The 119,549-nt window shown below is 38.3% G+C and overlaps 2 protein-coding genes across 4 annotated transcripts; one reads left to right on the top strand and one right to left on the bottom strand.

Annotated features, from left to right (window-relative positions):
- Nucleotides 1-27,459: 27,459 nt before the first annotated feature.
- On the top strand, nucleotides 27,460-76,580 carry QIL1 (MICOS complex subunit MIC13 homolog QIL1). Of its 3 annotated transcripts, none has more exons than XM_083129026.1 (3): nucleotides 27,460-27,606; nucleotides 45,072-45,213; nucleotides 76,189-76,580. In XM_083129026.1, exons 1-3 carry the CDS (start codon nucleotides 27,587-27,589, stop codon nucleotides 76,420-76,422), a joined length of 396 nt encoding a protein of 131 aa, XP_082985152.1. In that variant the 5' UTR covers nucleotides 27,460-27,586; the 3' UTR covers nucleotides 76,423-76,580. The 3 variants fall into 3 exon arrangements, with proteins under 3 accessions (XP_082985152.1, XP_082985151.1, XP_082985154.1); XM_083129025.1 differs by lacking the exon at nucleotides 27,460-27,606 and adding an exon at nucleotides 27,999-28,071; XM_083129028.1 differs by lacking the exon at nucleotides 27,460-27,606 and adding an exon at nucleotides 28,181-28,288.
- Nucleotides 76,581-84,395: 7,815 nt separating this feature from the next.
- LOC145992659 (ATP synthase F(0) complex subunit k, mitochondrial-like) lies at nucleotides 84,396-107,306 on the bottom strand. Its single transcript, XM_083129029.1, has 4 exons — nucleotides 107,280-107,306; nucleotides 104,672-104,792; nucleotides 96,619-96,707; nucleotides 84,396-84,618 (listed from the first exon to the last, which is right to left on the bottom strand). Exons 3-4 carry the CDS (start codon nucleotides 96,700-96,702, stop codon nucleotides 84,532-84,534), a joined length of 171 nt encoding a protein of 56 aa, XP_082985155.1. The 5' UTR covers nucleotides 96,703-96,707; nucleotides 104,672-104,792; nucleotides 107,280-107,306; the 3' UTR covers nucleotides 84,396-84,531.
- Nucleotides 107,307-119,549: the final 12,243 nt, after the last annotated feature.

Consider the following 119,549-nt stretch of genomic DNA (forward strand, 5'->3'; position numbering starts at 1 on the left):
TATCTTTCTGTAATTGCGCTAAATCACTTATATTTGTAATGGATTTAAATATTTTTAGGTCATCAGCATAAAGCAGATAATTAGAATTTTTTATAACAGAGGATAAATCATTAATAAATATTATAAAAAGTAAGGGACCCAAGTTTGAGCCTTGCGGAACACCAGATGTAACACAATATAAAGGGGATGATTCAAAATTGTAGGTGACATAAAATTTCCTATTTTTTAAATACGATGCTATTAATTTTAACAGTGGAAACGAAAAACCGAAATTTGCTAACTTATATATTAATATATCATGATCTAACTTATCAAAAGCTTTAGCAAAATCTGTATAAATAGTATCAACAGAGTAACCATTGTTAAATGAGTCTGCCAAAAATTGGGTAAATGAGATAAGATTAGTTAAGGTTGATCTTTTGGATATAAAACCATGCTGATGGTGAGTTATATACGGTTTAACATGATAACAAATTCTATTATATAAAATGTGTTCAAAAATTTTTGCTGGTGTTGAAATTAAAGATATAGGCCTATAATTAATGATTTCATTGGCGTTACCAGATTTTGGTATAGGAGTTACTTTACTTATTTTCCACCTATCGGGGAAAATTTGGGTGGTTATAATCAAATTAAATATGGTGCATAGAGGAAACAATAAGCAATCAGTACATCCTTTAAATATGTAAACTGGTATACTATCTGGACCACTAGCTTTCTTCGATTTCAGTTTTCTAATAGAAGTTTCACATTCAGATTCAGTAATACTATCTAATACCAATGGTTGATTTACTATCATAGGTACTTCACTAGGAATTGAGTAAGTTGGAATAGAATCATTAAAAACGCTCTTAAAGAATTGCGCAAAACCATTAGCTATATCTTTGTTATTGTCAAGTAATACTCCATTATAGGTTAAACTACACTGATTATTAGTTGATTTCTTTTTACCCTTAATATAACTCCAAAAAGACCTAGGATTATTTTTTATGGATTCTTCAGAATTCTTTATGTAAATCTTGTAAGCTTTAGTTATCATAGATTTTGATTTTCTGCGCAATTCAACAAATTTCTTCTGGTTATATTCTGACAATTTACGTCTATGTCTATAATATTCTTTATATTTAAGTAATCTTATAATATCCAGTGTAAACCAAGGCGGGTAAGATTTTCTCTTATTACGCTTCCTTATGGGTACATTATTACGAATAATTTTATCTAAAATTTCATAAAAGTAGTCCAATGCTACGTTGGGATTCTTAAATAATGTTAAAGGATTCCAATCAGTTTGATTAAGATTTCTATATATATTGAAAAAATCAGCATTACGGTAATCATATGTATAAATAGAACGTGACTTAACATTATGAATAGTTTTGTCATAAAAGCGGTGGACTTGAAGTAATAAGGGAGGATGATGAGCATCAGGGCTTAGAAGAGGGAAAGAGTTATGATTAACCACGACATTGTTAGACAAGTTGGTCAGTACCAAATCCAACGTTTTTCCGTTGTTATTTTTTACATTATTTATGCTTTGTAATTCCAGTAAACTTAAAAATCTAAATAATGTTAAGGAAAGAGGACAACCATTTTCTAAGTCGTAATTAGAATCTACAATTTCTGGAATATTAAAATCTCCTACAATAATCAGACCACAAGAATGTATATTACATAGCTCTTCCATTCTGGCAAAAAACATATTGTAAATTTGTAATTTAGTATTAGGTGGGAAATAAACTGTAACCACTATAATGGAAGAAACACTAGTTATTATCTTAACACAAACAATCTGAATATTTTCTATAGTTATTTCAATGTTCTTGGTCCTCAAAGTACTCTTTACTGCAATTAATGCGCCACCACCTCTTCTATGTAACCGATCTTGCCTAAATACAGCATAGCGAGTATCAATAAATTCACAGTTGTTAATAACATTGGAAAGCCAAGTTTCTGGGCACTTTCTCTACTCTATGGTCAAGATCGACAATGAATGCAACCACATCTATGCGCTTTCATGACACGCAAAAATTCAGAGACCATCTCATTCATATTGTTATGCTGATATAAATAATATGACTTGAATTCTACTTGCTTCCTGGCTAAACCATTAACATTAGGAATGCTTATTAAAGTCACCCTACTGCAATAAAGACATGAACAAATAACGTGAGACTCCACAAGATGTCACTCAGGTTAAGGAAATTCTTCTCTAATATCCACTAATTAATATAATCAATTTCATGTCTTAAGACATTGAAATTTCTGTATTTGTCTTGCCCCACGAACTATATTTAACTCTAAAATCCTTTTTTTTTCTAAATATCACTTCTACAGCTTTTGCAGCATTGCTTTCTCGTAATATCACAAAACAACGTCATAACTACCATGACGACCAACCAGAAAAATTAAGTCAATACACATTGACATCATCAGAAGTAGGCAAGTGATTATAAATAGCAATAATGTACTTTATCCAAGAAGAAGAGAGCGTGTAAATCGTAATATTACAATACTTAAAGAATCCTATAAACGTGAAAGAAAACATTTTCCACATTTCCTCCAGCTCTGTTTTTCATTCATTTCAAGCACAATATTCTCCAATCATATCTTGTATTTCCTACTCTCTTCATAATTTCCATGAGTTTCAAACTGAAATAGTAACTAATATTAAATTTATTGTTTGGCAGAAAATACAATAATATTCCTCACCTTTCTGATCGCAATCGCTTCTCTCTCACAATTTCTTTGGCTGCATGGAGTGAAGACTTCGAGAACACTTGCTTCACGTACTTCCACATTCTTCTATCTCAAATCTATAATGATAAATTCCTACAATAAAATATATTGTGTTTCTTAATACCTGCAGTATTATCAGTTAACTAACTCTAAATAAATTAGTACAAAATCAAATTTTAAAACAAGGAAATCATCATCGACCTATTAACAAAAATACTCACATTCCTAAACCAAAATATTTATTGCAGTTGCAACACATCTGTCATTTTCTTGGTTAATATCAATACATTTTGACCAGCCTTACCAACTTCCTGTAGGTCTACCTAAATATTGTAACATCATCTTTGTCTTTTCCATGCTGCAGATATTTTACCATAAAATTATCCAACAATTCTGTACATAATTCTTAAAGCTTGCCTGAGAGAACCTCTTCACAATTCTGTAAATGTTTCTATCGTCCGTCAGACGTTCTAAATGGTCTGATCACCGGAGATTGGTTGATTTTATTATTTTAATATCGGAGTATGTATACAACATACAGGGGTTGGACAAAATAATATGAACACCCGATGAGATGAGCCCCATTTTCGGAGTTGTGTGCTGACTGCACTGGCACGCACGGAACGCGTCTTTTGTTTCCTCCGTGTCCTATGATCCCTCTGCTAGAGGTATGAGCCACCAGTAAGCCTGTGCACGGCTTCGTGTTGTGTTGCACTACCATTGTCTCTGACCTTACAGACTTCTAACGAGGGCAAATTGTTGGTGCCCGATTAGTTGGTGCATCCGTAATAACGGTTGCAAAATTAGTAGGGGTATCGCGAGCTACTGTATCTACCGTCATGACAGCATACAAAGTGCAAGGGGAAAATACGTCTGCGAAAGAGAATAGTGGCAGTAAGACGGAACTGACAGAGAGAGACAGGAGGGCATTAAGGAGGATTGTTGGCTTTCAGAAGAAGACCACCGCAATCAAAGTGACTGCTGAGCTGAATATGCGTGTCGAGAATGCAGTGTCAACGAAAAACGTGCGCCGAGAACTTCATAAACAGAATATGCATGGCAGAACCGCTATTGCCAAACCTCTTGTAACGCAGAACAATGCCAAACGGATACGTCAGTTGTGTCAGGAGCACAAAACCTGGACTACCGACCAATGGAAACATGTCATGTGGTCCGACGAATCAAACTTCACACTAAACCTCACCAGTGGACGTGTTTACGCATGGCGAACACCGGCCGAAGCATACAATCCAGACTGTCTGGTACCAACAGTGAAGCATGGTGGCGGTAGTGTAATAGTGTGGGCGGTCAATTCATGGCATTCACTGGGTCCTATATTCACATTGAAAGGAAGGGTTAACTGCCAAGGTGTATGAAGGCATTTTAGGTGACCATGTCCATCCAATGGCACAGGCATTGTTCCAAGCAGGGGATACCATCTTCCAGGATGATAATACTCCCATTCATACCGCTGGCACTGTCCAAGATTGGTTTGATGAGCACGATGACGCACTTACACATCTTCCCTTGCCTGCACAATCGCCTGAGTTGAATATTATCGAGCCATTGTGGTCAGTATTGGAAACCAGAGTACGGGTCCGTTTCCCTCCGCCAGCCAATCTCAAGGAATTGGAGCAGTTCCTTGTTGAGGAATGGTATAGCATCCCACTGACTACCATCCAGGATTTGTATGCATCCATTCCCAGGAGGACTGAGGCTGTTCTCAAAGCCAAAGGTGGTCGGTCGTAACCCTGTATATAGGTTACGCAGTTCATCAATTCTGTAACCTTCCCCACAACCATGTTTCACTTCCTTTACGTCCAAATATCTTTCTTAAGTTATTTTCTCTCTCTCTTTCAGAAAATTTAATTTCTGTTCCTCTTTTAGTCCAAGAGACAGCTTTTTCACACCTACACAAAACTGCAGGCATTTCTTTCTTCTATATCTGAACTTTACAATTGTTTGGCATTAGAAGAGGAGGGAGAATGATCTGAATAGAAAAGCAACGTTCATTATCTAAATTAAGTTAAATTAACCTCTTTGACGAGCTTGAAAATGGACCACTTAACATGCTTTTTCAAAGACAGCTTTTCCCACAAAATCTCGTATCAAATAACGTCAATTCACGACTTTTTATATTCAGGACGGACAATCACAAACATCCATGTCCGAACCGGGATTCGAACCCGCGACCTCCAGCTAACCACTTCGCCAAGGAGGCCGACAACTCGTCCACCGAGGAGGCGAAAAAAATTGTCAAAAAATACTCAGAAAAACTGTGTTCAGTGTATTTTGGTCTCCAAGGTCCGAGTTTGTTTTAAGTTCACTTTATGAACAGATATGTTAATCGGAACTGGACATGGGCACATAGTTTAAAGTGGGATACGAACCACTATGTACCTTCACACGGGACCTCTTGATTACAAGGCAACTTTATCACCACAACACTTGGTCTTCAGTTATTCAGATTTCCAATTGTAGATCTATAGTACCAATTCATTTGTTACATGGACAGACTAAGCTTTACTCTACAATAGGCATACAGCATAAAACGGAATTCGAACTCAATGCTCAATGGATTTAAATTGGGAATTCAACCTGGAAATCCTTCTAGCATCGATAAGGCTCACTTATAATATCGAATACATATATTCGAAACGTGCGTAAATATTCTAAGTATTCATGACTACAAAACAAAAATTCTGATTACAAGCAACTAATACCTTATGGCAAAATCAGCCTACACAAACCATACCTAGATCACCTTGAAGCTGAAGTACACAGAAATAGAAATATTTTATGATTTCTGCAGCTAGTAAACTACGAAATCTATCTTGCAGATCGAATAAGACCACCAATAAATCGCTTGCTTGATATCAATTACCTGTCCTTGTTTTGGCGACGGATACAAAAATTAATGGCGATGCATTGCTTCCTCTTGCTGGTGAATTCCATTTACAAATTGCTAGCATATTATTATCACAAGAACAAGGAAACTCAGAGATTAATTATGTGTCTTGCTGCAAAGAAACAAAAATATTTACTGTCGCAAACGTGGCACAACATGACAATTAATCTAACGAGAAAAGAAAATGTTTGTGTATTGCTTTGATTGTTATTATTTCGCTGTAAGAAATGAAAACATGGTTCTACAAAGGTGTCAAGGTGGGTCATTCTTAAACCTCGTCACTAAAGAAAATCTGCTTTCATTACACAAGAAAATCAGTCGTAAATATGATTATGAATTAGTGGCTAGAAGAGAAATGTTTACAAACCCAATAAGCATTTATTACGCTATCGATTGCATATTCCAATTGTGCGCAGTTGTTATTTCTATGTGTATAATGTGCTCTCTCTCTCTCTCTCTCTCTCTCTCTCTCTCTCTCTCTCTCTCTCTCTCTCTCTCTCTCTCTGCATCTGACAGACATGCAGAAGCCAGTATGTACAATATTCTTAAAGTATGATAATTATTTTTTGTAATTGCAGTTATAATTTCGTTTGTTGTTGCATCACGTCCACTTGTGTAAAAACGGGTTGACTGAATTCCGTGATTTTCTTTCAGGCCGAAATCAGTGAGTCTGAAGAGGAGCGGAATAGTGTGAAATTCTGTTTCTGGTGAATGACTTGTTATTGCTCCACGCATATTTACTGATATATTCCTTAAACTATAAAGATAGATGTTGCCTGGAAATATTCTAGAAGGATGCCAGCTCATTAAAATGCATTACTTCGAATTCATTGTGAACTAATTATAATAAATACTAGCTGATTGCCCGTCGTTGCCAGGGTATTAATTTATTCCAATCTTCTATTAGACAGGAAAATAATGAATTGAGGACTAAAAGTGGTAAACGTTGAAAGTGCCAAAAGTGAAAGTGTTGGGAAATTGCATCGTTCCGCACGCCTGTAAGAACGTGAACACTAGTGACCTCTTTACACGCCCTTTGAACTACCTAGAGTTTAACGTGGAAAACGGTGTTTGGATTATTGTGGCACTTTCAGAGTTTAACATTTTTAGTCTTCAATTCTAACTATAGTGTAAAAATAACTTGGAATTGAACCGCATTGAGAGTATCACTATTCATCTTAGCGACCCCGAAAACTATGGATTCCACATTAATATCGGTCGTTTTCGATTATTTTTACATGTCACCCTCTTCCCACCCCCTCCCCTCCGGGTGCATGTGTGTCTTGGAGTTGAATGGGATTGGGAGTGTCACTATTCATATTAGCGACCCCGAAAACTATGGATTCCTCACTAATATCGGTCGTTTTCGATTATTTTTACATTTCACCCCCTTCCACCCACTCCTAGGTACCAAGGGTGTCTTGGAGTTCAACGGCATTGGGAGTGTCACTATTAACCTTAGCGATCCGGAAAACTATGATATCCACACTAATGTCGGTCGTTTTACATGTCACCCCCTACCCAACCCCACCCCTAGGGGTGCCGGACTTTCATTGGAGTTGAACGGGATTGGGAGTGTCACTATTCATCTTAGCGACCCCGAAAACTATGGATTCCATACTAATATAGGTCGTTTTCGATTATTTTTACATGTCGCCCCCTCCCCCACACTCCCATGGGTGCCAGGGGTGTCTTACCCCACAGTATTTATTTTTATATTGCAAGTGATACGCGTACCAAGTTTGGTTGAAGTCGCTCCACGTTCATTAGTTATGCCGGAACAAACATACAAGCATACACACACACACACACACACACACACACACACACACACAAACCGTGTTTATAATTTTCAGATTTCCAATCTGTTACGTGCCTCGTCGGCCGAACCCAATCATTAACATTCAATGAACTAGTTAGCGAAAGCGACAACAGGTGGCAGCGCGGCGGAAAGGTGGAAAGAAAGTTGATTAACGAAATCCGAGGAGACAAAAGATGATTATATTGATTAGAACAAACGAAAGATAAATGAGCACGAATGAAAATATTGAGTACTACTTTACTATACCGGAGACACCTATCAATGATTTATTTTGCAATTTTTTACATTGATAACGTACTATTCTGCGTTTCAGAACAATTCTTTAGGTGAAATAATGGATTTCTAACGAAAATAATGTCTATTTCTTATATACGATAGCCCCATGAACCATCACTGGGACGAGGTATGCCTACTAGGTTAGGTTAGGCCTGTTAGGTTAGGTTCCATTAGCACTCCTTTCGTTCAATTTAGCATATACGGACAAAATCGAAATTACAAATTCCACGGCATCTTCCACACCCGGCAACAAGTTCACGACGCATCCTCGACACATCATGTTGTAGCAGCAGCAATAGCGCGTATTGTGCTCTCGTGCAGAAAGCAAATGGCGGCAGCAGCAATAGCGCGTCGGAAATAGATTTTCGTAGAAAACCACATGCATTCGCATTAAAATGGATCAAAACTACATTCCCGAACATCAACAACGCTACAGAAAATGATTTGCGTAAGTACTTTCTCCTGTAAATTTGAAGAAATCCGTCTCCGGTATAGTAAAGTGTTACCAAATATTGTATACAAAGGGTAGACAACATAAATGGAAAGGGAAATTATAATGATTAATAATATACACATATATATAGCAAAGTAAGGAAGTCGGGATGTCATTTCAAAACCGTGTCTTTCGGTCTTTGATCGAATTTATTTTATTCGATTACCTCTGGCGAGGAGTATATCGCTAGATTTTGGTTGATTTGCTCTTGGTGGCGCTATAGTTGACTTTAGCCGCCCCAAAGCAGTACGCTTGCGCTAGCTATTTTAGACGCACTGGGCCACAGGTAGCGCTTTACTTTAGCGATCCTGGGATTTCCCTTTTCGGTTTGATATAGGAGGTGGCACAATATCCAGATTTGTCTCCCCTGAATATATTTGAGCTTTTGTTCAGGTCTCTATGCCTAAGGAAAAGGCATAAGAAGAAATAAGAAGTAGATCATCCATTCTTAAGAAGAGATAGAAGAAATAGATGATTGCCGTAAATAGATGAACTAAGAAGTAGATTATCCATTCTTCAGAAGAGATAGAAGAAATAGATGACTGCTGTAAATAGAATAAATAAGAAGTAGATGATCCACTCTTCAGAAAGGATAGAGGAAATAGATGATTGCAGTAAATAGAAGAAATAAGAAGTAGATGACACATTCTTCAGAAGGGATAGAAGAAGTCAAACTAAGAATTATACAGAAAAAGAAAGAAGAAGGTAATCAATTTTTCCATCCTTGGAAGAAAGAAGAAGAAGCCAATTTTTCTTCCATCTAAGAAGAATCTAACCTTTTGTGTGTGTGTGTGGGGGGGGGGGGGGGGGGTGTGTGTGTGTGTGTGTGTGTGTGTGTGTGTATGTGTGTAATATACAGGGTGACCTGTAATTAGATGTATTCCCTGAAAGGGGTTAAAGTAGAGGCAATTTGCAATAAATTTGACTATACGATACCCCGTCCGAAAAATAGTAGTTTTCGAGATAATCGAATTTCTATTGTTTTTTCTTACATGACAATTTTCCACATAAAAATACGAATTGAGAAAAACAGCTCATTGTATGACACATATCTCAGCATTTTCTGATAACTAACAAATAAGTGGTTGGTTGGAAGAAAGTTTGTCCCAAATAACAATCACATGTAAGTAACGGGTGGGTCTAAACTTACAAGTGATGATCAAAAAATCCAATCTTAGTTTACTGGCAACATATTAATAACAAAAATGGTATGACACGAAGCGTACAAATTACTAAAATTACTTCCTTGTATCATCTGCTATCCAACAAGGTACAAATGTTGCTAACATTCACATTTGTGTACAAGAAATAATACTTCATTCATCTTCATGTGAATGGAATCAATGAACAATATAATTAAAGAACATTACACGTCTTGCTCAAAGTGGGCACTTCCGTTACGAATGCAGGAACGGAGGTTTTTACGGACATTTGTTCTGTTAACTCGTGATGTGATAGTGTCCTTGATGTGCTGACCAGCTGTTAAGATCCTCTCCCTGAGCTCTTCTTGCGAGTTTACCGGTGTCTTGTAAACTAAGTCTTTCATGTTTTATATATATAAAAATATGTAAAACGAAAGGGGGTGTTCCATTTGAAATTTGACATTTACCCCCACCCCCTAAGAGGTGGGTGGCGGCGACGAAATTTTTGCGGAATTGACTTACCCCCTCAATAGTATCAAACTTTTATTCTGTGTAATTTTTCGATTTGATGCATTCTGCATGCGATATTCCGTACTATCATTATAAATGGACCACCCGGTATATATATATAATATGACACTATTTTCTCACACCTGTAGAATGATATATTTGTTACAATCATGCAGTCAAAACTTTTCCTGATTAAAGATAGGTTGAAGAAACCTTCACCACAGCATTTCTCATGAAATTGTACCCTGATTTGATCTAAGGTCAGAATTTTTCCAGCTTTGTCCCCGCAAAAAGCTGATCCAGGGTCCACCCTCCATAAAATCAAATGGTACAATCAACAGCAAATTAAATAGGAGAAAAAAATATTTTCTCGACGAAAAATGAGTTGGCAATGCTGCGAACAACGAGGCCAGGCCCGTAGCCAGAATTGATCTCCAGGGGGGCTCACGGGTTATCAGGGGGGTCTTAGTAAATCAAGTCAATTTTTCAAAAAGTTTAACAATGTTAAATTAAGGTAAAGTGGGTGTGTGGGGGAGGGGGTTATTAAGTAACATAAAGTTTCGAAATATCACACAAAAACTACATTTTTCTATATCATTTAAAATATCACTTGAAGTGTTAATTGGCTGCTACTGAAATCATCCCTTTCTACACATTCCATACTACGTTTGATGATACATATATTTATATTACACAGAAAAAGATGGACAATATTCAGTCATAGGGTCTACTGTACATTCCACTCCCCGGCCGAAACAATAGAACTCCCCTTCGTTCCCAAAACTTGGGAGCTGTTAACCTTTTACGCAGATGCGGAGGGAATTTGCATAATGACATCAATCATAGATTTCTGTCTAAATGGGAGGTTGCAACAGGGGCAACGAAGGTACAGATAAAGAAGCTCCCCTGTGTAGAAACTTTCTGAAGTCTTGAGAAGAGAAATCTCCTAAATACTCTCCGCTAGATGAACAAATGTAATAGCTGCTGTTCATGCTCCCTGAATTTATCCTTCATCTAAGTTGTGAGGAAAATAATATCTGCTGTCTACATTTTCACTTTTCAGTGCAAACAAATTACACAAAATAGTTTTACCTAGTGTCAAGGGGGCTGACCTCAGTGCCAGGGTGGCTGACAGTAGTTCCAGGGGGGAAGGGGGGGCTCAGCCCTCCTGGCCCCTTCCTGGCTACGGGCCTGACCGAGGCATTCGTGATAAGACGCTTGAAGAGCCTCAAGCAAAGTTTTCTCAACGCACAACTTCAGTACCAAAGGTCATGTCGATTGGCAACTTTCGGGAGTATGTTGTCTGTCTACCTCTACACAGTTATCCCCAATTGCCTGTTTGAAAATGATCTGGTGTTCACTTTCCTTTTGCCAACGTAGTTCTGACATTGCAGTAATCTTGCAATATATTTTTTGTTCTTATTTTGCTTTGTTTTTACCATGACACGTTTATAATTTATCGCAACTATGAGGATGGATGATAATTAGATTAAATTGATAAGGAAACACTGCAGAGATAGAACTCCATGTCGAGACTAGGCCTCGAACTCGGAAGCAAGCATAGGCGCCAACTCCATGGGGCTTGGGGGACTCGAGCCCCCCCAATGTTAACGATGTGGGGGCAGAGCCCCCCAAATAATTTTGCTTAAGAGGATCTAATGTATTATTTTGCTTCTCTTGTAAAGTTTACTCTGAATTGTGCCACATGAACTTAACTTTAAATACACATTTGAAATGTCATAGACAATCAACTTTGAGGTTCTGAGATCGCTAAACCATCAACTTTGGGGGGGGGGGGCTATGACCAGAGACAGCAAAACACTTGACAATACTAGCTATATACTAAGTATATAATTATGAGTATTGTTCACATTTTTACCAAAAAGGAGTTTAAAAAGAAGATGTGCATGAACTAGGGTAGTGGATGAGACTTTTGGGCTACAAATGGCTCTAACATGACATTCAGAACGAGATAATTGATATATTAGAGAGATCTGTTTTGCGCTCCGTGGTAGCAGATATTAAAAGTCGGGAATATTTTCCTATTATGGTTGACGAAACTTGTGACATATCCATCCGTGAACAATTGACATTTTGCATTCGAACTGTAAAAAAAAAATTTAATATTTTTGAGGAATTCATGAGCTTTTACGAGATTCCGAACACTGAGGCCAAAACTTAAAAAAGGGAGGGAGTGAGTCATTCATTAATTTTTTTCAGTGATCAGTGATCACCCCCCCAATAATTTTGACAAGTCGGCACCCCTGGAAGCAAGAGCGGGGAAGTTTAGTCACATCGTTCTAACTCTCGGCCAAGATTTGGCTTATAATTATTTGTAATTGCTAAGGAGTATTTATTTTATCGTATATTCATGCCTAATATCTGTTTCTGGACACTTAATTTATGAGTGGTATTAGATCCAAAATGTGTTCGTCAGGGAAAATCCGCTTTTTGTTTGACGGGGCGTTTGGGGGGGCACATCTCGTTCATATCCGAGAAACAATTAGAGTAAAAATTGACATGTGTGAAAGTTTGAGAAATGTGTGAATGACGGGGGATACTACCGAATAGGTGAAGGCCTATTCCTTTTTTGGAAAAGATACCGGCCTGGTTATTGTTTTTTTTGTGTGCTTTTATCATACCATGATTCATCCTCATCGTCGTGATTCTTTCAACCAGAGGTGTTCACCCTCGTGAGGGCAGACCTCACCCTCCGGAAGACTTATGAGGGTGAGGGCGGTGGAGGGTGAGGGCTACTGCGATCTCGGAGGGTGAGGGAGTTTGCTAATCCTATTTTTTGAAAAAAATATATGTCGTTGATATGCAAGGAAAATATCAGGGATGGTCACGACATTACGATCCAACAATTCAAAAACGGAATTTTTCATATCTTGCGAAAGTTAAGGTAAACTAATGCTACTGAATTTCTACTTACGAAATTTCATCGCTGATTCTTGTCATACGAGGTGAAATGTGTATTTGTTTAGGAAAACTTACAGGTGTAAATTATCTTCCCAGGATATTAATCAGAGTGCTAGGCACGATAATTGTCATTATTATTGTTTATACTGTATAACCAATAACATAGTTACGCAAGTTTCAATTAATGATGTAACCCCTTATCACCTTACCAATAATCATAACCAATATTAACACTCGAATCTAAGTCAATCGAATATACAGTTTGGCGAGGGAGGGGGCGGAAATGACAATTTTTTCATCCCATGAATAAGCTATAGCGTCCCTGGGCTAGTGTGCTGCATAATTTCTACATTTGATTTGAGAAATCATTTTAAAAGATCTATATTTTTGTTCCTCAGGTCCCAGGAGCTTAACAAAAATATCCTTATCTAGTAAATGTTAACAAACCTGAAACTTTTGGGGCCAAGTGTCCCTCTTTCAGATGCCAGGATTTGAATCCTAAAATAATAATTCTGAATTAACGAATATTAGCGTGTTGAATGGCAGTGGGTAATTAGAGGTGCTGTGAGTATTCATGCTTTACGAATTCATTTTCGTTCTGAAGAATGTTACCATTCCGATACAGACAGAGTATTTCGAAAAGTCCTTAATCATTCTGAGTCTGAGTTTTATGCACAGACAGGCAAACCGGGACGAGATCTACAGTTTAAACTAGAATCCGAACCACTATGTGCCTCCACCGGGCATCGAACCCAGAACTCCTTGATTACAATGCGGCGACGATTTCCTTGCGCCATCGTGAAGGCTCTCTTTAATCAGTTGCATATACATAAATTAGTATAAATTGATTTAAAGTATATTTCGCATACTACATAGAATTCATTATCACCACAGTCGGGGAAATTAGTTTCAGAGAAAATTGAAAATAGAGAAATATCTATCGCTCTTCTCGTTTTACTATTTCTTATAAAATAAGAAGCATTTCACATCACTGTCACAATCTAGAGCCTCTATTGAATGCAAAAACAGCAATACTTCAAACTTTGAAATGACACCGAGGGTGATTGTTTTGTTATTTCACGTCACTGTTCTACCACTCACGGATAATCGCAGTGATGAAGGTTGAAGATGTGATAGATGGAAGTGGGATGCAGACAATGACACATCCTCATCTTACTTCGAAGCACGTGCGCTAACCAATTAGCCACGGGGTTGGCTTTTTTGTGTTTGTCAGTTCACCAAATTAATTTATTCGTCATTCAAGATCCAGAGGTAGAAAAGCAACGTAAAATAACGAAAACAGAAAAAATACCATTCACTTATCATCACCCAACAATTTCATGCTGACCAAATCCACACACGAACCTCTTTTGGCATTCGATTTGCAGAATGGTCTTGGGGATTAAACATCGCCCATTTATTGGTTCAACTCGAGATAATCCATGTGACCATCGAAGCTTATCTTCAATCCTTCACACAACTTCGCTATTTGCTTCTTACAGGTTTGACATCTTAACAGAACTTCTATCGAACATCGCTCATGGAGTATATTTTACCTATCAGCTCTTAATTAACCTTCTAAGTTTCACATATATTTTTATTATTTAGCGTCGCTTTTCTTCCACTTTTGTGCAATAGCGTCGACGAAGATGAGTGAAGATAAAGTAAATAGAATATTCAGAAACAACACCAATGCCCAGACCGGTATTCGAACCTAGGATCCCTGACGTAAAATCGTCTAGTGCTACCACTCAGTCAATTTTCACATAGAAACTTACACTTACACACCTCTTCCTTACATATGTGTTTTGTTTTACCTGCTGCAACTCTCTTACCCCTGATTTCTGGTTTATCTAATATTTATAGCTATTGCTTTGTAGTGAATAATAATCCTATTACGCCATGTGAATCTTACTCCCAAAAAAAACGTTAGAGGATGGAAACGTTACGTGGGTAGTGTTGTTAAAAGTCTGCTTTGGTCAGCTTTTTTAGTGTATTGAATGAATATTGCATTTTCATTTCGTGTTGAGGCATATTTTCGTTACCTATATTTTGCATTTAAAATATATAGGTATCCAGTATATATTAGTCATTGTGAATTCGAGTCAATTAAAACATTTTGCGTTGTTGTGCTATTAGGCATAATGAATAAGTAGAGAAAATGCAACTTGTATATCAAAATTGCTATGTCCAACTGATCTCCGAAAGTATTGTTCAGCACGTCACATTTCAAGTATAGTCCATGATTGTATCTAGTATGTGAACGGGATGTGTCCCTCCTCTCAAACAATACGTGGCTTAAATAATTCTTGAAGCTTTCCTGGCGGCGAATATTGAAAAGGTTTTCTCGGGCAATCAGCCAGGTGATTTCCGGAAAGGCTGGCTGGCTTATTGCCCGAGAAAACCATACGTGGCTTGTCCCCACCGAACGAAGTGTGTCACTTAAAGCAGGTATTAGTCATGAACAGAACAAAAAATAATCCTGAGCAATTACAAATTTTATAATCCAGTTCATGCCCGGGAGTTATTGACGGTCTTCCCCGCCCTATCCGCTTTAGATTCCGGGTTCGAGTCCTGGTCTGGCAATCTCTTTTTTAAGTGTCTCTTCATCAATTTAATCTCATTATCATCCATCTTCATAGTTTCGATTAATTATAAAAGTGACATAAAACCAAAGCAAAATAAGAACAAATAAAAATAAAATGTAAAATGACTACAATGTCAGAACTACATTTGGAAAATAAAATGCGAACAGAAGGTTAATCTTCAAACAGGCATTTGGGGAGAATTTTACAGACAGCAAAGCATGCTCCCGAAAGTTGCCAATCCACGATACTGGAGTTGTGCTTTTCAGGAAAGTTTGTTCGACGCTCCTCGACGCTCGTCGACGCTCCTTATCAAGATTGCCTCGGTGTTCGCAGCATTGCAAACTCATTTTTCGTCGAGAAAATCTTTTTTCTCCTATTTCATTTGCTGTTGATTTACCCGTTGGGGCGGGGGTGTTAATGCGCCAGAGCGTGGTGCTGACCACATCACCTACAAGCATGGGCGTCCGGAAGGGGGCAAGGGGGGCCGTGCCCTCCTGGAAAATGAAAGTCAACCAAAAATTATGTATTTCACACATATAATATCATTTTAGCCACAATATTATGTGTTAATTATTGCATGAACACCATAAATTCAAATTTAAGCAATGTTTTTTTTTTAGGGAACAACACTATTTTTGGGGAAAATGTGCCTTGTTTGCCCCCCTAGAAAAAATACCCTCCTTGCCCCTCCCTGGAAAAAATCCTGCGGACGTCCATGCCTACAAGATGTTCGGCACCGCAAATGTGATCGGCCCTGCCCCCACATATCCTAAATGAGCTTTCATGGCACGGTGCTACCTGCAGAGGGAACTTTACCTTTACTTGTGTAGACTATATTGTATTCATTTCTGTACCTCGTAGTAACTACGTTTATTTTTTTATGCGCATATACGAACCCTCTACTATGTCAATGGCTGAGGGCCGTCCTAAAGGCTTACTTGTCTCCGCCCCCGCCCCCCGCATTGCGGGGTTTTGCAGGTTGTAGATCCGGCACTGCATACATATTTCTATTAAGAAGGGTCGATTCGACATCCTTACCCTCGTAGGGACTGAATCACATGGAATTGCCCTACAGATTGAAGAAATGTGAACGTTACTCTTACCACAGATCATATATCCCCTAAGGAATCTTACATTTCTCATCATAATTGCCTCTGCAATTGAGCACACAACACTTATACACCATACCTTTTGCACATTTAAGCATATTTACAAGTCACGTAAACTCGATTACAGTTCTCAAATTTGCATTACAGTTCCATATTCACTAAAAAGGTTCAACATTGATTCCCATGGCAGCAACTCGCCACAGATCACATGATCTCGCCTCGGGTCTCCCTCATTTCACTTCACTTTCCTTGTGTTCTGACGTCAGATGAGGAATGCCTACGAGGGTAGGTTAGGTTCCATTAGCATAAATGCAGTGAAACATTATTAATGGACATTTCCACTCAATTTTTTTTACAACAATTTTAAAAACTACACCCTGGAAAAATGACCCCTGCAAGTTCTCGCGTTTCTCTGCGTCCAGTTTAAGGCAGAAATGAGACTTCCAGAGTTGCGAGGCCAGCGTTGCGCTGAAAACACGCCGCCGCCATGTTAATACGTCACGCCTTAGAGAGAGCACGTTTGTCGTCTGCTTCGAGCATAGACATACTACTACAAGATGTTACAGCTGCGGGTTAAAAATGGTTGACAGTATAGCGGCACTGGAAGGTCGTTTCCTCGCGACCACCGACGGCAGCACCGTCGGGGAAAGAACAGAAGACGAACGCTATGCGCAAGAACTCGCAGATTGCTCGAAACGACAAAACACTATCGTGTGCCGTATCATTCGCTTTCCGAATGGTTTCTAACTGCGTTCAGGCGATTTGCGCGTATAATAAATTACACGTGCAAATTGACTAAACGTAGTTAGAAGTGGCGGAAATTAATTATATGCAATGCTTTCGTTTAATTACAAACTTTTCGCATTAAAATTGATTTCTATCACAAAAATAAAAGTATACGAAAATTATATGAAAAACGTTCTATTACCAAAACTTCCTGAAATTGCACTCTTACTTTAAGCGGAAATATATAATTTCCTCTAAAGGCATTTTTAAAAACATTTCATCATCATACGAAAATGACAGTCTTAAAATAGGTGACTTTTGGGGGCGTGGAGAAATGGAATGAAATAAGTATACAAGAATTCAGAACGATTTATGTCATGCTAATCCATATTTGCAAAAATATTTTTTTCCTGGTTGATCCTTCGGCTATACAGGATTGTATTGCAAGATTTTACACCGATCAATAAAAAAGATTTTGTTTGCCACATATTAAAACGGAAAAAATGACTGCGTACAGCAACTACACTCCATTCGATAATAAAAATTTCAATACTGTCAGGGATCAGTTCACATACTTTATGGCACTGATTACAGCGTCCAGTTTACTGCGGGTAGCCCGCGGTAGCCCGCGGTGAGCGAACATGTGCAGCAGTTTTACAAATCTGTACAGATTCAAATAATGGAAGAAGGAGCGATAGTGGAAAGGAAAGCTATGCTTTGTAATGATCATTCTTCCGTGAAATATCCGTGCTGCTCACGTGCAAGATAAATGAAAGGGTTCTGCTCCGTGCGTGTTTTCAGGTCATGCGAAAAATATTGCTTGTAAAATTGATTGCTGACCAAACTTTCAAAAATAGATATATTTTAAACTTATATTTATCGAAATTTACCGTAACCTATGTAGTGCAAAATAAGAATTTTCACATTCTTCACTTTATTTATAAAGCCTATTGTTTGTGTTTCATTTCTGTTGCACAAGTTATGATCAAATATTTTTTGGGCAATTGCGAGAAAATACACTGAGAAGATTACATCAGTTGCACAGTAGGGGAGACCGGGGCTAGTTGACACACCTTTTTGTTTTTTGCCTACAGCTACCTAAGTATTTATCCAGAGTAAGAAAGTAAACTATTGCAAGAACTGCCATAGTGTCCTCTACTAAAGAGAAGAATCAGAGATATTTTTCGTCCAATACGTTCGGAGCTATGAGCACAAAAATGGAGGCATGTGAAGTGTGTCAATGTGCCCCATACACGGGGCTGGTTGACACACTATGTGGGGTAGGTTGACACATTGAAAGGAAACATCAAAAAACTGTTTTGTCTACCTCTTTTGTATTTGAAACATATACATTGTTCTGTTTTAAATGATACAATCAATATACAATTGTTTTTCAAACTATAGAATTGCTAATGCTAGATTGAAATACACATTAATTCTTAGTAATGGGATTAACACAAATTGGCCAGTCATAATTTAGTGATTATACTAAAATGATGTACACTCCACTCTGCTACCTAAGCAGTGATCAGTCTTTTATCATTATGTTTCAGTCAGATAAATCATCCATGGAATCACAGTTGTGGCATACATAGAAATTTCCTCCTGCGGTGCATGCTATATGAGCCCAATACTTGCAACGGGAACACTGAATCCATGACTCTTTTGGCCTACTATTAGAATAGACCGTGTTAAAAATGTAAACATAAACATTGGTGAGGTCTTGCCCGGTCCCCCCGGAACTTCCGGTTTAGGCCAGTCCCCGTTGTTGCCAGTGCAGATTCACCGGCATACGAAGTAAGACATGAGCGCTTGTTTTCATCAGTTGTGCGACGATAGTCAAGAAAGGTATTTGTTAAAGTTCTACTATGAAGGAGTGGACGTCTAGAATCCGTCGGATGATTAATTGCAGAGCAGAATATTAAAATATGACACGTCTTTGTGGCCGCCAGTTGTATAGCACACTACGTACATACAAGTATCTCATGTACACGAACGTTTAGATATATTCAATTATTAATTTGTAAATGGAAAAGTGAGGGAAAGATAATTCTATAAAACTAGTGATATTATTATATTATAAAGTATTTCAGTGAATCTTTACCAACAAATCTCCAGAAGTAATGACACATAACAAATGCTAGTAAATATTTGTGCTTTCAACGTCGCCTTTTCGCCTGAGGGATTTAGGGAAAACCTATGATATTGCATGCCAGTTTCACTTGCACGAATTTACTTCAAGTAACAAGGGAGTTTTCAGACTGAAGCGACAAGCGATATCGGGATTTCGCACAGAAACATTCGATCAAAAGCAAACCATTCACCAGTCACGCTTGCGCAAATAACAGGCCGGGGCAACACAATGCACGGTACTGATAAAACGGCCCAGTCCGAGCGACAAGCGATACCTGCAATTTGTGGTTCGGAATGTGTTGTTTATTTTTTTAATGTTGATTTCCAAGAGAGACGTATCGCTGCAGTCTGAAAGCTTCCTTTCGAACCAATTCACCACGAGAAAATGCACGTGTCGCTTGGACTGGACTGTTGTTTTCTCAGTACCATACATCGTGTCGCCTCGCTCTGCTGTACTCGTATGCAAGGTTAATTGTTTCCTTTAGAGTAAAGGGGCTGTTGCTTGTCGCTTCGGTGTGTAATCTCCGTGCCACTTAAAATAAAGTGAATCCTCAGTGATCAATGAAATTTTTCGAACAGAAGCGACACGACAAGTTGCACGTGACGCTCAGATTCCCAATGGCGTGTATTGTGCCGCCCGAGATTTCCCATGAGCGGTAAATGCTTATTTATAGACTAAATGGGCCTGTGTCGCTTGTCACTTGGTACGAATCACGGCTGTCGCGTGCCGCTTCGGTTTGAAACCTCACTAAGAGGCGTGCTTTTCACCACAACACAATACGCAGATAAACGATCAACATGCTTGTAACAAAATGCAAGTCGTAAAAATCCTTTCCGGGTACCAATTCTTTCTCGTTCTGCTTGTATCAAAAGGTTTCGTCTCTCTACGTCGTTCGGAAACCTACGAAGTAATACTTGACTCAATAAATTTGTTCCCGATTGAACTGTGCAACCATATGCTACACAGCTGACACCCTATTTCCTTGTAAAAGAATCTCCACTTTGCCCTTTCATATTAACGTCCATAGCATCGTAAGCGTAACCGGATGTTCGAGGGGGACCAGACGAGTGCGCATGCTCCGCGTTAGCTCCGCCTTTAACACCGTCTATAAAGATCTGTGCAAACCAAGCAGAAGACATCATCTTCATCAGAAGATATATCTAAACTATTTGACTGTTTATGCTTCTTTGCTGACTTTCTCTTATCACTGAAGAGTCGCTTTGGTTTTGATGTTTTCTTCTTCTGTTCTTCTAATTTTGCCTTCACAGGTGTGTCTGTCAATATAGAAGAACGACGTTTTTTTACATTCCTGTTGTGGCATTCTTTTCTTGGTCCTGCCTTTGGTAATGGTCGTACATCTTCAGGGGATTTTGAATGATTTGCAGGACTAATAGTGAGTTTTAGAACACTGCTAACAGTTTGTGATGTTCCGGGTGTTGCCTGTATGTCCATATTTCCCGAATCCTGAACAGAGTCTCCTTCTGTGCTGGGAAGTTTGTCGACTTTTGTCTCTTTTACACTTTCAGATTGAACATTAGGTCTGTCCGTGACATATCCTGGCATGAAATCCTCATCTTGAAAGATGTGTGGAATAAATGGCATTATTCCCGTTGCTACAAATCCTGATTGGATATTGATTTCAGTTGCTGCTAAAGGTAACGCTGTTTGAACTAGAGTAGGAACATCGTATTTGGTAACTGTACGTCCTGGGTTGTTTGCCATCCAAGCGTCTGTGGCTGAGTTAATAAACTTTTTCAAAGGACCAAATACGGATCTGTCTAGGGGCTGAAGTTTGTGAGAACAATGTGGAGGAAATGATAATAACATTACTCCATTTTCTTTGCAGTAGTTTAGGGCGTCTATTGAAAGGTGGGAATCATGATTATCAAGAAGTAGCAGAATAGGAGTTTATTTGGTACACTTTACTTCTTTCACAAAGTGTTTCATAAAATCCACAAAATCCAACACTACCAATTGGACCCTTACTTGCAAAATGATTCTTGAAATGAACTCCCGGGAAAACAAAATAGGGTGGTATTTTATTTCCGGTAGCAGAAACAGCCATTGCTAAGGTAACCAACTCTCCCCTCTCAGCAGATGTAATCTTCCCTATTTGCTTTAAGCCTTTCCTAGCAACTACTTTGTCAGGTTTTTGAACGGTCGAAATACCAGTTTCATCGATATTACAGACTTCACTTGGCCGTAACTATAAACGATCATAAACTGTTCTCAGATTTCTGAAAAATTCATCAACATTTACTCTGTTAAAGCCAGATGCTCTTGCTAAACTCGTTGATTATGGTGTCCTGATCGAAAGCTCTTTGTGACGTTTAAAAAATTCGAAAACCAATCTGCTCCGGCCAGTTCAGTTTCACTCCAATTTAAAGGCATTCTAATATCCAATGCTTTAGCATACTGAAAGGCAACTTTCCGAACTTCTTTAGAGGTCAGTCCAAAATAAATGTCCGAAGCTTTCTTTAAATAATTTACCAGTTCTTCCTCCTGTTGCTCTGAAAACACCATTCTACTCTTCACATAACCCACTCTTAAAGTTATATTATCGTTACATCATTTTTGTCCTTCAGCGTCTTCACGTATCTAGCCAATGTTTTAAATGGTATCCCGAAGTCTTTGGCTGCCCCCCGAATAGATCTGCCATCGATCCGAACAGCACTTGCTGCATGCAGCATAACATCTGCTGAAGTTTTTGCTCGTTCAGACTTCCTACGATAATTGCGTACCATTTTCTGGAAAGAAAGAGAAGCAGATATGTAACACATGTACTTGATCAAATGAGAGTTTATTGTCATGAAAATACGGAATTACGAAGATAGAAATTTAAAAAATCCTAATTTCAAAAATGATTATTCAGACAATGACAAATTCAGAATTTATTCTGAAACCGAAATTTAAACTGGAAAATATTATTGTAAAATTTAGTTTTCTCTTTATTATATTTCACAATATCGAATTGTGGAATACTTGGCAAAAAATTATCTACATATAGCCAATACATCTAGCACTAGCAATAAAACATAATATATTTATTGCGGAAAAGTATTATCGACGAATATCTATGGATCATTATTTTGCACATGGGGCAAGTTGACAAATAGTGTCAACCAGCCCCAAGCGCTTTGTGTCAACTTACCCCATTGCGCCATTTTGAACAAAGAACTTTCCTTCACAAAAACCATTACTAAGAAAGATTCTATATTCATACATTTTATCAACGAAATTTGGTTGCTTGAAATCCAATACCCGTCATCTTCATAACTTCAAATAAACTATACAGAAAAAACATAAAATCTGATGATGTCAAAATTTACTTACCCACTCGAAAAACAGTTTTTTTTCTTCTCACAAGCACTGATTGGTTGCGATCCCCTCCAAACTACACCAGCAACTGTGTTTCCGTCGCGCTCTTCCACGACAAAGCCATCAGGACTACCAACTGCAGAATATGGATTTTATCGGCAGCGTGTCAACTTACCCGTGTGTCAACTAGCCCCGGTCTCCCCTACATATTAATACTCAGTTTATGTATAATTATTACAAGGAAATAATGTTTGATTTGATTTGATTTAGTTTATTTTACTTCGCGTTTTGTGCCTCTTGGCTAATTTGCGAAGATGGGGATGAGTGATGAAATGATGAAATTGATGAATGGACATTCACAAACAACCAAGCCCGACCGGGATTCGAACCCGGGACCCTTGGCGTCGCAGCGCGATGTGCTAACCACTCGGCCACAGGGTCGGGCGAGGAAATAATGTGTATAACCAAGGGCGTACTTAACGGAGGAGGGGTTCAACGGGTCCACCCCCTTTGGTTCAGTAAAATTGCCAGAGTTACCTCTTCATCCGTTTGTTCATAAAAATTTATTCGGACTTATTTTATTCTCTTAAATTAGAGACGTAAGACGGGATACGGATGGGAAGGAATAGAGGCCAGCATAGTCTGCCTTTTACCTACCCACTGCCCGCTTGCACGCGATAACAGGTTTACCTGCTCGCCTGCCCACGGCAAAGAGTCGACTTGCGTCTCTACCCGGGTTCTTGGTCTTCAAGGCGCTCTGCGCTTACAAGGTACCTGGGCATTCAACAAGACCCGGGCGCCTGCAAAACCTGCTGGAAGGAAACAGCCCTCCGGCAGCGTGTCGCTCCAGGTGTTTCATCACCACGTGGACGGCTGCAGCCAGTGTTGCCTACTTACGTAGCTACTAAATCCTACGAAGTCCTAGGAGGAGCTTCTTCTCCAAGGAGAATTTATATACTTAGCGATTTCAGTTCAGCGTAAGCAGTTTTTATCTTATTGCCAGGAAATGCACGCAATGTTACAGCTTCATTTATCTAAATGAATGATCGAGCAAACAAAAATCTCCTCACTGAAAACTAATTGTTTTTCATTGCATGGTGCCTTAACCAGGCACGCAGTGGCGCAACCAGAGGGGGCAGGGTGCATTGCTCACAACCTTGGACGAAAATTGTCTAGCGGAGGGGTCAGGGTGGGGGTCAAACATTAAAGTACAAGTCTCATCAAGTTCAATGCCGTAGCAAAGGGGTAGCGGGAGTCGGCCCTGAGCGCCGAATGATCTAAGTGAGAAAAGTTTTAAAACAGAGAATGCTATGGCGGCCCGTGATATTATTTGCTATTAATGTTGGTTTGTTACGAGTTGAATGGATTAATTATGTAATACGTCGCTCCATGTGAAAAGAAAATATTGTAGATGGAAATTTTACATGCCATATGCATGTACATTCGGAATGCATTTATCATGCACTTTCTTTCTTTCAAAAATAGTTTGTGTGCTTGTTTTCCATTATTAGCTAATGTGAAATTGACGTGTTGAAAAAAAATATTTCTAATCCTCTGGGGAACTGCAGACCAAATGTCTGCAATTTTCTGATAGTTTCGGAATTTCTGCTATGAGAAACTGCATTGAGACTGTCAAATCAGTTATTTTTTCCCTCCTCGAGTCATCTGAAAGATATTTGGTTTTTAAAAACGCAGTGACACAAGATGAACAGAAAATAATAATATTAGCGTGACTTCGTGACTACATACACACATCTTTGTCGGGTCCAGCACCCCCTGCTCCCCAACAAGCTTCCGGCCAGCAGTGTCCTGGACTTTCACTTACGAAATAAAGCAACTCTAATCATGGCAAAAGTTGATCCATCCGTACCCCCTCCCCACCCCAAGTGAACTATATAGACGCCCATGTGCATAACAATATCCCATACTGAAATGGTACGATATATTTTGAGCCGCCTCATCTCGTTACCCCGAACGCATTAAGTGGTTGGTTCTCAACTTCACCACTAAGGATCCTATGGAGACGAGACATGGCAGCCTTGGTCTCGTTCTCGTTGAGAATTTTAAATGTCTGCCTCGTGTTTATTTTTAAATGTCTCATTGACAGTCTCGTCTCGATTTATAAACAACCGTCTCGGTTTGGGAGGGCAATTCTCGTTCTCATCTCAAGTCTCGAAAAATATAGAATTAACAACGTATGCAAAGGCTTATCATTATAAATATAAAGGAAAAACCTTTCTTAATATATACATTTTTTTGACTCCTCGTTTTAACGGTACGAGCCCTCGAAAACTTTTTTTTATTTACAACATTTGTGGGGTTACATCAATACTTTTTGGGGACCACTCTGCAACTGTCGCAAGAGGGTAAATGGCATATGTTCCCAAGCCCAAGAAAAATAAGGGACAACACAATACAACACAACATAAAACACATAGTACCCTAAGGTACGAGCGTGTCGACGAGATGAGTAAGCACTCGCCGGCGCGTCGAACGGTCCGGAGCGTCCCGGATTTCTTGGAGTCCCTTCAAAAGCTGGATAAGGCCTGAAAGGACGTCGGGCTTCGCTAGTTGATTTAGGAGATTCAGCAGAGACGCTTGATCAACAGTCTGAGGATCGGCTTGGCTTAGTGTCGGGCGAGGCGCTGGTGTGCGAATGGCTCTTCGCTGCGGCGCTGGTCGCTGTGCTGATCGCTGGTTGGTCGAACTGGTAGTTATTCTAGGACGGTAGTCCCGAGCTGGTGTCGTCACCGGGACGTCCTGTCGAATTGGCCGAGGGGTAATCTGGCGTTTGGGGTCCGATGGGGCCCGTCGTTCGTTCTTGATTTTCTTAAATAGGGAACAACCCCTATAGCTAGCATAATGTGCAAGGCCGCAATTTGCGCATCTTGGAGGTATCTCAGGAGCCTTATTAGGGCAGTCTGCAAACTTATGTGGCCCCGTGCATTTCACGCAACGGGGCGTCGCGTAGCAGTGGCGTTGCCCATGCCCTATCCGTTGGCAAGCATGGCATTGTAGTATCAATTTGGAATGGTATTTTTCGACTGTTATCTCGAATATACCCATCTGCTTGAAGGTGAGAACCTGGCGAGATGTCTGATTATTGGGTAGGACGACCATCACGAGGGGCAACGGGCGTCTGGACGTACGGGAATTCTGGTCCTCTGAATTACTGCTCTTCCGACTGCGGTCTAGTATATTCAAACGGCTAACACTATGGATAGTGAGTCCATAGGTGCACGTCAAAAATGCTTGTATTTCTTCGGGAGTGGCATCCATCGGAAGGTTGCGGATTACAACCTTAAGTTTTGCTGCAGCTGATGAGCCGTATGCAAATCCAATTTTGTTTTTCTTAAGGTATTTACAAACAGTTGTAAAATCTGTCTCGCTGAAAGTAGTCACTCGGCAATTCCCTCGGGTGTAACGGAATTGACACCTTTTGTCGACTAACTTATTAATAGTTATTGCCATCTGCTGGCTGGTCGTTTTATAAATAGTAATGCAGGGAGGCCTGCGTGTCTTCTCAGGAGTGACGTGTTGCTGCGACGCTGGAGTGGCGTCATTGTCAGACTCGCTGTCGGTAGCTGTTTCCTCTGCTTCTGCTTCTTCTGGGTCAGGTCTTTCTTCTCGGGCGCGTTTCTGCTGTCTCCCCTGATGCATCGCTGGAGTCTACAACGACGGACAATTCCCTTTCTACCAATGCGATGAATAAAAATCGAAGTGCTTCCACCTCGGCATCTCGGAGAGGAGTGCCTCGAAAACTCAATACTATCCTGCTTATATATGCAACCAAACCACAGATTCAGAATTTCCAGGAATGAACTGGCGTTGTAATTATTATACACAAAATTCATGATGTATCTGATGAAGTCACATGTCCCGGGTTTGACTTTCGACCTGGGCATGACTATTCCCTTGTGAGTGACATTTCATTGAACTGGAAATTGTTACATGGGAGGATGTTTGCTCGAGACTTTGGGGACACCTAGGGTAATGCTTATATTGTTAATGTTAGTGTTGCTAACGAGACGAGACATTTTCCGTCTCGTCTCATAAAAGGAGATGGGACAAGAACTAGTGAATGTTTTCGAAATGAGATGGGACAGAAGAAAAAGTTTGTCTCATATCGTGGCAGGTTGGGTGATACTTAGATTGTGCTTGTTGGTGGTGGTAGTGTGTGTGGGGGGGGGGGTGTCCTCCTGCACTCCGACTTCGAATACTGCTTGTAGTCATTCATCTTCATTGTAGTGATTAGCCAAAAGTGGGAAGAAATGTGATGTTAGAGAAGAAACATACTAAATTAACCATGCGTTCTCATCGTTGGGTTAAACAAGGTGAATGAAAAGCGACGTAAAAGTAGGCTAAATTCAAAAATTTGCAATATAGCCTATATATTAACTGGAGAAAACTGCCATTTACTGCAGGAAATTAAAAAAACTCCCCGTACCCTTTTATACCGTAGCACCTCTTATATTGCAGAAATTGGCGTGTAAACCAGAATATTCTAAACGTATTATCTTAAAATTTGCGAAGAAAATCGATAGTAAACAAGTATCTAACCTAACAACGTAGGCATTTAGCCTAAAATTAAGAAGCATTATCCCGTGAAGTCAGAACAAAAGGTTGCTAAAGTGTTGTGCGATAAGCCATTAGGGTTTCATCAAAGCTAATGGGATTTTCAGATAGAGAAGGTAATGATCACGCCCGCAAAATATCAGCTCCGCACACCCCAAGTTTACAAACATTACATGACAAGGAGTGAAGCATATGAAACATCGCACAAACGTTAAGTAGTCATATTAATATTTTACTTCTCTTTCCGTTTGTCCATCAGCAAACACCAGTAAGAAATTGTTTTGTTTATACGTCGTGAACGTATAATCTGTGCACCTTTCTGCTATTATGGCTCCAAGACTACTGAGGCAAGTTATATGTTTTTACATTTTTCTAAGCATTGTGCACTTTTGCATAAATTAAAAGCTGAAATAATTGTGGTTTAATAGATTATTGTCCAGTTTCTTGTGGTGAAACTAAACGCAAATGTTGTATTGTGCAGTCAAATATTCGAAGAATTACCTCTGTCCCTCTTCCCTCTGTTTCGATGTATTTATCCATGTAATAAAAGCAGTTCCTCAGATAGTTGAGTATTGTTGAGGATAATAATAATAAACCACGGCAGAGGGTTTGAATTTCAATAAACTCTGGTTGACATTTGTGCTGCTTACTCTCGGTTGACCTCTAATGCCAATGAATAAACAAATCCTATTGTCGTATGAACCAAAAAGTATATCCTATTCTCTTTGGTATGAACCAGATGAAGGGTATAGTGTTGTGAAAGGAATATCTAATATAATGCAACATAGGGAATCCCACAGGGTCAATCCTATGTATGGAATTGTCACTTACGTTAATTGGTGTTATATTCCCTCAATTGTATTATTGTTGTGTCATTCTAATTGTGTTTTCCTGAGTCATATACTTTCCTTGTTCATTCAACGCATTTTGAAAAAAAAAATAGAGCATCATTTGGTACAAACTAGGTGGTATATAGCTAATTTTACATTTTATTAAAATTTAGACGATCATGGAAGTAAAACTATGGAGGCAAGCACGCATACAGTTAATTGTGTTTATCATAATACCTATATGTGCAAAATATAGTTCATTTCACTGAATATAATACAGGGGAGGAGGTCTGCAAGTAATGAAAGTTTCATGCGAAGCTCAAAGAGGGTTTTGTGCTTGTGACCACATATCTGGAAGCATTTAAGGATGTTATTGTAACCAGGGTTGCTACGCTTCTGGAAAACAGGGAAAAATCAGGGAATTTTGCAGATCGTCTGGAATTTACGTGCATTTTGGAGTCTGCAAGAGAAAAAGTTGCAAAATGAACAAGCAGTTCACTTTCACTTCTGGATTCGGTTCTTGTGATTCCATCTTCCAAGACAGATTCAGTTAAGAAACTTGTTTCTTTCATTCTTTTGATTCTCAATCTTGTGCAAAATTATGGTTCCTTCGAATTTCTGTAATAAATTTTCACTTTTATAATAGTAGATACTAGAATGAATATCAAAGTAAACCTTGCAGTCCAACCACTTCTACCCTGATTATGAGAGTGACGTTAGCTCTCGAAAGCTTGGAATCTTTTCCACAACTCACCTGGTCGATAGCCCGAGATAATCTTTTCATCATTCGTCGCCAGGAAAGCGTCAAGTCTTATATCAACTTTCTAATAATCTTGTGTCTGTAGGGGAGTGATTTTTTTGTATATATATCTTCCTGTTTTGTACCTTATTTCATTTGTATTTGGTACATAGTCTGAAGAAGACCTTGCTAGAAGGTTGAAACATAATGTTTATATATATTTTAAAATAAAATATAGCCTATTGAGTTTTTGGTTATCATGGAACCAAGACTTAATGATGTTATAATTGCAGTCCAAATATCTGATTGATAACTAAAGTACATTGACAATATGATCATAATTATCGGAAAGGTTGGTGAAGACAAGGGTGTCGTCTATTATTTTATAGATCTTACTCTTGTTGGCATTTCCTATAGAATTCCTATATGCAACAAAAAATTCACCTGATGCTGTGTACTTATAAATATAAGCCGAAAAGCAGCATTTTCTACGACACTGTAAATCCGCCAGAAAATAAAAAAATGTGTATGGTTTATGACAGGGCATGAAATTTCAAGTTTGAAGTCAGTCGCCGGACTAAAACCTTTGGTCGCCACTATTTTATATTGATAAATAATAAAAATATGAACAATTATTAAAAAGAACATACCTTAGGAATTAATGTTTGTGTAGCGCTGTCGTTCTGCACTGAAGTACCACTTATCAATCGCAGCTGCTGGGTCAAACTCTGACAGGGGGGGGGGGGGTCCATTTACAGAAACTCTGAGCAAATCATCCAGTGTCTCAGTCTTCAGAGTTCCTGTAAGTAGTCGTGAGTCTGTTGTGACAGCTGAAACCTCTCTCACATGAAGCTGTGCTCACTGGTAGAAAATGTCAAAATCTGGAGCAAATTGGGGAATCTTGTTGAACACTCCTCGCTGTGAATCTTCTCCAGCATCTGATTCAAAGTCAAAGAAGGAAACTAAAGTTTGTATTCTGTCCACTCTGCTAACAGAACATCCATTTTCTCATTATAAAGGCTCAGGTTCAAGTACATGTAGAGCTTCTTTAATTCTTCTATCCCAAACTGAAGAATATTTTCTTTGGGAGGCCAACCCAAAGTGTCGAAAACATGCAGAGATGCAATCACATCTGTTGATATAGATTGCAATCTTTCTGTGACGTACACCTTCACATTGTTAATTTTAAGTTTCCTCTAACAGTCTCAAACTCTTGCTCTCCATTTTGAATGTTTGTGAGCTGCACATTCCTGATCTTCCCTGAAATGGATACATGGTCCAAGAAATTTTGTTTGCTTGGTCTAGCATTAGATTCTAGGTCATCCAGTGTTCAATTCCTATTTTCAGAGATGCAATCAAAAGATTCTTATTTTGTTGTGCCACGCTTAAAGGGTTCAGTTTCCTGTAGAAATCCAAAAGAAGTACAGAAACTTAACAAATTTAAATTGCTTCAAACTTTTCAGCAAACCCTTAGCTTTAGCGCCATTATTGTCTTTTCCATGGGCCACCTATTCAAGATGGGTCACAACAGCTTTCCACGATTGCGCGAGAGCTCTTAGAGCACTTCTTGCTGGCTAACCACCTAATAGTGTGGATATCACTCAGTTTTAGAATTTCTTCTCCTATAACATCTGCCGTTTCTCTCAAGAGGTGAAGTCTTATAGCAGAGCCATGATAACACTGAAAAATATTCCTAATCACGGAATCAAATGCTCTAAGATATTCAACTTCACCACACGCATACAGCACAGCTAACTGCAAACTGTGTGCAAGGCAGTGAATATTTATTATTTTATTACAAATAGCCTTTCATTTGCACAGCCAATCCTGATTTGTGCCCGACCATATTTGCTGCAGTACCCAAGCCTACAATGTAACACTTGTTTCTATATTTATTTGAACCTATTGTCTTATCTAAATAATCAGTTATGGCTGTGAAGTAGCTAGCAGAAGTAGAGTTTGGAAGCTCTCTTACTCCTAAAATGTCCTCCTTGATGTGACCAATCATTTGCATCCACGTATCGAACATACACAACCATCATTCAGATGGCTGATGTATGTATTTCTCTAGAACCACTTCACTCACAGGCAACTACCACTGAACCAAAAAAAAATGAAGTAAACAGAACGAACGTTACTACCACGTCGACCAACGTTCACGAGTGAATTTATCGCATTCTTGTGTCAACACAGACTGGTCACTTGCACGCGCGAGAACAGTTCACAACTGTGAAAACAGGGTTTTTCCGTGCACAAGCAAGGAGCCTCAGTTGGGCCACGATCTTCTACACTCTATCCCTCCCCACCTCAAGTCTGCGTGGTGCACGATGCACACATACTTTCTGCAGTGTCGTCATTTGGAAACAACAGAGTGGACGAAAAACAAAGCAGGGTTCGCTTTCCAAAACCATGTACGAACGTTGGATTGAGATGTTCGGGCATGTTTGACACACATTTGAAACAACGAAATTTTAGTCGCCAGCCGCAAACTTTTGGTCACCGATGGCGACCTGGCGACCGAAAATTTCGCGCCCTGGTTTATGAACTTTTTCTGTTGTTTTTATGTTGTGGAGATCTGTTAATGGTGAAATAATGTACCTCTGTTATAGTACACGCGTTCAGTTCGTTAACGTCGAAGAACTAAAAAATCCGCCGCCACAAACATGGGTGGGGATAAATAGCGGGCGACTTGTTTTCGCCCAATGACACTCAACCTTCAGCCAATGGGCGCAGCTGTCATTCTGCTTGTCTGCTCCACGTGAAATCTTAGTCACATGACTGCAGATACGCTGTTGCCATACTTTGAAACTTCGGTAACAGTTTCCGATCGGAATAACTGATTTCTTAATTTTTACACAAGAAAGTGCTTACTGGAATGAGTTTGTTTGTAGCATTTGGATACTTTGTGGAAGTATTTTCTGTCATTGTAGAATCTGCTCGAGCGGAAAATCATGTGTTTTTCATGAAAAATATCTCTCCCACGCACAATTGCCGTTGCTGTTCCTTGCTTCATCAACGTGAACCGGATGTTCATGACGTAACCTCTTGTCAGTGTTTCCAACGATGCAGTGTTTTGCAAAAAAGATGAAAAACAAAATATACATTCCCAATATTACTACGACCCCAAATTTTAACTATGCCTAACCTAACCTTACCGTGAATGGTCTGTGGGGCTATCCGTGAATGGTTCGTGGTAAATTTTTTGGTTAAGAAGGTTGGAAACACTGTATACCCACTGATCATCGACGCTACTGAAGCTGTACCAGCTATATTGTGTCTTAAGCAAGCGAGAAAAGGACGAACAATAATGACTGTTATTGACATTATTTTCATCAGAAAAGCAAAATCACACCTTAAAGAATTTTTTGCGATGCACAATAGGTAAGTACGAATGTAAAAATTGACGAAATAAATGAGTGAAAGGTGTTCGGCCGATCGAAAACAAGTAATGAAACTTCAATATGGAGACCCGGAGGGACAAGGTGGTGTAGAGTAGATGTGTGGCAACACTGTGCGGTGAATTTGATTGTTGCAGCTGGTGGCCGTTCTCCGTCAACTTCAAAGCCAGCCGGTTGTTAATGTAGCTAGCACATCAACTATACCTTAGCCTGGAGGCTAGATGCACATGATTGTAGTACCCAATATATTTGGTGCCGATTGAAATTTTACATTTTATTCTTCGAATTTTCACGTGTTCTTGTATGTGTATAATGAAATTTGCTAAAAAGAAGTTGTGAAAGTGAATATTCATGATAATTAACGGATTATATATTTAATTGAAAAACGCAAGGTTCAAAAGCAAAAATCATTATGATAAACATGTGTGGAAAAATTTCTTTTTTCGACTGGAAAACCTGGAAATGTCAGGGAATTTCATAATCAAAAAATCGTTGCAACTCTGGTATTGCTAAGAGCCCTAAACCTGACCTAGCATTTGGAAATATTTTATCAATACTGAGTTCTAAACCGGACATACCTAACCAAACAATCAAACTATTTAGGGGCATAATATCCATTTACACCTCACAACATAGGACATAGATTAGCAACAACAGAAAATGTGCACTAACTGTTCACTTCTGATGAAGAATGAATAACGGCTCCAAATGTGACTTTATATATATATATATATATATATATATATATATATATATATATATAAAATTAGCATTAGGAACTGCTTTTAGAATACTGGAAGCAATTGTGAAAGGAAGTCCGAAGCTTGGAGAAACTAATTAGCACAGTTACAAACTGTACTAATTATTTACCAGAGATATTATGTGGCCTGTTTACTAACTGCACCCCTCGAGAATTATGTTGATTTTTTTAATTGACATAATTCGATGTTTTGTGTAATGTAAAATTTAGTCCACCGCAGGGAAAATACAAATAACAGAGATATTTGATCCAAAATATGGCAAACGCAAGTAAAAACTGTTTGTATGCACACTAAAATAGCAGAAAGACATGCCAGAAATTGCTATCAGCTCCAAATCTGACACTCCTTACCTAATGATGTAAAACTAAAACTTCTGTTGTGGAATATCATGTTGGGTGCTATATTCACTTTACTTCAGGCTGTTCTGCTTCACTCTAAGGTAACATGTATTTTACTTCGGAATAACATCTCCCGTGAGCTAAAAACAATGGAAAATATTTCACTTTCTCGGGGGTACAGAGGGTTAAGGCTCAAGGATACCATATGATTTTAAAAGTAGATTACGTAAAATGACATTCTTGGTTGCAGTTCCAGTAGATGTTCATTCAAGGCTTGAAAGGGGTGTTGTGCTTGAGACCAGATATTATGCAATCAGTTCCATGCTAAGAGCCCTAAACCGGACACACCTAACAATAAAGCATTTAGGGATGTTTTATGAATGCTACGAGCCGAAAATCTGACCTGCCTAACCTAACAATGAAAGGCATTTACTTTGTAATATCCTTTCACATCCCACACACATGAAGTAGATTACAGGAGCAGTTCGTTCGAATGGCTATCTACAAACAAAGAATCAAATAGGAGTATATGGAAGAGAAAAATCATTCTCTAGAGAGCATGCAGAAAGTAACCAATAGCACACTGAAGCTTGTGTTAACAGACATAAATAGAAATTGAACATATTTTCTAACGATGAAAGCGGCCCCGGCGGTCAGGGGCGTGATGCTGATCACATCACCCCCACTCACGACCGGATCAAGAAAGTGTGGGGCGTTACCCCCACACCCCCTATACGCCTTCATGGCGTGGTGCTAAGCACAGGGGAGCACTTTACTTTTTTTTTTTTTTTTACAGTGTATGTACCATGAATAGTTTGAAATTAAACATTTCAAACTTGGGCCAGGTTGTGTTTTATAAGAATGTGTTCTGTTGCTTTTATCTTATTCAGATGAGTCATTGAGAAGTAATGAACGATTATATGTGGTAATATTTATCACATCATCGCCAACTCTGTGATCGAGGCTTCGTGTGGTAGTGGCATATTCTGAAAATTTGACTTGGTTTATGCAACAATTATTATTTATTATATATTAATTAGATATAATATAAATAAAACACCAATGCAGGCATGCAAGTAAAATGTGGAACTTTCTTTGGAAATTAAGCTAAATGTTGTTGTTACCTTATATTTGTGGTTTACATGAAATAGTACTATCTGGAGTGTGGCTGTTGACACATGACATCTACTACCACTTTCATGTCGATGAAGCTTGAGTGAGATATTTGCTGCACACTCTTGCAGTGCAGATCATGCATTACTTGCTTGTACTCTACTCACGTGGCATTGTACTGCATAATCAATTGAATTGTTGTTGTAAGTCTACTTTATGCACAGAAAGGCTAATCGGAACTAGACATACAGTTTAAAGTAGGATCCGAACCACTGTGCCATGTGCCTCCACCGGGTATCAAAGCTGGTAACCCATGACTACAAGGTGATGATGTTACCACTATACCATCGGGGAGGCAGTTTGCGATTCATGGGTCACTTGGAACATTTCAACCTTGCAACTCTGTAGTGTGGTGAAGTATGTATACGTGACCTTGTAAAGTTTGTTCACATGTGCCATATTTCTGTTCAGGTTCACACTGATCTAGAAGTCGTGGAGAAGTCAGTGAAGTTTGTAAAAAAGTTTTTTTTAAAAAAAGAAACTCATCCTCCTTTCAAGATTGGAGACTGCTGGCAATCAATTGGTTTCCTTTATTTAAAAAAATATTTTTGGTACAAACGTTTGTTTTATTTTTCATCATTAATTTTCAATGAGGTTGAATAGGCTTGAATCATTTGAAGATATATCTCTTGGTATGTTGAATCATTTTGATATATCTCTTGGTATCAGTGGCATGGCATGGCATGACTTTTTCAAAAGTGTTACCAGCTATCAGTACGACAATTATGCCTGCTAGACGTTATCACCCCCCCCCCCCCCGGAAAAAACATGTCTTCAAGCTAGATTTTTGTTCATTCTTTTTTTGCAATCAGCAGAGTTAATTAGCCACAAGCACTCCTAGAAAGAACTAGCACTCATGAGACAGTTACCGTGAAAATCCAATGTATAGTGGTTGACCCTTGTCAATTCTTCATCGGTCTCTGTTTCTTTGCAATGAGGTACAAAGGGGAAGAAGAACAACCACACTTTTCTCAGGTCAGTTTGACATTTGTGTGGTGAGCTCTGAGACTGAGCAGACGACAGAACTTCACTCCTTTATGGAAGGGAAGCCCAGCTGTACGTACTACTGTTGGGTGTCAGTTGTAGTTCAATACAGCCTTGGCTTTGCAGTCTACCTGTAGTTGCTTCACAGGAATGGTATTCATATTTTAGGGAGGATTTAGCTCTTCTGCCAATCCAATGTGACAACACTGGCTGATCCTGTAGAACTGAATGGTAACAGGGTCCCTTAACCGGCATATGAATAACCCCATAGCACACTTTGCCCCAAAGTCCTTCCTCACTCTTTCCTTGCATTGGCGCCCTCTTCTCCCTTGTTACCTCTTCAGGGTAGTGGAACGGCCTCCCTCTTCGCTTCTGATGTCCTAGGCAATATCTACTCGACGGCAACGATGTTCATGAACATATTTAACAATGTTGTCATTTTATTGAAACAACTTTTTAATTCTTTACATTTTGCTGTTACCTGCGGTAACACCGGTTACATGCATGCCATGCCTCTGCTTGTATGTTGAATAATTTTTGAGTGGTCTGGAAAGTTTATATAAGTACCTTGAAAATCGGGAAAAGTCAGGGAATATGCTTTGATGATATAAGAAGAAATCCTGTCCAAACATGTCATAACACATTGAGAAAGTAGTAATAACACATTGAGAAAGTAGTAATTATTCATTGGAAGAAAGAGTCAATCAAGAGTGAACAGATGTGTCCTACTCCCAAAATCATTAGTTTATTTTACTTTTTTGATCTTTAATATGTGTATATTAAAAAATATCCAAAAATCCCATGACAACAACAACAGCAACATTTTGAGTGACAATGTCTATAAAGTGGCTTTCATTGAATTGTGTATGAGAAAAGTGTCAGGGCTTTAGGTTCGTTCAAAGCTGTCTTTTATATGAATTTTTATTTCTGTTATTATGCCATCCTACCCTGTCCCTGCATTTATGCATTTTTCCTTCTTACACCAGCTTCATTCAATTGTTACAAGCAAGGAAACTATCATGGTGAGCCAATCCAGATATCAAGTTGTAGTTTTTCTTCATATTATTATTCTTATACATTGTCAGTTTTGTAACTAAATTTATGCATTTTGACTCTTTTTAAAAATTTAGAAATTGTTCCAACATTCAATTTATTACAAACTTGGGGTTTTAAAATAGCACTTTCAGCAAAATTGTACATTTTATTTAGTAATTTAACTTGACTTGCTTCTATGGTCAGTAGAGTTTTGTAGTGTATTTGCATGTCGTTTTTAATTGCATGTTGTCAGTGTTGGAAAATATAAACGTGATGGCTGACAAAACACTCTGGGGGAGGGGGGGTTTCAACACCATAAATAGAACCTCACAATTGTATGTTTAAGGCCAGTGGTGGCAATTGGGTTCCAAAATAGGGGGGGGGGGGGTACAAGGAAAGTTTACTTTCTCTTGGTATACATGGCTTAGCATTGAGAGGCCATAGTGTGGATGCAAGAAAATGGAGAAAGACTGCCATTTTAATCAGAACATGAACTCGACTCCTCTGCTCCCATTCATTAACATTGTGTGCCGAAACCATCTCAGTATGTGTGTTTGTCCGTTTCTTCTCATCAAGCATCAAAACATCTGTGTCGTTGAGTGTTTTTACGAAGCTGTTACACATGCACAGGATGGACAATCCACTCGACAATGCGAGATTCAAATAGATGCAGACAGTTCTCGAATATTTCTCTCTGATTTGAGCCTGAACACCACTGCTATGTTTTGTCCTCCCATGTTTGCAGCTCTTATAAAAGCCTAAACCCACCAAGTTGTTCATATTCAGGCCTAAGCACTCGCAAGTCTTCAAAATTGTCTGTCACAGCTTACGTAGTCTTGTCATGCCCATATATCGACACAAAACAAAGTAAGTCTTCTCGAATACAGCTGGATCGCGAAACAATTAATGCACAGTGAAAATCCTTCCGTTCCCAACACATCAAATGTTTCGTCTCCCAATATGATCAAATGCAGTGATGTGCCCAAGGGAGGGTTGGTGGGGTCATAACCCAATTTGACTCAGTATTCCTTAAAGAGGAAAAAAGTCAAAGACAGGAAAAGATAGCAAAATGATGGCTACCACCAAAAATAGTATGCGTAACCACTCTCGAAAATCCTGGACACGCTACTTCTTATCTTGGACACATTTTTAAAAATCAACTCACTAGAAGTTTTTATCATTTCATATTGGGGACTTAAGTAAGATGCATTCTTCCTGCAGGTTTGGGTGTTATCCTTTAGGATTAGGGTGCTGTCACCTGCCTTCACACCTAACCTTAACAAAGCCCTAATTTTCCATTCTTGTAACTTGGATCTTCAAGACTTGGGAAGATTTCAGACGGAAGGGACACGCGATACATGTCGTTTGGAATGAGCCAACCAACAGCAATGTTTCACACCGTAGCAACAAAAAAGGCCACACAAACCTACGTTCGACTTGTGAAATCCTCAGGTGACACGGTGTGAAATTTCCATCAATAGGACACTGTCATCATCACCTCGAAGAAGCATCTCGTGTTGACCACATCTTCTCAACCAGTGGGAATGCCCCTCAAGTTTTCTTATTTCTCCTTTATTTTTTGTTCTTGTTCACTATACAGGCAACATCTTACGATTTGACATACACAGGACATGTACTATCTAGACATTTAGCGAAAAATCACTCAAAGTTAAGGGTTGCTCGGTGGTTCAGTTAGTAGGGCAATGGCACAGTGTGCCAGAGCCCTGATTCGGGTCCTGGTAGAGCCGACAATTTCAACTAAAATGTCTACATATGCAACATCTTCTTGCTTTCTCGACATTCATAAAATTTTCGGCTGTCCCTTCTTGGTATTTAAGTGTGTCGAACCCAGTAGGCTTAAACAAAAGTATTTTTGTGCAATGAAATTATCGGACTGCATACATGAAATTTGGTCCAGCCACAACTAAATCATCACTCCAAACTTTGATTTTCAGTTGATCTATGCAGTTTATTTCTTTTTTAATAAACCGCTCCAATATCCGGTACTGCTAAAATATTCACTTGAGAGAGAGACCTTCGATCTCTTCCGCCCTCGACCTGAACTAGCACTACATTGAGGTTCCGGAAGTTCCACTGTCATCAATGTTTTCAGCTTTGGACCCGAATTGGAACTGGTAGACTTGGTTACTTTACGTTATTTAGTCCTTTTCATTTTCGAATCAAAGTGTTAGGGATGCTCCTTCCACGTAGTGCACCCAATAGTCAACCTCACTTCCACATTGTACACCCTGGACTGCAAACTAACGAGGCTCTGGCGACTTTTCCCATGACCAGTATAATTCTATATCGTCCTGTGTTTTGTCCTTCCTTATTTGTACTGAGCACCCTTTTTAACCTCAGCTTTTAACCAAGGTAAGGAAATTTTAGTTTTCAGACATCCTTTAATTTTTGTTATGATAAGGGACTGGACCCCGTATAGTGTGATGGGTGCAAAATAGCATCAGTGTTTTAATTCAACAACCATTTTCGAATCACTAGATCTTATAAAGCTACCTGTGGACACTGACTGATCACTAGGGCCCAGGACTTTATGTCCTATAAAACTTTAAAATATGTATGCAATTATGTTATAAAAATGGAAAAATGTGTCATGAAAAATTCAGAAGTATCCCCAGTAAAACCAAAAATATGCACAACAGTACTTTTGAATGTCTCATTATACGGAATGTCAGTATCTTCCAGGGAAGATCGACTACGATGGAGGGGGGGTATTAAATGAAGTCAGAATCCCTTTAACCATATAATGTAGTGGGAAAATACTGACAATATATTGCGAGATTCACTGCAATTATCCAAAATGTTATTTGCTATTATGTCAGATTTACACCTTTGTGGAAAGTATGCTTTACTAAGCATTGGCAGCTCGCTATAAAAAAGGGCGTATTTATGCTCTGTACTAGTTGGTATAGATCGACCACAAGGAAAAAAAACTTGGGACGAAAAGTTCCCGTGCAGCTTTCCCTTCTTCCCTCCACCTCGGGCCATAAGGAAGCATGGTCCACTCTCCCCCTCCCCTACTCGCAGTTGTATGGTGCACAGGAGTCGCAGGTCTGCGCAGGTTGTTTTGCTCGTGGTTCCACTATAAGAAGATGACATCTGCTTTAATTTCTTCGTTCGTAATTTTCTTATCCTGCCATAGATAATGTGAACTATCCGTTGTGCTAAACGTACGAATTATAAAATAAAAATAAATAAATTATAAAATAACCGATTATATGCAAGGCAATTACGAAATTATACAGAAATATGTCTTATTAGGAGAAAATTGAAGAAATATGTTGTAAAAATACAAAATTGGTAAAATATGTCAAAATATGCCTTATGAAGTTTGTCTATTTCGACTGATTTTCATCAGATATGTAAAGATCTCACCCCAGTATCCGATCTGATGTCAAATAAAAAATATGTTATAACATAAAGTCCCGGGCCCTACTGATCACTAATCGACTTACCTATTAAGTCTCATTAACCGATTCTGTTGTACAGATCAACCGTGATATTAAATATTGATCCGCACCTTGGATACATGCTATTAACAATAATAATATTATAGAAGTGTAAACTGAAAAATTTCCTGAGGGGTGGCTCGAGCCCCCTGATTCCCACCTTGGATACTTGCTATTAACAATAACAGGGATATAGAACATTCTCCGTTTTGCCACGATAATTAATCCTCTCCTTAAATTATCGTCATATTATTTTATTTCACACCACAAGAAACCCAAAACCTCACTTTATCTAGTGTAAACCGAAAACTTTCAGGGGGGGGGGCTCAAGCATCCTTAAGTCCCCCCTTCGATACGTGCTTACTCTGGCATGTAGAAGAGTGAACTTTTCAAAAGTTTTACAAATTATAAATCTGTTAGTAATAAATTAACTGGAAGTGTGCCTGAAAGTGAATAGGATGGTAAAGGAAATCAATAAAATGTTACTATTAAAAATTATGTACAATATAATTTTTTAAATATATAATTTTACTGTATCCTTAATTTCTACAATTGAAACAAAGTTCAGTCAGAATTTGAACCTAGGTGTCGAGCATACCTTTCCATTAGTCTACCAACTGAGCTACATAGGCAGCTTGGGATTCATACTTAATTTTGTGTTGTCATTGGGTTACTCTTGACATGGGTGTTGCTACTGTGTCTCTGTGTTTTTTTGTTTTCTTATTACTGCAACCTACCCCTCAAGCATTTTTTTTTTATTTTTTATAAAATGGGCAGCCCTTATTTTTACAACCTTTTCCTGCGTTTTCTGGGTTTCGATACAGAAACTCACTACCTCTTCTTTTGAAGTGACTTCCACTGGGATTCAAAACCGGGACTGCTTGCTCCAAAGGTGAGAGTGCTAGCCACCAGGCTGCCCAGGAGTTCTGTAAACTTCCTAGCGAATGCCATTTTATGGCTGTAATTACTGTTGTTACAGATTGTTTCTCAGAGAGAAGCTTCTTTGGTTTTGGTCTTGGTCGTATCAGCGAATGTGGTGGATAACGCACCACTCAGACCTTTGTCATGTGCACTAGGTTGACCATCCTTGCTGCTGCATCAGAAGACATCCTGAATTTAAGTTTGGATACTTTGATTTCCAACAGGCATTGGTCTGATGCAGGTTAGAGTGCTGCAGGAAGAGGATTTTGCTCGAGCACCAAATAGTTCACACGGACGATGCTAGAGAGAATACAGAATTGAGAGCTTCTTCGCTCGAGCGAATAATGCTCGAACAGGCAAAATGAGCGACATAGACTCGAAGCTCAGTAGTACACACATAACCGTCATTTGTCTATGATAGTGTGCCCTCAAATATGGATTGTGAAGTGAAAGATGCAGTGAAATTGAAACTGAAGTGAACATTCTCATTATCTCCATGCGAAAATGTAGTTTAGTCTATCTTGCCAATATCCAGTGCTATGTGAAGCTACCAAGGTAGATATTTGACATATATGTGTCTGCTATTATTGTGAGATTAATATTTGATTGTAAACGCTCATGGGTAGGAGACTGGAACAAGTACGAGCGAGTGAAAGTGGTCCCGTGCAGTGCATGTAGTTCTGCACATATTCAACAGTTACTGTACATTGTGTTGCAAAAGTCATGGTGATATTGAGATGCTACTAAAATGTCAACCTGTGGTCTTGTGTAAATCTTTCATGAAATATTGTACTGATCCAAAGCATGAATCGGTAAAATTTGTTTTAATTCTTGTTGCATTGGGTACTATCTGCTTAAATTGAGCCATTTCGCTGTTATCAATCAGTAGACATTCATTTGCATGCTCTTTTTACTTGCACGTTGTCATTGTTGGAAAGTATAAAACAGGGTAGTGGTTTGCATTTTGTATTTGATTGCCATGTTGGCTGACAAACACAGTTTGGCATGTAGACAAGTTATGCAAATTACTCATGTCAAAGTAATGAATTAAAAGGAAGTTTGCCTGTAAGTAAAAGTGATGGAAAAGAAGGAAATTTTACTAATGCCAATCTCTATATATATATATTTAAATATATATTGTATCTAATGTAGCCTTAATTTCCACCTAACTATCCAACCTACGTAAATACAGCTGTATTGTAAAACTTTTGACATAAAACAAAGAAATGTAGAAAGCAGTTTACACACACACATATACATCGTACAGTTTTAATAGCTAACATACCAGTAATACTTATTCATGTTAGGGGGAATAAGAAGACGTAAGTGAGTTACTAAATTATTTCCATGAAACTTACTTGTAAATGTTCTATTAATTTTGGTGGCCTCTGCCACCATTCACGTGGGAGCTCGATGCTTCACAATTCTGTTATTTCCTCGCTTACCGCTAGGAGCACTCATGTAGCCAGTTTGTCTGCTGCGTGTGATAGGTTTGAGTTGTTCCAAAGGGGGAGCCAAACATGATGTGCCTGACCACTATCAATATATTCAGATCGTGTGGAAAGTGCATAATTGCATGCGTCTCTTTGATTTTTGTGCCAATCAGTGTGTGTGCTGTATGCCTGACTTTAACTTTTTGGATCCTGTGTTTGTTAAACTTGAGGTGCTTTGCTAGTCTGGTAGTGGTGATTTTTTATTATTACTATTATTGTTATTATTTTTTATCGGTTAAGTGCTGTTGTATACGTTCGTTGATGGATGTGATGGATCTGCCAATGTAATGTACTCACACTGGGCATCATGTACTCCTGTCAATTATTGAAAGGAAAGATCTCTTGTGTTTGCTTAGGACACTGGTTTGAATTTTGAATTTTTGAATATGAATGTAAAAAATTTTGTGCTTGAGCACTTAGGCTATTTTGCACCCGTCACGTTATGCAGGGTCCAGCCCCTTACCATAAGAAATAACTGTAATGTAGCATAACTGAAATCTTAAAATATTCTGACTTCGGTTAAAAGCTGAGGCTGTAAAAAAGCACTCGGCACACATAAGGACAACACACAGAATTATACTGACCATAGGGTCAGTCGCCAGAGCCTCTATCGTTTGCAAAAGCAGTCCAGGGTGTACTATGTGGAAGTGAGGAGGACACTGGTTTGTGTGCGAGTTTGATGTCATACTGTTTCAGCATCTTGGCCAGATGGTTAGATATTGTCTAATGGTAAGGAAAGGCAATCCATTTTGTTTTATTGCTGCTGGCTGAGTGGTGTTAGTTAGGTTGTCGCACCTGCATTCCAGCTTTGCTACACCATGTAGAAAGTTGATGCACTGTGTATCCATTCTGAAGTCCTATGTCTGTAGCCAAGGTACCTTCTTCCTTCAGATCCTCTTCACTTGTGCAGTGTGAGAAAGCTCTTCAGTAGAAGTTAAGCCATCCATTATCTTTATGTTTGGGTAGGTGATTGGAGAGGGATATATTGGTTCCCTGCCCCTGGTTTTCTGTTGACTGTGGTGGTGAACTTGTTGCTTCTTCTTTTGATAGTTAGGTCTAGAAAGTTGATGTTGCCTTCGTTTTCCAGTTCTATTGTGAATTTCAGCCTGGGATGAATGCTGCTAAGTTTGTTTTTTCATAAGTAGATCTATTTCTTCATCCTTTTTGTGAACGACAATGATGTCCTCTGGATATCTGACATATCTTATGTACCGGAGTTCTGGTGATTGAAGGATATCCTTTTTGGCTAATGCATCACAATATTGGCTATGGCAGCAGACAGAGGGTTGCCCTTGGCTAATTCTTCTGTCTGTTTGTGTGAAGTATTTGTCTTCAAACTGAAAGTAATTGTGCCTGAGGCAGATTTCCAATAACTTAGATACCTCAGCCACTTCCACTGGTGAGACCTAGCCCTTACCTCAGTTGAAAAATGGCTTGCTACGAATAAGCATCAACTTTCTAAATCTAACTATCAAAAGAAGGTCTGAACAGTATGACATCAAACTCACACACAAACCAGTGTCCTAAGCAAACACAAGAGATATTTCCTGTCACCACGTGACAACCCAGGAGTACATGACGCCCAGTGTGAGTACAACTTGCATTACTTTGGCAGATCCATCACATCCATCAACAAAGGTATGCAACAGCCCTTAACGGATAATAATAATAATAATAATAATAATAATAATAAATCCCAACCCACTACCAGACTAGCAAAGCACCTCAAGTTTAGCAAACACAGGATGCAAAAAGTTTCAGTCAGGCATACAGCACACACACTGATTGACACAAAAATCAAAGAGACTCATGCAATTATGCACTTTTCACACGATCTGAATATCGACAGTGGTCAGGCACATCATGTTTGCCTCCTGCTTTTGCAGCAACTCAAACCTATCACACGCAGCAGACAAACTGGCTACACCAGCGCTCCTAGCGGTAAGCAAGGAAATAACAGGAATCGGAACTCAACCCCAACAGTGAAGCAACGAATTCCCAAGTGGATGGTGACAGAAGCCACTGAAATTAATAGAACATTTACAAGTAAGTTTCATGGAAATAATTTAGTAGCGTCTTCTTATAATAGTTATAATTTGTAAATGTTCCATCTGTGTGATTTTATCTTTTTTACTTTTACATATACTATTAGTGAGCATTCCAATTTAGGTCGTTGCTTTGGAAAAACAAGTATAAAAATGTCAAATAACTTAATATTGCACAAAAAGAAGTAAAAAAAATATTAATCTACTCCCTACCCATTTGACCATGCAATGGAAACGTGGAACTAAGGTCCTGAACATTCGCAATCAGCCATTTTGTAGAGGTGATATCACCATCATGCTCCATCCACTTTTACCTCCCCCTTGCAGTGCTTGGCCCCATTTGCACATTATTACGTGCTGGATGAACTCCAAAGGATTTCCATGCAAGAATATTGCATGAGAAAATGGCTGTGCGAATTGAGCCTGGGTCTCCCACATGGCAGTGTGATGCCCTACCAATGAGACCTCTTGCACAAAACAGGTATGGTATGTTTTTAAAGAAAGTAATAACTTGAATGGTAAGAAATTAAGTTAAAAGTCTTTTGAAGCTTGCCATTATTTCTTCATGAAATAGAAAAACTTCATAGCTACAGTAAAAGTACAGTAATTTTCCTTGTTCTATTTTCAGGCTTGGATTAAAGGCAGGTATTCTTGGAGGTGCAATCTATCTAACAGTCGAGGAAGGGATATGGAAGGATAGTGTGCACTCTGTTGGTGTGTACGAGAAAATCAACCAGAATGTTGCTCCATACTTGAAGACTGAAGCCGAGGTTAGTTCATATACTTCCATTTTTGTGAGCTGACTGCTGGTGGCATCGAAGAATATTTCATGTGTGCTGCTAAGTGATTTGTTCACCTCTTTTTACTGGTATTTAGGTTTTTCATAATTAAACTTTAATTTATACTGTACATTGTGTGTGGAAATATTACTTCGTATCATGTCACATATATAACTGTGGAGTAATGTTAAAAAACAATGTACGAGTCGTGTCAGGAAAGTGAAGATACGACGGATATATGTATATCTTAGGGACAATATATAGGGCATTTGTGAACAACACTGACAGTAACCTTGATCCCTACTCCTACCAGTAGTGGTCATTCGCAATGTTGCGCTGGGTCACAAGTGCTGAAAATGGCTGTGGTGATAAAAAAAAATCCAGCCAAATGCGAAGTGTGGGCTATGATATGGTTTCTCCAGGAAAAAAGGCAAATAACCAGCGTACATTCATTGTCAAATTGCGGCAGTTTATGGGACCATTATGAATCATCAAAATGTAACGAAGTGGTGTCGTGCTTTTGTGTGTTGTGTTGTTCATCATGAAACTAGTAAAATTTGTTTGAAAAGGACGATGTTCAAAATAACTGAAATTCTGATCTGAAGATTTACAACTCACAAACTGGAATAACTCTCCACTTTTAAAATTGCCTTTAGTATGTTTTAATATACACTGGTCAAAAAAGTTAGGGGATCAAGCCAGAAACTTAATAAACGGCCCAGAAAGCGGTGCAACAGGGATTTATTTGCATATGTTGGGCTTTCCTGCAACTGATACAGTTACATCATGAACAAGTATGGCTACGGCAGAGCACAAGAGGGTGTCTATGGAAGTGACACATGATACGACACATTACAGGTGAGTATACCATGGCCAAACAAGTTGATACAATCAGTGATGTTCACAACAGAAACCGACCACTAGTAAGGTGTGTGGTTTCCATGAACTGCTAACACTGCTGCAAACCTGTTTGGCATGGGATCAATAAGATTATCAATTAGTTCTTGGGGGAACCTTCAATACTCCTCCAGAACAGACATTTCCAGCTGTTGAAGAGTTGCGGTAGATCCCAGACTAACTGTTGTGCATCTTCCCATGGCTTCCCAGACAGACTCTATTGGGTTAGGGTCTGGGGAACATGCTGGCCAATACATTCACTTGATGCCCTCATCCTGAAGCATGTCATTCACCATCCACGCTCGGTGGAGGCACACATTAATGTCCAAAAAAATGGACAACTTGACAATTTCTGCAGCCAGAGGCAGAACATAGAGTTCTGAGGACGTTGTCTTGATACCTCTGGGCTCTCAAAGGTACTGTTCCAGATGACATGGAGGTCTGTGCATCGGTCATTGGTGATTCCTGCACACACCATAATTCCACCACTATCATATTGGTATACATTAGCTGAACAATAATGGGTTCCACTTTCCCTCCAGGTCAGCATGCGTCTACTGTCTAGAGAGCACATTACGAGGGTCATTATTTATATTTTGAGCCTAACAATGAAAAAACAGCAATTTGGCATTGAAAACTGCTTTATTGTTTTTCGAAGTATTCTCCTTTATGGTCAATACACTTTTGCATTCGTTCGAACCATTTGTCAAAGCAGTTTTTCCAATCTTCTTGAGACACCTCCATAATATGGTTTTTGAACACATCAACGGCGTCTTCCGCCAACGAAAATCGTTGTCCACGCAATTTATTCTTGACATTCGAGAACAAGAAGAAGTCATTGGGTGCCAAATCAGGACTGTACGGCGGATGACCCATCAATTCGATTTTTTGACTGTTCATAAAGTCGGTTGTTAGACGAGATGTGTGACAGCTGGCATTGTCTTGATGAAGAATGATCCAACGGCGTATGTTTGTTTTCCGTATTTGACCGAAGACCTCTGGCAAACAAATTGTTGTGTACCATTCAGAGTTGACCGTTCTACATTCCTCTAAAGGCACAGTTGCCATATGACCAGTTTTCCCAAAAAAACAGGCGACCATTTGTTTCGATGTGCTTCGAGCTCGAACAACTTTTGTTGGATTGGGTTCATCTTGAAACACCCATACAGTCGACTGCTGTTTACGTTCCGGCTCATATGCATATATCCATGATTCGTCACCTGTTACAATCTTATATACGTCTTTTGAAGCACCACGATTGTATTTATTGAGCATTTGTTTTGCACCAATTGACGCGAGCGTCTTTTTGAGTTTTTGTCAAATTGTGTGGGATCCAACGAGAACATACCTTTCTCACAGCTAAATGATCATGTAATATTTTATATATGCTGGTGGAACTAATGCCTATGGTTGCCTCAATCTCACAGTATGTCACATGACGATCTTGCAGTATTAGGTTTTGCACAGCATCAATGTTTTCTTGAACAACAACTGATTTTGGACGACCTTCGCGAATCTCGTCGGTGAGCGAATGGCGGCCACGATTAAATTCGTTATACCAGCGTTTCACAGTGGCAAAGGATGGGGCTTCATCGCCAAATGTGGAAGTAAGTTGATCGATGCACTCTTGTCTTGATAATCCACGTCGAAAATCGTAAAAAATCATCGCACGAAAATGTTCACGAGGTAATTCCATTTTATTTTAGTCGCGCAATCTCCAAGGCAACATAAACAACACAAATCAAGCTATTGACAAAACATTTGAAGTACGTTATGGTCAATAATGCCAGACGATTCCATGCAAACGTCAAATCGCGCCTAACTTCAATCAGTGTTGCCAAGGCTCAAAATATAAATAGTGGTCCTCGTACCACAGTTGGTTGTGAATGATTTGGGTTGATACCCTGCATGCTGTTGCCATGAGAAGCTCGTGTTGCCAGTAAGTCACAATATGTTACCTATTCTGACAAGTCGTGAACATTTTATACCGGTCATCCATGCTGTCGTTTCCCATGGAGAGCCTTTTCCTGGCTTTCGTCGCACATTTCCCGTCTCCTGAAAACTTGTCCACATGTAGGAAATGACACTTGGAGACATGTCAAGGGCTTCTGCTACCTGCCTTTGAGTCTGTCCCGCCTCCAACCTTCCAATGGCTCTCCATGCGATAGATTCTTGTAAATTGCAATCTGGCGGCATTGTTCATATTGAATTCTCCATTACTCAAGCCCAGACACACACTTTCATTGTCAGTATGGCACTACTGGTGTGCCCGTGTGGCTGGTTCATTTTATGTTTTATCACCTTCTATGAGTTGTGCCTCGTGGTGTCACTCTTGATGCTGCTGTGCCCAGACACCAGTGTTGATTGTTACAGCAAGGACCATCGAGGACAAATGAACAATAGTTGCACAGTTTGTATGAGGTTTCTGACTTGATCCCCTAATTGTTTTCACCAGTCTATTTTAAGCCATCTAACATCCATTTTTTAATGATAAATCTGTATTCTTCAAGAGGAGGATCTCTCCCCATTGATCACTCTGGGTATGCCATTGCCCACAACATGAGTGTTTACATCAGTGTAATTATTGGAGACATTGAAACATAATTAGTGGTTTTTCATTCACCCATGTTATTGAAAGATATGCTTTTAGTTTACGTATGTATTCATGGGAAATAAATTTGTTACTATTTTAGTTTTGCACATACAATAGCATTATTATATCTGTAACATATTTAAGCTGTGTTATGAATAGACCTCGGATATTTAGGTTCTAAAAAGTGTGCTTTAGGTTCCTAAAATAGACTAAAAATCCGAAAATAGGTTCTAAAAACCTTAAAATAGGCTCAAAAAATCCTGAAATAGGTTGCAAAAAGACTAAATTTGGTACAAAATTCCTGAAAAACACTGATTAGATACAATTGTTAAGAACAAAATTTCACAAGAACCGTAATAACCAAATATTAATTTTCTAAACAAATTTTCATTTATTTATATCATTTTCAAAATTATCTACAAAATATTATAATACTGCACTTGTGCTCTTAGGAAAAAGTTACTTGTTGATATGAAAAATGAATTACGTTTGTATAATTTGCTGCACAATATCAGGGTGGCTACTCACTTGGAATTCCTTGAATTCCGGGAATTACACGTGAATTATTGGCACCGGAAATTATGCGTGAATTATTGGCTCTGGAAATTATTCATGAATTTTGGCAAGACATGGAATAAGGTACAAGCGGATGTTTTCTCTATTCCATTTTTTCTCCGTAGACGGGAAAAATTGCAACTTTTATTAATCCATATCCCATTAAATTTATACATGTTTATAAATGCCCTGAGGCAAGTTTCTCTCAGTTTAGCTTTTATTTCATACATTTTTTGAGGATGAAAAAGAAAGCTATACAGAAAATAAAATAAAATTTTCTCAATCCATTTACTTTGTTAGTGTCTTTTACGGAACAATCTATTTGACAAACGGAAGATTATTACAAAATAATATATCTTGAAGTTGATTGGGTAAATTTTTTGTTACATTGGAATCATGCAAATCCTTTATATTGTCAATATTTTTGTGTATGGAAGGTAGGGTGAGAGTCGGTAATAAGTAAGGTTGGAGTAGAGAAAACGTATGTTTGTATCCTTTAATTTTTGAGAAGTTCACCGTGAAAACCAGGAATTATACTTGAATTGTATCATGGTCCTAGTGACCACCATGAATCTTCTTGCGTTATCCACACTCTAACTCCACTTTTTGCCTGTGAGGATCATTTCATGTGCTGAAAATTATCTTTCAACAGAAACATAGTCAGTAGTTCTAATTTAAATGCTGAAATATTACTTAGCAAGGCGTGAATGCCAAAAAGGACCAAACTGACGCAAAAGTAAGCAAGGCCACACAGATCAGAAGTTTGCACTTGCGGCTGTGCAGGCAGTAGAGACGATTGGGTGCCAAAACTGAGAATGTGGAGGAGGGGGGACAAGAAGTTTACTTTGTCTTAGTAGGCAAGGCTTAACATTAAGAGTCTTTAGTGCAGGGGTAAAAAGTAGGGGGAACTGTCCCCTTTTCGTCGCCACTGCCTGCAGGTAAGAGTGATGTCAGACATTTTTGTTTGTTTAAAGCTTTGATAAACATCATATACTTGGAGGGAGGGAAATCGACAGAAAACCTGTTTTAAACATGCCAGTCATTGAATTATTTTGCCACCAAACCTAGCTAATACCTCCGTGAGATATGGAAACCCTATGAAACCTAAAAAAAGGTTTAATTTAGGCACATAAACCTAAAATAGGTTCTAACAAGCAAAATAGGTTATTTTAGACACTATAAAACTTAGTCAGTTGTTTCATTTTTTTATGAAACACTGATATAACTTGTTATTTCTTATTTACCTGCAAAGAAAAAAATAGGTTAAAAACCTAAAATCCAAGGTCTAGTTATGAATTAAAGTATTCCTAGAAATTATTGTCAATTATCATGGTATAAAATAAAACTAATTAAAACCAATTATGTAAGAGCTGTATCAAATTTGATGTCGTATTTGCCTGGCCTTAGATTCATAACTTTTTTTTTAACAAATAATACTTTTGGGACTTTGTGTGGACCATTTCAGCATTAATGAGATATTTCAATGATACATTCAATATGCCACCTTGTAGGCTCTTCAGTGCTGAAACTGTAACAGATATTCATCCATTGTCCACAATTTGATCACTCGATGGTGTCCATTGATAATAACAACTTCTTATTCCAACTTCACTAGCTACACTAATGGCCAGACACCCTAAGGAATGTGGTTACCTGGAACTGGTCTTGTGTCAGTATGAGTAGGTCTGCTATTGGATCCAATATGATGGACAGGACAGTGTAAAGTACAAGTGCTAAAAGAGTTGGCAAGATTCTGTGCCTGCATGCATAGCTGCTGGATTTAGTTACTTTACGTGTAACCTATTATTTGTGTGCAAAAATTAAACAAGTGCATCTCATAAGGTGAGTGTCATTTGCATTCATACCTGCAAACCACTGACAGTATTGGTTTACAAACTGGAATGAGACTAATGCTCCCCAAAATTGCCATTCCCTGCTTTCACAGCCACTACCATTTGAGGAAACTTTCCACCAGGTTGTCTGCCAGTTGTCGCTTCCATTCCCCCTGCAAATTGATGACCAGCTCGGTGGTGGTGTTTGATCTGTTTGGCCTGGATCGCAACCGGTGCTTTAACTCATCTCTCAGATGTTCAGTGGGGTTGAGATCAGGGCTCTGAGCTAGCCAGTTGAGTTCATTCACTCTCATATCATCAAACCTGTCAGTTATGGATCGCCAAGTTGTCCTGCTGGAAATTAAAAGGGCCACTTCCGAACTCTTCCCACAAGGAGTGGAGCACAGAGTTGTCTAACATTTCATGGTAGGCATTGGCATTCAGGGTTGTAGGCACCAAACCACAAAAAACAGCCCCATACCATGATTCTAGCCCTGCAGAATTTCTTGGAGAGGACATTACACTCCAGTAAGAACCACTTCCCGGGCATTTGCCACGTCCACACATGTCCATCAGATCGCCACCACATGTAGTGTGATTTGTCATGTCACAGGATGTTTTTCCATTGTTCTATGGACCGCTGGCGATGTTCTTTGCAGCACTGTAATCGGTATGCCACATTCCGGGTAGTAATCATTGGCTTATGTACTGCAGCTCTCCAATGGAATCCCAGTGCCACCACCTCTCATTGGATGGTTGGAGTACTAGCGTTCTGTGGACATTCGAAAGTCTCTGGCCACGAAGTTCAACGAAGCCTGCCATTTTGACTCACCACATGTCGGAGCACTCGCTAATCCCTATTGGTCAAGTTTTTGATTTCCCACGTTCGTGGTTATGGTTTTATCACACCCTCACTTTTCTATTTTACCACTACATCACTGACTGTTGTGCATGGTATCTTGAACGTGTCCAAAATCTCACTTATGCATCCTTCTCCGTTGGCTGAGCTCTGGGCCGTTATCACAACCAACTTCCCCATGTCTTAATTATTTTGGTACGGTTATTTTGATATTTTTTCTCTGAATGTAATTAAACATTCATGCCCAGTGCCAAATAGATTTGAACAACACCAACCCCCTTTTTCCATTATACCTTGTAATGTGAAAGAGCTTTATGTTGCAGGTTGGCCTGATGGAATGCCTGAATCGGTAGGTGCTGATGATCATACCCTGATGATCAAATACTTCACACGAGCAATGCTAGATGGCACACAGAATTGATAAATCTTCCGCTCGAGCGAAAAACACTCTAACCCTATTAGCACATGTAAAGGGTGTTCCGTATAGGACGCCGAATTTGATTTGAGTACTATTGTTTTGTTTCGAGGTTAGCAGACCTGTTCTTACCAATGTTAATATCTGTTGTCATGCTGATTAATGTAGCCTCAATTGTTTTGACTCGTTTGTTGTGGTTACGATATGGAACTCCATGAAAAATTCCCGCAACAGGTAACCTCTTTGCACGGTGATCAGAAATGGCCGGCAAGGTCATGTGATCTTACATCCTGTGATTTCTTCTTATGGGGGTTTGTGAAATCACAGGTGTACGCCAACAAACCACGAACCCTTGTGGAACTGAAGGTGGAAATCATACGGGTGATTGGAGACATTGAGACGCGAGAGGGTTATCAACAATTTTGTGGAGCGTATAATGCATGCAGACTCAGTAGGGGTGGACATATGCCTCACATTGTCTTGCATACGTAAGTGGGAGATGTTACTGCTTACATATATGTGAAATATAACTACTTTCATGATATTTTCCCTATTTTTATTTAATTTTCTAATTGGGCATCCTATACGGAACACCCTATATTTCCGTAATTTGTCTATGGTAGTAGGCCCTCAAATGTGGATCATGAAGTAAAAAACAAAGTGAAATTGAAAAATCAATATATTTTGATAGGGGTTCAATTACTGTTTGGTTTAGTTTATAAGTGAACATAGACATCATCTCCATGTTAAAATGCAGTTTTGTATATCTTACTGAGATATGTGAAAATGAAATGATTATGGGCTGGAACTGCCTGAGCTGACATTTTATGTTTCTACGATTATTGTCACATTAATATGATTATCCTTTTCGGTAAGTGAACAATGATGTACATGTACTTGTTGCACTGTGATATGATACTTGTAATTGCTTAGGTAGGTCTGTCAGCATGTGTATCCATTTTTCGTTTCGGTCTGTAGATATTGCATGCTTTCATATGAATTGTATTTGAGTCCTACTTAAATATACAGAATTTTTATTTAGAATTGTAATTGCATAGAGTGATTTCCATGTATGGGTTTTATGTTGGCAGTGCTGCTTATTAGGCTCTGAAATATGGGACGTTGGCAATCATTACACTACGAGTGTGGTACACTCGAGCATGGGAGACTTGAACGAGTTTGAGCAAGTGAAAGTGGTCCCATGCAATACTCTAATATGGATGATCCTCCTTACAGTTCAGGGGGTGTCCGGTCATTATTGTCAATATAGCGTATGTGAAATGGCATAAGGTGTAGAGAAGACATCGACCTATCTCTCTTTTGCCATCTCGCTCTATCGTCTGTGAGAAAATAATCAAAGACAGGTTGCTGAAGTTCACATCTCCCCTTATAAATACTGCTCAGCATGGTTTTCTTCCAGGCAGCTCTTGCTTGACCAATCTATCGGTATTACTTCCTCATGCTACTCGAGTCTATCTCAAACAATTCCCAGCTTGACGTTATATATTTTGATATTTCAAAAGCCTTCAATAAAATTAACCATAATCTCCTTCTTCATAAATTACAATCCAGATTTCACATCCATGGTGAACTTCTATCTTTGCTAAAAGACTATCTGCATGCACGAGAGCAGCATGCTATCCTCTCTGGCTCCTCTTCCAGTTTTCTATCAGTCTTCTCTGGTGTCCCCCAGGGGAATGTGTTAGGCCCTCTTTTGTTCCTTCTTTACATGGATGATCTGCCCGACAGACTGTCTTCTCTTTGCTGATGACTGTAAACTCTTCAAAGAAATTTCATCTGAACACGATTCACTAATTCTACAACAAGTTTTTTACAGAACTACTTTTGTGGTGTCGCCAGTGGAAACTTGAATTGAATCCTCAGAAATGCTCCTGCCTCACCATTTCCTTAAAAAGGAACAAAGTGCTCTCTTTTTATACTCTCGAAAACAGTCCCATCAAAAAGGTTTCCTCTCAAAAAGATCTTGGCGTTATCATCGACGAAAAGCTAAACTTCAATGACCACATTACTACTAAACGAGCCATGCGTCTCCTTGGCATTCTGTATAGGTTCCCTAAAATCCCAACCAATTAGCATATTTTTCAAATCCTATATATCTCCCATTCTTGAATACTGCTCTCCCATCTGTACTATGGCTTCTAAAACTAATCTTTCCAAGCTTGATTCTGTCCTCAGCTTTTTCCTTGCCATTGCTCGCCATAGAATACCTTCTCTCAGACACCTCCATAAAACAGATATTATGTCTATTTTGAACATCCAGTCACCACACATTTGTCACGAACTAGCAGACTTGAAATAAAATCATTAATGGCAAAATTAAAACCGAATTCCTTGTCAACTAATTTCATCTACGAGTACCCACACAGGGTGGTGACAGACCTGGAAAACCTGGAAAACCGGGAAAAGTCAGGGAATTTGAGGTGTCAAAAAATGTCAGGGAATTTCGTCTTCATTGATTTTTTAATTTTTTAATTTATTTATTTAAAGATATCGTTATGGAACTCTGCACGGGAACAGGAAATATTTTTCGTAAGTTTCAGCCTCAACTTTTAGGCCCCTTTTATACGCAACATAACAACGGCGCCAGAAAGCAGTGATGGCAGGAGGGGAGAGAGATAGAGACAGAAATTTCTCTCGCCCTGGCTTTTCGGCGGGAATTGTAAATTCGAACATCTTTGGAGGAAAATTGTTTAACTCGGGCACTATGGGAGCAATGTACTTCGGATAACTTTTGTTTTGCAGCTAAAACATCAGTGCATACAACAGTGTACAATTCAGAACGCTGAACCGTGGAGGGGGGTTTGGGGCACAACCCCGAATTTCAATGGGAAAAAAACATAAAAATCTGGAGTTTGCCCCCCTCTTCTCCAACTATTTTGGAGAGAAGCCGCGAACTTTAGTATTCTTTTCAAAGAATGGACATTTCCTAAAAGAACTTAACATGTTTCATGTTCTTGGGTGCAATACAAGTTGAATAATAAGCCAAAATGTGATTATTATTTTTTTACGAAAAATAGGTAATTTGCATTTTTGGAGGAAAATTGTTATAACTCTGGCACTATGGGAGCAATCTGCATCGAATGACTTCTGTTTTGTAGCTAAAACATCAGCACATGCAACCGGGTACAATACAGAACGCTGAACCGAGGAGGGGGGGTTGGGGGCACAACCCCGAATTTCAATGAAAAACACAACAAATATCTGGAGTTTGCCCCTCTTCTCCCGCTATTTTGGGGAGAAGGCGCAAACCTTAGTACAAAGATTGGACGTTTCCGAAGAGATTGAAACATGTTTCATGTTCCTGGGTGCTATACAAGTTGAATAATGGGTCAAAATGTGAAACTCTGTTCGGAAATGTGGCATGGATATGTTGCCGGGGGGGGGGGGGGGGGGGGGTTGGTCATCAATATGAATTTCCCAGGCTTGCACCAGACCTGTGTCAGAGTTTCCACATAACATAAGAGTATGAAGGTCCAAAAAGCACATTCATTTCATAATCGGCACCATTATACCATATGGTATCATCGGGCTGGTACGACCTTACTCTGATGATACCATATGGTATCATCGGGGGAGTAAAGGTTAAGCCTCTAAATATTACGTGGAAAATGCATTGAATTATCATTTTTTCTTGAACATATGGGAGTAGTAAGGGGACTTGTCAACAGATGGAGGGGATAAGAGCGGGTGGCGCCGTCCGATAGTTGTCGGACGTCGTAGTAAGGCATTTTGTTGGGCAAACTAAAGGAACATGGAAACATACGATTTTTGTCCAATATCGCCACCCAACAAAGTATCTCACTACAACATGCGACAGAAATTGCATGGACTGCGACAAAAATTGCATGGACTGCAACATCCAACAAAAATTGAATGCATAAACAAGAAGAGCTTTAGACTGTAAATATGCTGCTGGAATTCTATTACTCTTCTGGCTCACTTCACCTTATTTAATGTAGCAGTCCTTACGAGGGGTTTTCTTTCATCATCCTGACGTATAACTGGTTTCGCACAAGTTAACATACGTTTACAATGACATTGCACTATTCTTAGATATCAAGAAGAATCCAACCAAACTGGATATATATTGAATAATATCACGAAAAAGTGAAACATAAATCTGCATTGGTGAACGTTATAAGAATTGGCAAGTGCATGCTCCCAACCTCAAATTTACTGCAACACTAGTATTGCAATGAAATGAACGCCACTCTCTGTCCTGTCTGTTTAAACTCGAGAGAGATGGTCATTAATCTCTCACTGAGTGAAGTTAATGTCCAATATTATGAAATAAAATACTAATAATAAATACGTAAATATTTTAATATATTTACTCGAATCATTCAATCATCAAAGCAAATCACTTTCTTCAAGAATTGATTTTTCTCTGCCAGCCCTGCTAAATTTTCACTTTCCATCTACTGATTTATACGAGGGGTGACCAGAAAGTAATTTCCAATTAGTAGGGACATTAATTTTTTTGCCAACGCCAAAGCCGTGAAAAATGTTAATTGCTGCAAAGTTATGTTTATGAATGTGCAATGATGTCTGGACACATTTTTCGTCCATTCGAAATATTGAAATAATGCGAATTTGGCATAAAATGCAAATTGTTGGCGTTTTTAGCGATTTTTTTTAAAGAAATGTCCTAAAACAACGAAAAATTTCATGAAATCCAACATTCTTGTCTTTTCTAGCCCATGTTTGTGTACATAGAACATGCAAGTTTTCCAACATTTTACTCAAGAGTAAACTATAGAGTTATACGTACATGGCATAATTCCGACAGCCACATTAAGTCATGTATTTCCCACGATTTTTTCAACTTCTATCAAAACTATTTGCATCACAGAGCAAAGTGGCAAGGTTCTAACAGGAGATTGAGTGTGTATCTACCGTCACACGGGAGCCACATCTTCGTATTTGTCGCACGAGATATGTTTTGAATTACCAAGCTAAGTGCACACCATCGGCATTTGTCGAGCGAGTAATAATGGAGCTCAGTCATTAGGGCGTGTGACTACTATGCGAGAGACCCGGGGTCGATCCTGTGCAGGGGAGAACCGGGATGTTTCCCACCTATTCAAATGCTCCGGCGCCCACCCAGGATCATATGAAGCTGTTACCTTGAGGACACTTTGAGGGATAAAGGTAGCCAGGAGCATGGTGCCGATCACATCACCCCTATCTTCAGAGGTGATCAAGAAAGTGTAGGGCCCTAACTCCACACCCCTACTATATACCGTCATGGAAAAGTGCAGGGGAGCACTTTACTTTTACTTCCTCAAAAATATGTTCCAACATATCAAACTGTCACGAAAATACGTAGACCATGCGACCTACAATTTAAAATAATAGTTTAAAAGCACAATGGAGTATTACGTTTCTGTATGTTTGACTGATAAATGTTCTAAAACAAAAACGCGAATTTTGGGAAACAAACACTAACAAGTCAAAAAAATATAATGCCAATTTTTGGTGCCATAATATATCGGTATCTGTCACGTGAGATTGATTGATTTAAATTCTTTGGGTGTGTCGCCACTTATGCTCATTATGCACCCTTCAGTATATACGGGGCAAATTCCATTATCTAAAATCCTTACCTCAAAATTAAAAAAGGGGTATGGAAAATAACTTTCCCAAAATATCTTTCAAGATATCAAACTCTCACGAAGAGGCGTAACCATGTGACTTACAATTTGAAACAGCAGTTTAAAAACACCATGAAGGTATAATTTCAGATATTTGCCAGAAAATGCGCTAAAATAAAAATGTGAATTTTGGGGAAAATAACACCATATAGTAAAAAAATAAAAAAATAAGAAAATAAACCAATTTTTAAAAAAATAACAAAATATCAAGGTCCCTACCAAATAGGCATAAATGAAACAAGAATATCAGTTGTAATTTATTGCATTAGTAACAGTGAGTCCTAACCTAATTTTCGGCATAATCACCACTGTTGTTCTGGCATTTGTCGTAGCATGGCACTAAATTTTGTATGCCCATGGTATATGTGTCTGACAGCAAAGACTGGAACTATCTCTACCGCAGTGTAGCTGTCAAATCCTTGCCCTGCCAGAAACCTCTTCAGTTAAGCAAGAAGATGAAAGTCTGTAGATTCAAGGCCAGGGCTGTACAGGGAGTGGTCCAAGATCTCTCACCTGAAGTGATGCAAAGGACCCGTGTGTACTCAGCTGTATGGGGTTATGCACATTCGATTGGCGTGAATTGTCTGCACCATCGTCTGACCACACTATCACTCACGACGTCCGGTCTGCACACCTCACACGATTGCTGGCGACTCTGTGCCAAATTCTGAGCGTGCAATGTAGGCTACATCGCAGTCTGTGGGAAACTGTATGAGAGCTGCAATCTTTAACCTAGAACTGTCCTAAGACGGCTGCATTGCAACTGTACCAGATTACAGTTATATGCCACTTCTTCCTGCTTGCATGTGTGTGTGTGTCTATCTCTGACCACTAGTGCTGTGTACAGGCACCATTGGAGCTTTTTCAGGATGCCCCTCGTATATGAAATTTCACAAACTTTTATTATTAGAGTGTTCCTGTTTTAATGTGTGGTTAGCTAAATCAGGTACCTATATAATGCAATTCTATAAATTCCTTGCGTTAAATTTCTAATATCTACATACCCTTTTCGTCAGCAATAATGGTATAACTGCAAGTTGTCAGTTTCACAGTACTTCACTTGGATATAATATACTGAAGCAGAAATCCTATTGATAATGTAAGGAAATATGACACTTTATTTTGTTCGATTCAATTGTTTCACTTATATGCAAGAGTTAAGTTGTTTTGCTTTACAGAGAAGAGAGAAGTAGCTTTATGCATTGAAAAATGAGTCCACACTCATGGTTCTTGCAAGCAGAGGGTTCCATACCTCAGTGGAAATATCAACATATAATACCGAGAATGTATAAGGAGACTGATAAATTACAAATTGTATTTCTTAATCATTCACTCTTATCTCATTTAGTCGTAACTTAAAAATAATCAAGTATTTTATTTTAAACTTACTGCGTATGACAAAATTCCGTAATCCTCCCGTAGCTTGTGAATTGTAATAATTTTCCAAATTCACTATTTTGCAGTTTGAATTCAAATCATAGAGAATAGAGAAATTAAGTCAATTTCATAGAAGATAATATTGGTACTTAACAAAACCATATGTGGATCTGTGTGAGTTTATTATTTCTATTTGCAAAAACATCGATTTAGTTTAGTTTGTAATTGTCAGGGAAAAATGTAAATTTTGTCCTGGAAAACCTGGAAAAGTCAGGGAATTTTATTTCGGCTTGTTTGTAGCCACCCTGCCACACAGCCAACCTGCAACAAAGCTCTTTCACATTCCCGCTACAAGGCTCTCCCTCTTACAGCGGTCTCTTTACTATAGGCTCCCCCACTTACATAATAACCTGCCTGTAAATGTGGATATTTTCTTGTCAAAACACAGTTTCTGACAATCACTAAGAATGTACATGTAACAATTTTTTTCTTGTTGCTACAGTTTCAGTATAAATTGGTCTTTCAGTACTGTATCTGAAACTTTAAGTAAATAAATAAATAAAATAAATAAATAAATTATTCAAAAGTTATGCAAAAGATGGTGCAGACGTAGATAAGTATACTCCATCCTCATGCTCCTGCAAACAGCTGATAACAGCAGTCCATTTTGCACTCCACACATTCCTGTTCCTCTCATGCATTAATTGGTCAAACCCTCTCAAGTCACTACTTGCTCATAGACTGGTTTTCGTTCACTCGCTCCAGAGATACCCAGGACAGAGTGTAGTAAGTAGTACAGTGGCACGGGTTCTGCAACCGAAAATGAGGCTCGGTGAGGCTCGCAGTGTTGCCAACCTCTTACTTGAAAAAATCACCAAGGTTTTTGTTTTTGGGCATAACCTAACCTCAAGCAAGGAGCTGGCAACACTGCTTGAGGCTTGTTCTGCAGTGTTGCCAACTGTTACTCGAAAAAGTCACCAAGGGTTTTTTTTGGGTCTAATGTAACCTCAAGCAAGGAGCTGGCAATACTGCTTGAGGCTTGTTTTGCAGCGTTGCCAACATCTTACTCGAAAAAATCACCAAGGTTTTTTGTTTTTGGGTATAACCTAACCTCAAGCAAAAAGCTGGCAATACTGCTTGAGCCTCATTTTCTTGCAGTGTTGCCAGCCTCTTACTTGAAAAAATCACCAAGGTTTTTTTTTTGGGTCTAATGTAACCTCAAGCAAGGAGCTGGCAATACTGCTTGAGGCTTGCCTTGCAGCGTTGCCAACATCTTACTCGAAAAAATCACCAAGGTTTTTGGTCTAACCTAACCTAAAGCAAGGAGCTGGCAATACTGCTTGAGGCTTGCCTTGCAGCGTTGCCAACATTTTACTCGAAAAAGTCACCAAGGTTTATCTTGGTCTAACCTAACCTAAAGCAAGGAGCTGGCAACACTGCTTGAGGCTTGCACCTAACCTACCTAACCTAACCTAACCTACCTAACCTAACTTAACCTAACCTAACCCACCTAACCTAACCTACCTAACCTAACCTACCTAACCTAACCTAACCTACCTACCTAACCTAACTTAACCTAACCTAACTTAACCTAACTTAACCTAACCTAACCTACCTAACCTAACCTAACCTAACCAAACCTAACCTAACCTAACCTAAAGCAAGGAGCTGGCAACACTGCTTGAGGCTTGCCTTAATTAATTGCATAAAGCAATTTGCCAACCTACTGATATTTTTGCCATAGTTTTTTACAAAAAAAAAGAGAGAGAGGGAAGAGTTAAACAACCGACAATGCTGCCATATACCTACCTACAGCTTTTTTACTTGGCAAGGGTTTAGCCAATTTAGCAAGGAGTGCCGGCAACAAATATATACTGCCGTAAAAGAGAGGGGTGGATGGATGGCAACACAGTATGTGTGTGCGTGTGCGTGTATAATATGTAGTATTATTAACTAGAGTGTGTTGGCAACCCACCTACAACTAAAAGAGATAGAGATACCAATATTGCTGTAAGATGAAGAGAGAGAGGCCTATAGCTGGCAACAGTGGTGAGCAAATATGCATTATTTCCAAGTCCCGGGCGCCAATGTATATTGGGATTTTTGTAAACCTCTTCGCGGGAACGATGTGCCACACATGTGTGCGCGTGCTTCTTATTATTTTTGTATTGTGATGCAAACAAACAAATAATAATTGTTTTTTTTTTTTTTGATTTCTGGCCTCTATAACCTCGCCAGGGTGCGTGGGTGCTCAACACCAGTTCTAACGGTCATAGCTATCAAAAGCCTAATGCCTCTGTAGAGTTTTGTGAGTTATTATTTTTTTTAATTTGCGCATCGAACTAACTTATATTGGATTTTGATCGTAGTGTGCAGTGTTAATTTGATCAGAGGTGTCTTATTGGCTGGATTGTTGTTATTCTGTAGCACTGTTGAGGTGAAATCCAAATTGCACATGTGCTTGTCGAAATGCTTTTGTATGCGTGGAAGAGTGTGCTTGGACCAGTAGGGAAATTTATTTTTCGCACCGAGGTCTGTCGCGAAAGTCTTCGTGCTTGAATTATGCGAGAGAGTTGTTGTCGAAGATTTGTCCAATAGGAGTTGGCAACACTGACTAGTTGCTTCACAATTTTTTTTGTTTTTTAAATATATGATATTTCACAGGTGAGGCTAACCTACAAGTTACAAGTTGACGGCGTAATCTTCTATAAGATGATAAGTATGCAATAAGATGAAGAAGATGCTAACTGGCAATAGCGGTGTTAATGTTTCCAGCTTTCTACCCCCTCTCACTGGGCTTCCTCCCTCTTATGGCGCAGTGGTATTTAAGGATTCGATACTCGCACAAGTGGTTTTTGAAACTGTAGGTCTACCCCTGATTAGTCTTACTTACAGGGGACTCTTGTAAACACTACGGGGACGAAAAAAAGCATATTTTTGTTTTTCCACATGTATGTATGTATGTAATGCGATTTGTGTGGGGGTCAAAATTTTGAATTTATGGCTTAATTAATCTGTATGAATGCTTAATGTTTGATTTTTTTATTTCTAGTTTGATATGAGATACACACAATTTTATTTTTTGAAGTACAGTTAATATTACCTAGTTTGGGTTAAGCTGTAACATACAACTAGCGATTGACACGACCACCTGACACACAGACAGAGAGAGTGTGAGCAAATTCAAAGTGTGATTTATCGTGAACTAAACTAACCTCACTCACCCACCCACATATAGTCTTACAGGTAACTCAAAAAGCAGAAAGTAGTATATAGCATGACAGGTTGATTTATCGTAAACTAAACTAACCTCACTCGCCCACTCACATATAGCCTTACAGGTGACTCAAAGGCAGAAAGGCAGCTATATTATTTGTATGGGCCAACACACAAGATATATTGCAAACTAAATTAACCTACGACATAAACCATGGACACATCTTCCAGATAGGGTATAAGCAACTCACCTCTTGCAATTGTATAACGGGGAAAATTAACCTACAGCTGGCAACACTGTTTGAGTTGTTTTCGACGAGCCAAACTTATATTTTGCAAATAGGCTAAAGCTAATCTTCTACAGCTAGAAGCTTGAAACATATACTCTTGCAGAGTATGCTAACTTACCTCATGTAAAAATATTACCTAGTACAGTTAAGCTGTGACATACAACTAACGATCGACACGACCACCTGACACACATACGGAGAGAGTGAGACAGCTTATATGCAATATATTTCTACATATGTACTGGGTTTAAAAGGTAACTTGCAACAACTATTTCACTCACTTCCTATCAAAATCTCCTAACCACATGTTTTTGATACTTGCTGCTAGAACATAGTGGTTTTAGACTGTAAATTCAACCCGATTATTCTATTTGTGCATGATGCCTGCATTTGGAATATTTTATTCTTGGCATACGGTATTTTGCGTGCTCCAGTAATTTTATGCTCGATTCACGGAAGCTATGACGTGTATTTCCTGTTTCGCGAACATGCGAGAATTTTTCACAATAGATAATATATTGCAAGAGCGAGTTGTTTGTGTATATAAATCTAGTTTTGGAAATGGACATGAATATAATGTCAAAAATTATTGCATAACTTAAAAATATTGATATTTATTGCACTAGCAAAGGTAAATGTGGAATGCCCTGCCCCCTCAGCTGTTAGGTTAAACACCATAAAAATTTTATTACTGATAGCAAGCATTCTCATATCGACAAAACAGATCTAGTAATGAGCTGTCTTGCAAGTCTCCCGAGTGAAGGAATATGATACCACTATAAACTGTAAACAAGATATGCAGTCCCTCGCATGAGATGTACGAAGCTTATGAACCTCGACCTATAGAGTTGTACAATGGATATTTTTTTTAAGCATAGCGGTGTGTTTTTGCTTATTTCAATGTTATCGAGCGTGCATGTAAAGAAGAGGAGAGAAAAAAAGGAGGAGGGGTTATAACGGATAATTCATATTTTGATTTCAATATTTTTGCTAGTCACGATTCACCTGCTATCTAAAAGGACACTGGACGATAGCTAAAAGCGAGTGAAGGAGAGAAATGTTATTTTTTTTTATTTTTGTGATTGTGTGTGATGAAATAGTTTTAGATAATAATAGTAGGCTAATAGAATTGTAGAAAACGGGTGTATCGTGATGCGAGGCTGAAAGCAATTTCGAAAGCAGTCTCGGGCATCTTCGCGTTCAGCCAACAAGGAAAATGCACATGGAGGATGCAACGGTATTGTTCATGGTTAGTTTTTCTGAATAAACATACATATCAGTTTTTGCAGTTTCCAGATAGGACCGGAGTTTTTGTTTTGGTTGGGCAAGGGGGTTCAGATAAATGCATGGACATCAAAATAAAAGAAAAAAAATTTACTCTACTGCTCACATGTATTGAGTCTTCCAATAACACACCTCGCGGGGCGCACCTACATGTATGCAAAATATAGTTAATGTCTTATTTCTCGAACTTGTGGTCTGTAGATTTGCTTTTGTTGGCAACAGAAACAGAAAAAATAGCACCCTGTTATTGTATACTGATATGGGTGTACTGTAATCATAACAATTTTCTAGTTAAAAATCTATGTCGAAAAGTAATGTTGGGTGACTTGTCTGTGTTGGGTCTTATTAACAACTTCACAGCTGTACCTGCACAACTCATCGACTACAAGGCAACAATGTTAGGAAATGTGTGCATGGCTCCGAGAATACAATTTAAAATCACTAATATGGCATGAACCCCCTCCACTTGTGTGTATTTGAATATGTGAAAATTAGATATTTTGAATAATCGAGGAGAACAATCACAAAAACAGCTTGCACCAGTATGATGTGTTCAAACTTCAGATGATTTTTGTTAATCTACAAAAGCCAAGTGTGAACAGAGATCACTACGAAAAATTAGGAAAAAAAAAGAAGCGAGGCTATTTTGGCTAATGGCAACGATGAGGATGAATAATGGTTGTTTTGATAAAATTGACGAAGTCAATATGTCTAGCCTAAAATAAAATTCAACAATTATTGTTAAATATTTGCCACTCTGAAATGGCGACGACTATCATCATAACATCACTTGTTTCTAACCTGTCCATATTGGCTTTTTTTTTTCTACCCCTCCATAAATTTGATTCGAAAGGCACAATTATTCCAGTTCTTGAATAAGACTCGCATATGCCCTCAGAAAAAACAAGAGAAGAAATAAATCAAGTGATGTATATTCTTCATCCCCGAATTTTCTTCCACAACACTGCACGAAGTCTCGAGTTTCGGATATTGTTGTTGTGCGACAGGATAGGATAGATGAACCGTATGTTTACCGAGGAGCAGACGTAATCAAATATTTTTTTTTGAAAAGATAGTTGAAGAGGTTGAGACTATTGGCAGCCTCTTACGCGAATCGAAACCAAATGCTTCTATTATCCAGCGATGAACTTCAATCTCACAATAACATTGAAACGTGTCTGGTGTGCGATCAAAGGTTTCACCGACGAGAACCGGAAAGTAATTTCATCATAATTATTTCACCGGAAACTGTCCGGATTGGCAAGCGCTCCGTCCTGTTTTCTCTTGTTGCTCTTACGTGCCGTCGAAGTCACGTCCAAGTCGTCCGAATCTACATGTTCTCTTGTAGTACGGTTGTTATTTTTCCCGCCAGGTGTCAGCCCAAACTTCACCCACTGCGCTCTGGGGCGCAGGCGCATCGCACGGAAGCAGAAGGCAGACGCCAAACAAACATGACAATGATTTCAACCTATTTACTACTCATATTAAAAATGTAACAAGCTATTTTATTATTTACAATTTTTTCTATATTTAGTATTATCGATAAAATGTTAAAGTATAACTGAGTTTTATATTTTTAATCAGTAAATGTTGTCTGTACAAAATGAAAGTTAGAATATGGCTGCCAAGCGCAGCGTCACAGCGAGTTCAAGCGTGCATCTGTCGCGCCTCTCTGCTCTCCCCTCCGACTCCATGTCTGCCGCGAATTCGGACAACGGAGGCTAGCTGAGTCCCCGGATGGAACGGTGCTCTAGGTGACATCTGCTGCCGATTCGGATGCGGCCGTACATTGGTGGAATCTGTAACATAATGTATTCATGTATGTGTTTGACAATCATATATCACTTACTAGAACAATTTTCATATTGTTTTCACTACGTGAGATGATATTTTATTTACATTTACGATAAAATAGAGGTTTGGGTGTAATAACAGTTTTTATTAATTAATTTAGAGATGCATTTTTTATTTGTTGAGTTAATGATTAGGTTAATTTGTTATTTCTCGCAAAAAAAAAAAGAGGGAACCACAGCTGAAAGAAAATACACAACTTGTATTATTGAGGTCAAGAGTTTGTTTTAACATTATTTTTTGCACACATAGGCTAATGACGACTCGGGATATGTTTAAAATGGAATCTGAAATATTGATTATGCGACCTGACTGGAACTCGGAATAGGACACACTGATTACAAGACGTCGATATATTACCACTTGGTAAGAAATTGTAGTGTTTCAATTCACACACACACTCACAATTTAAAACAACTAAACTGATCGCAGGCCCAACTGGTGGCTGGCATACACAACTATCCATCCACCAGTCGTCTTCTGGGGCGTGTGTCTCGATGAGTGTCAACAACCTCTATTGTGAAGTAAAATCTGTAGGGGTAACATTACTCTCTAATTACAATGTTGGCAAATTTTCCAACTTCATCGTGAACGACGACAAAGGTATCGGCTACCTGATCAAAATTATCAACACGCTGCCTCCGAGATTCTGGAACGTTGCCGAAGGAAAGGGACTCGCGAACGACATCATCAACAAGTTATTTTTCGAGATGCATTTACTTGGCTACCAATACTACGGACCGGGTAGCAAACTCGAGAAAAGATTGGAGAGAGGAGACAAGGGTGTGAATCTGTTGGACGCGGCATGCAAAGATTACGATATTGCTTACAACACGCACACGAATTTGGATGCACGTCACGAAGCAGACAAGAAATTGGAGCATGCCGCTTTCAGGAGGGTCATGAGCAAAGATGCTTCTTTGCGAGAAAAAGTTGCAGCATTGGGCACTACCATCGCCATGAACACGAAACAAAAATTTGGATGGGGAATCCTACCTAGAGTTATCTTTAACTGGCAACGAGGTGATCTTGGTCAGCACGACGAACCCTCAGCTGTTATAGAAGATATCTGAAACCAGCTTACACCAGTCACTCATAGTTCCCCCAATTTTCTCACGATGGTGGGTTGCCACCGGCCCTATATGTAGGCCGAATCAATTCCGACCAGAGCCGGATTCGAACCTATGGCGTCTCGCAGCGAACAATCTCAAGACGAGTGAACGCCGTAACTCGCTCAGCTACGGAGGACGACTCTCTCTCTCTCTATTTTTTCTCTAATTTTCATCATTATTGTTAAAATTAATTCAAGAGAAAATATATATTTTGTGTTGACATGGGAAATATGCAATAAAAAAATGCATGATCAATAGTTAAGGTCAAAATCTGAATAAATAGTGAGGGTGATACACGCAAGCTTCCAGGCATGTGATTTGCACAGAATTAAATATAAAATGAGAGATGGAAGGTTTTTGTTACTATTAGAATTTAAGGACGGAAAATATGTACAGCGAATGAATACTACGTTTGACTAATCGTGAAGATGAGTATTACAGTACGTTTTTTATCGTTCTTATATAAACGTTGAAACGTTCAAGAACGTATAAGAACGTTTACCGAAACGTTTCGGTAAACGTTCTTATACGTTCTTGAACGTTTCAACGTTTATATAAGAACGATAAAAAACGTACTGTAATACTCATCTTCACGATTAGTCAAACGTAGTATTCATTCGCTGTACATATTTTCCGTCCTTAAATTCTAATAGTAACAAAAACCTTCCATCTCTCATTTTATATTTAATTCTGTGCAAATCACATGCCTGGAAGCTTGCGTGTATCACCCTCACTATTTATTCAGATTTTGACCTTAACTATTGATCATGCATTTTTTTATTGCATATTTCCCATGTCAACACAAAATATATATTTTCTCTTGAATTAATTTTAACAATAATGATGAAAATTAGAGAAAAAATAGAGAGAGAGAGAGTCGTCCTCCGTAGCTGAGCGAGTTACGGCGTTCACTCGTCTTGAGATTGTTCGCTGCGAGACGCCATAGGTTCGAATCCGGCTCTGGTCGGAATTGATTCGGCCTACATATAGGGCCGGTGGCAACCCACCATCGTGAGAAAATTGGGGGAACTATGAGTGACTGGTGTAAGCTGGTTTCAGATATCTTCTATAACAGCTGAGGGTTCGTCGTGCTGACCAAGATCACCTCGTTGCCAGTTAAAGATAACTCTAGGTAGGATTCCCCATCCAAATTTTTGTTTCGTGTTCATGGCGATGGTAGTGCCCAATGCTGCAACTTTTTCTCGCAAAGAAGCATCTTTGCTCATGACCCTCCTGAAAGCGGCATGCTCCAATTTCTTGTCTGCTTCGTGACGTGCATCCAAATTCGTGTGCGTGTTGTAAGCAATATCGTAATCTTTGCATGCCGCGTCCAACAGATTCACACCCTTGTCTCCTCTCTCCAATCTTTTCTCGAGTTTGCTACCCGGTCCGTAGTATTGGTAGCCAAGTAAATGCATCTCGAAAAATAACTTGTTGATGATGTCGTTCGCGAGTCCCTTTCCTTCGGCAACGTTCCAGAATCTCGGAGGCAGCGTGTTGATAATTTTGATCAGGTAATACTCATCTTCACGATTAGTCAAACGTAGTATTCATTCGCTGTACATATTTTCCGTCCTTAAATTCTAATAGTAACAAAAACCTTCCATCTCTCATTTTATATTTAATTCTGTGCAAATCACATGCCTGGAAGCTTGCGTGTATCACCCTCACTATTTATTCAGATTTTGACCTTAACTATTGATCATGCATTTTTTTATTGCATATTTCCCATGTCAACACAAAATATATATTTTCTCTTGAATTAATTTTAACAATAATGATGAAAATTAGAGAAAAAATAGAGAGAGAGAGAGTCGTCCTCCGTAGCTGAGCGAGTTACGGCGTTCACTCGTCTTGAGATTGTTCGCTGCGAGACGCCATAGGTTCGAATCCGGCTCTGGTCGGAATTGATTCGGCCTACATATAGGGCCGGTGGCAACCCACCATCGTGAGAAAATTGGGGGAACTATGAGTGACTGGTGTAAGCTGGTTTCAGATATCTTCTATAACAGCTGAGGGTTCGTCGTGCTGACCAAGATCACCTCGTTGCCAGTTAAAGATAACTCTAGGTAGGATTCCCCATCCAAATTTTTGTTTCGTGTTCATGGCGATGGTAGTGCCCAATGCTGCAACTTTTTCTCGCAAAGAAGCATCTTTGCTCATGACCCTCCTGAAAGCGGCATGCTCCAATTTCTTGTCTGCTTCGTGACGTGCATCCAAATTCGTGTGCGTGTTGTAAGCAATATCGTAATCTTTGCATGCCGCGTCCAACAGATTCACACCCTTGTCTCCTCTCTCCAATCTTTTCTCGAGTTTGCTACCCGGTCCGTAGTATTGGTAGCCAAGTAAATGCATCTCGAAAAATAACTTGTTGATGATGTCGTTCGCGAGTCCCTTTCCTTCGGCAACGTTCCAGAATCTCGGAGGCAGCGTGTTGATAATTTTGATCAGGTAGCCGATACCTTTGTCGTCGTTCACGATGAAGTTGGAAAATTTGCCAACATTGTAATTAGAGAGTAATGTTACCCCTACAGATTTTACTTCACAATAGAGGTTGTTGACACTCATCGAGACACACGCCCCAGAAGACGACTGGTGGATGGATAGTTGTGTATGCCAGCCACCAGTTGGGCCTGCGATCAGTTTAGTTGTTTTAAATTGTGAGTGTGTGTGTGAATTGAAACACTACAATTTCTTACCAAGTGGTAATATATCGACGTCTTGTAATCAGTGTGTCCTATTCCGAGTTCCAGTCAGGTCGCATAATCAATATTTCAGATTCCATTTTAAACATATCCCGAGTCGTCATTAGCCTATGTGTGCAAAAAATAATGTTAAAACAAACTCTTGACCTCAATAATACAAGTTGTGTATTTTCTTTCAGCTGTGGTTCCCTCTTTTTTTTTTTTGCGAGAAATAACAAATTAACCTAATCATTAACTCAACAAATAAAAAATGCATCTCTAAATTAATTAATAAAAACTGTTATTACACCCAAACCTCTATTTTATCGTAAATGTAAATAAAATATCATCTCACGTAGTGAAAACAATATGAAAATTGTTCTAGTAAGTGATATATGATTGTCAAACACATACATGAATACATTATGTTACAGATTCCACCAATGTACGGCCGCATCCGAATCGGCAGCAGATGTCACCTAGAGCACCGTTCCATCCGGGGACTCAGCTAGCCTCCGTTGTCCGAATTCGCGGCAGACATGGAGTCGGAGGGGAGAGCAGAGAGGCGCGACAGATGCACGCTTGAACTCGCTGTGACGCTGCGCTTGGCAGCCATATTCTAACTTTCATTTTGTACAGACAACATTTACTGATTAAAAATATAAAACTCAGTTATACTTTAACATTTTATCGATAATACTAAATATAGAAAAAATTGTAAATAATAAAATAGCTTGTTACATTTTTAATATGAGTAGTAAATAGGTTGAAATCATTGTCATGTTTGTTTGGCGTCTGCCTTCTGCTTCCGTGCGATGCGCCTGCGCCCCAGAGCGCAGTGGGTGAAGTTTGGGCTGACACCTGGCGGGAAAAATAACAACCGTACTACAAGAGAACATGTAGATTCGGACGACTTGGACGTGACTTCGACGGCACGTAAGAGCAACAAGAGAAAACAGGACGGAGCGCTTGCCAATCCGGACAGTTTCCGGTGAAATAATTATGATGAAATTACTTTCCGGTTCTCGTCGGTGAAACCTTTGATCGCACACCAGACACGTTTCAATGTTATTGTGAGATTGAAGTTCATCGCTGGATAATAGAAGCATTTGGTTTCGATTCGCGTAAGAGGCTGCCAATAGTCTCAACCTCTTCAACTATCTTTTCAAAAAAAAATATTTGATTACGTCTGCTCCTCGGTAAACATACGGTTCATCTATCCTATCCTGTCGCACAACAACAATATCCGAAACTCGAGACTTCGTGCAGTGTTGTGGAAGAAAATTCGGGGATGAAGAATATACATCACTTGATTTATTTCTTCTCTTGTTTTTTCTGAGGGCATATGCGAGTCTTATTCAAGAACTGGAATAATTGTGCCTTTCGAATCAAATTTATGGAGGGGTAGAAAAAAAAAAGCCAATATGGACAGGTTAGAAACAAGTGATGTTATGATGATAGTCGTCGCCATTTCAGAGTGGCAAATATTTAACAATAATTGTTGAATTTTATTTTAGGCTAGACATATTGACTTCGTCAATTTTATCAAAACAACCATTATTCATCCTCATCGTTGCCATTAGCCAAAATAGCCTCGCTTCTTTTTTTTTCCTAATTTTTCGTAGTGATCTCTGTTCACACTTGGCTTTTGTAGATTAACAAAAATCATCTGAAGTTTGAACACATCATACTGGTGCAAGCTGTTTTTGTGATTGTTCTCCTCGATTATTCAAAATATCTAATTTTCACATATTCAAATACACACAAGTGGAGGGGGTTCATGCCATATTAGTGATTTTAAATTGTATTCTCGGAGCCATGCACACATTTCCTAACATTGTTGCCTTGTAGTCGATGAGTTGTGCAGGTACAGCTGTGAAGTTGTTAATAAGACCCAACACAGACAAGTCACCCAACATTACTTTTCGACATAGATTTTTAACTAGAAAATTGTTATGATTACAGTACACCCATATCAGTATACAATAACAGGGTGCTATTTTTTCTGTTTCTGTTGCCAACAAAAGCAAATCTACAGACCACAAGTTCGAGAAATAAGACATTAACTATATTTTGCATACATGTAGGTGCGCCCCGCGAGGTGTGTTATTGGAAGACTCAATACATGTGAGCAGTAGAGTAAATTTTTTTTCTTTTATTTTGATGTCCATGCATTTATCTGAACCCCCTTGCCCAACCAAAACAAAAACTCCGGTCCTATCTGGAAACTGCAAAAACTGATATGTATGTTTATTCAGAAAAACTAACCATGAACAATACCGTTGCATCCTCCATGTGCATTTTCCTTGTTGGCTGAACGCGAAGATGCCCGAGACTGCTTTCGAAATTGCTTTCAGCCTCGCATCACGATACACCCGTTTTCTACAATTCTATTAGCCTACTATTATTATCTAAAACTATTTCATCACACACAATCACAAAAATAAAAAAAAATAACATTTCTCTCCTTCACTCGCTTTTAGCTATCGTCCAGTGTCCTTTTAGATAGCAGGTGAATCGTGACTAGCAAAAATATTGAAATCAAAATATGAATTATCCGTTATAACCCCTCCTCCTTTTTTTCTCTCCTCTTCTTTACATGCACGCTCGATAACATTGAAATAAGCAAAAACACACCGCTATGCTTAAAAAAAATATCCATTGTACAACTCTATAGGTCGAGGTTCATAAGCTTCGTACATCTCATGCGAGGGACTGCATATCTTGTTTACAGTTTATAGTGGTATCATATTCCTTCACTCGGGAGACTTGCAAGACAGCTCATTACTAGATCTGTTTTGTCGATATGAGAATGCTTGCTATCAGTAATAAAATTTTTATGGTGTTTAACCTAACAGCTGAGGGGGCAGGGCATTCCACATTTACCTTTGCTAGTGCAATAAATATCAATATTTTTAAGTTATGCAATAATTTTTGACATTATATTCATGTCCATTTCCAAAACTAGATTTATATACACAAACAACTCGCTCTTGCAATATATTATCTATTGTGAAAAATTCTCGCATGTTCGCGAAACAGGAAATACACGTCATAGCTTCCGTGAATCGAGCATAAAATTACTGGAGCACGCAAAATACCGTATGCCAAGAATAAAATATTCCAAATGCAGGCATCATGCACAAATAGAATAATCGGGTTGAATTTACAGTCTAAAACCACTATGTTCTAGCAGCAAGTATCAAAAACATGTGGTTAGGAGATTTTGATAGGAAGTGAGTGAAATAGTTGTTGCAAGTTACCTTTTAAACCCAGTACATATGTAGAAATATATTGCATATAAGCTGTCTCACTCTCTCCGTATGTGTGTCAGGTGGTCGTGTCGATCGTTAGTTGTATGTCACAGCTTAACTGTACTAGGTAATATTTTTACATGAGGTAAGTTAGCATACTCTGCAAGAGTATATGTTTCAAGCTTCTAGCTGTAGAAGATTAGCTTTAGCCTATTTGCAAAATATAAGTTTGGCTCGTCGAAAACAACTCAAACAGTGTTGCCAGCTGTAGGTTAATTTTCCCCGTTATACAATTGCAAGAGGTGAGTTGCTTATACCCTATCTGGAAGATGTGTCCATGGTTTATGTCGTAGGTTAATTTAGTTTGCAATATATCTTGTGTGTTGGCCCATACAAATAATATAGCTGCCTTTCTGCCTTTGAGTCACCTGTAAGGCTATATGTGAGTGGGCGAGTGAGGTTAGTTTAGTTTACGATAAATCAACCTGTCATGCTATATACTACTTTCTGCTTTTTGAGTTACCTGTAAGACTATATGTGGGTGGGTGAGTGAGGTTAGTTTAGTTCACGATAAATCACACTTTGAATTTGCTCACACTCTCTCTGTCTGTGTGTCAGGTGGTCGTGTCAATCGCTAGTTGTATGTTACAGCTTAACCCAAACTAGGTAATATTAACTGTACTTCAAAAAATAAAATTGTGTGTATCTCATATCAAACTAGAAATAAAAAAAATCAAACATTAAGCATTCATACAGATTAATTAAGCCATAAATTCAAAATTTTGACCCCCACACAAATCGCATTACATACATACATACATGTGGAAAAACAAAAATATGCTTTTTTTCGTCCCCGTAGTGTTTACAAGAGTCCCCTGTAAGTAAGACTAATCAGGGGTAGACCTACAGTTTCAAAAACCACTTGTGCGAGTATCGAATCCTTAAATACCACTGCGCCATAAGAGGGAGGAAGCCCAGTGAGAGGGGGTAGAAAGCTGGAAACATTAACACCGCTATTGCCAGTTAGCATCTTCTTCATCTTATTGCATACTTATCATCTTATAGAAGATTACGCCGTCAACTTGTAACTTGTAGGTTAGCCTCACCTGTGAAATATCATATATTTAAAAAACAAAAAAAATTGTGAAGCAACTAGTCAGTGTTGCCAACTCCTATTGGACAAATCTTCGACAACAACTCTCTCGCATAATTCAAGCACGAAGACTTTCGCGACAGACCTCGGTGCGAAAAATAAATTTCCCTACTGGTCCAAGCACACTCTTCCACGCATACAAAAGCATTTCGACAAGCACATGTGCAATTTGGATTTCACCTCAACAGTGCTACAGAATAACAACAATCCAGCCAATAAGACACCTCTGATCAAATTAACACTGCACACTACGATCAAAATCCAATATAAGTTAGTTCGATGCGCAAATTAAAAAAAATAATAACTCACAAAACTCTACAGAGGCATTAGGCTTTTGATAGCTATGACCGTTAGAACTGGTGTTGAGCACCCACGCACCCTGGCGAGGTTATAGAGGCCAGAAATCCAAAAAAAAAAACAATTATTATTTGTTTGTTTGCATCACAATACAAAAATAATAAGAAGCACGCGCACACATGTGTGGCACATCGTTCCCGCGAAGAGGTTTACAAAAATCCCAATATACATTGGCGCCCGGGACTTGGAAATAATGCATATTTGCTCACCACTGTTGCCAGCTATAGGCCTCTCTCTCTTCATCTTACAGCAATATTGGTATCTCTATCTTTTTTAGTTGTAGGTGGGTTGCCAACACACTCTAGTTAAAAATACTACATATTATACACGCACACACATACTGTGTTGCCATCCATCCACCCCTCTCTTTTACGGCAGTATATATTTGTTGCCGGCACTCCTTGCTAAATTGGCTAAACCCTTGCCAAGTAAAAAAAGCTGTAGGTAGGTATATGGCAGCATTGTCGGTTGTTTAACTCTTCCCTCTCTCTCTTTTTTTTTTTGTAAAAAACTATGGCAAAAATATCAGTAGGTTGGCAAATTGCTTTATGCAATTAATTAAGGCAAGCCTCAAGCAGTGTTGCCAGCTCCTTGCTTTAGGTTAGGTTAGGTTTGGTTAGGTTAGGTTAGGTAGGTTAGGTTAGGTTAGGTTAAGTTAGGTTAAGTTAGGTTAAGTTAGGTTAGGTTAGGTAGGTTAGGTTAGGTAGGTTAGGTTAGGTAGGTTAGGTTAGGTTAGGTAGGTTAGGTAGGTTAGGTTAGGTTAAGTTAGGTTAGGTAGGTTAGGTTAGGTTAGGTAGGTTAGGTGCAAGCCTCAAGCAGTGTTGCCAGCTCCTTGCTTTAGGTTAGGTTAGACCAAGATAAACCTTGGTGACTTTTTCGAGTAAAATGTTGGCAACACTCCAAGGCAAGCCTCAAGCAGTATTGCCAGCTCATTGCTTTAGGTTAGGTTAGACCAAAAACCTTGGTGATTTTTTCGAGTAAGATGTTGGCAACGCTGCAAGGCAAGCCTCAAGCAGTATTGCCAGCTCCTTGCTTGAGGTTACATTAGACCCAAAAAAAACCCTTGGTGATTTTTTCAAGTAAGAGGCTGGCAACACTGCAAGAAAATGAGGCTCAAGCAGTATTGCCAGCTTTTTGCTTGAGGTTAGGTTATACCCAAAAACAAAAACCTTGGTGATTTTTTCGAGTAAGATGTTGGCAACGCTGCAAAACAAGCCTCAAGCAGTATTGCCAGCTCCTTGCTTGAGGTTACATTAGACCCAAAAAAAACCCTTGGTGACTTTTTCGAGTAACAGTTGGCAACACTGCAGAACAAGCCTCAAGCAGTGTTGCCAGCTCCTTGCTTGAGGTTAGGTTATGCCCAAAAACAAAAACCTTGGTGATTTTTTCAAGTAAGAGGTTGGCAACACTGCGAGCCTCACCGAGCCTCATTTTCGGTTGCAGAACCCGTGCCACTGTACTACTGTAGTATTCTGTTGATACTTCCATAGTGTACTTCGTAATGGTCAATTGTGATGAAAATTCTTTCTGTGTCATATTAATTTACTTGTCCTTACTTACAGGCACAAATAATAGAGCCACTTAAAGCTGAAGATCTAGTGCTGCCTGCCAAACAATACTGGAACAAAGGCGTTTATGCCACCTGTGGCTTTCTGGCAAATTTCTCAGAAAATGCAGAGCAGTTAGCTGTGTCAGGATGGAAATATGCCATGCAGTTGTCGGAGGCATCAAAACAGAAACAGGAATCAACGCCAGAATCAAAGAAAGAAACCAAAGCAAATGAAGAGAAGAAGTAATATTGAAATGCTGTGAGATGTAGTAAATTTGTAAAGTGTACATATGGACTAAGACACGCAGTATTTTGTGTACCTAAAAGTGCATGTTCTCTGTAAAATTTCTGTTGAAGTAGCCATGAGTTAATTGGATACTACCGTTTCAATAAAGCCTAAAACTAGTCAGTGTTTCACTTGATATGAAGGCACCCAATACTGATATGTAGAATATGCTTGTATGAAAGCATCTAGGCTGCTTTGCAGAATTACTCCATAGGTACATGTTTGTGTTCTGAATTTATTTCAGATTTAACCATGCAATCATCATTTTGCACCAGCCTGCAGAGTTGTTGATACTTTAAAATGTTCTTGTCTTCTGTCAAAGTTATGATTCTTAACCTTTAGTGAACTTTAGGATACATGTCTTCCTGCTGTGGGTATTGCCGAATGGACAGCTGGGACAACTGTCTTCCCAGCACCACGTGGCAGCAGTTAACATGCCATTTCTTGAAAAGTATACATTATGTATCAATTTTGTCTTATTTCTTCATTTGGGCCTCCCCGATGGCATAGTGGTAATTTTGTCACCTTGTAATCAATGGGTCCCGGGTTTGATACCTGGTGGAGGCCCAAGTGGTTCAGATCCCACTTTAACCTATAGGTCCAGTTCGGATTAGCCTTACTGTGCATAAACTATAACTTTAATCTTTAAACCATAACTCAAATTATTTCTTCATTTGCAACACATGAACGTATGACATACTAATATTACAAACTATCCCTTGTTACTACTATTATTAACACGGCACGTTCGCGGCCACGTCGGTCGTAATGAACAAAACTGGTGCAAACTATTCACGATATGTTGGTCATTATGACCAAAACATGTGGCTTGCACTTTGTTTTCCTAGCATGCCATCAATCACGAGTATAACGATGATGCGCATAAGGCATGGGGAGTCGAGTGCACATAAAAGTGTTTTGGCTGTTCTATTTTTTTACAGGAAAAAAGGGAAATTTGCGAAATAAAGTCCAATTACCACTTTGGCACATGAGAAGGAATTGTTGAAACCACCCTGGCTGGGAACCTGATAACAATGGAAGTTTGAAAATTATAAGATTTCATTAAATCATATAACTAGAGGCCCATATTTTTGGTAAATAAAAAAGCAAAATTTCGGTACAAAAACAGAGTCAATTTCGGGTTCAAAAGCGGTAAATAAAATTAAATTTCGCTGTTATAGCTGTGAAAAAGCAGTATATAAAATGACATTTTGGTTTCTAAAATGTGAATATAATCCCAAATTTGATTAAAAACTGCACTTACTACACAAAATAAACATATCCCTTGTTATAGCATATTTATGTAGTAACCAGAGTATTAAGTTTATTCCTGTATAAAGTGGTCCATTTTTTCTTCTCAAATATGTACAGCAGATTTAATCAATTTTCCGTGAATTGCATAACTCGCAGGATAATTCTGACTTCAGAAAGTGTCGCGTCTGTAAATAAACTCTAAATTTCGTGTTTAAGAGTCTATTTCGTATTTTGACGTTCATTTCGCATTATTTCATGACAAGACAGGGTGGGAAAATGCACCCCACACCTTTCAGAAACATGGAAAATTAACACTGCAATGTGTTATTTCACATTTCGGGTTTTCATCAAAAACGAAATATGCATGCTTCTACATATAACCCATGTGTAAAAACTGTGTAGGTCAGCAGGACATTTAATGATATAAGTTTTCATAGTGTCTGAGATATTAAATGTTATTGTAAAATTTGCAGAATTTTAAATTTCCCACTCAAAACAGGCGCAGCTTTTACATTAGAATATTTTCCCTTTGAAAGTATCAACAGCATGTACGCAATTCTTGCCATGAGAATGGAACACACATCAGGCAATATACAGGTACCATTTTGAATCCTCACTTCCAGCATTGCTGGATGGTGTACACAGGATGTGCTCTCTTCTTCCTGGCATTTCAGTGGCACTGTGTAAAAGTATAGTCACGTGACAACTTGAAGTATAGTTTATAACTGTAAAAGTTCAATACTCTTAAACAATTACTAATGAGGGAAAGCTGTTGAAGTGATTATCTAGCATCAAACTGTCCTTTGATGCTTAAGGGTAGTGAAGGAGAAAAGGTTCCCAGCGATAGATTTCAGAAGCACAGATATCAGATATGCACCGTGTCCCAAAAGGTACTTTACAACTTTGAAGTCATACAGCACAACTTGTAATTGACATAGAGGAATATACATACTGTGTTTTATGTGATTCACCAATGCCTAAAGTTTTTTCTTCAGGTATTGAATAAGATGGTGCACCATCACACTGGGCCTTAGACGTGAAAGATGTCCTGGACAGCATATTTCCAGCACGTTGGATTGGAAGAAAAGGTCCAATTGCCTGGCCTCTTAGATATCCTGACATTACCCTGAACTTCTTTTTGTGTGGCTACATCAAAGACAGTGTACAGCACTCCTGTCATTGAACTTTATTTGAAGGCCATAATCTAAGCTGCCATTTCCACAGTTGACAGGATGTGGACAGAGTTAGTATTTTGATTAGATGTACACTTCGCAACATCTTATTTGACCGCCCAGAAAGAATTCGAAGTCCCGAAATCGTAAACTTAGCAACATTGCACTTCAGCTCCAGGTGAGAGTAGCCAACTTTGAGTAGGTCCTTCCACTAGACGAAAAACGCTGCGGTGATAGGTTTTCAATTTAACCCTTTCCATGAACTTAGAAATTATAAACCGCTATTGTAATACACAATCAAACAGAAATAATAAATTGGAAAAAGAACCTTCAAGGATATTTGCGATTCTGCTTGCTCGACTTGAAATTTGGGGGGTTTGAAACACTGAATAGAGTTTTTCTCCACCTGGAGGAAATTGCCATCAAGTTTGTGCAGAAAGAAGCAAATTTGTGAGGAGTTTATGCGACATTTTATTTACAATACCTTGCATAATATCGAACAGTTCTCAAAAACATATATTTTACACGACTTGTCGAGAAAATGTGCTTGAAACACAGGAAGGTGGGAGTCTTCGTAAACGTCAACATGTTTTTAAGGGTATAACGTCATTAAGTTAACGTAGAGCCCATGCACACTTGAGGGACGTCCCTTCTGTGCATATTTCCCCTTAGAAGTTGGACATTTCCAGGATTTAAAAGTTAAAACTTTTCTTTTTAGTTATTGTTCATATGTTGTGTTAACACACACATCATGATTAATTCACAAATCACATATATGTATTCAGGATGCAAAATGTAATGTTATTTAAGTTATGTATTGTTTGTTCTTCACTGACACCTAAAATATTGATTATTTGATTTCGATATACTAAAAAAAGATATACAGTTATGTTAAGTAGTGATGTAGTGCAGTACTGTAACGAAGGGGAGTGTTTAATGAGTTCAAATTGCTAAGATTGGTAATTTTATGTCCGTTCCTTTGTAATGACTGTTGTCAATCCCCTCACCACCATCTTACCATGCGTCTAAAACTAATAGTAAATCGCTAATTAACATAAATAAATTGTTATTGCGACGAAGGCCGATTCGATAAGAAACTACTAATAAGTATTTATATAGTGAGTGACAAACAAAAAATTCAAAACCTCATAATGATCGTTAATTCCTCACTGTTATGTATCTAAAATGTTTGTCTTCTTTGGACAGAAAGTACGAGTATCAGATATAACAAACTTTCTACACTAACTTTGCAATATTCGAAACCACCATTACAGACTTAGCTCTATGTAACTTGATTCTGCGCATTCGACGTGGCATGTGACTTCCTCCTATCATCGAAATAACTTTCTCTTACTATTTCCTTTCCTCTCATGAAATACAGAGACCAATGTTAACTTCTTAGCACGGTGGATAAACTTTACACCCAACGATATACTCCTGAAAAAAATCCTGCTTAGGTGGAGAATCGAACGTACGACCTCCCTCGTAAGAATCAAGCATGCTACCTCTTCTCCACGTAGCTCATGTTAAAATTTGCTACCAGTTTGAAGAAACCAATTCACACATAATGTCATATCTATAATTTCCTCATGGCAATTTTCATGAGGAAACGAATTCAGATAAAATCGAGAAACGCTGAAAGGGAAAAATGATGAACATGTCTATTGGCGTTTTGTCATATTTTGTAATTGTGTAAAAATTCCGTGTTTTGAATAAGCAATCGTTTAGTTACGAAGTATTTTGTTGTTTGTTTAAAGTAGGAACAGGAGAGCGAAAAGAAGTCATTTGAACCAGGCCCCGTTTGACAATAAACTTCAGCTTTTTTCCAAAGACTGTATGAAAAGAGAGAGGAATGTATGAAATATAAAATATGTGTGAAATTAAAACAATGGAAACCTTGAACGATAATACTAACGAACTTCAAACTATGAAAAACATATTTTCGTGGTGGAAAACTCCAAGTCATTTTCGAAATATAAACTTGATGTTTTTCTTTATTATGAAGTGGAGATATGGGACGATACGATCAGCAAGAAAATTTTAAGTAAGCTACCTCCAACTTTTTCAATGGTCATAATTACTAATTAGGGTCCGGAAGTTGATGAATTTTTTTTTTTTTCTGACCCTTAGAAGCAATGATAAATCTGATATCATGTCCGTTTCCCTTCAGTTAGAGCCGGAAAACACTTTCTATTTTACATTTTTCTCTTTTTTTTTCTTTTTTGCATTTTTCGGCCTTTTTTGGCTTTTAGTTTATTGGTCAGTATTTTTAACAGTTTTTGTTGCATTTTTACTTATTTTTGAGGTTTATTTTTCTCCTCCCCTGTTGTTTCGTGCATTTTAAATGCATTTACTAGTAAAACTTACATATTTCGATTTCTTGACATTTGCTAAAGCAAATTCACCATGAATCGAAAATACGGTCAATGGAAAAGCATAATATTATTCTTAACTGAAATGTTTGGCAATGGATTAAAATACTTTGTGTGAAGATCTACTTTGAGGTTCTTTTTCTGGACCCTATTATCGCTTTAATCTGTAGTTTTAAAGTAAAATTAGTCACAATATTAAATGCAATTACACTCTGGTATACGCGAAGCAGAACTGTATTTTCGGATGCTGGCCGATTACAGTATCATAGAAGACCCACTCTGAAAGGAGATGAATTGGTTGATTTGGTGTTTTAAGTCAACTTTATGCATAGTAAGGATAATCGGGACTGGACCTACAGTTTAAAGTGGGATCCAAACCGAGTGCATAAATTAACGTGAACCGTGTGGTGTAGGGGGATCGTTTGCTTATGGAATGGAAGGTCATGGGTTCAAACCTACTTCTTTGCAAAATCTTTTTCGGGAAGTAAACGGCTTTGGACGAGAATGCTTATCTACGTTTCTTGGATATTTCCGTTGATATTTATGCGATTTATGTCCAGCATTTCCGGATGCAGAAAGTTGACATGTAAGTTCTTAATATGTTTTAACTTATAACAGCTGAATGAAAAAGTATTTCCTAAAATCCTGCCAATCACTGAAAGATTAAAAACATTAGTAGAAGCATTACTTGAGGCATGCACACTGGCGACGATTATGGAGTGTGAAGGGGCAGATGACCCAGCACTATGCTAAACATTATCTACCAAGGGAAAGAAACTGTCCTTGCCCTCTCACCTCCCCCACCTTGCCTCATCAGTTTTGAAACCCAATAGTCGCCACTGAGCATGCATCGCATAAATATTTACAGTAATATCATATAATATTATATTACGTTATTAGAACACTTCGTACTCGGTAAATAAAAAGGAAAAAATAATAAGGAAAGGGTGGGATTTGAACCTACGATGTTTCGATCTTGACGAAAACAGAAAAAAAAAAGGTACTGTCATCTAACCAACTACGCCAGGAGATTGCTAACAAAAAGCTCAGTAAAACACGTTAATCTCAGTTGAAGCAACATTGTGCAGGAGTTTCGAACCATTTTTCGCCAAGAACGAAGGAAACAACACACTTTGCAGAATCGTTTGGTGTTGTGCAAGGTATCTTTACTAAACATTTCGCATAAAATCATCATAAATTTGCCTTCTAGCATTCAAATGTGACCGCAATTATTTCCAGATGGATGAGGACCAGTTCAGTGTTTCACAATGCACATACATTTTCCTATTTTCAAATTCAGAACGAAGAATCTTGAAATATTTTCAACATTCGTATTTCTACTTAACATTTGTTTGTCTACTCATATATTTTATTACTGCTTTAGGGTATCTTTACTTTATGAAATGTGAAAGAATGAAAAAAAATCACAAGAGCGTTTTCATTCAGGAAGACGAAATGTTGCAAAGTTGGCTACTCTTAGTTGGCTCTGAAGCGCTATGCTGCCAAATTTACGAATTCCGGACTTTGAAATTTTTCAGGGCGGTCAAATAAGATGTTGCGAAGTGTACAAGCCACCAGAGGTGCGCATGTTGAAGTGGACTATTACACAATTTAGCAACACCCTGTATAACATTGTTGCATGTGATTCCTTACACAGGGTGATTCATAATTCCCTCCGGAGTTTTGAACATTTATAGCACAAGAACTATAAAAATAACACATACAGCAAAAAGGTACATATCAATACACAAATAATCCCTTCAAGTTTGCACTCGTAATAGACCCATCATGTAATTGTAGATTTAGCTGCTAGGTGGCAATATATTGGATATTCTTCTCGAGATGACCCTCCTCTTCTGTGGCCCATGCTTACTTGACATAACCCCATGTGATTATTTCTTTTGGGGTTACATTGAAGATTGTGTGTTTGTGCCCCCTTTGCTTCATGATTTAATGCAACCTTTACAAATGATTATGCATTCAGTCGCTGGTATTGACCATATCCTGGGACATGTGTGGCAGGAACTTGATTTCAGGATTGGTGTCTTCTGCATCACCAGGGGCAAATTTGGAGAGATTCTTTATGTACTGATGTACACATTTTTGCTGTATGTGTTATAGTTCTTGTATTATAAATGTTCGAATCCCAGAGGAAATTGTGAATCATCTTGTACGTAGAGCACCTTGTGTAATGTTGAAGTTGCACAAAACAATCAATTATGTGTGGGTAGAGTGATACCTTGCAGTTCATTATGTGATGCTATGCTGACCTTTCCTACTTACATGTTCTCTATATGAGAGAATCTGATGTACCTTATGTTCTATAATCTTGTATTTCCTTCTCATTGCACATATTTCCCCCTTTCATTGTATATCTTTTGAAAATTTAATGTGCAGGCTTTCTGTTGGGCTTTTGGTGGAGTGTGCATTAGTTTTGCTTTCCCTGTCCTAGCATTTCAGTATCATTAACGGAAGTGTAACCCTTACATGTGTAAGTGCAATGACACTGTCGCTACATTTATTTACTTTTTTTAATCCTGAATACAGAAAAAATCCATTTTATATGAGCAACAGATACAAGTCAGCTATTTGGCCCTTTCGTATTAAAATATTCTTAATATTAGGAGATAGAATCCAACGTTGACGCTGGTTTGAACTCTGATTCTGTAAGAATCCAAAGGTTGAACACACCCTCCCATTTGAAATTCTTTGAAAAAATTATATCCTATTCCAACATCAAGGCCACAACCCCCTTTGTCAAGATGATCTCTCAAAGGAGACTACATTGTAATCTCTAATGTTACTTAATGTCAATTTGTGATGAATAGGTTATGTACTTCATGCTATATGATGCCAATATAAAACTAACCAAGAAAATGTTACAGCACATACCTGATTTTTCAGTTGACCTAGATCTGGGAAGGTCGAGTACAAGACATGGAAAAGGTTTAAACCGTTAAAAATTACTGAAAATAAGTTAAAAGGTATAAAGAAACTTGATCCAGGATATCATGGCTAGCCATTTACTACAAATCGCGAATGTAAATTTGCAATTAGCTCAGAAGTGGAAAAGTGATATATACAATAAGAAAACACAATATCACAAAACCAACATAAAGGAAATATGAAATTACAGAAAAAGTTTTATTTCTCAAACCAAAACAACTGAATTTTACACTGATTGCTTTTGCAAGATTTAAAGCTGATGTTCCAAAAAGGCATACACATGTAAATCGGTATCCTTCCAGCCTCAAAGGCAGATTGTCCGTCCATCATTTAGATTCCGAAGGCTCTTTTGGCTTCTTGAATTTGAGGTACAGAGCGAGCAGAACAAGAGATCCAATTGTGGCTGCTGCACTCTGCCAGAAGAAGAAATGTTGCAAATTTACTTCACAGCTCAATACACTTCTGTTCATATTATGACGCACACCTGGGAAACCTGGAAATCTCAGGGAATTTAAAAAAATACAAATCTCGAGGATATTCTGGAGCCACAGTGATCTAGTCGATGATGCATCTATCTGACTGCCATGCGGGAGATTCAGGTTCGATTCCTGGGGTGGGTCATGTAAGGTCAGAATTTTTCCAGCCTTGGTACCTCATAAAGTGGCTCCGGGGTTCACCCAGCCTAAAATCAATGTGTACCTGGGTGCGCAACCCGGACCGGGGGGGAGGGGGGTTAAAGGTGGCCAGAGGGTGGTTCTGATCACATCACCTCCAAAATGGGCGAGATTGAGATTGCTTTGGGCCCTATCCCCACATCTCCTAAATGTGCTTTCATGGCACGGTGTTATATGCACAAGCAACTTTACCTTTCTACCAAAGACAATCTTCTAACATCATGCAATATACCAATAGAGCACATCAGAGGGACTAAAGTATGCTTCTGCCTGCTGATATTAATAATTACAACTAGTAAGTACTAATAATCACAACTGCTGTAACTTGCTTTCCACAAGCTACTTTGAAGATACATGTAGACTTTTTTTTTACATTAGACATTCCTTATTTATAAACTTCTGTTTATCAAAGTGTGAAAATATTTCTCGGTATGATTTGTTTAACCCTAGACCACTAACCTGTCATCATTTTTATTTTTACGATCTGAAAATTCAGAACTCGCTGTTTTCCTAACTTTCTTAGAAGAGTCTATGCTGAGCTACTGTTCTGATGGGTCACACCTGTCCCATGCTGTGGGGCGCAACTGCATAAATTTTACTAGGAGTTAGTGACTATGTATATTTTACTTGGATCTGTGGGAATTTGTTGGTGGTGTTGTAAGTTAAAATGCCTGGCCAAGAGGACCAATGAATACATGAACTGTAACATAATACAAGTGCTTTGTGAAGAGGATTACAGAATTGGACCAAATAATCAATCTAGTGATTTTTGTTATCTAGTGTTGCTTTTCTCCCACTTTTGGCTAATCGCATATGTGATGATATGATGAAATTGATGCAGGAGCACCCACATGCCCGAGCTGGGATTCACTGCCGTGCTAGATAGCATGCTGTGCGAGAGAGTGATGAGGAGGATTGTGTCGAAGAAGAGATATTTTTCCCCATAATAGTGATTTCCCCTCAAAAAACACTGCTTCAGTCTGAAATTATTATGTTCCTTCAACACCCTTATAATAATTAACATAAATTACTATGACTGAAATAAAATTATGTGTGAAATATATACTTTTTAGGTGGACATTCATTTTCCAGGGGGGCATCCCCCCCCTCCCTTCCGGACATCCATGCTTGATTGGGAAGGTGTGGTTTAAGAGGTCAACTTCACTGAAGGCACTAAACTGTTGTCTTCCACGTAGTACACATTGGGCTACATTTTGAGGCTATTGATGCTCTGGCCAGTAAAATCCTCTGTAGGAGTTTGTTGTGTACATAGTCCACGTGTGTTTGTGTCCCTTTATTCATCCCCATTGGGGAGATTAGTAAAAAATGGAAGAAAAGAGACGATAAATAAAATCAATCAATCGTGGTTTGGGGGGCACAAGTGTGAAGAAAAGGAAAATACACTTATATACGCAAATTATAACATGACTTAATTTCTTTTTCTTGTAATTTGAAACTATAATCTAATGTACAGGGTGTCCGGCTTAGACCTTTAACATTACAAAGGAGCATAATTTTGCAGAGAAACCCAATTTTATTACCAAAATTTACATTTTGGTAGAAAAACTCATGCATTTTTTTGTCCCAGCACCAGCACTTCACACAACGTCGATATGAGCCCCCCCCTGTGGCACGGCAGATGTCGAACAGATATTCCAATTCCATCCAGGTATTCACTAGCATTTGAGGGGTCACATTGTTAATCGTCTGACGAATTCTGTTATGCGGATCTTCCAAGTTCTCGACTGGCATACTGCAGACTTGGTCCTTGATGAACCCCCAGAAGAAAAAGTCTAGGGGGGAATGATCCGGCGAGCACGGAGGCCAAGTAAGTGGTTTAGAACCTCTTCCTATCCATCTTCTAGGAAAATGCTCCTCGAGAAATTCTCGTACAATGATAGCAAAATGTGCCGGGGCTCCGTCTTGTTGGAAAATGGTTTCTGGAGGCATTTGAGGCACAGCGTAATAATGAAGCATGTCTAAATAATTCGTTCCTCTCACTGTTTCTTCAGCAATGAAGAATGGGTTTATTATCATTTCTTTCATTAAACCACACCACACATTAACTTTTGGCGAGTCTCTCATAATTTCACGAAACTCATGAGGATTGTCACTTCTCCAAATACGGCAATTGTGCTTGTTAACTTTGCCGCACGTGTGGAATGCAGCTTCATCAGAAAAGCATTGTTGTTGTCAATTTCGGTTAAAATTTTGCCCGAAAACGTCTGTCTTTTAGGCTTATCAGGATAAATTCCTTGATGTAACTGGATCTTGTACGCCCGTAGACGTAACCTTTTGTGCACAACGTCATGGATAGTAGACCGAGGAATGTTGAGCTCTAAACTTGCACGTCTTATTGATTTTCTTGAACTTCTTGTGAATGCAGTGCGAATCACTTCAATGTTTTCCTTTGATATCTTCTGCTTCGCGTACTTCACAGCCACTGACACAGTACTTCCAGTTTCTTTTAGTTGTTTATCCCACTTAGCAATACTCAAATAGGAAGGAACATTGTCGTGACGTTGAAGATTGAATTCACGCCGCAAAGCACGTTTAACAAGCTTCACAGATTTGTTTTCTGCCAGTGAAAGAACGCAGAACACTTTCTGCTGAACCGTCAACTCCGCCATCTTGGAATTTATGCGTTACACGCGCATGCACGTCACGTCAACTCGAAGTACTTGTGATTCTCGCAAATGGCCACAGTTGCCAGTCCCACACAAACAATAAGTTTCATTTGAAATTGAATGTAACTAAAGTTATACTGTTTTGTAATGTTAAAGGTCTAAGCCGGACACCCTGTATAATTATACATTTTGTTTGATTAGAGAGCATTTTTTGTACTTTTATTATTGCAAAGAAGTAGTTTTAATTTTCCAAATATATATATTTTTTTTAAAATCAACTTTCTGATGTTATATTTCAGACCCTAAATGTTGTATTTCTGGAACTGTGTTAAATAAGAACAATTGTAAATAAAAATGTAAGGGAAATGAGGAACGAATGAAATTATATTTTTATACTATGTATAAATGAGATAAAATATTCAATTGTGAAAATCACGAACGGATTTCTAGATACAATAAAAATAAAGTACCATGTAAAATTTATGAGGGGTTATTGAACATTTCTCCTAATAAGTGTTCTAGCATTAAAATCGTATTTTGTGAGCTGTAATATAGTTTGAAGAGATGTTTAATTTCCAGAAAACTTGTAACTCCTTAATTATATGCACAGAGATGTTAATGGTATCAGAATGTAATAATAATTAGGGATGATCACATGTGAAATTTTCTTGCCAGTACCAGTAAACTACTTACAAAATATACTGATACAGAAAACCAATAATGTACTGATGCAGTATACTGTAATACTGCAAATCTTCCTCGAAGAACATGAGTGGTTCATTTGCCTCTAGTTAATGTATGTAAGTAAGCAGGTGACTGCAATGGGTTTTGTCTTTGAAAGGAAAATACATATATAGACTTTACAAAGGTATGACATATGAAAATAATAACAAACTGTCAGAATTTTCACTGAATTACAGGCTATATATAAATGCATCTGCCTGACCCTGTGGCCGAGTGGTTAGCACATCGCGCTGTGACGCCAAGGGTCCCGGGTTCGACTCCCGGTCGGGCTTGGTTGTTTGTGATTGTCCATTCATCAATTTCATCATTTCATCACTCATCCCCATCTTCGCAAATTAGCCAAGAGGCACAAAACGCGAAGTAAAATAAACTAAATCAAATCAAATCAAATCAAATAAATGCATCTGAATGGAAAAATTACCAGTAATTTTGCTCATAAACTGGGTCACTGGTATTGGCCAATACTGATTGGGTACTAATTAAATTAATCTGTGCAATTCCTAATAAATAACTAGGGATGGGACCGATCAATCAGTGACGATTTTTTTTACCGATTTGATATATCTATCAATATCTTATAACTTAGTGCAAAATTCTACCATTTTGTTATAATTTTTTTGGATATTCTCTATACCCTCTAAATGTGCAACTTCTTTTGCACTGCATTCACCTGGAAGCAAACATTTATTTAGGAGGTCAATCAACTATTCAGGTTCTTCAACGACCATTTGGAATTTTAGTTTGGATCAGCAGAATATTAGTTATCAGTATCAGTAAATTTTATATCGGTACTTTATCGGTAATGGGCAAAATTTCATAATAATAATAATAATAAAGATGTAAGGATGAATGGGTATTAAAACATAGCATTCCAAAAGAATTTAAAATAGTAATTGAACTGTGTATCAAGTACTCTGTAAAACTGAGGTAAAAGGCCTTTCACAGTGTGTAGAGGATGAACAACTTTCCATACTAACATTATTCAACAGAATTTCCTATCCTGTATATATGCAGCTATGTAGCAGAGGTTGAAGGTTACCACTGTTTCAGAGTACCATAAGTTTGTGTCAAAAATACTGGATAGAGAAGATGAATTATTTTCCTGTAGTTTACGGTTATTACAAGCATAAGAAAACAGTTTTTCTTTGTGACGTTTCAGGAGAACACACGCTCCTTTCATCAGACATTTATTTTCATTTTGACTAAAGATACAGTTATAACAATGGTTAGTAATTTTTAAACAAAAAGAATCTGTTATATAATGGATGTTGTCAATGTTACATTGTTGTAATATAGCAACTTAACTGTGAAAAAAACAGTCTGTTTTATTTTTATTTAAATTATGAATCCAAAATATCATCAGGCAATTCAAATTCATCATTGTTTTCACAAAGTCTCTTGATGTTTTCTGTTACATTAAATTTTAAAGATGGTGGCTTACTCCATTTGTGAAAAAGAAAACTCCATACTGGATCTATGTTACCATTTTCATTATTTAATTTATTCCAGTGTTCTTCTGCAATGAACGAAGCTTCCCAGACATTCAACTCTGTGTTTCCCGTTAATCTTTTTAAAACCCTTCTCTTTTTAATCAAATGCTTCTCTTCGATGATATGAGTTGACAAACCTGTTCTTGGGTTTAGATTTATAATGTCCAAATCGTGTTCGTGCCATCTTATTGCCATTTTCCTTGCTGTTTGTCCCACATAATCTTTTGAACATGAACAACTTATATTATATATTCCTGTGGTTTCCACATCTGGTAGAGAGTTTCTCATTTTGAATTCATTAAATGTACATTCCAAAACTACAGGAAAGTAATTCTATAATGCAAGCAATGCGTACATACAAGAAAAACTATTAGAGAAGATGAATTGAGAGAATGTTATTGAGATTGCTTTAATACTTCAACTCTCTGCAAGAGATCTCTCCTTGGCATAAAGTTATACAGAGGTTTTTTCGCTTTATATCCGACCATTTTCGATTCGGTGCTGCCACCTGGCATATCATGCTGGAACTACGAGTCTGCTGGCGGGAGCAATGTTGTGTCTGACCTTGTAAGTGCATGAGTGTTGGTAGTGAATGTTATCAAATGCAGCCGAAAATCAACTGGTATTTGGAGGGTTACGTAATGGCCCTTTCCATGCTGTGTTTTCATACGTAACCATTGTGAAACAGTGTCGGGAGAATGGATTAACACTCGGGGTGACTACTGCAAAAGCTAGTGTGGCCCGTTACACACAACAGGCTCTCCTTGCAAAACATCACCCACGAAAACCACCAGGAGAAGGGCTGCAAGCAAAGTGTCACCCGTAGTGCGAAGAGGGATCTGTCGATTGGCGTGCCAAGAAAATCCCCCGACTCAACGTGATATGGCCCACAGATTTCACCTCGCACCATCAACTGTGAACAAAACAATTCGCAAGCGCCTCAGGTTGAAGTGTGTGCGGAAGGCCCGTGCACACCACCTTCTACCGCGTCACATTGCCGAACGTAAGACGAACTGCAGGAAAATGTATGAAAAGTTCCTGGCAGGTTCCAAATGGAAGAAAGTTGTCACAATGGATGAATCATATGTCCATCTCACTACTGGTGGGCACATTCTGGCGATCACATACCTTACGAGATACCACGCCGCCACCACCGATCATGTTCTATTTGACCCCCAGCATTATGGACTATTGCCCGGCATCGCAGTTTCCATTGCAGCAAGCTCTGGCACAGGACAGGCATGGGAAATCTGTCCCACTCCTCCCTGCAAGCTTTCCGTAGACCATCCACGGTGCGCGGGCGGCAATGTTGAAGACGACGTTTCAACAGTCCAAATGTGCAAAAATCCATTGGACTGGCATTGGGCTTTTCACAGGAATGTCTTCAAACAGAATGACACGAATTCCTAATTCCTCTGCCATTTCCTGATAAAAACGTAGTGATGTTCTGGCGGTATGACTCAAAGCCTTGTCCATATGGATCATCACCTGGTTCGCGTCCATTCCATACAATTGTGGGATGTCTCTCCGATACATAGGTGTCAGAATGGAGTCTTGGAAGTATCTGGCATTCACCTTCACGTTTTTGTCCACCTTGCGTATCATCAACTTACCCTCATATCCGAATCCCGTCACAACCATAAAGCCACAAGGGAAACTTTCCCTGCACTCACGAACAAAGTTGCTGCGCCCATTGCCGTTAATGTCACGGTATGTGATCACCCGAATGTGCCCACCAGTAGTGAGATGGACATATGATTCATCCAGATGCCAGTCCAATGGATTTTTGCACATTTGGACTGTTGAAACGACGTCTTCAACATTGCCGCCCGCGCACCGTGGATGGTCTATGGAAAGCTTGCAGGAAGGAGTGGGACAGATTTCCCATGCCTGTCCTGTGCCAGAGCTTGCTGCAATGGAAACTGCGATGCCGGGCAATAGTCCATAATGCTGGGGGTCGAATAGAACATGATCGGTGGTGGCGGCGTGGTATCTCGTAAGGTAAGTACCCATCAAAAATGCTCGGATATAAAACAAACAATCTTCTGTACAATATGCCAAAATCACTAGGTAAGTCATTGCAGTGTACCTGCATCACATGTGTTGAAAAAATGGTTAGTAATTTTCTTTTTTTTTTTACTAAAATGTATGATTAGTCAGTAAGTTGTGATCCCTGAACTACTGGCTCAGGTCTTACTGAATCATTAAAGTCAAAATTGCTGATGTGATCTGTGCTGTTAAAGTATCTAATATCATCAAGAAATGATTCTTCCACTGTGAAGATTTGGGTAGCAGGATGAATACTTGCAATATTTCCCTGATGCTTTGTTTATTTTGAATATTGCCCAAACAAAAATAACAGTCAGTTACATGGCCTCATATTTACCTTAGCATCCAAGCACATTAAGTGATGGACTTGCTCTCTTGCCTCTAACGGTCCCAGGTTGGTTTACGTTGTGGAGTGGGCACGTATGTTTCATTCTGAAGGCTCTTTCATCTAATCACCATTAATCTCATTTTCACTATTAGCCAAAAGGGGCAGAAAAGTGATGCTAAATATGAAATGTAAAATGCGTGGTGATATGATTTCATCCATCACATCGGAATAGTGCAAAATAATATGATAAATGTTACTATTAGTGTGTTTTATTATTATTATTATTATGGTGATGTTTCATCATAGTTTTCCATAACTTTTTCGATATTACATATCCAATCAGACATCATACACCCAGTGGCGAAGCGTAGATTTCCTAGCAGGGTAGGCACAAAAGTGCGATAATTTCCATTAGTTGCTTAAATATGTAAAAAGAAAGGGAGGGGGTCTATTTCATGGAAAGTGGTTCAATGTCTCTCTCCAGGCCGCTTCTTTACTTGCCAGTGGCGTGACGTTCTCGTGCCCTGTTGTCAATTCTTCATCACTTTTATTCTAAATTTATTTTGCAATTGAGGTGAAAAGGGCTAGGAACCCCCCCCCTCTCTCTCATTCAGTGTGTATACTTCGCATCCTAGTTTGTTCTACCCCTTGTTGTTAGTAGACACCTTTACATGATAATAGAACATAGCATCTTTGTTTGGGACCCGGCAACACGACAGGTTACTATGTAACATATAAACAGGTTATAATAAATGTAGTTGCCTGAGAGAATAGAATCCCAATTTTTAGGTGCAATTCAGCTCTTTTCTGCCAATCCAATGTGACAACACTGGCCTGTTCCGCCAGACCTGAAACAGACATGGCCCGCGCAATAACCCCATAACACAAAACTCTTTGTCCTAAACCCAAAATAAGTCTTCCCTTGTATTGTACTCTCATTGACCGCCCTCTTCTCTTGTTATCCCTTCAGGGTAAACGAAACTGCCTACTCTTCGCTTGTGTCGGCTGCATAAAAAAATGTCTGCTTGTAATATTTATTCAACGACAGTGTTAACGCATTAAATAACGTTTCAACAACTTTGATTTTTTTTAAATATTTTGCTGTCACTTGCCACTGCTACTTGCAAAGGAAAATATAGTTGAAAACATTTTAGAAATGATTGTTATAAGAAGGAAACATGAAAGACCAAAAGTGGGTCCTACCTTACCGATGATTACAACTTCACTGAATTAAGAATTCGATTGTTCTTGCATTTCAGTCCGGCACTTCTTGCGTAAATCTGATCGCTGCACAACACATGAATCACAAAGAAAGCTCTACCGCCACAAACCTCGCGCTCCGAGCCACTTTCCCTTGTAGCGTCCTGAGCAGGAGGCAAGTTTTCACAGAGAGGGAACGAACGAGGGAATCCCCGTTCACGATAAAAATGAATTATTCTATTTCCAGTGAAAGTAAAACTACTTTGTAAATATAAGGCGTAGCTAGCATTTTAATTTACATTATTTGGTATGAAGACTTACTTTACACATATAAGTTCTTTAGACTTTCTGTTTACGCTACGGTGTTGGGTGAATCGACAAGATCATCAGCACTCTGACCAGAAAACGAAGTCAGAACTACACTACTCCGTAATTTTCAATTTCACTTACACTTGTCGATGAAAGGAAGGAAAACCTAAGTTTCGTACAAAATATGGAAAATGTACAATGAAATAGAAATATCTCTGCACGAACACAGGCTAATTTTTACAAAAAATGCCGGTACACCACAAATTTCCAACCCTGGCGGAAATGCAGTGTTGCTGATATTCTGTTCGTCCTAGTGGGTAACACCGCGAGGCCGGCCTCAGGAGCACGTTATAAGCATACGTACAGTACTCGTAAGATTAGGCTTCCCGCATATATGACCGTACGACGGAATGTAAAGAGAAGAGGCCCCAGCAAATGTGCCTCACTCCATGGAAAGTTCGTATACTGGACAGGGTTAGAATTTTTTTGTAATTATCATAAATGAAAATTCCAAACTTTTCCATTGCATTACATGTGTTTTGACAAAATAAGTAAATACACCTTTCAAAGAGTAATGGCGTGGGTAGGCCCGGCCTCCTGGCCTCATAGGATGCTTCGCCACTGCATACACCCAATCTTAATGCAGAGTGATTAGCAATATATGATTGTGTTTGTTGTTGCCACAAGAATAAAAACCAATTTAAGAGTAATATTTACTGTATCATTTTGTGGTTATGTAACACATCAATATCAAACAGTCGTTATGCAAAGTTTTAAGAACATTGTTACTTCAGAATACCTAAACTTAGAGATTTCCAATTATAACGCCATTAAGCCTTGTTCCCATGATATGAAAAACTCAATATGCTGACCAAGGCAGAAATTTCTTTTATTATAAAACATATACTAAAACGTAACGTTTGAACCTTCTAGCAAGGTCTTTTTCAGACTCTGTACCAAGTACAAGTGAAACAAGGTACAAAACAGGAAGATATATATACACAAAAATCATTCCCCTCCAGACATAAGATTTTTAGAAAGATGCTTTGTCTGGAACATTCCAGCAGGTGGCCTTCCCTTGTCAACTGTACTTTCACCTGACAGGCTATTTAGCTAAACATTTCCTTTCATCTGGATAGTGATTAGACTCTTTATCTCACGCTCTTTTTTCCTTATCCTTTCTTTATTCATTCCTCTTCCTTCTTCTCTCCTCTTTCTCTCTTGTCCTTTCCACTCTTCCATTTTCTCACTAGTATTCTCTTCTCCCTTTCTATATGCTTAGCTTCATCTATGTCATGTCCTGTTTCTCTTGTGTGTTTAAATATTGCATTTCTCTCTCTCCTTAGTCGTACATCATCCCTATGTTGTCTTTCAGCCTCTTTTCGTTTCTTCTATGTACCTATGTACGCACACTGACATTCTTTACACTTCACTTTGTAGATAATCCCTTCTGCTTCCTCTTCTCTGTTTTCCTTTTTCTTGTTTGCATTATTTGTTATTCTTAAGATGCTTTGCCCTCCCTTCCTGTAAGTTTTAATGCCTGCTTTCCTAAGCACTTTGCATATCTTTTCTGTGGTCTTCTCATACTCCTTATTCCAAACCACCTCTCTTTTTCTTTCACTTCCTCTTCTCCCCTGCCACTTTTCTTCCTTCTTCTGTTTATGTCCAGTCTATCCTTCTTGTAGCCATTCTGTTCCAGCTGTTTCCATATTGTATTTATTTTGCCTTCTTTTTCACATTCTTTCATGCATATTTTCTTGATTCTGTCCTCTATATTCTTTATAAAATTTATTTATGTCGCCTCACTTGCATCACTTTTGTGGCAGAATACCCCTGTTGCACACTTCTTCTGATGCCAAGCGGTTTCAATTTTTGTCCTCTCTTCCTCTTCATCAATATACAGGTAGCTTATCTTGTTTTCTTCTTCTATTTTTTTTTTTTTTAGAGGTTTCCATTTGCTTTTAACAACTAGCTCATAGTAGCAGTGTATGCACTACAAATGATGACTTCATTGATTGATTTGCTTTATTTTACTTCTCTTCTTGTGCCATTTTTGGCTAATTTGTGAAGATGGGGATGAATGATGAAATTGATGAATGGACACTCACAAACATCCATGCCCAGGCCGGAATTCGAACCCCGGGACCCCTGGCATTGTGCACCAACTTGAACACCAAAGTATGCCAGATAAGCCATATACAAGACAAATGGTTTTTTTTTATATTTTACATGCCTTTAGCAGAAAGGAATCTTCCATGTACACCTTATGTGCCTTGCATGCACCTTCTGCACTTAATTGTGAATCATATTTTTGTTGTATGTTTTGAACAGGATTAACTGTTATAAAAATGGGATTATTAAGAAACAATCAATTTCTCAAAATTGGGGGTGACGGGCAAAAATTAAAATTGTTTTCAGTCATGCCCGAAGGTGAGTTATGTTCTTATTTTTGTTGGAGCAAAATGGTCGCCACACAAGTACCTGCACTAGTGAGTTATGGATTGCGACAGTATTTGGTGGTGCTATTGAGGTACTACAAACTGCATAATTCAAAGCAAATGTCACCCATACTCCTCCAGTTATCTCTTACAAATATTTGACACTTTTACTAAATGGCATTACACTATTAATAATGCAACAGTGCCTTGTCTCTTTCAGCAAAAAGCTGTACACAAATGAGTGATACCATAATGAAATCTAAGCAGATATAAGGCGAAATACTATTAGGAAGAATTCACACTCAAACGATAGGCAGCATGTGTTGCTTGAGGATTCCAATTGTGTGCAGGCTTCTGCGACCCGTCATGCTGCTATAGTGTGAAACATTTCTGCTGATTGGCTCGTTCCCAAATGGCATGTGTCGAATGCCGCTTGTTGCTCTGGTGTGAATTCTCCCTTACAATTTGACTGGCAAGGTGTCCTAAAATAAATCTTCCACAAGAAATTTACAATTACAGATTTATTGTTTTTTAAATTAATATAATATACTCACATTTGCTCTCCCATCTATTGTTGTGGAGTTAAAATATTTGGAGAGACCCTTAAATTCAGTGTTCCCATTTTTCCCACCAGCCATGCTTTCTATGTAAAGAAATTTAAAAAAGTGAGAATTTGTAATTTCAACTGGAAAATGAAAATTAATCATTGTAAATAATAATGAAATGTTTGTGAAACCACTTCAATTTTTCTGTTCTATAAGATACCCAGTAAAGTTCTGTCAGATTTCCACAGAGTGACACTGTATGTGCTCCCTACAGCTTTCATTCCAAGATGAGAGAGATAGAGGAAGTTAGCATGTTAGTGAGTGCTTCCTTTTGTAGCCTGCTGGTTGTAGTTGCCACAGTTCAACAGGGACGTCAGTGAAAGTCGGTCAAACATGGGAACTGCCAAACAGCATTAATGTGCTTTATGAGTGTAAACTGGGAATAAACACTAGTGAAATTGGGAGAAAATGCCAGGTATTCAATAGGCATGTGGTAAATGAGCAGACAGTACAACAGTGTATCTATATATTAAGACGTAAGAGAGATACTAAAGATATATCCGCGAAACCTACTTGTAAATGTTCTATTAATTTCGGTGGCCTCTGCCACCGTCCACTTGGGAACTCAATGCTTTACTGTTAGGTTGACTTCCAGTTCCTCTTGTTGTTTCCTTGACTACCGCTAGGGGTGCTGGTGTAGCCATTTCGTCTGCTGCATGCTATGGGTTTGAGCTGTTGTAATAGCGGGAGCCAAACATGATGAGCCTGACCGCTGTCGATATTCAGCTCGTGCGGAAAGTGCATAATCACATGTGTCTCTTGATTTTGGTGTCGATTAGGGTGTGTGATGTATGCCTAACTGAAAATTTGTGGATCCTGTGTTTGTTGAAGTTGAGGTACCTTGCTAGTCCGGTAGTAGGTTGGGATGTTTTTGCATCCGCTAAGTGCTGTTGTATACGCTCGTTGACAGATCTGATGGATCTGCCAATGTAGTGTGAGTTGCACTCACACTGGGCGTCATATACACCTGGGTTGTCTAGTGGGGAAAGGAATGATCTCCTGTGTTTCCTTAGGGCACTGGCTATTTTGTTCATTAGTTTGTGTGTGAGTTTTATGTCATATTGTTTCAAGGTCTTGGCTAGGCGGTTGGATGTAGTCTGGTGGTAAGGGAAGGCAACCCATTTGGCTTTATCACTGCTGACTGGGTGGAGTAGGTTAGTGTATCTATGTTCTTCTTTGGGAGAGTTTTATATGAAGGCAGCGAGGTTATGCAATAATAAAGCAAGCTATGACAAAGAAATGAAGTGGATAATGGAAGCATACAAAGCAATAAGAGAAAAGACGAAGAGGATAAGAATGCACAAAAAGAGGAGAAGAAATATGGGAGTGTGCCATATTAAAGAAAGATAGACAAAAGATAAGAAACACCTATGAAAGGTATGGACTAAGAGTAGCCTTCAAGCTACAGAAGAGCATCGAGAAATGGTTTAACGAGTACAAAGGAGAAAATAAGAGTGGGGGCAGTTTTTTGTTTATTTATAATTATGAGGCTACTACTATTATTATTGAAGTAAATAATATAATAATTAGTGATGTATTAACAACTAATTTGGGTATATGAAGTGGAATGTGGTTGATGTAGAAGCAAACACATAGAAGAGACAGGGAGAAATATGAATGAGTTAATTAAAGAATATAGAAGGGACGTTAAAGAAAAAGATCCAAGAACAGCACTGAGTGAGCACATAGGATATGGGCACAGGATTAAGAAAGTACAAATGGAAGAGAGGAGGGGAAAATGAAATGTAGAGAAAAGTGGCAGAAACTAAGCACATCTGCATAAACAGGGGAGAGAAACTGAACAAAAATGAAGGGGAAATTGGAACAAAGTAAAAAAGCATGAGGAAAGTAAATTGGTTGTTTTCATTTTTCAACACAAAAGTGGAAGATTTTAACTTGTCAGGCCAGTTGAAGGAAAAAGTGAAGGTCAGTGCCATCAGGAAAAGGAAGGAAAGGAAGGCAAAAAGAGTATGTCACAGGATGGAGGGGAGAGGAAGAATCAGCCAGTTATGACACTTGGAGAGGTACAGCAAGTTTTCCTAGGAGAAATCAAAGACAGAAACTGTACATTCCTTAGAAGTGTAGAGTGACTAGCCATATAAGGTTGTGTTGTGTGTTTATCTTGGTGTAAGCTTTAAAATATTCTGGGAAACCAGGATGAAACAATGCAGAAAAAAATATTTAAAAACACTAAAAATAATTGTATTATATTATTTTGCAGTACAACAGTGGTTAAACAAATTTAAGAACAATGCTGAATCCATCCAGTGCCACTCAAGGTGGCTATTGTGGCTGATACTAGCCAAACGTGTGGCAGTAGAAGCAGCAGGGACGTCAGAACTTATTTTGGAGTGGAGGTGCAGGTTTTCAAATCCGTCAACCAGATTTTACAATCTCTTCCCCCATATATATATATATATATATATATATATATATATATATATATATATATTAAATAACTATATATATAGTTATTTAATGTATGAATATCCACAGTGGCTTATAAGAGATAAGAGGAGGTCGAGAGGTCTCTATTATATATTATTGTATTACTTATAATTATAATTCCATTAAACGTTTTGCTTAATGCAAAACAACTTAAATATTATGTCTTACGATAGATAATTACAGCAAATTTCCATCACTGCCTGGTACTCGATCTTCGCATGCAGTTAGGCCTGATGGTATTGATTGATTGATTGATTTGATTTATTGTTTTGAGTCCACTTTATGACTTACAGTTTAAAGTGGGATCCGAATCACTGTGCCATGTGCCTTCACCAGGTATCGAACCCAGGACCCCTTGATTACAAGGCGACGACGTTACCAGTACACCATCGGAGAGACCCTTACATGATGGTTTGAGGCATTCCTTTAATGATTACTAACATAACTGAAAACTTGCTACTTTTAAAAGGGGATGAAGTACATTTGCAAACGTATTGAGAAAATCCATGTTTCTGAAACTTTCTGATCGATGTGTTGCCCGTGTTCTCATTTACCATTTCATCATTTCATAAATCGTAGAATGATTTTAACAAAAATGTCGCATACTAAAGAAGAATTACATGAATGAAAGAGAGTTTTTTTATTATTTATTTTATTTTGTAGGGGCTATATTTTTAAAATTTTAAAATATAAAACATTTCTGCTTCTAAAAAGGCGTATAAAAATTGCGCAAGATGGCAAAAAAGGAACTATTCTTTCACCTTTTACTGATATTTGCAAATCTCAGACTGCTATTCAGAAATTGAGATTAAAAAATGAAACTCTCACTAATTTTAGAGCATTTGCTAGGCTAAAGTGTTCCAATTAAGACTTTCAAATGTAGTGCATCGTTGGAGAGGGCCGAGGTATCAAATATGGGTCTAAAATATCTATTATGCCTCGACCTTGCCACCTAAAACTAAACAATTACTACTCCCAACGTAAAAATAAATCACCTGCTAGCATAAGAATAAATGGTGTCACATCTCTCTCTCTCTGCTGATCACATCACCCCCAGTTTGGCCAATGCCCGACCCTGTGGCCGAGTGGTTAGCACATCGCGCTGCGATGCCAAGGGTCCCGGGTTCGAATCCCGGTCGGGCTTGGTTGTTTGTGAATGTCCATTCATCAATTTCATAATTTCATCACTCATCCCCATCTTCGCAAATTAGCCAAGAGGCACAAAACGCGAAGTAAAATAAACTAAATCAATCAATCAATCAAAAACCAGTTTGGCCAAGATCAAGAAAGTGTGGGGCCCTAACCCCACACCCCCTATACTCCTGCATGGTGTAGTGCAAAGTAAAGGGGAGCACTTAACTTTTTTTTTTTTTACCTCTCTCTCAGGTCTAAAACTAAGTCATCAGTCCTGAACATGACGTTTAAAACAAACAGTAAACTTTTAATAAAAATGTCGAAGGAATAAAAGATCCTCCCTTCCCATGTGAGGAGGTGCTTCATACAATCCAAAGTTTGCAACTTTAAAATCCGAAAGGGCAGATGGTATATCGAGACAATACTTGTCTGTCTGTAGTCTCGTCTTTTTCTACCCTTTTGCACAGAAAATATAAATTAGTAAAAAAAAACGTAAGGAGAGAAGTAAAACTTACCAGTCATTTGATTCTATATCAAGCGACTAGTGCAGTGCAGTGATCTTCCGAAGTGACCTTGCAGTCGGTGTACTTTCTGCAAATGATTTGCACGTATATATACACAGTTATATCACTTGGTGCGGATGGAAATCCAAACTCATCACTACAATTTCCAGAGTAAATGCCGAAGCCACCTTCTGCAGTTATTTTCCTCTGAACAATGACTGCGTCGTCTGACCAAGTCTAAATTTGGAAAGGGAAGGGGAGATTAGCCTAGACTTGAATTTCCAAGAACTTGCAAGGTGCACGTTTTCTATGGTCGATGACTTTTTGACAGCAAGGGTCCTTAAAGAAAGCTCATGCTCGGAAAGTACACGGAAAAGATTTAAAGTTAAGCTGTCCTCTGTCCCTCTACCCCGATGCATTGTTATCTGCGAGCTTCAAAGCAAAACTGGAAACAGAAGTAGGGAATCCCTACTGGAATACTTGATTTGCAGACCTGACTGCGATGTCACGTGCTTCTTGCTGTTAACGGAAACTTGAGTGCACGTTTACAAATCTAGTGCAAAAATATTTTTCCAAATATTTTTGAAAACCAAGATAAGTTGAAATAGATGTAGTCTCGTTTTTAGGGAGTGACTGGGGGTGGGGAGTGTGGTGAGAAGGGGAGCAAAAATAAAATCTTGCCCCTCTGTGGTTTCTTCACATCAGGCAATAACGAAAGCATTTGTGTGTAGAGGCGGAACAACCAAGGAAGGAACATTTGTTTCTTGGCCATTTAATAATTTCTTGGCCAAAATTTAATAAAAGTTTATTGTTTGTTTTAAACATCATGTTCAGGGGTGATGGCTTAGTTTTAGACCTCACAGAGAGGTAACACCATTTATTCTTATGTTCACTTGTGAGTTTTTTTTACCCGTGCATATTGCACCATTCCATGAACACACATTTACGAAATGTGGGGTAAGGCCCACACATTCTCGATCTTGGACATTTTGGAAGTGATTTGATCAGCACCATTCTCCAGTCGCCTTTACCCCCCAAGGTTGCTCCCAGGCACCTATTCGTTTGAGGCTGGGTGGGTCCCGGAGCCGCTTTATGCTGGGGAAAAGGGGGGGGGGCAAAATGGCTATCTTGGGGTCCCAGATGAGTTGATGGAGGCCCATAAAAAGCAACATGAGCTAATGCCTACGTTTCTTTGCTGTCTCAGCAGGATCATCAGGAGAAGGATTTGTTTCGGAACAGAGTGCTGTGCAATAAGAAGTGCATTCTTTATAATACGCCATATGCCATTATCACTGGTTTGCATCACATGGCCCCCTCCCAAACAACCAAAAGCATCACTGCACCAACAAAAGATTGTGCTCTATGTTTGGTGGATTACTCGGGTTATTGTGCATTGTGAACCACTGCAACCTGGCCTGACGATCAATGCAACTGTGTACTTGCAGCAATTGGAATGTGTGGAGCCAGGGTTTGTGAATCACAGGGGTTTTATTGTACTTCAAAACCATGTAAGGCCTCATCTTGCTAAGTTCACCGGTAACACCATTATCCAACTTACTTGGGAAACACTGATGCATCTGCCATATTTCCCAAATCTTGCACCATCGGATTACCATTTGTTTCATTCATTGGATAGCCATCTAAGGGGATGACAGTTTTGAACCCTCAACAAGGTGAACCACACACTGGATGACTTCTTTGGTTCATATACCACTGACTTCTACCACCGTGGGATTCATGGTCTGCCCGAACATTGGAGATATGTTATTGCTGCTGATGGGGACTGTTCCTGATTTTCCATGTACATCTTACTTAATGTCCTCACCTTTCTCTTTCCAGGTATCAAAATCCGACAAAACTTTATTGGGTACTTTATATTTAATCCACTTGTTTAATAGCATTTAGACTACATATCACTGCCAGAAATAATAAATTAAATTGACCCCTTCCAAATATATGTTGCAGTTTAGAATTTTGATTCACACTTTAAACTGTAAGATCAATCTAGTTACAGACGTTAAACTGGTGACTTTTACCTGCAACTGTCATGTGCTGGGTTCCAATCGAGGTTTCAGTTAGTTTAAAATGGAAAGATTTAATGGTGATTTGCTGTATGTTTTGGTTTGAAGAAACGAAGTATGTAACCATTGTGCAATGGAACTTCTGCATCCACTATGGGAAAGATTTCCAAATATGCCTACCATTTACTCTTGGCATCAGTGTTTTGTTGACTCTGGTTTGACATAACAAATCCCCAGGATGTTTGCATGCTTCCGATGCTATTGTTGAGCAAGTGAGGGAAAGCTTTGTTGATAGTCCTACAAAACCAACCCTACTTAAACCAGTGCACGAGACCAGCATTCCATGTACGACCATTTTGGCATGTGTTGAGAAAACACAGCAAGCTTGCTCTTGACCTGTGCAAGAAGCCATTTTCAGTGGAACTGCTACTGGCGCTTGCGTTGGCAGAATTCGGTAGTATTCCACAACACTATTGGTTGTCCAGCGAAAAGAACAGACTGTTGGGTATATGAGAACAGCGTTGCCGCTTGCCGCAGGGGCGAGTAACGGACCTGCTGGCAGTGAAAGTACAAGACCAAACAAACGTGCGTGGCGCTTGAATCGCGGGTACGTACAAATTGAAGAAATAAGTTCCCGGTGAGCTATTATTAAAAACAAGAAACAAATTCACAAAATTACATTAACTGAAAAGAATAATTCTTAATTAACTTACTTTTCTCTCACATGTCACTCCAGGGGGTTAATTCCTTCCATTGCAGAATCATCACCAGAATCATTTTCTTCTGTCAGATCATCACTCTCGCTGGAATCTTCACCCAAGTGGATTATTATCTGATCAACGTCATCCTGCAATTCATCTGCATTCCGCATTTCCTTCTCTATGTCCATGACATGTTTTACGTAATTTTGCCAGTTTTCAACTGTTACTGTCTTAAATGATTCAGTGATTAAATTTTTCAATGTCTTTAGTTTTGAATGTAGTGTTGTTACACTGCACATAATGCTTAACCTGTGACCACACAAGTTCAATCGGGTTCTGTTCGCAATGATATGGGGGCAAACGTAGCACCGTATGCCCCATCTGTTTTGCCATCTCATCGATCTTATACTTATCGTACTTAATTTTATGAATATTTGTAAGTTCCAGAAGATCTCTCCGTAACATGTTGTCATCATAACGAATGCCATGAGATTTCAACCATTCTCTTAAATCATTCTTCTTCCAATAGGTTGTCGGCATTGGCTCTTGCTTGCAGCTATGGTAAGAGGCATTGTCAACAACAATAACAGATCCCGGAGGGAGATTGGCGAGCAACTGTTCCCGAAAATACATCTCATACGTTTCTCCATCCATTTCATCATGGGCATCTGCTGTATTATTTTTGCAGAAAACCGTGTTCGTTACCTGCATGCACTAAAGCATATCGCACTCCGCGAGATGTTGGATTTTTTAAACCAGTGGAAAGACCTGCCAGAAACGCTTGTTTTGCAGTTGTAATTGTCTTGTCTTTCCATTCATAATTGACTGAGGTTCCGGTGTTTACCCAGGATTCATCAGTGTAAACAATATTTCTATTTTCACACCTAAACTTCCTAATCTCTCTTAAATATTTATGGCGAAGAGAAATTAAATCTTCTCTTTCCATTAACATGGATTTGTTGCCCCTTTTCTCATATGAGAAGCAAAGTTCTTTGAGAAAGACATGAAACGTTGATCTTTTAAAATTCGGTAATGTGGAGTCAGAATTAACAGCAACAAGAACAGAATTAAGTGTTGGGGGTTTGTTTTTAAAAAAAGAATTCGTGAACTCTACGTCGCACAGCACATCTGACAAAATCATTATATTTTACATTTCTACTTGTAATTGGCGATCTTTTCCTGGGTCGTTTCTTACCTGGTGTTTCAAGAGGACCTTGAGAAACCTCGCCCCGAATTTTATACACAGTAGCCCGAGAAACTCCAGTTGCTTTCGCTGTCTGTCTGGCTAACCAACTTACACTGCGATCCAGATTTTTCTGTTTTAAATAAACAAAAATATTCATTACTATTTACCTTTCTTTACTTTTGAGAACCTCACCACACCTTCTCTTCTTTACACTACTTTCGCTCATATTTCAGTATTAAAACGAACGGTTTTTTACAGCACAACACAACACAACCCAATGCACAGATCCGCCTCAGTCATTCCTCGTCGAAACCAACGGTCAGTCACCCTCTCCTTCCGTGAAATTTGTCTACCGCAGTACTGGCTGAGGGAGTGGGGTGGAAAGCAGTAGGCAACGCTGGGCTCACTGTTCCCCTCCGTTCACGTGCCCCTGCACAAACAAAATTAAAAACACGCGCTGCTGGAAGGAACTTTTGCTGGTCTGAAAGCTTAACCAGTTCCAGAATAGCTTTTTGCATTCGAAAGAAAAGCAAGTGTGTGTTCACCTTTGCACTCAGTAGTGAAAACAATATTTAAAAAGAGGGAGGATGTAGGGAAAGTAAAAGCCCATTTGAAGCAACAGTCTATTCTTTTCGCTGGACAATCTTTAGTCAAACTTGATGTATTTCCTTGCACAAATTTTTATACACTTGCAAAGTTGTAAAGTCCTTTTTGGACCACCCTTTAATGTGTGTCCGATATGTAGAGACCTAATTTTCACAATCACTATAGTACTGAAAAACATTTAATTTTTGTCCAAAATTGGTTTCAAGTGAATACAATAACATGCTAAACATATTTTTCATTCATAATAAATTATTTAAATTTAGTATTATTACATGCTTTTTCAGGTTTCTTGGGAATTTCAACATATTTTGAGCATATTCCGTGCATGCTCTTTCTTTCAATTTAATGTATTCAGTATAAGTAGTATTTTATAAATACAGTAGTCACAACTAATATACATAGTGAGGGATGTGTTAGTTATTTCAGTACTATTTCCCATCAAAATTTTACGTATGTGTGTGTATGTCAGGTATATGTCCAAAAAGTTGATTTTACAAGAGAAGGAAAAACACTAAGGTTGGATTAGGTTAGGTTAGAAATGAGATTTGCCGGTTATGCAAGCCACTTCACTTCAATAGAATAGAACAGATTTGAATCGCCTTTGCTGAGTAGGCATGTTTTGGCCTCACTGGTCGCTCTTACATCAAAACCTTCTCAAATACATATTACAATTATATTTAATATTACACTTTCTGAAAATAACTGTTACAGCAGAAAAATTTAAATGTAGAAAAACGTGTATACTTATAATATAAACAATTAATGTAATGATGATACAGAGTTAAATCTAAAACCACAATTATGATTATGATTACAGAATTAAAACCTAAACCAATACCTCATATCTGTTCATTAAAGCAAAGACAAAGCCAGGAAAAAATTGTTTGGACAGCAAATGTTTATTTACATTTAATTGTGGAAGTCCCCTGAGGTCAGTGGTGGGGCTAGTTAGTTCCATTCTTCTATCACTGCGACTAGGAAAGAATTTCTGTAGAGTGTTGTATTGTATGGGATCATGAATTTAATTTTCTGATCAAGGTTAATTTGTTTATTGTTCATCATTTTACTATAGAAGTTTCTTATTGTTCAGAATCCTGTACAGTAACAACAATACCAAAAAGATAACATGAACTGTGACATGTTCTGCACACAACAAATTTCCTGTGAAAATGTTCCATAAATAATTCATGAATATTTGAAATTAGAAATTAAAATATTCATACAAGTGTCATATATAATTGACTGAACAAGTTGTCAAATTGGCAGAATTAATATTTTCCATTCATGGCTGCCGAGAGAGAGGTCGAAGAGGTTAGTCGATCCCTCACCCCCCCCCCCTGGAAATTGGCATCATTCATTTAAACTTACAAAAAAGCAAAAAGCTTGTTTTTTTATTGTTAATAACATAAATAAAATTCAATTAGTTATTGGAACAGAAAAATGAATGTAAAAACTGTTAGATTGAAAAAAATTGTGTAAAATACAGGAACCAGATTATGATTTTATTTTCAACCAATTTAATTCAAAGAATAATTGAATCCACAGTTTTCAAAATTCCACAAATTTTCCACTAACTTTTGTGTGTAAAAGTTAGTAATAAAATATAACAACTATGCACTCCAGTACACTAACTTTATGAAATGTAAAAAAAATAATGAAAGACATTTGTGGATCAAGTGGAAGTCTCTCCCCAAGGATATAATAATAATAATATGACAATAATAAATTTGAAATAAAATTGGTATATTTCTTTAGTTTGTAACAGTTATTTTTGCAACACCAATCATAATAATAATAATAATAATAATTATTATTATTATTATTATTATTTCTACTATTTAAGTTTTGTCAATGCTCCCCCCCCCTTACAAAAATTTCTGGAGGCTCCCCGTTTCCATTCATTAATATGTGAAAATATACACATGTGGAGATAACAACAAATTCAATCATTTGTTAGCTTCCAATGTACATAACAAAATAAATAGAACATAAAAAGAGACAGACAACTTACTAAGCTTTGTCCTTTCTTCAGCGTCCTTGTCTTATACTCCAAGACTTACTAAAATAAGGTTAGATTCCATTCTTGGTTAACCATGTTAATTGGTCTCAATAATGATGTCAAACTGTGTTGCATATAAGATCTTGACATTTTGCCTGATAAACTGTTCATTCCTTTTACTTAGTTGTGTGTAGGTGATGTACAGTCATAGACACTTCTGGGTTGTAACAACCTCATTGACTATCAATGGAATCACTACAAGCCAGAAGTGTCCGTGACTGTACTATGTACTGATGCTTGTGCAAAGATTATTGTTGTTTTATTTCCATTCTATCTTTCAATAAAATACAGCAAATATATGTACATACATGGTGATCCATAAGTGCAAACTACAAAATGGACATGAACTTATTTTTTTATATGTAATACGTGTATGCACCTCTTAAGGGGACTGGGATGGCAGAGACTTGCACCCCCTCAAGTCAGCACCTATGTAGTGAACGACAAATTGTTTGCATTGAATATGCATCCTAATCTACCAAATGCAACTTTTGTTCTGCCCCTGCAACTCAAGTATAAATCCATATTAACCCTGTGTTGAGTTCTGTAGAATATCGATTTTTATGGTTTTATAGAATCTCAATTGTTGAAAGAAAAGATGTAATCGTAATAATTGAGGATTTGGCATTTTAGCCCAATTAAAAATTTAATCCTCGTTTAAAATTTAGTAGGGATGCGACCCATTAATCGGTACTCTATCGGTATCGGCCGATATAGGCATATCGGTGTATAGGTTTTTCGGTAAAATTACCGATTACTTTACCGATCCGATATATCGATAAATATCTGATAATTTAGTGCAAAATTCTGCCATTTTGTTGTAATTTTATGGATAATCTCCATGCTCTACTTTCTAAGAAAGTAAAAGTAAACATTTATTAAGGAGATCAATGAACCTTTCAGGTTCTTCAAGGACCATTTCTAATTTTATATCAGATGGGTAGAATATCAGTTATCGGTATCGGCCAAAATTTCATATCAGCCCATCCCTAAAATTTAGCATATTTTAAAAACCTGGTCTCAGGCACTCTTCACGACCATCGAAGGGTTAAGGAATACTTTGTTGCAAAGACAGTTTTAGCAAGGTGGTATTTTAAGATGATTAGGTACAGTGGGATACATAAGTATTATCAAGAAAAATTGTCCCTCACCGTGTATAATATCTCTGTTTTATGCAGTAAGAACTTCAATTATTGAAACAAAAAAGCCAAAGAAGATGCTGACAACCTCTGTACCACCACACATAAAACTTCATTCCTTAAAATCACGTAGGATGCAAGAGAAAAATTAATGAAAATAGCAGTGCACAATTTCCCAAGCTGTACTTGTACATTCCACTGTACAGTTCACATTTACTTGAATCCTGTCAAAGTTCAGTTCAAAATGGGTGTTTAAGTCTATTATTATTCTAGAAAACTTAAGAAAATATCACTGACAAATGTGTTTAGACTCCCATATGAGAGATAGTCTGTGGTGAAATATTAGCTAGTTGCGTAATATATAGTTACAGACAAATTCAAGCTTAAATTGTGGATTTAATCATCGTTTTTATTTTAAAAGTGTTCAGTGTTATTACAAGACAGTACATTTATTGAAACGTAAGTTAAGATTAAATAATCTTGTGATTTAGAAGATAAATCAGTGTTAAATCTAGATAGCATGGAAGGCTCTGGGCCATCCAGATAAAGTTTCCTGCTTGTAAGAAATTCAACAAATTTCTTTCAAGTGAGGGAAAATGTCTAGCGAGGAAATTATTAATCAAAGCAGAGAGGACGTCCAAATGGAGATGAATGAAGTAGTAGAAGTAAAAAAGGACACGTCTTCAAATAAAGACGGAGAAAATATGGATGTTGAATTGGTTGCTAAGCAACCAAAAAGTCAGAACACAAAACGAAATCGAGCAAAAGTTAGTGGAAAGGAGGAATCTATAAATGCTCCAAAAATTTTCAAAGCAAACGTATTAGAGCGTACAATGCAATCAAAGGACAATGTGAATAAAAATGACTTATTCTATCCTGGGCATGATGGCCCATATATTGTGCTTGTTGAAGGTGCGGAACACAACGTTGGTAGCTTTAGTGCTATTATGTTAGGTAGTCACTTAAGAGAAGCTAGAATTAAGGTGAATTATGTTAAGGCATCGGGTCCTAATCGTGCAAAGATTTACTTTTTAACATCCAATGATGCAAATGACTTTTACTTGAACAAAGAGTTTCAGAAGAAGTATAAAGTAAATGTCAAGATCCCGAAGAGTCTTTTACACAGAATAGGACTAATATATGGGTTACCGTTACATATAAATTTAGAAGAAGTACAAGATGAAGCAGAGGCTGAGAGAAATATTCCAATAATCAAAATGGAAAGAATGAAGAAGAAGATTTATCAAGAAAATGGGGAATTTGTGTTCAAACCGACCAAATTGATCAGCGTAACGTTTCAATCACAAAGGTTGCCCTCGCATGTAAAGCTACTCAGTAACATATTTCAGGTACAACCTAAAATAAAATCTGTGATGCAGTGCAGGAATTGTTTCCGTTTCTCTCACACAAAGGATGTTTGTAAGTCCAAAGCGATATGTCCAAGGTGCGGTGATTATGAACATGATGATATTTGTGCTGCAGTACCTAAATGCATAAATTGCTCAGGAAATCATCTTGCAACTGAGAGGTCGTGCAGTAAGTGGGAAGAGGAAAGAGAAATTCAGAAGGTGATAGCATATGAGGGCTGTTCATATCAAGAAGCAAAGAGAAAAGTTAGTTCTAGTAGTTCATTTATGACCGAAAGAGACGATTATTCTTATGCAAACATACTACAAGATTTCCCAGAGTTAAAAACAACTAAAGCAGAGTCTTCCTTTGTACAAGCTCCAAGTTCAGCAATTACAACAGGTAACAGATATGAGGTGCTGGCCACTCTAAGAGATGAGGAATCAGGGACATCAAGAAACTTATATTCTTGTAAATCTTCTCAACCTCATCTTTACAACATGAACAATAGTTATGCTGATCGAAGATTTGGGAAGATATGTAAAAGTAAAGAAGTTATGAAAAATAAAGGTATGCAAAATCTAAAGTCGTGTGACAATCCTCAAACCCAAAACGAACAAGAAAGACCAGATTATGTATTACTAAATTCCCAAATCAGTCCAACGGCAGTGACAACAACGGAAAAACGAAAATTACGAACTAGCATCCCACAATATGACTCTCAAAAGCAAATAATGATTAGTTTGTTACAAGTTATGGCAAAACTAACGTCGAACATAACTGTGGATGATAATCTTCAGAGAATTAAAAATATTCTAGTCGATTGTACAAATATTACTTCACAGTTATTGAAACTTATTGAAGAGCTTGAATCATATGAAGATGCTCAACATTAAATATAATAATCAGTAAGTTATCACATGCAAAATATGTTTTTGTTTGTTCAATGGAATTTATGCTCGTTTCCTTCAAGAAAACTTGAACTCATGAAACTGATAGAAGAGCATCATCCTCTCATTATATGTGTGTGTGAAGTATGGGGGGATGGAAGAGTTTCAATTGAAATAAAAAATTATCATGCAGTAATTAATCAAAAAGGCGGAAAAGGAGTGGGTATATTTGTACATGAAAGTCTGGCATTCCAACCCATATCATTTAATCCCAATTTAGTGATTCTTCGAGAATATCGGGTGGAAGTAGTGGGAATACAAGTGCAAATTATGAATAAAATATTTACTGTTATCTCGATCTATATACCATCTACCTATACATCGCAAAAAATTGCAGTGAAACATTTAAGGTCTATGATTAGTTCATTCAAGACTCCATTAATCATAACTGGAGATTTCAATTGCCACCACCCATTGTGGGGTCGACAGGCAGCAGATAAGTTGGGTCGAACTCTTGTTGAATGGATGGAGGCGGAACAGTTAACTATAATAAATGATGGTTCACCTACTCATATGCCTAGAAATGGAAGTAATCCGTCATCTATAGACTTAACATTAATTTCAGAAAAGTATTGTGCAGACTTTACATGGGAAGCCGATGTGGACTTGAGAACAAGCGATCATTATCCATGTTATTTTTACCTTTCTTATTGCCATGCAACAAATGAAAGAATATTAACTATTCGCAAATGGAAAGTATTCAAAGCTAATTGGTCTAATTATACTAAACTTTTAAATATTTATTTCTCAGAGGATGATGGATTAAAACCTGATAATATTACATACGAGGAGTTTGTAAAAACCATTTCGGCTGCGATGGACTTGAGCTGTCCCAGGGTGATAAAAAGTAGTCAGCAACACTTCCCAAAGATATACTGGTGGACAGAAGAGTGTGCTGAAGCAAAACTACATAGAGTCGAATTAGCAAGAATATACGCACGTCAACCAAATCCGGAGAACTGGATAACATTCAGACACTCTGTGGCCAAATCAAAGAGATTATGCATAAAAGCAAAAAGAAAATCATGGAAATTATTTTGTGAAAATTTACACCCAAGCATGAAATTAGGATATGTGTGGAATAAGTTTAGGTCGCTCAAAAATCCTCGTACAGCAAATGTGGTCCCTTTGAAATCAAATTGGAAGACTGAATTTATTCAGAAACTCATACCTACAGTGTCAGACGGAGTAGTTGAAACACCAAATGAATTATGTAGTTACACATCAAAACTACGTTCGGCGAAAGGTTTTGCAACTCCAATTTCAAAAGAGGAAATCTATGAAATCATCGGCAACAGTAAAGAATCTGCTCCAGGGATGGATGGAATTACTTATTCGATGATCAATCACCTTCCAGATATAGCGTTAAAGGCGATGTGCACAATTTTTAATAAATTCTTAAATAATGGAAAAGTACCAGAAGATTGGTCCAAACAGTTGATTATTCCAATTTTAAAAACAGGCAAGGACCCTCAAATAGGTAAATCATATAGACCTATAGCTTTGACGTCAGTTTTAGGAAAGATATTTGAGAAACTGATACAAAAAAGAATAGAATGGTTTTTAGAAAGCCAAAACATATTTCAGTTCGAACAAATAGGATTTCGAAAGGGATTAGGATGCCAAGACGGATTAATCACTCTTTCCTCGTATATTTTCGACTCACTGAAAAGAAACAGAATTGTATTAGCTGCATTCTTAGATGTAAGCGCAGCTTATGATAATGTAGATATTAATATCCTAATCCAAACAATACAACAGCTAAAAATACCTCACAACTATGTTTTGATATTATGGAAGTTACTCAGTAAAAGATCCGTATATTTCCACTTTTTCAGTGAAAGTAGAGGACCGTATTCAGCCTGCAAAGGGTTACCTCAAGGAAGTCCTTTAAGTCCTTTGTTATTCAACATATATATGATCGGGATGAAAAGGAAATTAATTCCAACAGTCAATTATCTTCAATATGCAGATGATATCTGTATCTATATGTCCACGACACAAATTCACACTGATTTTCCTGTTTTAGAGGAACAAATATTGGAAGTGCAAAAGTGGCTTGAAAGTAAAAAACTCTCCATTTCAATGGAAAAATCTAATATTACACTTTTTAGTAAAAAGGGAACACCTCCAATAGTTCACTCAATGTCCAGAAAAACAAGAATTCCCATTACATCCAGAGTAAAATATTTAGGTGTCATCTTGGATGAAAAACTAACTTGGAAGGACCAAATTAAAGCAATACAAGTCAAATCAGAAAAAGTGTTTAATTTGTTCAAAGCAATAGCAAATACTCAGTGGGGATGTCATCCTCGAGTTATGCTTTTATTTTACAAGAATTATTTTCGGCCTATGATAGATTATTCTCTATTGGCAATGTGTAACTTGACAGAAGGAAAATTGAATTCCATTGATGTCATACAAAGGAAATTCTTGAGAAGATGTTTAGGTGTTATGAACAGCACTCCAAACGTAGTAGTATACATGGAAGCGGGTGAATGTTCCATTTCATGTAGACAGAAGATGTTAGCAGCAAATATGCTCTTCAAAGTGAAATCATATTGTGAGCATCCTTTCAACAATGTACTAACAAATATGATACACTTAAATGAAACAGGAAAAATAACAAACAGAAAATCTGCTATGTGGATAGAATTGTATAATTCGTTTTGTCAAGAATATCAGGATGTTCTACAGATGCGTTCACGGCCTGTTTTTTCATTAGATTATCCTCAACAGTCTCTGGATAATATTCATTTCCCTCGTTATTCGCACATATCGGAATATTTTACTCAATGGCCAAGTTTTTATTTCATATACACAGATGGATCTAAAAGTGAGTCAAGAGTTGGATGTGCAGTGTACGATCCACAACATAAAACAGACCTATTATTTCGGCTTCCACAAGACTGTTCAATATTTACAGCAGAATCTTACGCAATTTACCAAGCTTTAATATATGTCCAAAAATTAAATTTACGAAAGTTCTTAATACTTACTGACTCGCAAAGTGTATTACAGGCTCTTAAATCTTCCTACAAGAGTCTTTACAAATTATCCCCTTATATTATAAATTGCATACAATTAGTTCAAACAATACAAAAATCTGGAAAAACCATTGAGTTTTCTTGGGTTAAAGCTCATAGCAATATTGCAGGTAATTCTCATGTAGATGAATGTGCAAAGAAAGCAGTGCGCCTTCCAAATATTACGAACTTATCATTATACTATACGGATCTTCTCCCTAGAGTAAAGAAGAAAATTCTGAATGAATGGTTTGATTGGTGTCGAAATGAACTTACAACAGTTGGAGAATCATACAGACCATTTGCTAAATTCAAAACACAAAAACCATGGTTTCATCATGTAAGTGCTACAAGAAATGTAATTGTATTAATTAATAGACTGAGAACGGGCCATTTGTGTACTAGGCAACATTTATCCAAAATTGGAATAACGAACAATAAGAAATGTGAATGTGGCTGGGAAAGTGCAGATGCACAACATATAATACTGGAATGCTCAAAATATAATAGAGAGAGAAATATCTTGTATAAAACTTTAAATAATCTAAAGGTTCAGTTTCCAACAAATTTGTTAAGTTTAGTTGTTAATCCAGATGTGAGAATTGGTTATAGTTTGTTATCATTTTTAAGGAAGTGTAACATACAATTGTAAAAGGCAAATGTTCAAAAAAAAATCTAATATCTGTAAAATAGGGGGGATGGACTGATAATTTTATTGTAAAACAATTGTGTTTGTATTGTTATGGACAAAAAACGGCATAAAAGCTGTTAGGTTCCAAATAAAGGAATGAATGAAATGAATGAATGAATTAGACTCCCATGTTTTCTTATACACAATAAAAAGTTTGCTCTTCAACTTTAAGTGTCCACTAATGAAAGCAACGCTTTGGCATTTTTCATAACAGCCAGTTTTTCTTTTGCCTTTCTTCTTTCCAAACATGTGCTTTTACTTAAAATAATAATAATAATAATAATAATAATAATAAGCAATGCTTCCATAAGTGCCCATGTAAAATCACATGATGCAGTCATAAGGCATCTGACTTATGAGAGAGTCTGCTAAACACTTCAGGGTTGCTACGATTTTTTGATTATGAAATTCCCTGACATTTCCAGATTTTTTTCAGTCCAAACATGAATTTTTCCAGACATGTTTATCATCATGATTTTTGCTTTTGAACCTTGTATTTTTTAATTAAATACATAATCCATTAATTATTATGAATATTCACTTTCACAACTTGTTTTTAGCAAATTTCATTCTGCACACACAAGAACACGTTAAAATCGAAGAGTAAAGTGTAAATTACAATTGGCATTGTATTGGGTGCTACAATCACGTGCATCCTACCTTTCAGGCTAGGTAACAGAGGTACATTATTTCACCATAACAGATCTCCACAATATAAAAACAACAGAAAAAGTTCATACACCATACACAATTTTTCATTTTCTGGCGGATTTATAGTTTTGTAGAAAAGCTGCTTTTTTGCTTAATTTATAAGTACACAGCATCTGGAGAAATTTTTGTTGCGTATAGGAATTTTATAGGAAATAGCAAAAAGACTAAAGATCTATAAAATAATAGACGATAACCTAATCTTCACCAACCTGTCTGATAATTATGATCATATTGTCAATGTACTTTAGTTATCAATCAGATATCTGGACTGCAAGTTCTACTTTGATATTCTTTCTAATATCTAGTATTATAAAGTGAAAATTTATTACATAAATTACACAAGACTGAGAATCATAAGAACGAAGGAAACAAGTTTCTAAACTGAATCTTTTTTGAGAGTGGAATCACAAGTACCAAATCCAGAAGTGGAAGTGAACTGCTTGTTCATTTTGCAACCTTTTCTCTTGCAGACTCCAAAATACACGTAAATTCCAGACGGTCTGCAAAATTCCCTGACATTTCCCTGAGAAGCCACATTCCCTGACATTTCCCCGTTTTCTAAGTTTTCTAGCAACCCTGCACTTACTACCTCAGTGATCTAGCATATTAGTGCTCAACTTGTAGCCTGGTTAACAGAGAAAATATTTAAGTTTATCACTGTATAAGCACTTACTGTGTTAAACCTGGGGACTTTATTTCTAAATTAAAATGACGACGACGACTCATCATTACATAGAGAAATGTTGCAAATGTGCTTCTCTCAACTGCATTTCTTACTATAAATTCTAAACTAAACTAAAATTCATGGTGCAATAGCCCTCTAAGGAGCTGCCAGAATGGGTTTCTCATTGGGTATTACCTATTGTTATAAACATTATTATGTTTTACGGTCCCCATTTTGAAACTTGTTTCCTTTCTCTTTAATATATATGCTATTTACAAATGGAACTGTAGAACTGATGTAAATTTCATTTTTCTTCCTTCTAATCAAATATGATTGTGGGTCTCCCCAATGGTGTGGTGGTGATGCTGTCACCTTGCAATCAAGGGGTCCTAGATTAGATCCTGGTGAGTTACATTTCTCAGTGTTTAAGTGGCTCAGTGCATATAAAACTGTAGACCCAGTCGTGATTAGCATATCTGACACAAAATGGATCTAAAATAAACTTTGACCTCTCAATGATCGGGCTTACACAGGAAATTAATGAATAAACAGAGGTTGCATCACACTCCCCTATACTCTGTCCCAGCTATCTGTAGAGCAGGGAAACGAGAACAAGTTTCTGCGCAAGTAGCGACGCGAGACTGCTCCACCAATGAACAGCGAGAGGAACAGGATTGTGTAATGGAGGACGAGGGGAGAGACTGGCGTTAGCCGCTTTCATTGCTTCGCTCTCTCAATCTCCCCTCCTCCTCCTCTGTTTCTATTCACGGCCCTGCTCCATAGTTAGCTGGGACAGGGTATAACAGTGGCCATGGACCAAAGCCTGATTGGTTTACGTAATTTGGTGCCACTGACAAGGAGGGGGCATGGCTTAGGAAATTGAGTTTGGGATGGGACTTCGTGTAGTGGTAGGGTACCCTATAGGTATTGATATTCCAAGGTACTAGCACACTAGCCAGCCATTTCCGAGAAAAAGTGCTTCGAAGTTTTTAAGATTTCCAAGCCCACCTCATGAGGCGAATATATTATCTGACTCAAGTACCCGGTGCTCAGGTGCATATCAGTTTCATGTGCTACATGTTTTAGGTTCGATTCCTGTTTGGTTGTCCTTACTATTTTTCATTAACTCGAGCAATTTGTTGGAATAAATATGAAATAAAATTTTATTTATTTCTTTAAGAAAGGTTTTCCTTTAAATTTCTCATCCTTTTTGCAAACATTTGCATACTAATTTATCCACATGTTATTTTCAAGAAAATATTATGCATAGCAAAAGGCATAAATTTCAATTTTGTGATAAAATATGCGAGAAAATAACACAAGGAAACTATTCACAAGCAATGCTTTTATTTACATTTTTTGTACATGATCCAGTGATAATTATCACAAAATAATCGAAAACAAAACATTTCTTGACAACTCGCATGGCAAATAAAATACGAATTTTTCCAATAAATATTTGCTTGAGTAAATAAAAAAGAAAAAGTTGGTGCAATCGAACCAAAAACCTTTAACATGTGAAGCTTATATGCTACCACCAGGCCACTTGGCAGTCAGATAATGTATTTGCCCCATGCAGCATGCTTGGAAATGATTGAGGCACTTTTTCTTGGAAATGGCTGGCCAGTACCTATAAGGTACCCACTGCACAAAGTTCCGTCCTAAACTCAATTTCCAAAGCTATGCCCTCTTTTTGCGAGACCAAGAACAAGATATCCATCGACAACTTGAGATGAGAGGTTTGAAGTTTGCTTTAGACAACCAAGTCTTGGTCAACTGAAGTCATCCTTCCATCCTAGTCACAAAAATGATCCTAACGCAAATGATCCTGCAGCCACGAAAATTTAAAATGTTTCCTGTTATATATATGCAAAGGTTATCCTGAAATTAACGCCTCCACCTTAATAACTCCTCATATTGTTATAGGACTGCAATGAAGTTTCACACACATATAATGTGATATGTTACTAATGCACACAATTTTTCATTTGCAGCTAACTAAATAAACAACATGAATAACAGAGAAAAATGATTGATTGAATTGTTGTTTTAAGTTCACTTTATGCACAGAAAGGCTAATCGGGACTGGACCTACAGTTTAAAGTGGGATCCAAACCACTATCTGCCTCCACGGGAATAACAGAGAAAAACAGAGACTTTTCTCCAGAGTGGATTTTGGCATTGCGTTGAATGGTAGTAGAAATGTATTGAAAGCAACGGACAGTATTTTGCCTAGCCTTAATAGGTATCCAATATGTGTATCTATTTTCACACAAACTTAAACTTTCATTGCAATAATAACAATATGTGGAGTTATTAACATGGATACATTAATTTCGGGATGACCTTTGTATATACAGGGTGATTCAGAATTCCTATGACACACTTCTAGATGACAAGATCACATAATTTCACATCTCCCGCTTCACCTGCATCACTACAAGAGCTGCTCGATGTGGCGACCCTGAAGTTCATTGCAGTGTACCTCCAAAGGATGTTTGCACATGCACGCTCAAAAATACCTGGTGTGTGCTGAATCGTGTCTGCTGCAGCCAAAACTCGTGCACCCAGGTCTTGCCCCGACACTACGGGAGTCTAATAAACAAGACTCTTCATGTCGCCCCATACGAAAAAGTCAAGAGGAGTTGGTTCACCGTGACCTATCCACCTGCACCCATATGTTTGATTGGGATGTTGTCGGACATCATGGGAAAAGTGTGCTGGTGCACCATCATGTTGGAACCACATGTGCTGGCGAATGTGCAGCAGCACATCGTCCAAAAACTGTGCCAATACTTCTTGGAGGAAGGTCAAGTACCTCAAACCCGTTAGGCAATCCGGAAGAAGGTACATCCCAATCAGACAACCATCGATGATACCAGCCAATACATTGATCGCAAACCGTTGCTGAAATCCATGAGAATGTATGGCACGAGGATTCTCGTCATCCCAAATGTGGCTGTTCCTACTGTTGAAAACACCTTCCCTGGTGAAATGCGCTTCATCCGTAAAAAGAACAAGCCAAGGAAACTTGGGAACTTCCACACAACGGTGTAGAAACCATGCACAGTAATTGACACATGGTACAAAATCTGCCGGGCCCATTGCCTGTACCCTCTGGGGGTGGTAGAGGTGAAGCTGCTGGTCATAAAGAATATGCCAGATACTGCTCCTCTGAGACACATTCATGTGACGTGCAATGGTGCAAGTACTCATCGATGGGTTCTCGTCAGTTCGATGAAGGACCTCCTCTTCAATGTCGAGAGTACGGCATGTCCATGGAACACCACAGTCAGCCCTGTTAACTTTGAAGTTACCTGTTTCTTGCAGCCGTTGCTCTAATCGGGCAAAAATGGTATGTGATGGAGTGACACGATGCGGAAAATGCTCTGCATACAGACATTGTGCAGCTCTACCATTACGTCCAGCTTCGCGTAAATTAACAACATATCGGTGTTCTCAGCAAACATGTATTCAACCATACTGTACTGTCTTCCGCAACAACTGAATAGCAACTCACGTGAAGGTTGAAGCACACCGGATTGTAAACAGAGGACGTTGGAAGTAGCACACATGTCATCAGGTGACTGAAGACGTCGCCCTCCATCAATGTTGGTTGCCTACCGGAAAGTGTGCGATGTGACATTATGTGATCTCATCATCTGTGTAGTACCAAAATGGTACGTTTCCAGGC

The sequence above is a fragment of the Lepisma saccharinum genome, chromosome 9 (genome assembly GCF_977018435.1).
Source record: "Lepisma saccharinum chromosome 9, izLepSacc3.1, whole genome shotgun sequence".
Classification (NCBI taxonomy): Eukaryota; Metazoa; Arthropoda; class Insecta; order Zygentoma; family Lepismatidae; genus Lepisma; species Lepisma saccharinum.

Bases quoted from the DNA above. Each gene is read 5' to 3' on its own strand.
- QIL1 (XM_083129025.1), top strand. From the start codon at position 28,037: ATGCAACATAGGGAATCCCACAGGGTCAATCCTAT. The intron at 28,072-45,071 runs GTATGGAATTGT...TTCTATTTTCAG, and splicing joins TCCCACAGGGTCAATCCTAT to GCTTGGATTAAAGGCAGGTA. The intron at 45,214-76,188 runs GTTAGTTCATAT...CCTTACTTACAG, and splicing joins ACTTGAAGACTGAAGCCGAG to GCACAAATAATAGAGCCACT.
- LOC145992659 (XM_083129029.1), bottom strand. From the start codon at position 96,702: ATGGCTGGTGGGAAAAATGGGAACACTGAATTTAAGGGTCTCTCCAAA. The intron at 84,619-96,618 runs GTGAGTATATTA...TTCTTCTGGCAG, and splicing joins CAATAGATGGGAGAGCAAAT to AGTGCAGCAGCCACAATTGG.